The sequence below is a fragment of the Geotrypetes seraphini genome, chromosome 16, assembly GCF_902459505.1.
Source record: "Geotrypetes seraphini chromosome 16, aGeoSer1.1, whole genome shotgun sequence".
Lineage (NCBI taxonomy): Eukaryota > Metazoa > Chordata > Amphibia > Gymnophiona > Dermophiidae > Geotrypetes > Geotrypetes seraphini.
Genome location: NC_047099.1, coordinates 11008463 through 11122705, shown reverse-complemented (window position 1 = coordinate 11122705; position 114243 = coordinate 11008463). Strand labels below are relative to the sequence as shown.

The 114243-nt window shown below is 44.6% G+C and overlaps 4 protein-coding genes across 7 annotated transcripts; 2 read left to right on the top strand and 2 right to left on the bottom strand.

Annotated features, from left to right (window-relative positions):
* The first annotated feature begins 22332 nt into the window (after positions 1-22332).
* On the top strand, positions 22333-74926 carry LOC117349594 (solute carrier family 12 member 3-like). Its single transcript, XM_033923185.1, is given in 31 exon segments — positions 22333-22392; positions 32630-32739; positions 42355-43599; positions 43994-44146; positions 44543-44618; positions 45140-45235; positions 45789-45928; positions 46065-46175; positions 46555-46666; positions 48205-48329; positions 49072-49156; positions 49915-50072; positions 51586-51693; positions 53175-53298; positions 53753-53854; positions 55355-55510; positions 57192-57220; positions 57222-57292; positions 57508-57619; positions 57699-57731; positions 58130-58221; positions 62183-62265; positions 62592-62751; positions 64463-64554; positions 66250-66281; positions 66283-66362; positions 67020-67056; positions 67059-67108; positions 73190-73325; positions 73477-73544; positions 73675-74926. Coding segments are annotated over 29 exon segments (3963 nt in total). The 5' UTR covers positions 22333-22392; positions 32630-32739; positions 42355-42399; the 3' UTR covers positions 73817-74926.
* Positions 74927-76639: 1713 nt separating this feature from the next.
* Positions 76640-85109, bottom strand: APEX1 (apurinic/apyrimidinic endodeoxyribonuclease 1). Its single transcript, XM_033925187.1, has 5 exons — positions 84955-85109; positions 82367-82501; positions 80490-80674; positions 79885-80077; positions 76640-77612 (listed from the first exon to the last, which is right to left on the bottom strand). Exons 2-5 carry the CDS (start codon positions 82440-82442, stop codon positions 77098-77100), a joined length of 969 nt encoding a protein of 322 aa, XP_033781078.1. The 5' UTR covers positions 82443-82501; positions 84955-85109; the 3' UTR covers positions 76640-77097.
* Positions 85090-96210, top strand: OSGEP (O-sialoglycoprotein endopeptidase). 3 transcript variants are annotated; one of them, XM_033925185.1, is made up of 11 exons: positions 85090-85246; positions 85653-85772; positions 89494-89669; positions 89763-89858; positions 89966-90015; positions 91093-91171; positions 91958-92023; positions 92880-92970; positions 94313-94388; positions 95553-95651; positions 95991-96210. In XM_033925185.1, the coding sequence occupies exons 1-11, from the start codon at positions 85132-85134 to the stop codon at positions 96028-96030; spliced, it is 1008 nt and encodes a 335-aa protein (XP_033781076.1). In that variant the 5' UTR covers positions 85090-85131; the 3' UTR covers positions 96031-96210. The 3 variants fall into 3 exon arrangements, 2 of the variants coding, with proteins under 2 accessions (XP_033781076.1, XP_033781077.1); XR_004537281.1 differs by lacking the exon at positions 95991-96210 and having other exon boundaries at positions 92880-92963; XM_033925186.1 differs by lacking the exons at positions 94313-94388; positions 95553-95651; positions 95991-96210 and adding an exon at positions 94198-94251 and having other exon boundaries at positions 92880-92963.
* A 2893-nt stretch (positions 96211-99103) lies between these two features.
* PIP4P1 (phosphatidylinositol-4,5-bisphosphate 4-phosphatase 1) lies at positions 99104-113847 on the bottom strand. 2 transcript variants are annotated; one of them, XR_004537273.1, is made up of 8 exons: positions 113593-113847; positions 112340-112530; positions 111635-111741; positions 111397-111502; positions 106128-106180; positions 105620-105710; positions 102185-103208; positions 99104-99573 (listed from the first exon to the last, which is right to left on the bottom strand). XR_004537273.1 is itself a non-coding variant. In XM_033925010.1 (7 exons), the coding sequence occupies exons 1-7, from the start codon at positions 113756-113758 to the stop codon at positions 103068-103070; spliced, it is 855 nt and encodes a 284-aa protein (XP_033780901.1). In that variant the 5' UTR covers positions 113759-113847; the 3' UTR covers positions 99104-103067. The 2 variants fall into 2 exon arrangements, 1 of the variants encoding a protein (XP_033780901.1); XM_033925010.1 differs by having other exon boundaries at positions 99104-103208.
* Between the last annotated feature and the right edge of the window lie 396 nt (positions 113848-114243).

Below are 114243 nucleotides of genomic sequence, written 5' to 3'. Positions count from 1 at the left end.
GCTCCGGCAAAACTAAGGGAACACTTCCTTAAGCTGCATGGAGATGGAAAATATAAGAACACAACGCTCGCTGAATTCAAGGTGAAGAGAGCAAGATTTGATGAAAAGGCTACTCTGCCTGTTCTCGGCTTTGTACCCATCAACAAACCGATCCTTACAGCATCGTACAAAGTTGCTTACCTGCATTCTGCACAGGCATGCATTGGCAACAAAAACCTTGCCTCCAAAACTGGCAGAAGTTTTAAAAATTGTTGTGGAATGCGTGAACTATGTGCGAAATAGAGCTTCAAGGAGCTGTGTAAAGAAATGGGATCTGAATTTGAGGTACTTCTGTACCATTCTAACGTTCGGTGGTTATTCCTGGGACAGGTGCTGAATTGTGTTTTTGCCATGCTTGTGGAATTAGCTCTGTTTTTGCAAGAGCAGCAACATTGTCATGCAGATTGCTTCAAAAATTCTGGCTGATATCTTTGCAGCTCTCAATCATCTCAATAAGCAGATGCAGGGTGGTGGAGTCAACATCATCGAAGCGTAAGAAAACCTTTCAAAAAAGCTACCATTATGGAAACGACGAACAGAAAATGATAACTTCGCAAACTTTCCCCTGCTAGACAACTGTGTAAGTAAGATCGAAGATGTATCTGGAATCGGAGACATTTCTGTACCCGCGGAACTGAAGCAAACTATTGCCACACACTTAGATGAGCTTGCAAAGTCTCTCGACGGATACTTCCCTACAAGAGAGTCATATCCAGCATAGGTGAGACAGCCGTTCACGTTTAGTGTTGAGACAACAGATGTCAATGATGAATACCTCGATGAAATCATTGAAATTCAGCAGAGCCAGGTTCAATAGCAACTCTTCAGAACAACAACGCTCTCAACGTTTTGGTGTCAACAATTGGTAACATACCCTATTATTGCTAAGAAAGCTCTGGAAATTTTCATACCGTTTGTTACAACATATCTTTGTGAGCAATCCTTTTCGAGGATGCTGGACATAAAAATGAAGAAAGGAAACAGACTTTGTTGCAAAAATGACAACAAGGTTAAAAACCAATGTTCTAAATGCTTTCCATAGTTGTGGAAGAGGGCATTCTCTAAATATAATGTGATAAAGTATGAGCCTAATTCATCGGGAGTGATGTTGAAATTCTGCTCAGGTAGGGGGGATAAATGGATCAGCCTTTATGCTAGACATTTGCCACAGGAGGGCAGCACTGAGCATCTCTGCAGTATAAAGACAGTGAAGAGAAACCGTTTAAATATTCTGAATGTCATATGTATGAAAAAAAACCTGAACAGATACATTTGTTTAAAGACACTGTAGAGAAACCATTTACATGTTCTAAATGTGGTAAGTAGAAAGACACTCAAGAGAAACAGTTTAAAGTTTTGAATGTCATATGTATTATAGGCATGCTTTGTCTCTGCAATATCATATAAAGACACATAATGAAGAAATACCATTTAAATGTTCTGAATGTCATAAGCATAAAGACACTGAAAAGAAATGCTTTAAATGTTCTGAATATGATATGTATTATAGGCACATACTGAAGAGATACCTTTTAAATGTTCTAAATGTGATAAATTTAAAGACACTGAAAAGAAAAGGTTTTAATGTTCTGAATGTCATAAGTATAAAAATAACATACTGAACAGATACATTTTAAATGTTCTAAATGTGATGTTAAAGACACTAAAGAGAAACCTTTTAAATGTTTTGCATGTGATAAGCATAAAAAGAATTAAGAAATACCTTTTAATTAGTCTTAATGTGATAAGTATAAAGACACATCCTGAAGAGATACCTTTTAAATGTTCTGAACGTGATAATCATAACAACAATGAAGAGATGCCTTCTAAATGATCTGAATGTGATAAGTGTAAAACAATGAAAAGATACCTTTTAAATGTTCCAAATATGATAAGTATAAAGACACATATTGAACAGATACTTTTAAAATGTTCTAAATGTGATGTGTCTTTATATTTATCATATTCGGAACATTTAAAAGGTATCTTTTCATTATTTTATGCTTATCACATTCAGAACATTTAAAATGTATCTTTTTATTGTTTGAATGCTGATCACATTTAGAACATTTAAAAGGTATCTTTTCATTGTTTATATTCTGATCACATTCAGAACTTTTAGAAGGTATCTTTTTATTGTTTTTATGCTGAACCCATTCAGGACATTTAAAAGGTATCTTTTCATTGTTTTAAATGCTTATTACATTCAGAACATTGAGAAGGTATCTTTTCATTGTTTTAATGCTTATCACATTCAGAACATTAAATTGGTTTCTCTCAAGGCTCTGTATACAATCCCTACTATTGTTATTTTACTGCTTTGTTGTGACATGACCATTACTCGTTGTTTATTCTATGCTTGAAAATAAATAAAACTTTTTTGAACTAAAAAAACACACATCACATTTAGAACATTTAAAATGTATCTCTTCAGTGTCTTTATACTTATCACATTTAGAACATTTAAAAAGTATCTGTTCAGTGTCTTTATACTTATAACATTCAGAACATTAAAACGGTTTCTCTCCAGTGTCTTTATACTGCAGACATGCTCAGTGCTGCCCTCATGTGGCAAATGTCTAGCATAAAGGTATCTCTCCATTGTTTTTATGTTTATCACATTTAAAACATTGAAATGGTATCTCTTTATTTTTTTATGTGACATTCTAAACATTTAAAAGGTAGCCCTTTATTGTTTTTATGTGACATTCAGAACATTTAAAACGTATCACTTTAGTATGTGTCTGTATATGTATCACATTTGGGACATTTAAAATGTATTTTTTCATTGTTTTTTATGCTTATCACATTTTGAACATTTAAAAGGTATCTCTTCAGTATTTGGCTTTATACTTATCACATTTGGAAAATTTAAAAGGTATCTTTTCATTCTTTTTATGATTATCACATTCAGAACATTTAGATGGTATCTCTTCAATGTCTTTATACTGCAAAGATGCTCAGTGCTGCCCTCCTGTGGCAAATGTCTAGCATAAAGGTATCTCTTTATCTAGCATAAAGGTATCTCGTTGTTTATTCTATGCTTGAAAATAAATAGAACATTTAAAATGTATCTCTTCCGTGTCTTTATACTTATCACATTCAGAACATTTAGAAGGTATCTCTTTATTGTTTTTATGCTTATCACATTTAGAATATTTTAAAGGTATCTCATCAGTGTCCTTATATTTATCACATTTAAAACATTGAAATGGTATCTCTTTATTCTTTTTATGTGACATTCAGAACATTTGAAACGTATCACTTTAGTATGTGTCTGTATATGTATCACATTTGGGACATTTAAAAGGTATTTTTTAATTGTTTTTTATGCTTATCACATTTAGAACATTTAAAAGGTATCTTTTCATTCTTTTTATGATTATCACATTCAGAACATTGAGATGGTATCTCTTCAATGTCTTTATACTGCAAAGATGCTCAGTGCTGCCCTCCTGTGGCAAATGTATAGCATAAACGCTGAAACATTTTCCCTCTATCTGAGCAGAGTTTCAACATCACCCCCATCAGCATCGAAAACAGAACAGGTGGTTAATATGGAAACAGAGTGGGAAATGTAAATCAAACAAAACTGGACACATTTAAGGAAAGGAGAACTGAAACCAAAGGATAAGAAATTGGAAATTGCAACCCAGGACAGTGCATTACGGGAGATACGGATCGCAGCAAATACAGGAGTTGGAAAATGGAAAACCAGAAATGTAACTGCTAGTTACAGTTACCCTATTTTTAGACTCCTGCAAGGTGCTGAGGGTAGTAATTTTCAATGAAAGATGCAATGAAATAACATCTCACATCCTATGGGAACTTTGTAAACACTTTAGCATCATTGGACTGGAAGAGCACTGGGGGGACCCACAACCCTAATGAAGAGATTATGATCACCTGGGTCAATCCCATTCTGACCAGTAAAAAGTTGGGGCAGGGCAGGCGACTCATTCAGATATGGAGGAGGCTCACAGATGTGGTTTAAAGCATTGAAGGAGGAGATGATTGGGATCCACGTCGATGTTAAAGCGTAGAACTCACTCTGATGTTAGTGAGTTGGGTGCCCGGGTTTCCACCTCTGAAGACCACATGGAAACCCTTTCTACATCGGTGTCTGGGATTAAAGAATCTACCGATCGTATATCTACTGAACTGCAAGACTTACAAGCGCAGGCGGAGGATCTTGAAAATCGATCCCGGCACAGTAATCTGCATTTTAAAGGCAAACCAGAGGTGGAGGCCTATCGGGACTGCAAAATGGTGGTGCAGGAGTATTACGAACAATTGCTGTCGGCTGATGGAGCAGACGTGCCAGATCTCATGCTTTTACTACGGGCACATCGTAGCCTGGGGCCAACTAGAGGTCTGGGCACTAAGGATGTTATCGTTTGCTTTGTCGATTACAATTTAAAGGAGCGTGTTTTGCAGGTGACTTTTCATTGGCAAGATCTGGCTGTGGGACTATTTCAGGATCTAGCATGGTCTACGCTACAGAAACGCAAGGCTTTTAAAGAAGTCACAAAGGCTTCTTTGCGTGCAGGTGGACATAGATTTCGCTGGCTATTTCCCTTTGGGGTGTGGTTGACTGTGAATGGAAGATCTAAGCGAGTGAGCACCGTTGCAGAAGCGTGGTCGGAGATGCAAGATCTGGGCTGCACGAACCTTCCTGAGATAGCAGTGACGTCTAGGCCGAGCGGGACATGGACTACAGTGTTGAGATCTGGAAAGAAACCTGTCAGATCTGCCACTTGATTTTTTTTTTTTGGGGGGGGGGGGCTGTTCATCGGCTTTTCTAGCTATTTGTGAGCCAGCAAAGCTACTGTGTGGTTGTCTGTTGCCTTTGGCTCTCATCTTTTGTTCTAAAATTACACGATTTTATAGAATGTCTGTACTTTTAACCTGTTTGGCTTGAAGGGGATGTTTATGTTGCTGGCAGTCTGTTGGGGATCCTGGGTTGCAGTTTGTTTTCCAATCAGTTTGGGAAGGGTTGGACTTCCCCGGGGTTTGTTCCTCTCCTCTACACTACCTTGGGTAGGTAGAGGGCTGGGTACAGGTGCTGGGAGGGGAGTAACCCTGGGGTGTTTTTGAAGGGTTTTGGGAAGCATTTGGTTGTACAATTTTAGAGAGTGCCCTCTCGTTCTCCCTACCTTGGAGAAGGTGAACAACCTGTCCTATCTACTAAGTCTATTCCCTTCAGTATCTTGAATGTTTCGATCATGTCCCCTCTCAATCTCATCTTTTCAAGGGAGAATTGGCCCAGTTTCTCCAATCTCTCACTGTACGGCAACTCCTCCAGCCCCTTAACCATTTTAACCACTCTTCTCTGGACTAGAGAGTTGCACGGGGACAGAAATCCCATCCGTCCCAGCCCATCCCTATAAACTTCAGAATTAGTTATTTCATTTAATTATGCTAGTGAATTAAAGGCTCATGGATGCTGCCAGTGGCTGTAGCGCTTGGTGGAAGGGAGTTCTGGCTGTCTCTAGAAGAGGTCCTCTGCTTGCAGTGCTTGGGGATCATCAGCAGCCACAGCCAGGGGTCAGCAAGTACTTCAACTACACTGTAGAAATAAAACCAGAAATGCATTTCCTTTTCTTTTGAACACAATACAAAGACATCTGCTATATACATTTACCAAAGCTAACATATTTTAGTCAATAAATTCTGTTTTTTACCTTTGTTGTCTGGAGACTTATTTTTCCATCAAGTTGGTCCCAGTTTCTTTTTTTCTGCTTTCCCGTTTTCTGTAAATTCTTCTGTTGCTGTCCATTGGTTCCTCCTACCAGGGTCCAGCATTTATCCCTCTCTCATCCCCCGGACCATGTGCAGCATCTTTTGCCCCTGCCCACCAGCCCCATGCCCAACATTTCTCCTTCTATCACCCCTCTCTAGCACCATGTCACATCTCTCCCTCCATTCCCTTCACCACTATGTCCAACATTCCTCCCTCTTGCATCCCTTTCAATCTTTCCCACTGTTCCCTTTCCACAACATTTCTCCCTCTCATCTTTCACTTCCCTATCTGTACCTCCCTCACTCCCTCCCTATGACTAAAAATTTGCCACTTGCTTCCATTCCCCAAGTACACCATTTTTCTTTCCCTCTCACTGACACACATATGGCGTGCTATACTATAATAAAATACATTTTAAAAGGTAGGGTAACTCCTTATTGGAGGCAGTTGTTTTCTAAACATAGCTGTTGAATGAAATTTAGTCCTTCAGTTGTTTTCTTTCAGATTTCCATTGCCGGATATTGACCCTCATTTAGCTCCTTATTAACTCTTATATGAAAAAAACACAATTCTAATCACACAATAATTCTATAGTGCTGCGGTCATCCCTCAACCCTTTAAATATGGTACCTCTTTCTTAACAGAAATGATAGGAAAGGGCAGCTGAGACTTGACTAGTATACTCCTGCTAGCTTGACAGTAACCTACACAAGCACAATCGAGATAATAGGACTAGTATAGAAATACAAAGAGGTACTATATTAAGAGACCATAGTTTCTACATAAACACTCGAAAACCTCAGCTAAAAGTAACTAGTCTTTAACAACTTTCAAAAAGCATTAGCGATTTAAAACGTAAATAAAAAGGCACAGAAGACTGGCTATGCAGCAACGGAAGTTACCTTCTGAACTACAGAACCTAGTTAATTTAAAAATAGATAGCAAGCAGAAGAACAGCATGGTCAATATACAACTCAGAAACGATCAATTACTTCTCTTCAACAATGCTTTTGTTCCCACCTCCATTTGCTCCTTTTTTTTTTTTTGTATTTTTAAACCACGCTAATCTGCCCACTGTGATCAGTTCTAACCAGGATATACTACGGCAACTAATCCCTCAGGGTCCCACCAATTTAAAGATGCCGCCTTCCACGCCCACCTTCTCCCCTTTAATCAGTTCAAATGTATAAGGGAAGCTAAGTAGCAAGAGCTCAACCTACCTTATTAGGTGGGCTAGTTACGTCTTCAAAGAATGGCAGACAGCCAATCTGGTTCCTCTCTAATGGAAGAGGCGGTACCTTTCCGGTTTGAATGGACAGAATGATGCAATAGGGTGCCAGTGGGTGGATACTCGCTGAGTAACTAAGCTGCTGTGGCTGGGAGCATTGTAGAAAACAAGAGACTGTATTACCATTTCAAGGCTGGAATGGGCAAGAACAAATTAGCAGGAGCATCGGTTTCTTCCTAGTGCACACGCAGTAAGTTCTTTTTATCAGGAGGGCAGAAAAAGAAGACGAGAGCCACTCAGCTCGAGCTGCCTCCAACCCCACGGGATCCCCGCAACCCTGAGGGACATCCTCCCAAAAGAGTACAGAATGGGTTACAAATCAGCATACATAGTATAATTAAATAACTGCATAGCACACACAGATACTCTTACAAAGAATGATGTTAATTTTCCTGGTAACAGTATTTTATGATGATGATTATTGAGAGCTTCTATAACACAACTAATGACAGTGGAATCAATTCAGAGCGGTCTACATGAGCCTCTTCAAAGGCGCCACACAACATGAGCTTCTGTAAAGGTGTTATGATACATTAGCTTCTGTAGAGATGTTACCATAAGGAGTTGTGAGGCGTTACAATGCATGGGCTCTATACTGAAAAACACAGAGCTCTGTGGTGATGTTACAGAGTTATTAATGCTGGGCATTGCTATGCCAATAATCCATCATCCTACTTATATGCACATGTTTATACCAAATCAGTTGCCCTATGTATGCACACATGTAATACAAGGTTTACTATTGCAGCTAAATACACTATACATTTTAGACTCATTCAGGTAACAATTTAAAAGTCTATAATTGCAGTCCAGTTCATGTGAAAATAATAGTTTTTACTGCTTTTCTAAAGTCAGATAATTTATAAAGAGTTACCCGGCGTATGCAGTGCCAAGAGAAGAAAAACAGAAGTCAAGGAGAGCCTGGGAAGCCCAATTCAGTGATACTGCACACAGTAGGGTAAAATTCAGGACTGGATCAGATTAGTCGACCTGGGATGGCATAGCAAATCCAAGGTCACATTTGAGACTCGCTAAACAAGCCCTCAATCTACTGAAACAGTCTGTGCTATGCAGAAACTGTCGAGTCTTCCCTAAAGGCTGGTAAGCAAACAAACCCAGGGCTACCAAGTTGCCCAGTTCCAGTCTACCCTTTGAGCTTTGTGCTGAAAATCAAAGGCATCAAGGATAAGGTTGTCAGAAACCCTGAACTGACCTATGATCTCCCTTCTAAATCTTGCTTTTCTTAGGGAATGCAAAGGGGAACTCAGAAGTCCAAGTCCTTACCTGCAAAGGAGTAAACCCAGCACTGGATCCAGTTGGAAGCCTTATTTCGCTGATTGTACAGCTCTTTTTAGTGTAAACCACCTAGAACTTTTGGTTATGGCGGTATAAAAGAATAAAGTTATTATTATATTTAAAAGGAGAGGAGCTTCAGCTGCACAGCCTGTTTGAGGAGGGCAGAGCAGGCAGTCGCTCTGCACAGTTGGGAAAGTCTCTATTATTAACAAATTTAAGCAATTCAATGTGCAATCTGAGGAATGATCACAGGAGGACAGCACTGAGCTATTAAATATAGTAATCTCTATTAGGTAATGGCGTCCTCGTGTGGCACTATCTAGAATAGCACCTATAAATCTAAGATTTGAAATTCAGCATAAAATTTGTTTATAAGCATTTAAAAATATATATATATTTATTTGGTTGCTTAGCCCATCCTCCGAAAAGAGTACAGAATGGGTTACAAATCAGCATACATAGTATAATTAAATAATTGAATAGCCACACAGATACTCTTACAAAGAATGATGTTAATTTTCCTGGTAACAGTATTTTATGATTATGATTATTGAAAGCTTCTATACTGCTACTAATGACAGTTGAGTCAATTCAGAGCGGTCTACATGAGCTTCTGTAAAGGTGTTATGATACATTAGTTTCTCTTCATTGTCTTAATATTTATTACATTTAGAACATTTAAATGGTTTCTCTTCAGTGTCTTTATACTTATCACATTTAGAACATTGAAAAGGTTTCTCTTCAGTGTGTTTATACTTATCACATTCAGAACATTTAAAATGTTTCTCTTCATTTTTTATTCTTATACTGAACATACTTTTAAAATGTTCTAAATGTGATAAGTATAAAAAATGAAGAGAAACGTTTTAAATGTTCTAAATGTGATAAGTATAAAGACACTGAAGAGATACCTTCTAAATGCGTTCCATAGTTGGGGAAGTGGGCATTCTCTAAATATAATGTGATAAAGTATGAACCTAATCCATCGGGAGAGATGTTGAAAACTCTGCTCAGGTAGGTAGGTAAATGGTTCAGCCTTTATGCTAGACATTTGCCACAGGAGGGCAGCAATGAGCATCTCTGCAGGATAAAGATACTGAAGAGAAAAAGTTTTCATGTTCTGAATGTCATATGTATAAAAATAACATGCTGAACAGATACATTTTAAATGTTCTAAATGTGATAAGTTTAAAGACACTGAAGAGATACCTTTTGAATAGTCTGAATGTGATAAGAATAAAGACACATCCTGAAGAGATACCTTTTAAATGTTCTGAATGAGATAAGCATAAAACTATGAAAATATTCCTTTTAAATGTTCTGAATGTGATAAGTATAAAGACACATACTGTTAAAATGTTCTAAATGTGATATATCTTTATACTTATCACATTCAGAACATTTAAAAGGAATCTTTTCATTATTTTATGCTTATCACATTCAGCACATTTAAAAAGTCTTTATTGTTTTTATGATTATCATGTTCAAACATTTAAAAAGTATCTCTTCAGTGTCTTTATACGTATCACATTCAGAACATTTAAAAGGTATCTCTTCATTGTTTATATGCTTATCACATTCAGAATATTTAATAAATATCTCTTCAGTGTCTTTATATTTATCAAATTCAGAACATTTAGAAGGTATCTCTTTATTGTCTTTATACTTATCACATATAGAACATATAGAAGGTATCTCTTTAGTGTCTTTATATTTATCACATTTAAAACACTTAAAAGGTATCTCTTCAGTATCTGTCTTAATACTTATCACATTCAGAACATTTAAAATGTATCTCTTCATTGTTTTTATGCTTACCACATTCAGAACATTTAGAAGATATCTCTTCAGTGTCTTTATACTTATCACATTTAGAACATTTAAAATATCTCTTTATTGTTTTTATACTTGTGACATTCAGAACATTTAAAAGGTATCTCTTCATTTTTTTATATTTATATTTAGAACATTTAGAAAGTATATCTTCAGTGTCTTTATACTTAACACTTTGAGAACATTTAGAATGTATCTCTTCAGTGTCTTTATATTATCACATTCAGAACATTTAAAAGGTATCTCTTCATTGTCTTTACGTTATCACATTCAGAACATTTAAAAGGTATCTCTTCAGTGTATCTGTATACTTATCACATTCGGGATATTTAAAATGTATCTTTTCATTGTTTTTATGAATATCACATTTAGAACAATTAGAAGGTATCTCTTTAATGTCTTTATACTTATCACATTTAGCATATTTAAAAAGTATATCTTCAGTATGTGTCTGTATACGATATTGCTGAAACAAAGAATGCCTAAATACATATCACAATCTGTAGATTTAGAAGGTACCTCGTCGGTCTCTTTATACTTATCACATTTAGAACATTTAAAAGGTATCTGTTCAGTATATGTCTTTATACCTATGACACACAGACTATTTAAAGATTTCTCTTCGGTGTCTTTCTACTTTTGACATTCAGAACATTTAAAAGGTATCTCTTCATTGATTTTATGCTTACTACATTTAGAACTTTGAAAAGGTATCTCTTCAGTATGTCTTTATACTTATCACATTCAGAACATTTAAACTGTTTCACTTTAGTATCTTTATTCTGCAAAGATGCTCAGTGCTGCCCTCCTGTGGCAAACGTATAGCATAGAGGCTGAACCATTTTCCCCCTTCCTGAGCAGAGTTTCAACATTACCCCCACAGCATGAAAAGAAACAGGTAGTTAATGTGGAAAGAGAGTGGGAAATGTAAATCAAACAAAACTGGACACACTTAAGGAAAGGAGAACTGAAACAAAGGATAAGAAATTGGAAATTGCAACCCAGGACAGTGCATTACGGGAGATACGGATCGCAGCAAATACAGGAGTTAGAAAATGGAAAACCAGAAATGTAACTGCTAGGAACAGTTACCCTATTTTTAGATGCCTGCAAGGTGCTGAGGGTAGTAATTTTCAATGTAGAAAGATGCAATGAAATAACATCTCAGATCCTATGGGAACTTTGTAAACACTTTAGCATCATTGGATTGGAAGAGCCCTGGGGGAACCTACAACCCTAAGAGAATGAAGAGATTATGATCACCTTGGTCATCCCCATTCTGACCAGTAAAAAGCTGGATGCAAGGAAACTGGACACATTGGTGAAAGAGAAAACTCCAGATGGGCATTAATCAGCAAAGTGCCTGCCCTTAGCGGTAACTCTATAAGATGCAGGAAAAGAAATAAGATCCGGACAGAGTAGTTGCCAGATTTTTACATCCCGGTGAATGGCTGCCTAAATCAAGAGCTCCATAGGGGCTGATAAGAATTGTGGAGTTAAAAGCCTCCAGCGCATAGCAATCTCTGACTCTTGGGAGGTTGAGGGTCAGTAAGGTTATGGCGAAGGGGGTGAGAAGTCCTCTGCAGACCTGCCTGGAGGTCCTCTGGAGAAAAATAAGATGGCGGCAGGGCAGGCGACTCATTCAGAGTTGGAGGATGAGGGTATCCCTGCTCAACAGTTGGAGGACGGCGAGGAGGCTCACAGATGTGGTTTAAAGCATTGAAGGAGGAGATGATTGGGGTCCACGTCGACGTTAAAGCGTAGAACTCCGCTCCAATGTTTGTGAGTTGGGTGCCCGGGTTTCCATCTCTGAAGACCACATGGAAACCCTTTCTACATCGGTGTCTGGGATTAAAGAATCTACCGATCGTATATCTACTGAACTGCAACACCTACAAGCGCAGGCGGAGGATCTTGAAAATTGATCCCGGCGTTGTAATCTGCGTTTTAAAGGCATACCAAAGGTGGAGGCCTAGCGGGACTGCAAAATGGTGGTGTGGAAATTTTGCGAACAATTGCTGCGGGCTGATGGATCACATGCTTTTACTACGGGCACATCGTAGCCTGTGGCCAACTAGAGGTCCTGGCACTAAGGATGTTATCGTTTGCTTTGTCGATTACAATTTAAAGGAGCGTGTTTTGCAGGTGACTTTTCATTGGCAAGATCTGGCGGTGGGAGTATTTCAGGATCTAGCATGGTCTACGCTACAGAAATGCAAGGCCTTTAAAGAAGTCACCAGGCTTTGCGTTCAGGTGGACATAGGTTTCGCTGGCTATTTCCCTTTGGGGTGTGGTTGACTGTGAATGGAAGATCTAAGCGAGTGAGCACCGTTGCAGAAGCGTGGTCGGAGATGCAAGATCTAGGCTGCACGAACCTTTCTGAGATAGCAGTGACGTCTAGGCCGAGCGGGACATGGACTACAGTGTTGAGATCTGGAAAGAAACCTGTCAGATCTGACACTTGATTTTCTTTTTTTTTTGGGGGGGGTGCTTTTCATGGGATTTTCTAGCTATTTGTGAGCCAGCAAAGCCACTGTGTGGTTGTCTGTTGCCTTTGGCTCTCATCTTTTGTTCTAATATTAGACGATTTTATAGAATGTCTGTACTTTTAACCTATTTGGCTCGAAGTGGGATGTTTATGTTGCTGGCAGTCTGTTGGGGATTCTGGGGTGCAGTTTGTTTTCCATCGGTTTGGGAAGGGTTGGACTTTCCCAGGGTTTGTTGCTCTCCTCTACACTACCTTGGGTAGGTAGAGAGTGCCCTCTTGTTCTCCCTACCTTGGAGAGGGTGAACAACCTGTCCTATCCACTAAGTCTATTCCCTTTAGTACCTTGAATGTTTCGATCATATCCCCTCTCAATCTCCTCTTTTCAAGGGAGAAGAGGCCCAGTTTCTTCAATCTCTAACTGTACGGCAACTCCTCCAGCCCCTTAACCATTTTAGTCACTCTTCTCTGGACTATAGAGTTGCTCGGGGGACAGAAATCCCACCCGTCCCCGTGAGGAATCCCTCCATCCCCGCCCGTCCCTGTGAAGAATCCCATCCGTTCCTGCCCATCCCTATAAACTTCAGAATTAGTCATTTCATTTAATTATCTAATCTAATCTAATCTAAATCTTGGGTTTATATACCGCATCATCTCCGCAGATGGAGCTCGACACGGTTTACATGGTTAGGGAAGGAACGGAACTCCAGTGGAATTATATAAGTATGAGAGAAGAGAGGTTGGTGTGAGAGTGCCAGGAGCGGGACGGGGTTACGTTCTGGAGAAGAGCCAGGTCTTCAGATGCTTACGGAATGGTAGAAGGGGGCTCAAATTGCGGAGAGGGGAAGGGAGACTGTTCCAGAGCTGAGTGATTCTGAAAGGGAGGGAAGAGCCAAGTTTACCAACAAGGGAGATGCCTTTTAAGGAGGGGTAGGATAGTTTTAATTTTTGAGTGGATCTAGTGGAGGTTGGATTTGAGGAATTCCAGGATAGAGGGATAAAAGGAGGAAGGGTACCATGGAGGATCTTGAAGGTTAGGCAGGCACATTTAAAGTAGACCCTGGAAATAACGGGAAGCCAGTGGAGTTTGGATAGGAGCGGTGTGACATGGTCAAATTTACTTTTTGAGAAGATAAGTTTGGCCGCGGTGTTCTGGATTAGTTGGAGTCTGTGGAGGCTTTTCTTTGTTAAGCTTAGGTAAATGGAATTGCAATAATCCAATCTGGAGAGGATAATGGATTGTACGAGGACGGCAAAGTGTTTTTGGTGGAAGCAGGATCTCACTTTCCTCAGCATGTGAAGGCTGCAAAAACATTTTTTTATCAGGGAGTTGAGGTGGTCGTTGAAGGATAATGATGAATCTATGGTGATGCCCAGAACTTTGCTAGAGAATTCCAGCTGTAGAGAGGAGCCTGTGGGCAGTGGGATGGAAGTGGGTAATTGATCAAGTTTAGGGCCGAGCCAAAGTAGTTTAGTTTTGGACTCGTTCAATTTCATTTGTACAGTGTGAGCCCAGGATTGAAGTTTGGTTATGCAAGAAGAAATGTTAGCTGCGAGATTGGTGAGGTTCGCGTCGGTCTCGATGAGGACCAGGATATCGTCGGCGTAAGTGTAGAGTGTTTCTAGGGGGGATAGGTGGAGAAGATTCAGGGAGGACATATAAATGTTGAAGAGGATGGGAGAAAGGGGGGAGCCTTGTGGGACTCCACAAGTCGGTTTCCATGGGGAGGAAGAGGAACCATGTTTGGTGACGGTGTAAGAGCGAGAACGTAAGAAGTTCGAGAACCAGTCCAGGACTGTAGAACTAATGCCTATCTCGGAGAGTAGGAAGATTAGAATGTCATGGTGGACAACGTCAAAGGCAGCAGAGAGGTCGAATTGAAGGAGAACGGCAAATTTTTTGTGAGAGTGAAATTGTTGGATCTTCGAGATTAGGGAGGCCAGGAGGGTTTCAGTACTGAAGTTGGGTCTGAAGCCGTATTGATAGGGTAGGAGGACAGAGAATCTTTCCAGGTAGGCTGAGAGTTGGGAGGAGACGATGGACTCTAGCAATTTGGTTAGGAGCGGAATGTTTGCTATTGGGCGATAATTGGATGGGGAGGAGGGGTCTAGGTCAGCTTTCTTCAGTAGAGGGGTCAGTGCAATGCGTCCCATTTCAGGGGAGAAGAGGCCCGATGATAGGGCAGAATTTATGAGTATGGTGAGAGAAGAGATGGCCTGTGTGGGTATTTTCTCAAATAGATAGGATGGGAATGGATCCAAGATGCAGTTACAGGATTTCAGTTTCAGGCAGAGTTTGAGGACCTGCGAATCGGATACTTGCTCAAAGGTAGTCCAGGATCTGTTGACTGGGACGGGGGTGGGGACCTTTGTAGTAGGATCGGGGGAGGCGGGCACCAGAGGATTGTAGGAGACTACGGGAGGGAAGGAGCTTCTCAAGGCGGTGACCTTTTCATTGAAAAAGTTTGCTAGTAGGTCTACTGATGGGGAGGAGGGAGGTATAGAAGGGTTGGTGTTGGGAGTTAAGGAGCGCCAGATATTGAACAGCATACTGTTCTGGTTTTTTGAACTGGAGATCTTGTCACCATAGAAATTTTTCCTAGCTCTTTTGAGTGTATTGTTGTAGAGTTTAATGTTGACTCTCCAGATTTGTTTATCTGCGGGGGATTTAGATTTTTTCCAGATGCGTTCCAGGGATCGACATTTTTGTTTTAGCATCCTGTGTTGTGGGAGGTACCAGGGGGCCTTACGGGAGTAGAAGATGGTTTTGGTGGACAACGGGGCGAGAGATTGGTAGGTGGATTCTGAGAGAGTGGTCCAATTGTGCCAGTTGGTTGCAGAATCTGATGGCTTAGAATTGGATGAGAGAGTGTCAAGAAATTTGGACCAGAACTGATCACTTGAAATTTTCTTGTGGAAAGTAATGGACTTAGAGGGCTGAGGAGAGGTTCCAAGGTGAGACATGAAGATGGGGAGACAGAAGGTTATGCTACTGAATTAAAGACTCTGGTAGAGACCCTTTATTAATTTGGAAATATTAATTGGGAAGAATACATACTTTGTAAATGGTTTCTACCAGAGCCTCTAATGTAAATATAAAATATAAATACTCAGCTTATGAGGACCCCCCAAGCTATGTCAGCTGAGGACTTCCTCTGAAGGTGGCCAAGGCTCCCTTTTACCAAGCTTGGCAGGCAGCAGTAGCGTCCCTGAGTCACAGATGCTGGCACCTCAGTGTCTCATGGATGCTGCCAGTGGCTGCTGCACTTGGTGGAAGGAAGTTCTGGCTGTCTCTAGAAGAGGTCCTCTGCTTGCAGTGCTTGGGGATCATCAGCAGCCACAGCCAGGGGTCAGCAAGTACTTCAACTACACTGTAGAAATAAAACCAGAAATGCATTTCCTTTTCTTTTGAACACAATACAAAGACATCTGCTATATACATTTCCCAAAGCTAACATATTTTAGTCAATAAATTCTGTTTTTTACCTTTGTTGTCTGGAGACTTATTTTTCCATCAAGTTGGTCCCAGTTTCTTTTTTTCTGCTTTCCCGTCTTCTGTAAATTCTTCTGTTGCTGTCCATTGGTTCCTCCTACCAGGGTCCAGCATTTATCCCTCTCTCATGTCTCATCCCCCGGACCATGTGCAGCATCTTTTGCCCCTGCCCATCAGCCCCATGCCCAACATTTCTCTTTCTATCACCCCTCTCCAGCACCATGCCACATTTCTCCCTCCATTCCCTTCACCACTATGTCCAACATTCCTCCCTCTTGCATCCCTTTCAATCTTTCCCACTGTTCCCTTTCCACCACATTTCTCCCTCTCATCTTTCACTTCCCTATCTGTACCTCCTTCTCTCCCAATGACCAAAAATTCTCCACTTTCTTCCATTCCCCGTGTACACCATCTTTCTTTCCCTCTCACTGACACACATATGGCGTGCTATACTATAATAAAAGACATTTTAAAAGGTAGGGTAACTCCTTATTGGGGCCAGTTGTTTTCTAAACATAGCTGTTGAATGAAATTTAGTCCTACAGTTATTTTCTTTCTGATTTCCATTGCCGGGTATTGACTTTCATTTAGCTCCTTATTATCTCATATGAAAAAACCACAATTCTAATCACACAATAATTCTATAGTGCTGCGGTCATCCCTCAACCCTTTAAATATGATACCTCTTTCTTAACAGAAATGATAGGAAAGAGTAAAAGAGACTTGACTAGTATACTTGTTTCCCTCTCCTGTTAGCTTGACAGTAAACTACACAAGAAAACACTGTATACATTTCTTTATCAGGCACAGCAACAAACAGTTCAGTATGCACAACCGAGATAATAGGACCAGTATAGAAATACAAAGATGTACTATATTAAGAGACTTTAGTTTCTACATAAACACTCGAAAACCCCAGCTAAAAGTAACTAATCTTTAACAACTTTCAAAAAGCATTAACGATTTAAAACGTAAATAAAAAGGCACAGAATACTAGCCATGCAGCAACGGAAGTTACCGTCTGAACTACAGAACCTAGTTAATTTAAAAATAGGGAGCAAGCATAACAACAGTACGTTCACTATACAATGCAGAAACGATCAATTACTTCTCTTCAACAATGCTTTTGTTCCCATCTCCGTTTGCTCCTTTTTTTTTTTGTATTTTTAAACCACGCTAATCTGCCAACTGTGATCAGTTCTAACCAGGATATACTATGGCAACTAATCCCTCGGGGTCCCACCAATTTAAAGATGCCTCCATCCACGCCCACCTCCTCCCCTTTAATCAGTTCAAATGGATAAGGGAAGCTAAGTAGCAAGAGCTCAACCTACCTTATTAGGTGGGCTAGTTACATCTTTAAAGAATGGCAGACAGCCAATCTGGTTCCTCTCTAAGGGAAGAGGCGGTACCTTTCTGGTTTGAATGGACAGAATGATGCAATAGGGCACCAGTGGGTGGATACTCGCTGAGTAACTAAGCTGCTGTGGCTGGGAGCATTGTAGAAAACAAGAGACTGTATTACTATTTAAAAGCTGGAATGTGCAAGAACAAATTAGCAGGAGGATCGGTTTCTTCCTAGTGCGCATGCAGTAAGTTCTTTTTAGCAGGAGGGCAGAAAAAGAAGACGAGAGCCACTCGGCTTGAGCTACCTCCAAAACGTGGGATCCTCACAACCCTGAGGGGCATCCTCCCAAAAGAAACCAGAATGAGTTACAAATCAGCATTCATAGTATAATGAAATAATTGCATAACACACACAGATACTCTTACAAAGAATGATGTTAATTTTCCTGGTAACAGTATTTTGTGATGATGATTATTGAGAGCTCTATACCGCAACTAATGACAGTGGAGTCAATTCAGAGCGGTCTACATGAGCTTCTGTAAAGGTGTTATGATACATTAGTTTCTCTTCATTGTCTTAATACTTATTACATTTAGAACATTTAAATGATTTCTCTTCGGTGTCTTTATATTTATCACATTCAGAACATTTAAAAGGTATCTCTTCAGTGTATCTGTATACTTATCACATTCGGGATATTTAAAAGGTATCTTTTCATTGTTTTTATGAATATCACATTCAGAACAATTAGAAGGTATCTCTTCAGTGTCTTTATACTTATCACATTTAGCATATTTAAAAAGTATCTCTTCAGAATGTGTCTGTATATGATATTGCTGAGACAAAGAATGCCTAAAATACATATCACAATCAGAAGATTTAGAAGGTACCTCTTCAGTCTCTTTATACTTATCACATTTAGAACATTTAAAAGGTATCTGTTCAGTATATGTCTTTATACCTATGACACACAGACTATTTAAAGATTTCTCTTCAGTGTCTTTCTTTTTTTGACATTCAGAACATTTAAAAGGTATCTCTTCAGTATATCTGTATACTTATCATATTCGGGACATTTAAAATGTATCTTTTCATTGTTTTTTTGCTTATCACATTCAGAACATTTAAAAGGTATCTCTTTATTGTTTTTATATTTGTGACATTCAGAACATTTAGAAGGTATCTCTTCAGTGTCTTTATATTTATCACATTTAGAACACTTAAAAGGTATCTTCAGTATCTGTCTTAATACTTATCACATTCAGAACATTTAAAATATATCTCTTCATTGTTTTTATGCTTACCACATTCAGAACATTTAGAAGATATCTCTTCAGTGTCTTTATACTTATCACATTTAGAACATTTAAAATATCTCTTTATTGTTTTTATACTTGTGACATTCAGAACATTTAAAAGGTATCTCTTCATTTTTTTTATACTTATATTTAGAACATTTAGAAAGTATATCTTCAGTGTCTTTATACTTAACACTTTGAGAACATTTAGAATGTATCTCTTCAGTGTCTTTATATTATCACATTCAGAACATTTAAAAGGTATCTCTTCATTGTCTTTACGTTATCACATTCAGAACATTTAAAAGGTATCTCTTCATTGTCTTTACGTTATCACATTCAGAACATTTAAAAGGTATCTCTTCAGTGTCTTTATATTATCACATTCAGAACATTTAAAAGGTATCTCTTCATTGTCTTTACGTTATCACATTTAGAACATTTAAAAGGTATCTGTTCAGTATATGTCTTTATACCTATGACACACAGACTATTTAAAGATTTCTCTTCGTTGTCTTTCTACTTTTGACATTCAGAACATTTAAAAGGTATCTCTTCAGTATATCTGTATACTTATCATATTCGGGACATTTAAAAGGTATCTTTTCATTGTTTTTCTGCTTATCACATTCAGAACATTTAAAAGGTATCTCTTTATTGTTTTTATATTTGTGACATTCAGAACATTTAGAAGGTATCTCTTCAGTGTCTTTATACTTATCACATTCAGAACATTTAGAAGGTATCTTTTTATTGTTTCTATACTTTTGACATTCAGAACATTGAGAAGGTATCTCTTCAGTGGTTTTATGATTATCACATTTAGAACTTTGAAAAGGTATCTCTTCAGTATATCTTTATACTTATCACATTCGGAACATTTAAACCGTTTCACTTTACTATCTTTATTCTGCAGAGATGCTCAGTGCTGCCCTCCTGTGGCAAATGTATAGCATAAAGGCTGAACCATTTTTTCCCTACCTGAGCAGAGTTTCAACATTACCCCCACCAGCATGAAAAGAAACAGGTGGTTAATGTGGAAACAGAGTGGGAAATGTAAATCAAACAAAACTGGACACATTTAAGGAAAGGAGAACTGAAACCAAAGGATAAGAAATTGGAAATTGCAACCCAGGACAGTGCATTACGGGAGATACGGATCGCAGCAAATACAGGAGTTAGAAAATGGAAAACCAGAAATGTAACTGCTAGGAACAGTTACCCTATTTTTAGACGCCTGCAAGGTGCTGAGGGTAGTAATTTTCAATGTAGAAAGATGCCATGAAATAACATCTCAGATCCTATGGGAACTTTGTAAACACTTTAGCATCATTAGATTGGAAGAGCCCTGGGGGGACCCACAACCCTAAGAGAATGAAGAGATTATGATCACCTGGGTCATCCCCATTCTGACCAGTAAAAAGCTGGATGCCGGGAAACTGGACACAATGGTGAAAGAGAAAAACTCCAGATGTGCATTAATCAGCAAAGTGTCTGCCCTTAGCAGTAACTCTATAAGCTGCAGGAAAAGAAAGAAGATCCTCAAGTACCAAGAGATACAGGCAGAATAGTTGCCAGATTTTACTCTGTAAACCTGTAGACCCCCCCCCCCCCTCCCAGTTCCACCCAACAATTTCTGATTTTTTCATTGCTGTTGACAGTGTGTAGCCTTCTGCAAGAAAGCGCACAAGCAACGATACTGGACTACGTATCCTATGCAAAAGTGACCCATTTGGAGACACTGCTCCTGAGAGAAATTGACTTATCTGTGTGTCCTGTAACCAGAGCATTTTTTAAAAAAAATTCTAATCACAAAAACACTCTACTTTTCTATGCTCTTGGATTAAGGGCGGTTGTCACTTATTATTGCATCCCCCCACATCATTTCTCTGTTCAGCTGTTTGATATGTATTCTTTAGTTGGGTGTCTGTTTCATCACTTAGTTTTTCCTCCAGCCATCCGTGCTGTATTCATATGGCCTCAGACTACAGGGATCTGAAATTTACAATAGCAAGGCAGTTGTGTTCTATTGGTCCTTTTTTTCATATTCCAGAAAGACGGGAAAAGTTAAAACACACCTGTCATCTAACTATAAATACTTTCTGGAATCACTATGAAATTTCCCTCCCCTGATTTTTAGCGGATGCCCTAAAAATCAGGGGAGGGAAATTTCATAGTGATTCCAGAAAGTATTTCTTCACAGAACGGGTGGTCGATTGCTGGAACGAACTCCCACTGCAGGTGATTGAGGCCAACAGTGTGTTAGAGTTTAAAAGTAAATGGGATTTTCACGTAGGATCTCTAAAGATGTAAAGGGGGGGGTCTGTAAAATCAAAGGGGTGGGTCATGAGAGTGGGCAGAATTGATGGGCTATGGCCCTTTTTTGCTGTCATCTTCTATGTTTCTATGTTTCTAAGTATAAAATACAAATACACCTTGTATTTCTGGAAAGAATATACAAGCAATTTTAAAATTAGAGAACCTTTACCAGAACCAGAAGTATAGATGGAGCCAGGAAAACACAGTAGAAAGTGTGAATGATAAAGTGTAGGGTTACCCTATGGCTCCAGAAAAAGGAGGACGGATTAAGGCATCTGGGTTTTACTTCCAGTGAAAACAATGGAAGTAAAACTCAGATGACTCAATCTGTCCTCCTTTTTCTGGAGCCATAGGGTAACCCTAATAAAGTGTCCTAATCCCCTGAGTTTATATTGTACCCCCAAGTCTCTCTATTCTTTCCCTCCCTCACATGAAATCCTCCATAGTATCCTGATCTCTATTCAGTTCCTGAACTCACTTCAAGTTTGTTTTCAGAACTATGCTGTCCAGTCAAACTCATTAGCTGGAGTCTCAGTCCCAGGTACTGAACAAATGAGAGATTTAAAGTAGAGGGGCTGGAATTAAAAGCGAGGAAATGCATTTCCTGATTCCTACCCTTACAACAGAGCTGTAAAGTTACCCAGTTCCAGGAAGACTTGTTGGCAAGTCCTGGTTTTGAACTTTTTCCCAAGGCATTGTGGGACTTGTAGTCCCTGATCCTAAATCAGTACTGCAGATCCCATAGGGTCAGAAATCTAGGCCAGGCCCAAAATTTCCCTCCTGGAAATGGATATCTTAGAAACTATGTTATAAGGAGTTTGGTTAGCTAGGGGCGGCAAACTGCAATACTGGAGGGCTGTGAACCTGTCAGGGTTTCAGGATATCCTTAGTAAATAAGCTTGATTATATTTGCATACAAAAATAAGATATGCTAGTTACCTACATCATTATGAATATCCTGGAATCCTGGATACTTTGCTGCATTCCAGGACTGCAGTTTGACACCCCTAAAATCTCACCTTGGCTTCTGGGGCCAGGTTAACTGTTAATCAGCTTGGGCAATCAGGGCTGCTGAAAGCTTCACAGGAGACACATGGGGCAGGATAGGAAGGAAGTGCTTCTGTCCTAGTACTGCTCCCGCCTCCCATTATAGCCTATTGGCTGGAATATCTGACCACTATGCTACAGGAGGAAGAGAGAGCTACTAGAAACAAGGATAAGCCACATCCTGACTGCAGCTGTCAATGGGGGTAAGTGAATCGCAAGAGGTTATTTCCCAGGACAGAGAATTCTGCAAAAAAGAAGAGTGATGAAGGGAGAGGGATAGATGGATTAGGAAGAGGCCAAAAGAGACTATGAGGAAAAAATAAACCAAGGAGGTGAAGAACTTCAAGCTGTTCTTTTGATATATTAAGGGGAAACGACCCGCGAAGGAAGCGATGGGACCGTTGGATGACCATGGAATAAAGGGAGCGCTAAAGGAGGACAAAGCAATCGCCGACAAACTGAACTCATTTTTTGCGTCTGTATTTACCGAAGAAGATGTATACAGCATACTGGAACCCATCAGGCTATATGCTGGAAATGAAGACGAAAAGCTGACAGGATTGACGGTTAGTCTACAGGAGGTATGTAGGCAGCTTGATAGGCTTAAGAGCGATAAATTTCCGAGACCGGGAATCCATCTGAGACCGACATCCATCCGAGGGTCATGAAGGAAGTGAAAGCTCAACTGCTTCAACTAATAGCCAATCTGTCGATCAAATCGGGAAAGATATTGGAAGACTGGAAGGTGGCAAATGTTATGCCGATCTTCAAGAAAGGTTCGAGGGGAGATCTGGGAAACTACAGATTGGTGAGTCTGACCTCGGTACCGGGAAAGATGGTAGAGTCGCTAATAAAGGATCGCATTATTGATCACCTTGATGGACAGGGGCTGATGAGGAGCAGTCAGCACGTTTTTAGCAAAGGCAGATCGTGTTTGATGAAATTGCTGCACTTCTTTGAGGGAGTAAACAGACAGATAGACAAGGGTGACCCGGTCGACATTGTATATCTGGATTTTCAGAAGGCGTAAACGACTACTTCGGAAAATTGCGAGCCATAGAATTGAGGGTGAAATACTCATGTAGATTAAAAACTGGCTGGATCATAGGAAACAGAGAGTGGGGGTAAATGGACAATACTCGGACTGGATGGGCGTCACCAGTGGGGTGCCGCAGGGCTCGGTGCTTGGACCCGTGCTTCTCAACATCTTTATAAATGATCTAGACATTGGTATGACGAGTGAGGTGATTAAATTTGCGAATGATACAAAGTTATTCAGAATAGTGAAGACACAGGGAGATTGCGAAGATCTGCAACGTGACATAATCAGACTTGAGGAATGGGCGTCAACATGGCAGATGAGGTTCAACGTGGATAAGTGTAAAGTGATGCATTTCGGTAACAAAAATCTCATGCACAGATACAGGATGTCCGGGTCGGTACTTGGAGAGACCTCCCAGGAAAGAGACTTGGGAGTTCTGATCGACAAGTCGATGAAGCCGTCCACGCAATGTGCGACTGCGGCAAAAAGGGTGAACAGAATGCTAGGAATGATAAAGAAGGGGATCAGAAACAGATCGGAGAAGGTTATCATGCCACTGTACCGGGCCATGGTGTGCCCTCACCTAGAGTACTGTGTCCAGCACTGGTCACCGTATATGAAGAAGGACACGGTACTACTCGAAAGGGTCCAGAAAAGAACAACTAAGATGGTTAAACGGCAGGAAGAGTTGCCGTACAGTGAAAGATTAGAGAAACTGGGCCTTTTCTCCCTCGAACAGAGGAGATTGAGAGGGGACATGATTGAAACATTCAAGGTACTGAAGGGAATAGACTTAGTAGATAAAGACAGGTTGTTCACCCTCTCCAAGGTAGGGAGAACGAGAGGGCACTCTCTAAAGTTGAAAAGGGATAGATTCTGTACGAACGTAAGGAAGTTATTCACCCAGAGAGTGGTAGAAACCTGGAACGCTCTTCCGGAGTCTGTCATGGGGGAAAACACCCTCCAGGGATTCAAGACAAAGTTAGACAAGTTCATAATAAACAAGGACGTGGAGGAGGGAGTGGAAAACTTGAAAAAGGATCTGCAAAAGTTAGAGGAATGGTCTAATATCTGGCATCTCAATTCAATGCAGAGCAATGCATTTGGGGATTAGAAATCAGAAGACGCCATATGTGCTGGGAGGTGAGAGGCTGATGCACGGATGGGGAGAGGGACTTTGGGGTGATAGTGTCCAAAGATCTAAAGGCGAAAAAACAGTGTGACAAGGCGGTGGCTGCTGCCAGAAGGATGCTGGGCTGTATAAAGAGAGGCGTAGCCAATAGAAAGAAGGTGTTGATGCCCCTGTACTTGCAGTATTGTGTTCAATTTTGGAGACCATATCTGGCAAAGGACATAAGACTTGAAGTGGTCCAACGGAGGGCAATGAAAATGATAAGAGGTTTGCACCAAAAGACGTATGAGGAGAGACTGGAAGCCCTGAATATGTATACCTTAGAGGAAAGGAGGGACAGGGGAAATATGTTCTGACGTTTAAATACTTGAAGGTATTAATGTAGTACAAAATATTTTCCAGAGAAAGGAAAATGGTAAAACCAGAGGACATAATTTGAGGTTGAGGGGTGGTAGATTCAAGAGCAATGTTAAGAAACTCTACTTTATGGAGAGGGTGGTGGATGCCTGGAATGTGCCACTGAGATAGGTGGTGGAGAGAAAAACAGTAACGGAGTTCAAAGAACTGTGGGATGAACACAGAGGATCTAGAATCAGAAAATAATAGTAAATATTGTAGAACTAAGGCCAGTACTGGGCAGACTTGCACAGTCTGTGTCTGTATATGACCGTTTGGTGCTGGATGGGCTGGGGAGGGCTTCAGTGGCTGGGATGGTGTATGTGGGCTGGAGTGGGCTTTGGCAGGGACTTCAGTAGTTGGAACCCAAGCACAGTACCGGGTAGAAGTTTGGATTCTTGCCCAGAAATAGCTCAGAAGAGAAAAAACCCCAACAACAAATTTTTAGATTGAATCAGGTTGGGCAGACCGGATGGACCATTCATGTCTTTAACTGCTGTCATCTACTATGTTACTTGAAAGGTATTAACGTAGAGCAAAATCTTTTCCAGAGAAAGGAAAATGGTAAAACCAGAGAGAAAAATTTAAGGTTGAGGGGTGGTAGACTCAAGAGTAATTTTAGGAAATTCTTCTTTACAGAGTGGGTAATTGATGCATCGAATGCGCTCCCGAGGGAGGTGGTGGAGAGGAAAATGGAGACAGAGTTCAAAAAAGCATTGAATGAACACAGAGGATCTCTAATCAGAAAATAATGGTATATATTGAAGAACTAAGGCCAGTACTGGGCAGACTTGCACAGTTGAGGATGGGCTGGGGAGGGCTTCGATGGCTGGGATGGTTTAGATGGGCTGGAGTGAGTTTTGAAGGAGACTACCAGGCAGAGCTCTGGTTTCTGGCCAAGAAATATCTAAGGAAAAGGACCATTTAAATTTAATGATTAATTTATAGAGCGTGAATGGATGTGTCAACTACTAGGATTTTAACCCAGAAATGGATAAATATAAGTTCCGAAAAGGTTTAGCTGTGAAAGCCTGGCTGGCTCAAGGGTTGAGTGCTGGGTAAGTAACAGGAGGCTGAGGGTTCAAACCTCAGCTAAGGAGTAGGGATGATACTGCCCCAAGAAAAAAGGAGTACTGGCTGCTAAGGAATGCTGGATTAGTAACAGGAGACAGAGGAAGAGAAAAGAGTAGTAACCTGAAGTTGAGGGTTCAAGTCTTTTTGTGTCTACAACTAGGATTTGAACCTAGAAATAGATAAATATAAGTTCAGTGCTGGGTTAATAACAGGGCTGAAAATACTCCATGTGAAGACAAGGGGGTAGTTTTACTCAAATTTAGTCCATTTTTCATAGTGAAAAGTCGCATAATCCCCAGCTGCTGCTGGTGGCTCTTGCAAAGAGGGTAGTAAGATGTGAAGGGAAGAGGTTGAAGGTTCAAGTCTCAGTTTTACTGAAATTTAGTTCAAAGTAAAAAGTAGCTTAAAATGTCTACTAGAGGTATTAGATTTCTTGCTTTCACTGTAGTTACTGAACCTCCTCCTTGTCTATCTGCCCCTTCTTCCTCCTCCCCCCCCATACACCCACCTCTTCCAGTCTATCTAACTCCTCCACTTACCTGCTATTGTCCCATCTAGCTTTGGACTAAGCTAGACTCGAACCTGTGACCTCCTATATTGAGACAAAGGCCTTTAGCCACTGAGCCACCAGTCAGGCAGGTACTAAGTGTTTCCTCTAGTCCACAACTGGACTGGTAAGAATTGGCTCACTTTTTATCCCCCTTATACCTCTCCTCCCATCATTCTGGTTTAACTTTCAAACAACTCAAGAAATAGGGGATTTCAACCCACAACCTTTAAGTACTGATCATGTACACAGCCACCATGCTACAAGCTGCTTCATATAATGCTGCTAATTTTGCTCCCTATTATACCTCTCATTCCCTAATATGAATTTAAAATTCAAACAGCTAGTCCAGGATGGGATTTGAACCCAGATCTCTCTGGTACAAGGTAACAAACTATTCCACTACTCCATCACTGGAGTGTCAAAATTTGGCTCACTAACAGCTAATTGTGCTTTTTTCCCGTTTTTGTAAATTGGTAGCACTGGTGCTGATTGAGGGCAATTATCCGGTCACATGATAACAAATCCCCTCAGTGCTTCTCAGGTAGTGCCAGGGTGGTTTGTGGGCAGAGTGAGAGGTCTCCAGTGTTACTCAGTTACCAGAGGGTCTTTTTTTAAATTCCATAACCACAGACCTACCCAGATATAGAGTTAAGACAATATAAAGAAGTTTCTAAGTGTATTTGAATAGCACTAGCTCTGACTGCCTCTCTGGATAAATACACTGTTTAATCTACTGTGGTAAGATTAAAAAAAAAAAAAAAAAAAAAAAAACCCAAACAAAACACTGATCAGCTGTTCTTCCTTTCCCTATGATTTGTTGCAGCATATCTCAACTATAAAAAATAAAAGATCTCAAGTGATGGGATTATTCTCAAATCCAAGGCTCTCCGCTGATGTCATGTACAGTCTGAGATAAGCACAGAGGATTCGTAGGTGTGAGGGCTTCAAGTCTGGGATTAGTACAGGGATTCAGGAAGAAGAGTGTAGTTACTTACCTGTAACGTAGGTTCTCCGTGGACAGCAGGATAGTCAGCCACATATGGGTGTTGTCCCAACACCTCCCAATTTGCGGATAAGCTCTCCAATAGCTCAGAGAGATTTTTTTTTTTTTTTTTTCTCTGAGCATGTGCAGTGCCCGGGCCCCACTGGGCATGCCCGAGCCCTACCCATTTCCCCCTAATCCCCAGGATGTTCCTAGCTGTGGCCGGGTCGGCCGTATGGGGAGGCGGGTGGGTTGTGTGGCTGACTATCCTGCTGTCCACGGAGAACCTACGTTACAGGTAAGTAACTACACTTTCTCCTAGGACAAGCAGGATGAGTCAGCCACATATGGGTGACTCTCTAGCCGAGGGATGTACCGACTGGACCTGCGCCTTAGCGCTTTGTGCATCCCTCGCCTGGCTGTGGAGGCCGAGCCGGGCAGGGTAATCAGGCAAAGCAGGTAAGGTTGTGGAAACAAGGTTTTAGATAAAGTGCTGTGTTAACTGAGCAATAATACTCACAGAACAGTGAACTGGTCAATGACAATCAATGAACGGGGGGAAACAACTGGTCCAAAGTGACAATTCGTACTTGCATGTGAGAATTCATACTTGCCTATTCCACATTCAGTCTAGACAGGAGTGCTGGAAGACCTACTTAACTCACAGAACAGCGAAACTGGTCAATGACAATCAATGAACAGTGAGAAAACCAACTGGTCAACAGTGACAATTCTTAACTGGTCAACAGTGACAATTCGTACTTGCATATGAGAATTCATACTTGCCTATTCCACATTCAGACTAGACAGGAGTGCTGGAAGACCTACTTAACTCACAGAACGGCGAAAACTGGTCAACGGTGACAATTCATAACTGGTCAATAGTGACAATTCGTACTTGCATATGAGAATTCATACTTGCCTATTCCACCTTCAGACTAGACAGGATTGCTGGAAGACTTACTTAACTCACAGAACAGTGAAATTGGTCAATGACAATCAATGAACAGTGAGAAAACCAACTGGTCAACGGTGACAATTCATAACTGGTCAATAGTGACAATTCGTACTTGCATATGAGAATTCATACTTGCCTATTCCACATTCAGACTAGACAGGATTGCTGGAAGACCTACTTAACTCACAGAACAGTGAAATTGGTCAATGACAATCAATGAACAGTGAGAAACCAACTGGTCAACAGTGACAAATCGTACTTGCATGTGAGAATTCATACTTGCCTATTCCACATTCAGTCTAGAAGGAGTGCTGGAAGACCTACTTAATCAATATCTATAACACCCTACTTGAACAGTGTTTGTCGATATTTATAACACCCTACTTGATCAGTGTTTGTCAAAGCTGTGCTAGTGGTTGCTGTCCCTCCTGGGAGGGAAGAGCCACTTCCAAGACTGCTCAGCCGAATGCATTTGGAGCGTGGAATGCTATGTCGAGGCAGTAGTGCTTGGTGAAGGTGTGCATGGAGGACCAAGTGGCTGCATCGCAGATGTCCCCTATTGGTGTGTGGTGCAGATGTGCCGTTGTGTTGGCTATGGTTCTGCGCTGGTGGGCGTTGGCTCCCACCTGCGGTTGATGTTGCGCTTTTCTATAGGTTTAGGGGATGCACTCTTATATCCAGCGCGAGCGCCTGCGTTTGGTGGCCGGAAGTCCTGGTCTGTTTTGGTCGTAGGAGACGAACAATTGAGGCTTGTCTAATCTGCTGCATAGTCAGGGCCCGCACACAGTCCAGGAGGTGTTGCTGAGGTGGCAGTGTGCCTTCCTGAGGGGAGATGTAGAGTGCCGGGAGGCACGCTGAAGCCACCTTTGGCAAGAATCGGGGGTGGGTTCTGGGTACCACCCTGTTCTCATGAGGGAGTGTGTCGGTAGACACGATGGTCAGGGTTTTCCCAGCCAGGAATACGGGATCTGCCTCCCCCAAAGGTTTGAAAGGATCGAGGTGAGATGATGCGGCACCAAGTTGAGGTCCCATCCGGGCGGTGGTGGTCTGAACGGTGGGTGCAGATTGGACAGTCCCTTCATGAAATTTTGTGATTACTGGATGCCTCGACACTGGTTTGCTGTCTAGGCCAGCGTGGTATGCCGTGATTGCACTTAGGTGGACCTTGATGGAAGTGGGTTTTAGGTCCCCCTAAGATAAGCTCAGTATGTACTGCAGGATGTCCGGTATGGGGCAGTTGTAGGGGTCTCGCTGCGTGTCTGTGCACTGGTAGCGGAACCTTCTCCCTTTCAACCCATAGCGTTTTCTGGTTGAAGGTCTTCTGGCTGCCATAAGAGTGTGCTCCACGTCTTGTGGTAGGTTCATCCTCTCATTATCCATGCGGTCAGGGCTAAGGAACGCAGGTCGTGGTGGAGGGTAAGGTTCCCGCGTTGTGTAATGAGAACTGCACTGATCGGGAGCGGGGAGAGGTGGGTGAACCGCTATCCCTTGCCGGAACGGGAACCATGGTTGCAGGAGCCTGAACAGGGCAATCATGATCACCGTTGCTCTGTCCTGAAGAATCTTCTGCAGGACTTAGGGTGTTCCAACTCACAGACAGACCGTCGGGGCTGAGACGGCGATGGGTTGATCTCTTTGCGCAGAAGGTCGAGTATTTTGAGTTCGGTTCGGTTGCAAACAAGTCGATGCTCGGTGTGCCCCAGGTGCTGAAGATCTTCTTCATCGCAGCTGGGTTGAGACATCACTCATCGGAATCCAGCTGGTGGCTGAGTCTTTCTGCCAGGTCATTCTGCTCCCACAGGAGGTAAGTTGCCTGGATGGGGCATTGAATGGAGTTGGAGAACTCCCACATGTGGCAAGCTTCCTTGCATAGCGAGGTTGACCCTGTCCCTCCCTGTTTGTTGATATAGTGCAAGGCCACCTGGTTTTCTGTTTGGGTGAGGACTGCCCTGCCTGTTTGAAGGTTTCGAGGGCATTCCCTAAGGCCCTGAGCTCCAGTAGGTGGGTGGTCAGAGGTTGGGTACACTGGTCCCAGTGACGTCTGAGGTGCCCTTTCAGGGATCACATGAGTAGTCTGGTGTGCTGCACAACAAAGACCGGAGCGTGCTGACGATGAGCTGCTGGCAGGGATGCGCTGGGCCAGGGATGTCATGGCGTCGATCTGGTAGTCCCGTAGGATGGCCTTGGTCTGCGTGGTGTTGATGACTGCCCAGATGAACGATATCCCCTGGGTGGGTATCAGGTGGGATTTTATGTAGTTGATGAGGAACCCCAGTTCTTGGAGGAGGGTTATGGTGGTTGACGGGGCTGCCAGCTGTCGAGATAAGATAGGACGCGCACCCCTTGAAGGCGAGGATGTGCCACTGCCACGCACTTTGTGAACGCTCTTGGAGCCATTGAGAGTCCAAGGGGCAGGACCTTGTACTGGAGGCGTCTGTCTTGGCTTTAGAAGCGACGATGCCTCCTGTGGGCTGGGTGCATGGGATACTAGCCAATACTCGGGCTGTAACAGGGCCAAGACTGTACCCAGAGAGTGCATCTGGACCTTGTGTATGCATCTGTTGAGCTTACAGAGATCCAGGAACGAGCGTTGTCCTTGTCCATGGTGACGCGGGGGTTCCTGGAGTAGAAACCCCTTGGTGATCTCCTCTGTTCGTCACCGCCTCTATTGATTCTGCCGAAGCAGGTCCTCTCCTTGCTGCAGGAAAGTTGGGTCGTCAGAAGGAAGGTGCCCCGCCCACTCGGAGGGGGCGGGGGCGGGAGTGGAGACGAATTCGGAAACCCTGCTTGATGATGCTGAGGGCCCACTGGTCGATGGTGATCCTGGGCCAAGCCTTCGCAGACAATCTGATCCTGCTGGGCCGGAGAGTGGTCAAGGTTCTGTTTTTGTCTTGGGGAGAGGGCTGCCCTTGGATGCCCCTGCCCCTCGGGCGGTGCTTGTTTGCGTAGCAGTTATGTTACTGTTGCGAGCGCTGGGGCACAGACTGCTGCCAGTGTGGACTGGCTCAGTTGTGAGCTGGAGTCTCTATTTTATTTTATTTATTTATTTCCTCTCACTGGCCTCCTGATAAAGCCCCATCTGAAACTGGAGCGCAGCAATTCGTGCGCTCAGCATTGCGCCCTCGAAGGTCTTTTTCCCCGTGGAAACCAGGGTTTTTCAGGTCCTTCCCTGACGGGGGTTGGAGGAGGGGGGGTCGTACTGCCCTGTTTCTCTTAAGCTACCGCAATGTCCATGTATGGCTGCTGCGGGTTGTCGAATCCCTGGGCTGGAAAGATCTGGTACTTCAATCCCAGTCTCCTTGATGTTGGTTGCCCTGAGGAGGGAGTCAGCCAAATCTTGTCTCTGCAGTCCAGGAAGTTCTTGTGAACTGGAATCGCCACTGCCTGCGTGAAGTACTGGTACTGGTAGTTCAGGCCTTGTAGTACTCTGTCTTGGGTACTTGTTGTCCACCCACGTGGATCTTGAGAAAGGCTGTGAGTTTCTGGAGGGACTTGGGGTGAGTCCTCGTTTGTGGGTTTTTGGTTTTTTGTTTTTTTTTTAGTAAATATTTATTTATTTTTGTGGGTGGGGACTCGGGGCGTGGCTGGAGGCTGGTGTGTAGCTTGTTCCTCCGTTGCTTGGGTGCATGGCATGCCGCTGAACCACGCCATGTTGTTGTGCGTGGCTCCCTCTAAAGGGGCCAAGGAAGTAACAATCAATTTACCCGGCCCTCAGAGATGCCACCTGGGGATCAAACAATCATATCCCCCGGCTTTACGCACCTAATCGTCATCGGGTCAGGGCAGAGTGTGAGACTGGTATATCATTTTTTTCTTTTTCTTTTGTTTTTTATATATGTGATAAACTCTTATACTGATTTAAAACAATAAATATTTCTAATGAGTTTGAAATGAATACTTAGCTTAACCGGGATGGTAAATGGCGGTTGACAAGGGATAAACAAGCCAACATGTTTCACCCGTAGAGGGGGTTTCCTCAGGGCTACTATCCCTGCAACAAGAAACCTCGCTTTAGTATGGGAAACGCTAAGTATAATATAGAATATAAAATATAATATAACATTCACACTATAAATATATTTATATTCATACCTTTTTGTGCTAGTTATACACGACTTGGCCACCCGATCTAAGTTCTCAAGATGGCCGCGGCGTGCTAAAAGGTGTCTTTAAATTTCCCGGGACCCGGAAGTGAGGTGGGAAGGGGGAGGGCAAAAAGAACCCAACCTCTACGTCACCCCAGCTTGAGGGGGGGAAATATACAAAGTATAAATCAAATGTTTTCTATCCTCCCATCATGTTGTAGGAAACGACTGTACTCCCAGAGAAAAATCATAAAAGGGATGACCATTCCAATTCGAGGTTTAAACCATAAGGGATAACAGAGTTTAAACGATATATCCATCGTTGTTCCAGGTAATTCAACTTAGCCTCCAAATCCCCCTCCATCCCTTGTACACTTAGAGTGTCAATGACTCTCCATCTAATCTGGTCTATCTGATGTTGTTTTGACAGCCAGTGTTGGACTAAGGGTGCAGATAAGTTGCCCGTCGCTATTCTGGATTTATGCTCTGCACCAGTCTGGAAATTAAAATGTAATAAAAGTGAGCCAAGTATAGCACAATCAAGCCATTGTGACATCACTGGCAAGGTTGGCTCTTAGACATTGGTGGAATGAGGCATTACAATGTCTCAATGCCAGCTCTGGTTATCAGAGGCCAAAACTTTTCACACTGTTTATTGATTCAATTTTCTATACTGTTCTCCCAGGATCACAAGGCATGGAGGGGGTGGGGAGGTGGAATTGAACCCACAACCTCAGGATGCTGAGGCTGTGGCTTTAACCACTGAACCACACTTTAAGGTTGTAACTTCTTTTCTGTGCAGGTTATTCCGGGGCCTAGATACTATCTTCTTGGCACAGTGGTTCAGCCCAAAACACTACAATTTCCAAAGGAGGGGAGGTTTACTTACATGGAATAACAGTTTACCCTAATTATTTACATAGAAGGAGGAGAGGGGGAATGTCTCTGTTCCAGCATCACAATGCTGCTGTTGGTTAGTCAAATTCTTTCCTTCACCCATGGAAAGTTTAAACCTTTATTTAACACTCTGCAAATACTATGAACCCAGGCAGAGCCAGTGAGGGCTGAACTCCTTACAATGGGATACCTGATAAGATCAACCGGAGTCAAGCCAGTTCATTCCAGCTCTGGACGCCAACCTGTGAAAAAAAACCAACCATTTGAAAGTCACCCCTTACCCCATCCAGAATCCTCCGGGATTCCTGCTTTGATCCAACGTTCATCAGATATCACATTATCCTTCCAAACTGTTCATTTTTCAAAAGCCTATTATTGTCTCCCTCACAAGGAAATTGACCCTGATCACCAGTCCCTCTAGTGAACTTCCTTTAGCTGCCATATGAGTCTCGAATGCTATAGGGGTACTCGGACTCCCTTCTCTCCTAATCCACCACAATTTTAGGAGTCACCCCTGTAAGTGACTGGCAGTCAGATACAGCTTGAATTTAAGGGCTAGATTCACTAAGCTCACTGATCGTGTCCCAACCAGTTTGCGACTCCAAGACGATTCACTAACCTTCTGCCCGATCCGATCCGCACATGCAAATGAGGGGAAATGGCATGCAAAGTAGGAAGGCAGCGATTCACTAAACAGAAGAAGGAACACCGATCCGCATATGCAAATGAGGGGAAATGGCATGCAAAGTAGGAAGGCAGCGATTCACTAAACAGAAGAAGGAACACCGATCCGCATATGCAAATGAGAGGAAATGGCATGCAAAGTAGGAAGGCAGCGATTCACTAAACAGAAGAAGGAACACTGATTGGGCTGGCAGATCTAAAAAGAAGCGACTGCTGAGGACCTTGCCAGCTGTCCTGCTCTCTGCCGCCCTGAAATAAAACATTTTAAACACATCTCCCTTGTGCAAAAAGCGCAAGAAGGCAAGCTCTGCCGACTCTCCTGCTCTCTGCCGCCCTGTCCCTGCCGACTCTCCTGCTCTGCCGCCCTTCCCTGCAATGTGACCTGTGGTTTTAACCCACGGGTTAAAATTGTGCTTTGACCTCGCTTGTGCGAAGAGCCGGTGCAGTGATCCGTGGGGTCGCTGTGGGGTGTGCCGCCGATCACATTAATTTGCATGAGGAGGCGTAGTGAATCGGTCGCCCAGGAAGACTTGGCCACGGATCGCCCAACAAAGGTGAGCTTAGAATACCCCTGAATCAGCTTCTCTGAGATAATCACAATTGGGCTCATAATTGAAACTTAAACACGTCTAAATTTATTAGATAACCCAGTGGCATGATCCTATGATACTGTGATATTTGGTATGGAAATGGAGCAAAAAGTCAGATTTCTGCTAACAACAATAAATTATTACTAATAATGACTGGTGTTGCCATTCAGCAAATTACATATAATTGGAAGGATTGGAGGAGATTAAATTATAACTTTTGGTGGAATTCTTTATGCCATATCTATAAAATGGAAAGATTTATTGCTTTACAAAAGGGATACTTTAAGAAATTTCAGGATGTGTGGAAACCATTAACAAAATATTGTAAGGATTAAGTAAAATTATTTCCCTTTTATTTATCAGTTCAGGATGTAGGGAGGGGGTGTTTTATTATTACATATATTATATAATAATGGAATATATGGTTGGGAGGGATGGGAAAGGGGAAGGGATAAAAAATTTTATAATGTACCAATGATCGTTTATAAGTGATGTATTTATTGTTACTGTGAATGAATATATTTTACACTTAATGTAATTTTGAAAATGAATAAAGAATTTATTTTAAAAATTTTTTTTTAAAAACACATCTAAAAACCCATTTGGACGATCTAAAAGACAATAATCAAACCGACGTTCTGGACTTTCTGTGCACCCAGAGTTCAAAGGGGCATATCTGGAGGCGTGGTTAGGGTGGTATTGGGGCGGGATGTGGGTGACCTAGACTTAGTCGTCCTGTAGGGATAATCGAATGTTTCATGAGATTTCCTGAACGAAACTTAGTTAGATGATGTAAAAACAGGTATAAGTGCCAAAACGTATCCAAAGTGATCAGATAACCACTGCAGAGACAATGTAAAGACCCATACACACTCCCCCAGTGATCGCTGACCCCCTCACACTGCCACAAATATCAGAATAAAAATGTACATACCTGTCTCCGGAACATCAGCACCTGCTATAGGAAAACCTGCTAGAGCTGCATTCATATGTCTTAAGTAGCCTGGGGGGGGGGGGGGGGGGTGCTAATGAACCATAGAGAGGTGGACCCAGGCCCATAAGGCACTCTAACCACTACATTCATGGTGGAACATGTGCGCACCTCCCCCCTACTCTACTGCCATATAGGTTTTACCTGCAGCCAAAAGGGCTATTGGGATTGTAGACAGGTGGGTATAGTGCAGTGGTCTCAAACACGTGGTCCGGGGGCCACATGCGGCCCGCCAGGTACTATTTTGAGGCCCTCGGCATGTTTATCATAATCACAAAAGTAAAATCAGTTTCTTGATCATATGTCTCTTTAGCTATAAATGACAATATTATTATTAAGACTTAGCCAAAAGGAAAGATTTATAAACTATAAAGAGTTTTACCTCATGCAAATCGTCATTTCTTTAATAAGACATGAACTATTTTTTTCTGAGGCCCTCCAAATACCTACAAATCCAAAATGTGGCCCTGCAAAGGGTTTGAGTTGGAGACCACTGGTATAGTGGGTTTTGGGAGGAGTATACAGGATATAGAGTGGAATTGTACTAATCAGAATGATGTCCACACAGAAAAATGTCCTTTAGCTCATCTGATGGTCCAATAACTTTATTCATCCAGTAACTCAATGACTTGACATGTACATGTTTCGGCCAAACAGGCCTGCTTCAGGAATCTTGAGAATCTTCAAAATAATGTCAGATGATGTGATGGATAAATATGTAGTCTCTCATGTGAGAGCTTCTGCAGCAGTGCTCGGAGCCATGGGGCAGATCTGAACTCCTATCATCTTCATTACATGCAAATCTCTTTCATGCAGATTCATTAGGACTATTCTGGAAACCTGACTGGCTGGTGATCCTCCAGGACAGGGCTGGGAACCACTGCCCTAGGGTGCTGCCTGGCTTTGTATAATTGCAGCGTTTGGATTCCTCAGACGCACAAGCAATGTTGACAACACAAAAAAGCTGCCCAGCCCATGTTTCCTTCCTTCCTCTGGGAATGTGAATACAGCACTAATAGCTGAAGAGAGATCTCTGGAAGGAGAGGGCAGGATTTGTCCTTTCTGCTCCACCGAAAGAATGTCAACATAATACATGTAAAATAAATGGGAGCTGAAAAAAGGAGAACAAGGATTAAGATCCAATGTGAAAGAGCCCATTCATAATTATCTCAAAATAACCACTTGTTGCAGAAACATTGGGAAGGTTTGGAATTTCAAATTAAAACGTCAAAGGCTCCAAAAGGAAGTACCCGTCTCCTTCCACGTTAGACCATAATGCTTGAGTACCTGAATAATATGGAATCCGCATAGAATTGTAGGATTTGCAGAATATAATTTTTTTTAAAAAAAAACCAACACGTTAGAATTTTTCCAGTGTTCATCGCTTGAGGATGATATTTTTTGAGGGATATACAGAGGCCACTGCTGTTTTTATGAATATAACTCAGCATCCCCTTTCCCTGCTCTCTATATCATTTCCTTCACTGGCACTGCCCCCATTTCTCCCTCTCAGATTTTGTTTCATTAAGTCTGACTGCTAGGGACTCATTCTCTTCTTGGCTGGTCTCAGCTGCCAGGGCTGTGGATTAACCCAAGAGGTGCCTGTACCTGGGGACACCTGCTGGCCACCCTTTTCTCAGATTTTTCTGCCCGCCTTAGGAGGTATCTTCTGTCTATCCCTTAATCTGCTTCTTCTTATCAATCCAATCTTTTCTTCATCTAGCCATCTTTCAGTTCCCAGTGAACCCCTTTCCCTTCTTGCATGTTTCAGTTGCAACTCAGTGGGAAGGGTTAGTAGGATCTGTGGTTGAGCAGAGACCAGAGGGTCTCTCCTGAGTGGAGCCAGAAGGTGTGTGTGTGGGGGGGGAGGGGGGGAGAAGACTCAAGTTCTCCATTTCTGTGTGCTTCTGACTCAAGAACCAAGAGGAGGCAGAAATTCCTGCCATAAACTCCCTTATTCCACCGTTTCCCACTACTTAACAAGTACACACATTTCATCCTTGTCCCCAGCCTCCTGTCCTGGTCTTTGCTCCCATGATTAACTCCCACCCCCCTGCACTCCCCATCCTGTCTCGCTTAAAATATTGATGGAGGGCAGCTAATGAAATCGGGTGGGGGAAGGTTGTATGTTTGAAGATGAGCCCTTCACACCTTTCCTGATGTCATTAAGCACTCTTGGTGGGGCTGCAGAGTTTAGAAGGAGGCTGTGGGCAGCTATTGTCTTTCATTTGCCCAGCCCCCCATATATAAAGAGGGCACAAAATCTCAGAGCATCTACTAGGAGGGGGAAGGAAGGTGAAAGGGAGGCAGAGAGGAGAGAAAAAGAAGGAAGGGAAGTGGGGGATAGGGAGAGATGGGAAGATAGGTGAGAGATAAAAGAAAGGAAAGAGAAGAGAGAAAGGGGAAATCAAGAAATGAAAGGGAGAAAGAGAAGGGGAGAGAAGAAAATATAGAAAGTGAAGGGAGAAGGAGAGACAGAGAGAAGAGGAAAAGGAAGAAATAGAAGGGGTAAGACAAGAAAAAGACGGAAAGACACAAAAGAGAGAGAGAGAGGAGGTAAGAGACAAGAGCATAAAAAAGAGAGAAACAGAGATAAGAAAAGGAAAGGGGATAGAGAGAAAGGGAAGGGGAAAGGGGGAGAAAGAAAACAGGAAAGAGACATAAAGGAAAGGAGAGAGGGAATAGAGAAAGAGAAGAGAGAAAGGGGAAGCAGGAGGGGCATAAAAGAGGAGATGGAGAGAGAATAATAAAATAGAGAAACAGAAAAACAAATGATACTGAGAAAGGGAAGAGGGATTTTGATTCTGGGTTGGTTTTACTGCTTAATATTCCACTTTTCACCCTACAGCACCAAGGAGGGTACAAACATAAATTCTTAATAATACATTTAATACATAAACAGCAAAAGCAAGACAACATAAAAAAAAAAGGAGAAAAAGAAGAACAGTGGGGTGATTGACCCTAAACCTTCTCCAGCCCCAGGACCTGCAGGTACGTGACTGTGATGAAAGGGAGGGATGACATGTGGCCCGCAAAGGGTAGCTATGGAACTTCAAGTCACCCAAGCAAGGGTGAGCCAGTCCTGGATTTCTCTCGAGTGCATGCTGGGACATGTAGTGCTTGCCTTAATTACAGCAATTCAAGTCACAAGGCTTCTCCTGGAGTCTGCTGTATTATGTGGGGGGATGTTTTATACTCATTCTGCTTTCTCGGTCTTCTCTCCATCTCTGTCCCCTTCACCCCCACCCCTATGTCGGGGACTGTGTGGGAGTTTATCTCCAGTAGGCTTCTCACTCAGCCCTTCACTGCGAGGGAGTAAAGGGGTAATTAGTCCAGGGGAAGAGGGAAATAGAAAGTGAGATCACAACAGAGGGGGAAATGTTTCTACTTTTCATCTCCCCTAGAACTTCTGGCCTTTTCAGTTCACTTGGCTTCTATATGACTACTGTATTTTCTATTATTATCCTTGCCAGACTCCCACTCCCTTGTTTCGCAAGCAGTTTGTGTCTCTCTGCTGATTACCCTCTGCTTTGCCCCTCTCTGTATCCCTGGATGTTGTCCCTGCTCCCCTCCCCTCCCCTTTCCCCCCTTCTCTCAACAGTTCCTATATCTCTGGTTATTGCCCCCTGCTTTCTCTTCTCTGCCCCCTCTTCTTCCTCTCGGTGGAGCTCGTTTTCAAAGCACTTCAAGTACCATAGGTTACTACGATACTTTGGGCTCCTTTTACGAAGCCGCGTTAGGGCTTTAACACGCGGAATAGCGTGCGCTAAATTGCCACGTGCGCTGAACGCTAGCGCCAGCATTGAGCTGGTGTTAGTTCTAGCTGCGTAGCGCGGGTTTAGCGTGCGCTAAATTGCCACGTGCGCTGAACGCTAGCGCCAGCTGCGTAGCGCGGGTTTAGCGTGCGCTGAAAAGCTGCATGCGCTAAAAACGCTAGCGCAGCTTAGTAAAAGGAGCCCTTTGTGTGTCTCCTCTAAATGCGTTCAAAAGGAGCCCAAAAGACTGCTGTCTTTCATGGTCCCTGCCTTTCTTCCTCTCAACAGTTTCAGTGTTTCTGCAATTAGTTTACTTTGTGTTTGTTTCATGTCAGATGGGACTGCTGCGTAGATTCAAAGGCAAATGTTAGGAAATTCTACTTTACGGAGAGGGTGGTGGATGCCTGGAATGCGCTCCCGAGAAAGGTGGTGGAGAGGAAAACGGTGACTGAGTTCAAAGAAGCGTGGGATGAACACAGAGGATCTAGAATCAGAAAATAATAGTAAATATTGAACTAGGCCAGTTACTGGGCAGACATGCACGGTCTGTGTCTGTATATGGCCGTTTGGGGGAGGATGGGCTGGGGAGGGCTTCAATGGCTGGGAGGGTGTAGATGGGCTGGAGTAAGTCTTAACAGAGATTTCGGCAGTTGGAACCCAAGAAATAGCTAAGAAGAAAATATAAAAAAATTTAAATTGAATCGGGTTGGGCAGACTAGATGGACCATTCGGGTCTTTATCTGCCGTCATCTACTATGTTACTATGTTACTATGACATAATTTGAGGTTGAGGGGTGGTAGATTCAAGAGCAATGTTAGGAAATTCTACTTTACGGAGAGGGTGGTGGATGCCTGGAATGCGCTCCCGAGAGAGGTGGTGGAGAGGAAAACAGTGACAGTTCAAAGAAGCATGGGATGAACACAGAGGATCTAGAATCAGAAAATAATATTAAATATTGAACTAAGGCCAGTACTGGGCAGACTTGCACGGTCTGTGTCTGTATATGGCCATTTGATGGAGAATGGGCTGGGGAGGGCTTCAATGGGAGGGTGTAGATGGCCTGGAGTAAGTCTTAACAGAGATTTCGGCAGTAGAAACCCAAGCACAGTACCAGGTAGAGCTTTGGATTCTTGCCCAGAAATAGCTAAGAAGAAAAATTTAAATTGAATCAGGTTGGGCAGACTGGATGGACCATTCGGGTCTTTATCTGCCGTCATCTACTATGTTACTAAATGCAAAGGCATCCATTATATCCTATGGGCATTTTAGCTTTTAGCATGCGCTAAATCGGTTATCGCACCTTAATAAACGGACCCCTAAATTTGCTAGAGTCACTCCAGTCTTACATGATTTGCATTGGTTACCGATTGCCACTAGAATAGAATTTAAAATCTTGTGTTTACAGTTTAGCATTTAAAATTTGGGATGGGAACGTCCTTTCTTACATTTCAGATTTTATTGTGATAGCGACCATGTTGCATCTCCACTTGAACTATTCATTTGAATAAACTAAACTAAACTAAACCTTAGGTTTGTATACCGCGCCATCTCCACAAGCGTAGAGCTCGGCACGGTTTACAGGATTAGGTTGAAAAGGAGCTACAATGAAGGGTTATAGGAAAGGAGCTAGGAAGATAAAGAACCAAAGAGCGGGAGGTGTTAGATTTTTGAAAAGAGCTAAGTTTTCAGGGGTTTGCAGAAGGATTGGAGGGAGCTTGAAATTCTGAGCAGGGATGTGAGGTTGTTCCAGAGTTCTGTGGTTCTAAAGGGGAGGGATGTTCCTAGTTTTCCTACGCGGGATATACCTTTTGCAGAGGGGAATGATAGTTTCAGTTTTTGGGAGGATCTAGTGGAATTAGGGTTAGAGGAGTTCCAGAAGAGTGGAATAACGGGAGGGAGGATGCCATGTAGGATCTTGAAAGCTAAACAGGCACATTTAAAGAGGACTCTGGAGTGAACTGGGAGCCAGTGAAGTTTGGACAGGAGTGGGGAGACGTGGTCAAACTTGCCTTTAGCGAAAATAAGCTTGGCCGCAGCGTTCTGGATTAGCTGAAGTCTATGGAGTTTTTTTTTTAGTTAGGCTTAAATAGATGGAGTTGCAATAGTCTAGAATACATTTGTTGCCCTCTTCTGTAGTGATTAAGAAGATCCTTTTTTAAAACCCTTTTCAATTTAGCTACTCCTAAGAACATAAGAATAGCCTTACTGGGTCAGACCAATGGTTCATCAAGCCCAGTAGCCCGTTCTCACAGTGGCTAATCTAGGTCACTAATACCTGGCCAAAACCCAAGGAGTAGCAATATTCCATGCTACCGATCCAGGGCAAGCAGTTGCTTCCCCCCATGTCTTTCTCAATAACAGACTATGGACTTTTCCTCCAGGAACTTGTCCAAACCTTCTTTAAAACCAGCTACGCTATCTGCTTTTACCACAACCTCTGGCAACACGTTCCAGAGCTTGACTATTCTCTGAGTGAAAAAAAACATTTCCTCCTATTGGTTTTAAAAGTATTTCCCTGTAACTTCATCGAGTGTCCCCTAGGCTTTGTCATTTTTGGCGGAGTGAAAAATCAATACTCTGTGGAATTCTTTGCCCTCTATAATTAGATGTGAGGCTAACTACCTGAGATTCTGGAAACTGTTAAAGTTGTGTGGGAGATATTTGAAAATGAGATTGTAAAATCTGATGTACTATAAGGCCATTTTTATTCATGATCCCTCCTTTTACAAAGCCATAGCTCGGTTTTTAGCACCAGCCTTGGCAGTGACAGCTCTGACGCTCGTAGGAATTCTATGAGCATCGGAGCTGTTGCTGCCATGGCTGGCGCTAAAAACCATGTTATGTTTGTAAAAGGGGGAGGGGGAAATTTGTATATTCTGACTCTTATTGTGAATACTGGTGAGCTCCTAGTACAGATGGTACATAAATATTGTTGTATCTAGGTATTGCCCCTGGCTGCTTCCCCCTTGTACACCCCTCCCTCTTCACCAAAGTGTCAACCCTTCATGCTGTTTTTTCTGTTTTTTAGTTACTGTGAGGAGGTGAGACCTCTAGTCCCCTGAGAGCCCCTGCCATGGATTCCTGTGGTACTGTGGGCAGATTTACTGTCGTACAGGTTGACAGTGAAAACAGCTGGGCCAATGTCCTTTCTCTTTCTGGAAGCAACTGTAACAGTTCCATCTCTGGGCATCATCTTATTCCGAACTGCACTGTGCTAAACTGTGCCACCTCTCCTGTCTCCATCCAGAGGGGTAGGGCTGCACTAGAGACGATTTCGCAGGTAGAAGAAATAAATACCACACTAGAAGCCATTAATAATATAAATGCAGCTTCTCCATCAGCCACACCTAACTGTAAAGGCGAACCTCCAGCCTATGAAAATTGCAATCCATTGTCATCAGGCTCAACAGTTAACTGCAGTTGCCTAACTCCAACCTCTTCCTCCATCAATGATGGGCTGGCTCCTACCAGCTACTCCACAAATGATGACCTAACTTCCACCAACTCCTCCACCAGTAATGAACCGACTCCTACCTGCTTCTTCTCTAATGGTGAGATGGATCCTATCTACTCTTTCAACAGAAATAGACTGGATCCAACCTCTTCCTTTGCCATTGAGAGGCCATTTCCTGCCTGTTCCTTTAGCACTGATGGACTGTCTCCAGCCAGCTGCTGCACAACCGATGAGCCAGCTCCAGCCTATGCCTTGACCAGTGATATGTTGGCTCCAACTTGTTCTTTCACTGGTGAAGACCTGGCTCCTGCTTGCTCCTTCATCAGAAATGAGCTGGCTCCATCCTACAACTCCACCGTTGATGGGCTGGCTCCAGCTTCTTCCTTTACTGATGATGGTTTGACTCTAGCCTATTTTTCCAGCACTAGCAGTGAGCCCGCTCCTGTTTACCTGCCTGCCTCTGATTGCCCAGTAGTGAAAGTCCAGACAGAAGTTCATGAAGGCCTGGAGAACCTGAATGAGTCAATACACACCTTCAGTGATGGACTCTATATGCGTTCCAGCATCTCCACTGGGGAAGAGGAGTTCAACACTTGCAGTGGGGAGTTAGTAATAGAAAACACAGTAGGGAAAGATTCAGTTTCTCTCAGCAACGGGACTTGTACCAGTGCTCATACCCTGTCTTCCATGAATGGGATGACATACATTTATGATACCTTGGACACTACACCACACTACGAGTTCTACACCAACACAATTGTTCCAGGCAAGTTAAGGCGCAACCGGCCTTCACTGGATGCCCTTCGTAACGCATTGGTGGTGAGTTTCGCTGAATGAGTGTTCACTAGGTGAATTATACAGAGTAATGCAGAGATAATATATTAGCTAAACTTACCCTACAAAATGGGATTAAAATTCAGAAACTTTATTCCTCTCCTCTTCTTGAATGTTACTGAGTTCTTGTAGTTGTTTCAATCCTGAAAACTGGACCAATGTAAGAACTGTCCAAAAATGTTTCTAGTCGAGTTTTCCAGATGACATGATATCGTAAGAACATGGTCTTGAAAGGTCCTGTGCATTATCAATCTTCTCTACTTTACCACTCTGCCTTCCATGATAGTCCCACTCCAAAGCACACACACCTTTCCCTTCCTACCCCTCCTCACCCCAACATCTTATCTAGTCCACTAACTCTTGTTCTGTATCTCCACAGGATGAAGAGCAGACAGTCCATGCTCTTCCACCTCCCAATGTTGAGTCTGGCAGCAAGGAGAATCCCATTGTCACAGAGGGGACCAACGTGGAAGACCACAGTCTCAAAGCTAAAGGGCAACCAGTTCGCTTTGGCTGGATCAAGGGTGTGTTGGTAGGTTCTGATACTTCCATCCTATATTGTATTGCCTTCCATGACAGATTCCTCCACAAGTTTTGGTCAAGAGCATAGGAAAGACTGGAGGAGGAATCAAAGACCAGTTCGAAAGAAGCATTAGATAGGAAAACAAATAACTTTATGAAATTCAATTTTACTTTGAGTAGGAAGTGTCTGATATAACCACAGAGTCAATGCCAACTAATCATATTGTCAATATGGCTGCCTCCTGAGAGTCCAGGAGGAGACTCCTGTATGATGGCAGTTAAACAACAAATAGTTTGTCTTCAAGCAGGTTGTGTAATAAAGGAGTGGTTTTTCTGTTTTACTTCTAGACCAGGCTTAGAGATTTCTAGACCAGGGTTTCAGGGTTTGTGTCTTCTCTTCATCCAGATTCGCTGCATGCTAAATATCTGGGGAGTGATCCTGTATCTGAGGCTGCCCTGGATCACCGCAAAGGCTGGAATAGGTATGAAGACACGAGGCAATATGTTTAGGACTAATGTATAGAAAAAACTGGGAGTTCTGAAATTGGATAATTAAGATTAGGAGAGGGCTCATAGCTAGGTCAGATTTGAAAATCATGATTATGTGAAGTGGGATGAAAATAGGTGCAGGGTGATGGGGGTGGTTGGATTGAAGGTAAGGCAGGCTATTTACGAATAGGTTTACTTGGACCAAGGTTGGGTGAGGCTTGTCAAGTATGTCATGAAAAAGCATGGTTATCTGAGATTGACTGTTTTTGGGGTAACTTTTGGTAAGGTGAGCAAAGATGGATGGGTTTGGGATAGTTTGTGGGTCAAGTGCAACATGGTCAGCCTGGCATGAAATTAGTTGGGTTGAGGGAGATTTGAGCAGGGGTTAGAGAAGGTTGCATGGATTTTGGGAAGGTCTAGTGTGTGGAGTGAAGAAATGGGTTAACATTTTGGGACAGAGAAGGCTGAGAATTTGGGCTCCAAATGGTTGAAGTGACAACAGCTCTTTGTGCAGGACTCACCTGGCTGATCATTCTCCTCTCTGTGGTTGTGACCTCTATCACTGGACTTTCCATCTCTGCTATTTCCACCAATGGCAAAGTCAAGGCAGGTAAGTTTGGACCTGTAGCTAAAAGGAGGTGAGACTTTGAGGCATTAGAAGACCTGGACTTAAAATTGGGGGACTAAGTTATTATTCAGCTTTGTATTGAGGGCAGAGCACTTTCCTTTCTTTCAGATCAAACTTCTAGATTGTGAACAATAAAGGCGCCTATTTATTTAGTAAATTTATGCGATGATTTTACATTGCATTGTATTGTATTGTACTGTATTGTATTCCACTGAATTCTACTGTATTTTGTGTCTTCACTGATATGTCTCAGTTCTCTTGCTGTGAACCGCCTGGAACTTCTGGTTGGGCGATATATAAGAAAATAAATTATTATTATTATTACAATATTTCAGAGTCAAGAATAAACTGTTGAGATTCCTCTTCTGACTGAGCACGGGCTTAAAGAATCTCTATCCCATTCTGTATGTCTCCAGTGTTCAGATACAAGCTTGCTTCAATAAATGTCAATATTGTTATTGTAAACCTCTCTTCTGGTCTACTGAATTTTAAGGGTGGTCTAGGAAATCCTTCAAATAAATATTACATCTTCCAGGGGGCACCTACTTCCTTATCTCTCGGAGCCTGGGCCCAGAGCTTGGTGGCTCCATTGGACTCATCTTTGCCTTCGCCAATGCCGTGGCTGTGGCCATGCATACAGTGGGCTTCTCGGAGACTGTACGGGACATGCTGATAGTGAGTTTCCATCTTCTCTCCTCAGCCCCTAACCTCACCCTTCAATAGGAATCTTCCTTTTTTTTCTCTTTGTCCAGCTCCCTAACCTGGGCTCTAACCTCACCCCTCTTCCTATCTTCTTTCCTCTTCCATAAAGGAATACAATGCCGTCATGACAGACCCTATCAATGACATCAGAATCATTGGTGTCATCACAGTCACCCTTCTGTTGGCCATCTCGTTGGCAGGGATGGAGTGGGAAGCCAAGGTATGGTAAGATTTGTCCTGTCTTCTACATATCATAGACCTATCTCCCATCACTCAGAGCAAGCAAGAAGGGACAGAAAGCACAATAATTCAGGTTTATTTAAGATCTTAGGGATGACAGTGTTTATAAAGAGAAAGGGAATGCAGAAATTTCCTGTAGCTGATGTGGCAGTGGGCACAGGGACACACTTTGCACTCATGGCTGCCATCTAGTGATTGAGTGCATAAGGACACATCGTCAGTGGTGCATCTCTATTCTACATCCCATTCTGTTTTCTCTCACTTCACGTTTTGCTACGTGACCCTTCAGCACCAATCCCCTTGAGTCTCCTCTTCTGTTTCATGGACCTGCTGAGATTCTGTTTTCCATCATCCTCCAGGCTCAGATTGTCTTCTTTGCTGTAATCATGGTCTCCTTTGTAAACTACTTGGTGGGAACGCTCCTACCACCTAACGAGGACAAGCAGTCCAAGGGATTCTTCGGCTACCAAGGTGAATAAACAGCTCATCCCAATAGATCCATTGATAGCAAAAACATCCCATCATCAGCCAACCACACAAATTGCATACACAACATTCAATAGTGATGTTACATACTATAGTTCACTGTGGTGTTAGTATGGTTGTATTTTGTTTTCATGGTTTTTTTATGCATGTTTGTTAGATAGGATGGCATTGACCAGTATTGCAGGCAATAAATATTGTGAATAAATAAATAAATTAATACATAGGGACTTGAGAGGCCATTTTGGAATGTAATATGAGGGAGAGTTGTCAACACTGAAACTGAAATAGAGGAGTCGCTTTTGTGGCACCAGGCCGGGTTGGCCTGGCTCGATTTGGCACATGGAATTAGAAGCTGACAGAGACTGAGGGTGATGAGAATGACTGGGGTTTATTTTTATTTTCTTTTTGCTTTCTTTTTGTTGGACTTAATTTTGCTTTTTTTTTTTTTATTTTTCTTTGGGGTTCTTTGATATTGAAGTTTTCCCTTCTGTTGTGCCTTTTATGGACCTATAGTACTGTATTGAATTATTGTATTATCTTTTCCCTCTTCCTTCTCTTTATATATGTAAATGTAAGTAATTATTTCTTTCATAGGTACTATATAGTTAGATTATGAGCCTGTTGGGACAGAGAGGGAAATTCAAAGTACCTGATTAGATTTTTGGCCATTACTTAAGTCAATTTAATTGTTTTGTAAACGCTTCGAATCCTTTGGGAGATTTAATGGTATATAAGACACCACCATTAACCCCTCCTTTTACAAAACCATAGCACAGTTCTTAGTGCCAGCTGTGGTGGTAAACAGCTCCGATGCTCATTGAATTCCTTGAGTATCGGAGCTGTTACCGCCACAGCTGGCACTAGAAACTGTGCTACCATTTTGTAAAAGGGAGGTGTAAATTAATTTAAAGACCTCTGTGTTGTTTGGAGAGGATATGCCACTCCTGACTGTTGAACACTGTCTATCTTCTGTCCTGTGAGACATTTCTTGCAGTACACCTTAGACCATTCATGGGCAACTCCGGTCCTCAAGTGCCGGAATCCAATTGGGTTTTCAGGATTTCCCCAATGAATATGCATGAAATCTATTTTCATGCACTGCTTTGAATGTATATTCATTGGGGAAATCCTGAAAACCCGATTGGATTCTAGCCCTCAAGGACCGGAGTTGCCCATGTCTGCCGTAGACAGTGACACATACCCACTGCTGCTATGTGGTGTAGATCAGTGGTTCCCAACCCTGTCCTGGATGACCACCAGGCCAGTTAGGTTTTCAGGATAGCCCTAAAGAATATGCTGGAGCAGATATGCATGCCTGGCACCTCCATTATATGCAGATCTCTCTCATGAATATTAATTAGGGCTAGCCTGAAAACCCGACTGGCCTGGTGGTCCTCCAGGACAAGGTTGGGAACCACTAGTGTAGATTTCTTATGAGGAGAACCAGAAGGGAGGCAGATTAGAGAATGATTCAGTCTTTGCATCTTAGCTCACTAACCAGAACCACCTCTTCTTGAATACAGGATCCATCTTCCTGGAGAACATGGTTCCTGAATGGCAAGAGGAAACATTTTTTGGCATGTTCTCTATTTTCTTCCCATCAACTACTGGAATCCTGGCTGGTGCTAACATCTCTGGAGACCTGAAGGTATAAAGGGGAGGGGCTCCAGTAGGTTATAAGATATTTATATTTGTTCCTGTATGGTACTTCACTAGCATGAGAGGTCAAAGGATTCCATGTTCATTCCTTGACAATACTTGTTCTTCCAAACCAAAGGATTCTATGATTTGTTGTCTTTTCTTCCTTTCATTGGGAAAAAAAAAGTGCAAGCCCCTTGTGATTTGTTAATCTTTCAATGAACAATATAGTCCAGTAGTCTTTACTCATTTTAAGTGGGGGCCACTTTGGATCTAAATGGACTGAAAGAGATCAACCAAATATCTTCCCATGTGAGGCCATGAGTCTGCTGACCAGTGTATGTCAATGACATCTACCCCACCAGCCAGCCTTCAAAACTTTTTATTGGACATATCGTCAAGGTTGTGGGCATTTCCAAATGCATTCTCTTCATCTATTGAGAAATGCTTTGTCCTTCAAGAATGTGGCTCTTCCCTTCATCTACTTCCCCCTTTCTGTCATGAACTTAATTAGAGAAGCAGAACAAAAAAAAAAAGCCAGAACAATGCTGAGGGTTGCCCAGAGGCCGCCAGCGGCCCCCAGGCCTTGCATTGAAAAACACTGCAATAGTCAGTGAGGTAAGTCTCCTTTGGTTGTATCGACCTACATGGTTGCTTCTCGCCTTGTTCTCACTCAGGGTGTCCTGGAAAGTGAAAATCAAGTCTTTGTTGTGCATGTAAACCTTGGAGTTTCCTTTGCTTTTGCCATGCAGGATCCAGCGGTAGCCATTCCGAAAGGCACTCTGCTAGCCATCTTCTGGACAACTATTTCTTATTTGGCCATCTCTGCAACCATTGGTGAGATCAGTCAATCAGCACAGGAAAAGGGCTACTTGAGAGGGAGGTAGACACACCAATGAAAGAGACAGAAGACACTTCCTCATGTATTTGATCAAGGCCGCTGTTGATTCTGGGCCCAGGACATGAGCTGAGGGGACTTCTGTTTCTCTGTGACTAGGCTTGGGAATATGTAGTCTTTCTGGGATGTTGTACCATGTGGTTGGCTAAGTGAGTCACTCTGTTTATCTGCAAGTTGGCATTTATTTATTTAAATATTTGTATCTTGCAGAGTCAACAATTCTAGGCGGGTACCAACATTACATACAAAATAAAATGGAAACAAACAGTATACAGTACACCAAGCACATAAAACATTCAAACAATATACAGGTATTAACAACACATTAACACATGTCTAAAATTCCATGAGCATAAAAAATAGAAAATCAGATCAGACAACTCTCCAAAATGAAGGTAAAGCCTAGGGTTACCAAAAGTCTGGATTTCCCCGGACATGTTCTGTATTTGAGGCCATGTCCAGGGGTTCGGACAGCTTTTCAAAACCCAGCACATTGACCTCACTTAACAAAACAGCATTCAACTAGGGCTGTTTTCAGACATTTTCAAAATTGAAGCAACGTAGGGCCTCATCTTAACTCCAAGGGGGTGTTCCCACCATATTGGTGGTTATATGCCTGTGAGTGGAAAGTCTGGTTCTCCTGGTGTCCCTGCAGCCAGACCATCCTGTGACATAATCACTCCTCCTCCCTCCTCAGGATCTTGCATGGTGCGTGACGCCTCTGGGAACCTGAATGATTCCACACTCTTCAACATGACGGAAGGTTGTGAGGGCTTATCCTGCTCTTACCGGTGGAACTTTGCAGAGTGTCGAGAGGCTGAGACCTGCCCCTATGGGCTGGCAAATCTCTACCAGGTGAGCAGAAAGATAGAAAACTGAGTGGGTTGAAATGGTCAATATTCTCAATGAAGAAGGGTAAATAGTGAGGTTCCCCAGGGGTCTGTGCTGGGACCGCTGCTTTTTAACATATTTATCAATGATCTAGAGATGGGAATAACTAGTGAGATAATTCAATTTGCTGATGACATAAAGTTGTTTATCTTTGTTAAATCGCAAGAGGAATGTGAAAATTTGCAAGAAGACCTTGTGAGACTGGAAGACTGGGTGTCAAAATGGCAGATGATGTCTAATGTGAGCAAGTGCAAAGTGATGCATGTGGGAAAGAGGAACCCGAACTATAGCTAAGTGATGCTGGGTTCTATGTTAGGAGTCACTGCCCAGAATACGTTGAAACCCTCAATGTGTGGCGGTGGCTATGAAAGCAAATAGAATGTTAGGAATTATCAGGAAAAGAATGGAAAGCAAGATGAAAATGTTATAATGCCCTTGTATCACTTTATGTTACAGCTGCATCTCGAATACAGTGTGAGGTTCTGATCGCCATACCTCAAAAAAGATATAGTGGAATTAGAAAAGGTACAGAGAAGGGCAGAGAAAAAAGGAATGGGTCAACTTCTCTATGAGGAGAAGCTAAAGCGGATAGGGCTCTTCAGCTTGGAGAAGAGACGACCCAGGAGTGATATGATAGAAGTCTATAAAATAATGAGTGGAGTGGAAAGGGTAGATGTGAATCGCTTGTTCACTCTTTCCAAAAATACTAGGATTAGGGGACATGTGTTGAAGCTATTAAGTAGAAGATTTAAAACAAACTGGAGAAAATATTTCTTCACACAACGTGTAATTAAACTCTGGAATTGGTTGCCGGAGAATGTGGTGAAATCAGTTAGCTTAGCGTGATTTTTACAAGATTTGGATAATTTCCTAAAAGAGAAGTCCATAGGTCATTATTGAGATGGACTTGGGAAAATCCACTGCTTACTCCTAGGATAAGCAGCATAAAATCTGTTTTACTTCTTGGGATCTAGCTAGGTACTTGGGATCTGGGTTGGCCACTGTTAGAAACAGGATACTGGGCTTGATGGACCTTTGGTCTGTCCCAATACATCAATTCTTATGTTCTTATGTGAACTAAGTCTAGGACAATGAAGCCATTGTGACATCACGGATGAGGTTGGCTCTTAAGCATTGGTGGAATGAGACATTATGACATCACAATCTCCGCTCTGGAATGTTGCTACTCTTTGGGTTTCTGCCAGGTACTTAGGACCTGGGTTGGCCACTGTTTAAAACAGGATACTGGGCTTAGGCAATTCTTATGTTCAGATCAGTTCCTATAATGTAAGGATCTCCCGGATTTATATATGAATGGTTAAGAAAGCCCTGTGAGTGAGTGAGTATTTTAGATAGATTGATAGAACATTAGATGGAGCTGCTGGTGCTAAATGTTGATACAGGGACATTTCACTGACTGTTATTTTGTACAAATGTACCTTGCTCTGCCCTTCTCCATTCTCTGCCTCTCTCCCAGACCATGAGCATGGTTTCTGCCTTCAGTCCTCTGATCACCGCTGGGATCTTCGCTGCCACACTGTCCTCTGCCCTGGCCTGCCTTGTCTCTGCACCCAAAGTCTTCCAGGTGAGTTCCAGGCAGTGGGGAAGGAGGGCTGCACTCTCCCTCCCTGGAGTAGGCTTATCCCCTCCCCAACTGCCCTTCTCTTCCAAAGATCCAGTTTGTACTTCACTCTCTAAACTGGTTCCCCATCCTACCCATGAAAGCTCTCCACTCTGGATTGGATTGAACCCTGCTAGATCCAGAGCGCATCAGGAACTGAGGGGATTGCGTTGGATCACCATTAAAGCTCTAGTGTTTTCCTCATGTTACACTGCAGCCCTCTCTCTGTGCATTTCTTTCACTGTCTCTTGGAGGAATACAATTATTGCATAAAACCTTACCCTATGTATTATCCTATGTGTGTATCTCTCTTCTTGGGTTTCTGGCTCATATCTGCTTGGTTTTACTAATTACCCTAAGACAAGGGAAAGAGGGATTTTATATTTTTATATAGGAGATTTGACTCTTAAGGATGTTTTCAGTCATTGCATGGTGAGGCCATCATTGTTTAGTGGCATCGTGTGTCCTTGGACAAATGCCATCTGATGATGTCCCAAAAAAATTGAGAGGAAGTATAATCACAATATCTGTGTTTGTCTGAAAAAACAAGGAAAAGACCTCAAACGCCCAAACCTCACCCTCCAGCGAGTATCTTACTGGGGTATTATTTTTATCATCGGTCTAAAAACCTTGTTGATAGATTTACTTTTTTAATTTATTCATCAAAAAATTAAGTGAGAAATTTCACCTACAAAATATCACATATTCATCAAAAGACCAGAAAACACTTAATTTTGTTGTGGTCAAAAGCCGATGGCTTGCAGGAAAACTTTGAAAAATCTGCTAGATAGTCCTTATGAAGTCCGACGGCAGCTCGTTGCTTCATCAGGGGCAAATATATAAAAATCGAATATGTAGATTTTCTTTCAAACAGTATCGCTCTTCAGCGTTATGTTATATCTGAATAGAGCAGGATCCTGAGGTTTTTAGACCGATGATAAAAATCATACTCCCATACCTGTACCATACCTGTAAAACTGTCATTGGATGGTGAGGTTTGGGTGTTTGAGGTTTTTTCCTTGTTTTTTCAGACAAACACAGATATTGTGATAACTGGTTTTAAAAAAAAGGTCTGGACAAGTTCTGGAGGAAAAATCCATAGTCTATTATTGAGAAAGACATGGGGGAAGCCACTGTTTGCCCTGGATCGGTAGCATGGAATAGTGCTACTCCTTGGGTTTTGACTAGGTACTAGTGACCTGGATTGGCCACCGTGAGAACAGGCTACTGGGCTTGATGGACCATTGGTCTGACCCAGTAAGGCTATTCTTAAGTTCTTATGTACTTCCTTTCAATTTTGGGGGGTAACAAGCAATTCAATTGAGGTAGTTTTTTTCTTCTCATTAACACTATCTGATGATGTCATCACCCAAGGGCATGAGCTCATTGTTACAATGTAAATCACTCCTCCCGCTTCTGCAATCACTTCCTGTCTCCTTCCTCAGTGTCTATGTGAAGACAACCTGTATCCTCTCATTGGATTCTTCGGCAAGGGTTATGGGAGGAACCAGGAACCTCTACGGGGGTATGCGCTGGCTTTCATTATTGCTGTGGCCTTCATTCTCATCGGTGAGTCTCCCCTCCCCTCCCCGCAGGTGAAGGCTATGGTTGTAGTGGGAGCATTGGAGGACAAAAGTGAGAAAAAGCCCTTGTCTTGTTGAAAAAATGGCTTTGGAGGTTGAATTTCACTTCATTTATAGGTACCCTGTTAGGTATTCCAAAGTAAGCCAATGCAAATTATTGTTAATATGATATCTAGAACAGTTTTACTGTATAATTAACATAGTAACTGTACGGTTAGATTGAAAAAACACTAGAGGTCCACTGAGCCCAATCATTTTCTTATCTTCTCATGGCCCAACTCTCTACATAATAACCATTTCCCTCTCAAGCTGTTTAGTGTTCTGGCCATGACTAAATTTATTGTGCCCCAGACCTTAAGTGGGGGCAGAGTCCCATTTGTGTTACTGGTGAACAGTGAGTCCTTTGCTCCTAACATCTTGTCCTTGTTTTGTGTTTGCAGCCGAGTTGAACACCATTGCTCCAATCATCTCCAACTTCTTTCTCTGCTCCTACGCCCTGGTGAACTTTAGCTGTTTCCATGCATCCATCACTAGTTCTCCAGGTAGGTATGGGTGCAGTGGCATAGTAAAAGGGGGAGGGTGGGGGAGGGGGGGTCCGTTCCGGGCACCGTCTTGGTGAAGGTGTAGGCACCCGTCCTCCTCTCCATCCTCTCGCTCCTTCCCCGTCCCCTACTGCCGCATGCGCATGCCACTTCCCTTCCCCCATTCCTCTGTAATGTTCCTGGTGTACCTAACACTCCCATACAGTGGTGTAGTGAGGGTGAGAGGCACCTGCGGCAGTGGCACCCCTCCATGCCCTCTTCTCCACCCCCCACCTCCACACGCTCCTCACCTCCACACGCTCCTTCCTCATCCCTTCCTGCTGAGCGTGTACCGCTTCCCTTCCCCGTACCTCTGGAACGTTCCCCAAGCTCTGCCATGCCATGTTCCTCTGATGTCACCTCCTGGACCCACACCTAGGAAGTGATGTCAGAGGAAGAGCCGACGCTGGCGTGACAGCAGCTTGGGGGTTGCTGCTTGTGCCAGGAATGTTACAGAGGTATGAGGGAAGGGAAGTGATGCACATTCAACATGAGGGGGTAGGGAAGGAGTGTGTGGAGGGGGGGGGCACAGAGAAGAGGGCGGGGGAGGGGTGCCACTGCCCCGGGTGCCTCTCGCCCTCACTACACCACTGTATGGGAATGTTGGGTGCCTAGGGAATGTTCATATGTCTGGGAGGAATCATCTAGAAATCAAAAGATAGTCAAGGAAGGGACCTCAGGAAGTCATCTAGAATCACAGAAATGATAGGGCTAGAGGGGTTTTAGGAAGATATGTAGATTGCCCTGCTTGCATGGTATGATCGATTGAGTCATAAGGGAAGCCCCCCTTTCCCCATGGAATCCCTCAGCCTTCCCCTTCTCTAGGCTAAATAAACCCAAAGTTCTTCTTCTGTCCTAGGGTTACCAGATGTCCTCCTTTTAGAGGACTGTCCAGGTGCCCAGACGGACTTTCCAAATCTGGCAGAACAGGGCTGGGTTGGAGGTGGAACAAGACGGGGCTGGGGGCAAAGCCATGCATCTGGGATTTTACAGCTCTAAATAATGGTAACCCTATTCAGTCTTCCTAGGCTCAAACCTTCTAGACCAGGGGTCTCCAAAGTCCCTCCTCGAGGGCCGAATCCAGTCAGGTTTTCGGGATTTCCCCAATAAATATGCATTCAAAGCAGAACATGCACATAGATCTCATGCATATTCATTGGGGGAAATCCCGAAAACCTGACTGGATTCGGCCTCGAGGAGGGACTTTGGAGACCCCTGTTCTAGACCATTGACCTGTTTTTCTTTTTGGCAGGCGTACTGAATTGTTCAACAAATCTGTTCTAAAGAAGTTCAAACCTCTGTCCCCCCAAAAAAATCTCTCCTTCCTTCCTGAAAGTGTGCAAGCCTGAAACAAAATATTGACTCCCTACAAAAGGCTGCTTTGCCCGTCTTAGTCCTGTCGATGTGTCCTTGATTTGTTAACACCATATGCTTCCACACCTTCCTGTTCATCTCCCGCAGGTTGGAGGCCCTCCTTCCGCTATTACAACAAGTGGGTCTCGCTCTTCGGGGCTCTGGTGTCTGTGGTGATCATGTTTCTGCTAACCTGGTGGGCGGCCATTATTGCCTTAGGGATTGTCATCTTCCTGCTTGGATATGTCACGTACAAGAAACCCGGTAAGAAATAAATGGGCAGAGGTCCCTCGCCTTCATTCATTATCATGTGAAGGGATGCTATTGACCCTGGAGCTGTAGTATCAACAGTTTGAATGTGGGTGTTGCTTTCTATACAAACAGAATCCCAAAGGGCTAAATTGTTGGCATGCTACTGCTTGGGGCATCAGAACATCTTTCTGATTGCGGGGGGGGGGGGTGGGGGACGGATGGTCAGATTGTGGCCCACCCAATTTTGGCAGCTCACTTCTAGAACTCAGGCAGTATTAGAGCTTCTGTAGGAGTCAGGGATGCGATGACATCATACACATGCAGTCATATGTGTGACATCATTGCATCACATCTACACATTCAAAGAGGCCCTCAAGAAGTGGCCCTGAGCTCAATGTTTTTCAAAACCTGGACAAACTGCTGGGTTTTGAAAACCTGTCCGGACACCTGGACAGAATTCTACTAAGTATTAGATTTAAAACAAACTGGAGAAAATATTTCTTCATACAACGTGTAATTAAACTCTAGAATTCATTGCTGGAGAATGTGGTGAAATCAGTTAGCTTAGCAGGGTTTAAAAAAGGTTTGGATAATTTCCTAAAAGAGAAGTCCATAGGCCATTATTGAGATGGCTTGGGGAAATCCACTGGTTATTCCTAGGATAAGCATAATAGAATCTGTTTTACTACTTGGGATCTAGCTAGGTACTTGGGACCTGGGTTGGCCACTATTGGAAACTGATGGACCTTCGTTCGGTCTGTCCCAGTAAGGTATGTCTTATGTTTTTCTTATGTTAAAAGGAGGACATGTCTGGGTAAATCCGGCCATCTGGAAACCCTAACTTATCCATGGTCTTGTCATTGGCTATTGGGTTTTGAATCCATGCAGCTGAGCCCTCTTCCTTATGATGGAGCATACAGAGTTGAAGGTAGGGTTACCAAGCATCTGGGAAAACCTGGACGTGTCCTCTCTTTAGAGGACTCTCTGGGATCCCAGACAGACTTTCCAAAACCCAACATTTGTCCGGGTTTTGGAAAGCTCTGATGAGCTTCGGCCGCATCTGGAGGACCTCTGAGCATGCGCTAACGTCACACACATCTGCATTTGCTCAAGACCCTCCAGATGCAGCTGGAGCTTATTGGGGAAGAGAAGAAGCTGTGTGGGGGCGGGGCTGGAGGTGGGACTGGGGCAGAACAGGGCAGGGCTGGAGGCGGAATGGGGCGGGGTCAAGTGTCCAGGGTTTTTTTTAGAACATAAGACTAGCCTTACTGGGTCATACCAATGGTCGATAAGGCCCAGTAGCCCGTTCTCACGGTGGCCAATCCAGGTCACTAGTATCTGGCCAAAACCCAAAGAGTAGCAACATTCCACATAGAATCCCCAAAGAAATAGCAAGATTCCGGAATCCCAGAGTAACAACATTCCATGTTACCAATCCAGGGCAAGCAGTGATTTCCCCCATGCCTTTCTCACAACAGACTATGGACTTTCCTCCAGGAAATTGTCCAAAACCTTTCTTAAAACCAGCTATGCTATCCGCTCTTTACCACAAGCTCTGGCCAACGCATTCTAGAAGAAAATATTGTAACCCTAGGTGAAGGGAAGATAGCAGAAAAGTGATTGATTGTACACTTTCCTTTCCCTCCTTTGCACCACCTCACTTGTTAACCTCTTTCACTTGGTCTCTCCTTAGAAGTGAACTGGGGCTCCTCTGTGCAGGCCGGCACATTACCACTTGGCCTTGGCCTACTCTGTTAATCTTACTGGCGTGGAGGACCATGTCAAGAACTTCCGGTAATGGCCACTGAGGCTTTATGCATTTGCAGAGTCCCCAATGAGATACTACGAAACTTTGACACGTTAGAACACAACCCGTGCCACAAATAACTCTCGGCTAAGTACCTGACATTCATGCCACATACTCTGTCCTTCTCTTTATGATTTTCCCTTGTAGACTTGCCCTCCAATTCACAAGTCTTCCTGTCCCTCCACTGCTTGCTTCTTTGCAGACCTCAGTGCATGGTTCTTACTGGAGCCCCCAATTTCCGACCAGCCCTAGTCGATTTCTTCGGGACAGTCACCAAAAACATTAGCCTGATGATCTGCGGAAACGTAGTAACGGTGGTGGGATGGCCAAGCATGCTTGAACTTTTGGGTATTACATAAGGCGCATACTTAACCTGGATATTTCTGTGTCCAGTACTCCGAGAAGAGCCTGGATTCTGAGGGCCACGTGAAGTGGCTTGAATAAGAGGAAAGTGAGAGCCTCTACACCACCAACGTAGCCGAGAACTTGAGGATTGGGGCCAGGAACCCTGATGCAGGTAAGTGAGAGGAGGAGACCAATTCACCCAAGCTCAAATGCACAGTCAGTGATGAGAGCTAGGGTTACAACTAGAGGCACAGGGAGATAAAGCGACTCCTCCAGGGTTACAACAGCAGACAGTGGCGTAGCAAGGGTGAGAGGAGCCCGGGGTGGTGGTGGCCCTCATCCCTACACACTACTTATCCACCCCCACTGCCACACGCTGCTTCCCTTCTCCTGTATCTCTGTAACATTCCTGGCATGAGTGGCAACTCCCAACCTGCTGTGGCACCTGTGTGGGCTTTCCCTCTGACATCACTTCCTAGGCATGGGTCCAGGAAATGACGACAGAAGAAGAGCCAATGCAGGCACGACTAGCAGGTTGGAGGTTGCTGCTTGTGCAAGGAACGTTACAGAGGTATGGGGGGAAGGGAAGCTAGCACACGCATGTGATAGTGGGGGGGGGAGAGAGGAAACAAGGAACAGGGGTGGAAGGGATGGGTGTCGCACTCCTACCAAGATGGCACCCATGGCGCACTGCCCCCCTCCTCTCCTTAGTACGCCACTGCACACAGAGAGTCAGTGACTGAGTCGGATATTAGAATTGGGTAGAAGGAGATAAAGTGACTCCCCTCTAGGGTTACCATATGACTCCGGAAAAAGGAGGACGAATTGAGACATCTGGGTTTTACTTCCATTGCTTTCAGTAGAAGTAAAACCTGGATGTCTCAATCCGTCCTCCTTTTTCCGGAGTCATATGGTAACCCTACTTAGGTCAAGCGAGAATCATCGAGAGAATTGGGGGATTATAACTAAGGCAAATAAAGAGATTCCCTTAGGGTCACCCACAAACTCAGTGACAGTGCCAAGAATTAGACCTGAGTCCACAGAGAGGACAGAGTGGGTGTCACAGGGTCGGTGACTAAGCGAAGCCTGGGAAATGTCTTTCTATGGCCATGCAGGATATCTTAATGACAGCACACTTTTCTCCGTAGGTCTCTGGCCTAGGGTAACTGAGGCCTAACACTCTGGTTTCTGGGCTACATAAAAAAACTGCGACAAGACACCTCAGGAAGCCTGAGAACTATGTTGGCATTATTCAGTGAGTGGCTTTCAGATTTGCACAGGCCCCATTTTTGGAGACGACATTTACCTGAGTGTCATTTCAAGCGCACCATCTGTTCCAGAAAGCCCCCTTACCCTAGCATGCACTGCATCAGATACCAGAGCTCTTCATGTCAACGGGAACTGCCCCGCCCCCTTTTTGTTAATTTAGCAGTTTCCTTGGATATTCTTCAGGTCTAAGACTCTTTTCAGCAGGCCCCTGTGTCTGACCATGTTCAGAACAACTGACATTTAGCTGCTTTTTGCTGTGTGTGTTTATATATATATATATATGATGGCACATATGATGTCATAGACATAGAAACATAGAAACATAGAAAGATGACGGCAGAAAAGGGCTACAGCCCACCAAGTCTGCCCACTCTACTGACCCACCCCATTAAGTTTGAGTGCTAATGACCCAGCTCCTTAACTTGACCCTCGCAGGGATCCCACGTGGATGTCCCATTTATTCTTAAAGTCGAGCACGCTAGTGGCTCTGATCACCTGCTCCGGAAGTTTGTTCCACTGATCCACCACCCTTTCTGTGAAGAAATACTTCCTGGTGTCACCACCAAATTTCCCTCCTCTGAGTTTGAGCGGGTGCCCCCTTGTGACCCGAGGGTCCCTTGGGAAAGAATATGTCATTTTCCACCTCGACACGACCTGTGACGTACTTAAATGTCTCTATCATGTCACCCCTTTCCCTGCGCTCTTCTAGAGTATAGAGCTGCAATTTGCCCAGTCTTTCTTCGTATGAGAGACCCTTGAGTCCGGAGACCATCCTAGTGGCCATCCGCTGGACCGACTCAGCTCGAAGCACATCTTTACGGTAATGTGGCCTCCAGAATTGCACACAGTATTCCAGATGAGGTCTCACCATGGTTCTGTAAAGTGGCATTATGACTTCAGGTTGCGGCTAACGAAGCTTCTATTGATACATCCCATCATTTGCCTTGCCTTGGATGAGGCCTTCTCTACCTGTTTGGCAGCCTTCATGTCTGCACTGATGATTACTCCCCAAGTCCCGTTCTTCTGAAGTCCTAGCTAGTGTTTCTCCATTCAAGGTGTATGTTCTGCAAGGATTTCTGCTGCCGAGATGCATGACCTTACACTTCTTAGCATTGAAACCCAGCTGCCATATCGAGGACCAGTTTTCCAACGTGATCAGATCATGCGTCATGCTATCCTTGAGGTTGCTTTCGCTTACTGTATTACACAGTTTGGCATCGTCGGCAAACAGTGCTACTTTACCCTGAAGCCCTCGGGTCAAGTCCCTTATGTATATGTTGAAAAGGGATGGTCCCAGGACTGAGCCTTGCGGCACTCCGCTGGTCACCTCCGAGGTCTCAGAGAGGGTGCCATTGACCATCACCCTCTGAAGTCTTCCACTCAGCCAATCATTGACCCATGCAGTTAGTTTCTCACCTAACCCCATCGATTTCATCTTGTTTAATAGTCTACGGTGTGGGACACTGTCAAAAGCTTTACTGAAATCCAAGTACACTATGTCCAGAGACTCTCCCGAGTCTAGCTTTCCTGTCACCCAATCAAAGAAGCTGATAAGATTGGATTGGCATGACCTGCCCCTAGTGAATCCATGTTGGCAGGGATCCCTTAGATTCCCCTCATCCAATATCGTGTCTAATTTACCTTTAAGTAGAGTTTCCATGAGTTTACATACTATTGATGTGAGACTCACCGGTCTGTAATTCGCAGGCTCTGCTCTGCAACCCTTTTTGTGCAGAGGAACGACGTTAGCTGTTTTCCAGTCCAGGGGGACTCTCCCCGTACTTAGGGAGAGATTGAAGAGCATGGCAAACGGTTCTGCCAGAACATCGCATAGCTCTCTGAGCACTCTCGGGTGCAAATTGTCCGGTCCCATGGCTTTGTTCACCTTGAGTCTTGACAGTTCTCTGTAAACATCAGCAGTTGTGAACTCAAAATTCTGAAATGGGTCTTCCATGCTTTGCTTTGTTTCCAGCTGTGGCCCGTGCCCTGGTGCCTCACAGGTAAAGACTGAACAGAAGTAATCATTCAGTAGTTTGGCTTTATCGGAATCTGTTTCCACATAATCCCCGTCTGGCGTTCTAAGGCGTGTTATCCCGTTTGTGTTCTTTTTCCTGTCGCTAATGTACCTGAAGAAGGATTTGTCCCCTTTCTTAATGTTCTTCACTAGAGTTTCTTCCATTTGAAGCTTGGCCTCCCTGACTGCTGTTTTGACCGCTGTAGACTTTGTCCTGTATTCAATGTTTGCTTCCTTATCCCCGGTGCGTTTGTATGAGAGAAATGCTCTTTTCTTCTCCTTGACGAGGTACAAGACCTCATCAGTGAACCATTGGGGTTTCTTTTTTCTTTGTTGTTTAGTTACTGATTTTATGTAGCGGATAGTTGCCTCGTGAAGAGTCGATTTCAAGGTTGACCACATAGCTTCCACATTATCAGTTACTTCTTGAACCTGCAGCTTCTGATGGACGAAATCTCCCATGCGTGCGAAGTCAGTGCCCCGGAAATTGAGTACCCTTGTTTTTGTTTGTGATCTAGGGAAGCCTTTCTTAAGGTTAAACCATACCATGTTATGATCACTGGTGGCTAGCGTTTCTCCCACCGAGACCTCCGAGACGCTTTCCCCATTCGTAAGTACCAGGTCCAGGATGGCCTGGGCCCTGGTGGGCTCTAGTACCATTTGTTTGAGCCGTACTCCCTTCATGGACGTCAATATCCTCCTGCTATCACAAGTTGTCGCTGAGAGTGTGTTCCAGTCTACATCAGGCATGTTGAAGTCTCCTAACAGAACAACATCCCCCCGCAAGGTGATATTCTCAATGTCCTCAATTAATTCTGCATCCTTGTCCTCCGATTGTCTTGGAGGTCTGTATACCACACCAAGGTACAGGCATTTTTCTCCGCCTCTGGCCAGGTTTACCCAGATGGATTCCCCAGTATACTTGACATCCGTGATCCTGGTTGTCTTGATGATCTCTTTGATGTAAAGTGCTACCCCTCCTCCTAACTTACCCTCTCTGTCTTGGCGAAGCAGGTTGTATCCCGGTATAGTTATATCCCACCCATGAGAGTCTGTGAACCATGTTTCGGATATTGCTATTACGTCAAGGTCTGCATTAACTATTTCTGTTTCTAGTTCTAGTCTGAACCAATCAGAGCCAGGCATGGACATATGACAGTTGCAAAAATTCCCTCACACCTTTGCTCCCCAAAATGCCTGTTTCCAGGAGTTAATACTAAAACATCAATTTCTATCTATCCTCCCACAGTGATGCTTTTGACATGAATTTTGGGGTCTGCCTGCTGAAGATGAAGGAAGGGCTGGATACATTGCGGACCATGCAAGCGCATGGTGAGTCTCTTGAGCCCAGGCAGAGCAGAGGACTTAGGTACCTGGCAAGTTACCATATGGCTCCAGAAAAAGGATTACGGATCAAGACATCCGGGTTTTACTTCCATTGCTTTCAGTAGAAATAAAACCCAGTTGTCTCAATCCGTCCTCCTTTTTCTGGAACCATATGGTAACCCTAAGCTGGCACCATCTTCTCAGCACTGCCTGGACAGGTTCATTAGGGTTAAATATGTCTCAGTTCTAAATGAATACCCATTAGAACTAAAAACAATTTTTAAAAAATATTTAAACCTTGTAATTATTTGTATCTTACTATCGCTGGAAAGGTTTTGAAAGCTTCACCCTGCTATTCACCATTTTGGATTTTGCAGTGAACCCAGCCTTCGAGGAAGAGGAGGAGGGTAATAGAACACTGGAGCAAGGAGAGAAGCAGGAGGACCCTCCAGCAGCAGTGGGTAAGGAGGAAGACTATGTGCATCCCTTCCGGTACTTGGCTTCACATCCTTCCCCCCTCACCAATGTCCACCACCACTTGTATCATTCCATGTTTAATACGCAGCTAGGATGCCCCCTACATTTGTCAATGTCATCCAGTGGTTTGGCAAGGGAGGTTTGTGCCCGGGGCGGTGGCACTTGGCATCACTGCGCCATGTGCCCCTTGCTCTTCCCTGCCTCTTAAATGCCCCCCCCCCTGCACCTTGAGTGCCCCCCATGCTGGAGGAGTTGCCATACAGCGAGAGATTAGAGAAACTGGGCCTCTTCTCCCTTGAAAAGAGGAGACTGAGAGGGGACATCATCGAAACATTCAAGATAATGAAGGGAATAGACTTAGTAGATAAAGACAGGTTGTTCACCCTCTCCAAGGAAGGGAGAACGAGAGGGCACTCTCTAAAATTAAAAGGGGATAGATTTCGTACAAACGTAAGGAAGTTCTTCTTCACCCAGAGAGTGGTAGAAAACTGGAACGCTCTTCCGGAGTCTGTTATAGGGGAAAACACCCTGCAGGGATTCAAGATGAAGTTAGACAAGTTCCTGCTCAACCGGAACGTACACAGGTAGGGCTGGTCTCAGTTAGGACACTGGTCTTTGACTTAGGGGCTACCGCGGGAGCAGACTGCTGGGTGCGATGGACCACTGGTCTGACCCAGTAGTGGCAATTCTTATGTTATTATGAAATGTTTTGCCGGCATGAGCATCTTCCACCTGCTGCTCGCGCTGGCCTCTGCTCCCTTCTGACATCACGTTTTGGTCCCGTGACCAGGAATTGACATTGAAAGGGAGCTGAAGCTGGCGTGAGCAGCAAGTGGAAGACGTTTCTCATGCCGTCAACCATTTCAAGAGGTATGTGGGGGGGGGGGGGGGGGTAAGAAGAGAGAAGAGGCACTGATGCCGGTACCCCCATGAAGACGGCACCCAGGGCAGTCCCCCGCCCCCCCCCCCCCCCCATTTTCTACACCACTGATGTCATCAGTGGTAGCTGAGGACAAAGTGTCAGAACGGGGGAGACAACAGGGGCCATAGCCTTCCCCAAAATTTGCAGTCACCAGTTGGTGCCCACCCGTTTCCTGCCGTTGCACTTTAAATCTTCAAGCCAGCGCCACACAGCGTCAATGAGGGGGACGACCTGCTCTGTTGACACTGTGGGGCAGCTGTCCCGAAGATTTAATGTACAATGCCGGGAAGGGGTGGCGTCGGGAGCTGGTGACGGGCTGTGCGCTGCATTCCGCTGGGGCTAGGGCGGAGCTCCTGGGCCCCCCCAAGTTAACAGTGTTCCACTTCTATGGCTGAAGATGTAGGGATGGCTGTACACTAACCAGCCAACCCAGGGGCAATTTCCAGCAGCGTGCTTCCCCCCTCACTACTGACAGATGTTCCAGCACAGCATCTTTCTTTCCCTTCCTATCTTATGATGTTCCCTACCCTCTGCCTGGCACCCTTATCCCCCCCACCCCCCTCTTGCTTTCCTCTTACACAGACTAGGAAGGCCCCTCATGTTCCCTTAGTGGCCACAAAGGTCACAGACCCCCCCCAGCAAGTTTTTATGGAGCTGTATTGTATCCTTGAGTCTGAGGGAAAATATACTAGTGGCCCAGAGTGTTTGGGGGGGTTTCTTCAGTGGAATGCTTTGCAAGAAATTATCATAACCCAGTACAAACTCTCTGTCTCTTTTTCCTCCCTGGCTTCTTGATTCCTCCAGAGCTCACCAGTGTAGAAAAGCGGCCAGCCCCATCTTCCAGTCCCAGCAGAGCAAGAGGACCATCGATGTTTACTGGCTGTCTGATGATGGAGGTGAGTGAATTCAGAGGACCTGCCTCCGCCACATCCTTATACCCGTGTACTCTGAATCCAGCCCCCACCCTTCCAACTCCAATCCGCTAGGCTGCTGGAAAGCCTAGGAACTGGATTCACATACCACAAAGACTAGGATTTGGTACTGCGGATCTTCTGGTTCTAAGCTACAACGTGTTGACCCACTTTTACAGATGGCTGATCCTTAAAGAGTCTGACCGCTGTCTGCGGGGCAGAGGGATTATGAGGGAATGTTTTTGGATTGTTGTATGAGTATCTAATGAAATAAATTTTGACTGGGCCACACTGGATGGGCCAAGTAGGTCTTTTTGTCATTTACTAAACATAGAAACATAGAAATTGACGGCAGATAAGGGCCACGGCCCATCCAGTCTGCCCACCCTAATGACCCTCCCCTGCCTTTACTTTGCGAATAAATCCCATGTGTCGATCCCATTTGGCCTTAAAATCAGGCACGCTGCTGGCCTCAATCACCTGAAGTGGAAGACTATTCCAGCGATCAACCACCAGGAAATTCTTTTTCACTGAAAGGGTGGTTGATCGCTGGAATAGTCTTCCACTTCAGGTGATTGAGGCCAGCAGCGTGCCTGATTTTAAGGCCAAATGGGATCGACACGTGGGATTTATTCGCAAAGTAAAGGCAGGGGAGGGTCATTAGGGTGGGCAGACTGCCGTCAATTTCTATGTTTTGTTTTGCCTAACTCTATCCTTTGGATACTGACCACTCCCTTTGCACACTGTATCTCATTCTACTGCACTACACATTACAATCTTAGTGCAGAACTCATTCTGAGCCTCTTTTTCCATTGCAGTTCTGCAGAATTAGTGAAAAATCAATGCTATTTATTTTGTTGTAATCTAGGTCTCCTTATGTCATATTCCTTCCCATTTCTATTTTAGATAAACCGCTTAGATATCCTTTCACTTGCAGTATATTGCATGAATTTAGGGATACCCGACGTCCGGGAAAATCTGGACATGTCCTCTTTTTAGAGGACTGTCCGGACTCCCAGATGGACTTTCCAAAACCCCGGCATTTGTCCGGATTTGGAAAGCCCCAACAAGCTCTGGCCGCATCTGGAGGGCCTCTGAGCATGCGCGGATGATGTCAACACACACATGTGCATGCTCCAGGCCCTCCATCCATGGCTGGAGCTCGTCCGGAAGAAGAGAGGAGGCTAGGTGGGGGTGGGGCGGAACAGGGCGGGGTCATGTTGTCCATAGATTTCCTGGAAAAAAATATGGTAACCCTACATGAAACTGAATATGAACTCACTGCATGCTGACCCATCCTGTCATGGTTTACCCACAATCAGGAAAAAACTCCACAATCCAGACGGAAACTAACAAACCATACTGGAGAGATTTAGAGATGTTGATGTGGGTAGAAAGGATAATACAGAATTCTCATTCGTGTGTATAGGAGTACCAAACGGAATTTGAGGAGGCTTCCCATTTGTTGTTAGCTACACCGTAAAAACGATATCATATTACCAATAAGGCTCCTGAGGCAGGCCATATTAGCCGAAACACGTGCGTGTCGAGCCATCGCACACGTTTTCATGATTGAAGAAATCTAAATCTCTCCGCCGTGGTTGGCTTGTTTCTGGATGGTTTACCCACAATGCACTTCTTTTGCCTGATAGAAATGTGTTTCCTGTTATGTCCTCCCAGGTCTGACACTGCTGATTCCCTACCTGCTGACCAGCCAGGAAGAGATGGAGCCAGTGCAAGGTGCGAGTATTTATCAGTGGTCACCTCAGCACCATGGAGGAGGAACAGAAGGAGTAAGTTAGGAAGGAGGAAACACAACAGGGGTCAGTTGGGGGTACTGATGACATGGCGACATATGCAGGAGGTGGTATGAGAAGATCTGTATCAGTTCTACTGAGGCAAAAAGGCTTCTGGTATCAGGAAAAAGGATGGCAACCTGGTAAAACCTGTAGTCAAGCGTTTGAGGCAAATCTTAGTATCCTAACCCCAAGAATTTACAAACTATAGCATTCAGACACAGAACAAGTGCTTAGCCAGATCTTGTATTTGGGGAGAGGGACGGGACAAACTTTTGCCTCATCCTGCCACTGCTTTATCCCCCAAACCTGAACTGCTAAGGGTCCCTGACCCCATTTGCAGTATTCCTCCCACCCGCGACTAGCTGGGCCTTCACCCCTTCCATATAGTTTCATGAAAACTGAGCATGCATTTGAGGGGGGAAGAGTCTGATGCACTGGCAGAAGTCACAAGTGGAGAAGTATGTCCATTGGGAAAGCATGGGAACCTCTGCCAGCCAGATGGCCTGAACACAAATTAGGGGAATGGAGGCCAGCCCCCTCCCCCTCATGGCTAGGTCCCTGGTACAGAAGGTACCTTAATGCATCAGTTGATGCTGAGTAGAAGCAATTTCTGCTGGTTAACAGCTGGATCCTCTCTCTGTCTCCCTGCAGGATGTTCTCCCTTCTCAGCAAATTCCGCCTGGGGTTCCCAGGAGGTCCATTGTGCTACCGGACATCGCTTTAAAACCAGAAGCAAAAAAGTAAGAGGTTCACCTCCATTTTCTAATACGACCACACACAACTTCCCTTCTTTCTCCATGACCAGCTGGGGAAACGAGGGAAAAGGAGGGATGCAGATGACCTCTACAGCTCTATCTGTGTTTGCATAAGACATATATGCAAGGTGTACAAAGCGCTTTACAGGCACCATAGAAGAGACAGTCCCTGCATCATGGAGCTCATAGACTAGCTGACAGAGAAGAGGTTGAAAATAGAGGGACAATGGGATGCATGAGTTGAGTATGGTCAGGGTCCTAGGCCAGCACTTCCTTTTTGAATACCGAAATAATGTCACCATGAAACACGCAACAAAAAACCCCAATTCTCCACTCAAAAAAGGAAGAATCACAGAATACACGTGCAAGAAAGAGTGGAGCTAAATGTACTATCAGGTTATTATAACACCAAAACATAACACAGGGACAGATTTTTCAAATTATGGGAACCACAAGTACAAGGGGCACTCGGAGAAATTGAAAGGGGACAGGTTTAGAACAAACGCTAGGAAGTACTTTTTCACCCAGAGGGTGGTGGATACATGGAACGCGCTTCCAGAGGCCTGTGATAGGTCGGAACACGTTACAGGGCTTCAAAGAAGGTTTGGATAGGTTCCTAGAGGACAAAGGAATTGAGGGGTAACAGATAAGGGTTGAGGTTAGGTTATAGGGAATAGGAGTAGAGAAAGGTTATAGAAATAGTCAAGGACCACTGCTCAGGCATGGGCCGCCGCGGGAGCGGACCGCTGGGCGCGATGGACCTCTGGTCTGGACTCAGCGGAGGCAACTTCTTATGTTCTTATAACATTTCCAGAATCATAAAAACAAAGACATAAATGATGACAAATTGTCTCTGGTTTAATACCTGTCCAAGAAGCAAATATGCCAATGTGAACCAAACATAAGAACATAAGAATAGCCTTACTGGGTCAGAGCAATGGTCTATCCAGCCCAGTAGCCCATTCTCACAGTGGCCAATCCAGGTCACTAGTACCTGGCCAAAACCCAAAGAGTAACAACATTCCATGCTACCAATCCAGGGCAAGCAGTGACTTCCCCCATGTCTTTCTCAATAACATGACTATGGGACTTTTCTTCCAGGAAATTGTCCATAACCTTTCTTAAAACCAGCTAAGCTATCTGCTCTTACCACAACCTCTGGCAACGCGTTCCAGAGCTTAACTATTCTCTGAGTGAAAAAAAAAATATTTCTCCTATTTGGTTTTAAAAGTATTTCCCTGCAGTTTCATCGAGTGTCCCCTAGTCTTTGTAAATTTTTGACGGAGTGAATAAATCGATCCACTGTACCCGTTCTACTCCACTCAGGATTTTGTAGACTTCAATCATATCTCCCCTCAGCCGTCTCTTTTCTTGAGCTGCAATATATTTTTTTTTATTTATTCAATTTCTATACCGTTCTCCCAGGGAGCTCAGAACGGTTTACATGAATTTATTCAGGTACTCAAGCAATAAATGACGAAAATGTCTCAGATCGGTGCTAGTTAGCGAGGAAATGACACCTGTGCTAACCCAAAATGGTCTTGAGGTGCAAAAAGCCAAATGTAGGAGTGCTATGTGGTTCAGAAAATGGAAAAAGGACCAAACAGAGGAGAACCAAAAAGGGCACAAAGAACACCAGAAAGAGTGTCACCGAGTGGTTAGAAAAGCAAAAAGAGAATACGAAGAGAGACTGGCAAAGGAAGCAACAAACTTCAAAGTCGTTCTTCAGATACGTCAAGGGGAAGCAACCGGCGAGAGAAGAAGTGGGACCATTGGACGATGGAGACCAAAAGGGAGTTGTAAAAGAAGAGAAAGAGATAGCTGACAGGTTAAATGAGTTCTTCACGTCAGTCTTCACGATGGAGAATATAACCAACATTCCGGAACCCGAGGTGATCGTAATAGGAGACCAAGACGATAAGCTGGTCGATTTAGAGGTAAGCCAAGAGGATGTACTCAAGCAGATTGACAGACTAAAGAGCGACAAATCGCCGGGTCCGGATGGCATTCACCCAAGGGTACTCAAGGAACTAAAAGACGTAATAGCGGAGCCACTTCGACAGATATGCAACCTATCCTTAAAAACCGGAGAGATCCCGGAGGATTGGAAAATAGCAAATGTCACGCCCATCTTCAAGAAGGGCGCAAGGGGGGACCGGGAAAACTACAGGCCGGTGAGCCTGACCCTCAGTCCCGGGAAAGATGATGGAGGCACTGATTAAAGACGGCATCTGTGAGCACATCGAAAAAATGGGCAGCTAAACCAAGTCAACATGGCTTCTGTAAGGGTAGGTCATGCCTCACAAACTTATTGTACTTCTTTGAGGAGTGAACAGCCAGGTGGATAAAGGGGAATCTATAGACATCATTTACCTTGACTTCCAAAAAGCCTTCGACAAGGTGCCACACACGAGAGGACTGCTTAAAAAGATATGGAACCACGGGGTACAAGGGGAGGTCCACCGATGGATCACCAAAACTGGCTGGCAAACAGGAAGCAGAGGGTTGGCATAAAGGGCCACTACTCAGACTGGAAAGGGGTCACGAGCGGTGTTCCGCAGGGGTCGGTGCTGGACCGCTCTTGTTCAATATCTACATACATGACCTAGAGACGGGAACTAAGTGTGAAGTCATTAAATTTGCAGCTGACACCAAACTATACAGCAGGGCTCAAACCAAGAAGACTGCGAGGAGCTCCAAAAGGATCTAAAGCAGCTGGAAAAGTGGCCGAAAAATGGCAGATAGAGCTTCAACGTGGGGAAATGCAAGGTCATGCACGTGGGGAAAAGAACCAGATGTTCACATACAAAATGGGGGGAACACCACTAGGGGTTAGTAACCATGGAGAGAGACCTGGGAGTGATGGTAGATGCAACACTGAAGGCATCGGCGCCATGTGCCACAGCCTCTAGGAAAGCAAACAGAATGCTGGGTATCATTAAGAAGGGTATTAGACCAGACGAAGGAAGTTATCATGCCGCTGTATCGTGCAATGGTACGGCCGCATCTGGAATACTGTGTCCAGTACTGGTCGCCGTACCTCAAGAAAGACATGGCGGTACTTGAGGGAGTACAGAGAAGAGCAACCAAACTGATAAAGGGAATGGAAAATCTCCCATATACCGACAGATTGAAGCAGTTGGGACTTTTCTCCCTGGAGAAGCGAAGACTTAGAGGAGACATGATAGAAACCTTCAAGATCCTGAAGGGCATAGAAAAAGTAGACAGGGACAGATTTTTCAAATTAAGGGGCACCACAAGTACAAGGGGCATTGGGGAAATTGAAAGGGGACAGGTTTAGAACAAACGCTAGGAAGTTACTTTTTCACTCAGAGGGTGGTAGATACATGGAACGCGCTTCCAGAGGCTGTTGTAGACAAGAAAACACTAAATGGTTTCAAAGAAGGTTTGGATAGATTCCTAGAAGAAAAAGGGATTGGGGGGTATAGATAGGTATAGACCATTGCTCAGGCAATGGGCCTGATGGGCCGCCGCGGGAGCGGACCGCTGAGCAGGATGGACCTATGGTCTGCCTCAGCGGAGGCAACTTCTTATGTTCTTATGTCTTAACTGGAAAAGTAGGGAGGACCTTGATTCATCGTATTTTACTGAAGGTGTTAAAAAGAATGACAGACAATGAGCATCCATGTGCACAGAAGCGATGTCATGCATTCCCAACATCTCTTCTATGCACATGGATGGTCATTCTCCGACATTCTTTTTTTTAATTGAAAATATTTTCACACTTTTGAAATACAAAAGATTCAAGATGAGGAACTGTACAAAGAAAAATAAAGGAAAAAACAACAAATAATCATATATCATAATAGAAATTCCTTCTAGCCCACAAATACGAGAAGGATGTTGCTACAATACAAAGCAATTTTTAAAGAAAATTACGTAGGATTTTTTACCTCCTAAATATCTCAGGCACTTAATAATAATAATAATAATAATAATTTATTCTTATATACCGCCATACCCGGCGAGTTCTAGGCAGTTTACATCAGTTAAATTAGGATCCCGCGTTGACAAGCAGATTTACAACAAATTATAAGGTTATATAACAAATTTTAACTGAACTTGATAGAGGAAGGAGGGGAGATTGGGGAAGATTGGGAATAGAAGCTATCGTGGAGGAGGAGAAGTGTGGGGGGGCGAAGTGTAATGAAATCAGGGGGGGACCCTTAGGGGTTTTGTTTCTGAATAGGTAAGTTTTGAGTGATTTTCTGAAGCCGAGGTAAGTGGGGGCCTCTAGTATCATTTGGGCAAGCCATGAGTTCAGCTTGGCTGCTTGGAAGGCGAAGGTTTTGTCTAGGAATCTTTTGAGGTGACAAAGTTTTAGCGAGGGGTAGGCGAACAGCTGAATTCTACGGGATTTCTTGTTTGTGCAATAGTGGTTAAAGTGAGGATTGATGTAACTTGGTGATGAACCATTTACCGATTTGTAGCAGAAGCATGCAAATTTAAAAAGAACTCTAGATTCGAATGGCAGCCAGTGAATTTGGTGGAAAAAGGGGGTGACATGTTCCCATTTCTTTAGGCCGAAGATGAGGCGCATGGCGGTATTTTGGATTATTTTTAGTCTCCTGGTAGTTTTCTTTGTGGCGTTAAGGTAAATGATGTTGCAGTAGTCAAGAATGCTGAGGATGGAAGATTGTACAAGTAGGCGGAAAGAAGTGTCGTCGAAGTATTTTTTATGGTGCGTAACTTCCAAAGTATGGAGAAGTTTTTCCTGACAATGAGGTTGGTGTAGTTTTCTAAGGATAAATTTTTGTCCAGCGTGGCTCCCAGAATTTTTAGGGTGGGTTCAAGGGAGTAAGTTGTTCCTTTCAGTTGAATTGTAGTGTCCTTGATTTTGTCGTTAGGGGAGGCTAGGAAGAATTTTGATTTATCGGGATTGAGTTTCAGTCTGAAAGATAGCATCCAGAGTTCAATCTGGTTGAGGATGTTTGTAGTGTAGTCAAGTAGTTCTTGATAACCCTAACGTAAAGTCCTAACCAAAAGACAAGATTTTAGATCTTACTTCTCATTAACTAAAAGAAAATTTTCTAGTTGGGTGGGATCCCAAAAAACATATCCGCCTTGAACCGCAAGGTAAAGGCGGAATAGAAATCACTAATGTAATGTAATGTAATGTAAAATTTAGCAGACGCTTGCACAGAAATTTAAGGAAAAAAAGTCCCCGCCATTCTTTTTAACGCCTTCACTAAATTACCACCATCACATCACATTACCACCATTAATAATTCTTTACATGTCACAAAGTGGTTTTTTCTGTTTCACATATGGGTTGGGTTTTTCTTTCATAATCAACATATATTTACAGGTCCCCTGAAGGCGGCATTTCCATACGCCGAAACACGGTCCATGTAGGATCCTCACTACTTTCCAGTTCCTCAGCATTACCACATAGCACTCTTACATTTGGCTTTCTGCACCTCAAGACCATTTCAGTTAGCACAGGTGACATTTCCTCTCTAACCAGCACCAATCTGAGACCATGAAATGCACCCCCGAGACAACTCATGTTTTATTGTAATTCCGATTAGGCTTCTAGATAGTGCAGACCTTAAATTATTTGAAATAATATTGTAAACAATTGTGCTAGCAGGAAGCTGCTGACTCCAAACCATAAGCAGCCCCCCACCTTCTTTTTCCCCCCTCTCTCTCAATGAATGCTGGATTTGGGTTTATGATGGCAGCATCCAGGACAGGCTCAGAGCATGAATTCAGATGGGGGATGCTTGGAACTGGGTTTACTCAAGTAGTTTGTCTTATTTGCGGTCTGAGATACTTGCATTTGGACCAGAGCTTTCCTAGGCTTGGAATCATTCTTCGGACTGCTAACGTAATTCTGGTATACAAATCTCTTCAGCCCTGTTTTTATAGATACTGGAACACCAGACCCCATTAGAGACACAGGGGATAAAACCAGGATTGGGGTCACTTACACCTCCATTTTAAGGATGGACAACTTGTAGGTGTCTCTACATTATTCCTAATCTTTAGTCTCAGCTAATGACTCATCTGAAAAAGAATGAACCTTCTTTGGTCTTTCGGCAGTCTGAAAATCTTCAAGGACATGGTGATGCCATACCGACTCAATGACGGGCTGATGGATAGAGAGAGGACTCGGGAGCTGAAAAGGACCTACCCTTGGAAGATTTCTGACCAGGACCTCAGAGCCCACAGCAAGAAGGTAAAGTTGCGGCCTTCTCGTTCTTCCACCAACTTTGTCCATAGCTCTTTTTTCCTCACTCTTTTCCCCTGGCCAGGCCAGCTCCAGAATCACCCCTCTCCGTGGGAAGATAATTTCCTAATCTCCTGTCTCTGATATGTTTCCATTGCAGTCCGAACGCCAAGTGAGGCTGAATGAAATTCTCCACGAGAATTCTCAGGACGCTGCTGTCATTGCCATGTAAGAAAAACTAACCTCCCCATTCTCAATACACACCCTCATTCTCCAATCCCCAACCTTTACATCCCTGGAAGGGGCCATCAATTTGAATGCAGATTTCTCTCTCACTTTTCCTCCCCCTCTCCTCCAGGAGCCTGCCAGTCATTAAGAAGGATGCCTGCCCTAGCGCCCTCTACATGGCATGGCTGGAAATGCTGTCCTATGATCTGAGCCCACCCGTGGTCTTCATCCGTGGGAACCAGCAGGACACACTGACTGTTTACTGTCAATAGCCACTGGGTCATGGGTGTTTGGCTGTGTCCCTGAAATTATATATGCTGTTCTGGTGGGACACTACAGAAGATTGCCCTAAATGGATTTATAATATCTCAAGCTAGTCATTTGTTCTCACAAAGCATGGAATATGGAGGCCACTTGGTTGGGTCAATGCCTCCCAGTCCTGGATGGAGGGCACCTTTATTGGGCATTGTGGGTTGTTACATGCTGAGTTCCTGCATGGTGGAAATCAAACATAGTGTTCAGGATGTCTTTGTTTCATAACTAAGTCAGTGGAATGCAGGCCATGATCTAATGTTACAGACTAGCTCAAGGAGGAAACCCTCCACCCAACCCATGTTGGCCTGTCTCTCACTTCACTACTTTGCAGAAATGCCCAAGTAACATTCAACCAGTAAAACTGAGCAGCTCTGAGCTGGAAATCTCAGAGCAGACCAACAGCACCAGCCCCCAAAAGGACTATTCTTACATCAAAACTGATTTTATAGTGTTTGCTGTCTCACATTTAAACACCTAGTAAAAATAACAGGGGTATAGTGAAAAGCCAACAATATAATCAATAACACAATCACTTAAGCAGTAGCGAGCAAAGAAGGTAAACCAACACTGCTGCACAGGCTCCAATTGACCCAAAACGGGAGGAAAAAGCCTCAGACAGGGCTCTCTCAATGCCACAAAAGTGTCTTAAGGTGTTCAGGCAAAACCTCACAGGCATATAAAACCTCCCTAGGGAAAATATTTAGCTCTATGCGATGCAATGCAAATAAATCAAGTCAAAGTAAATTAAACTCAGACTTATCTTCAGATCAAAGATCGCTACACCTACTTTCATCGGTTTACCTTCTTTGCTCTATACTGCTTAAAGTGACTGTGTTATTGATCACTTTAAACACCAACAGCTGCCCAGCTCAACTCAAGCCTTGCTTTGTGTCTTTCCTGCTTACTGCAGAGGGGAATCCACTTTCCAAGAGGTGGCTGTGTTTTAATATCCCAAAGACTGCAGCATGACCCTAGTACAAACCTGCCTTGCAAGATGATTCAAGTATTGCTTTTAACTCTTGTCTTGATGTTATGCCCCTGTAAATATTAAGTTTGCAAACATAAGTAGCAGGAAATGAATAAATCTCTATGTAACAGGTCTGCCTCATGTCTCTGTGTTTCTTTGAGGAAGGCAAAAATCATCCATCGGGGTAAGATGGTCCAACTGCAAAGAGTAGTGAGAATGACTGAGGTTTATTTTTAATTTTCTTTTTGTTAACATAAGAATAGCCTTACTGGGTCAGACCAATGGTCCATGAAGCCCAGTAGCCCGTTCTCACGATGGCCAATCCAGGTCACTAGTTCCTGCCCAAAACCCAAGAAGTAGCAATATTCCATGCTACCGATCCAGGGCAATCAGTGGCTTCCCCCATGTCTTTCTCAATAACAGACTATGGACTTTTCCTCCAAGAACTTGTCCAAACCTTTCTTAAAACCAGCTACGCTATCCGCTCTTACTACATCCTCTGGCAACGCATTCCAGAGTTTAACTATTCTCTGAGTGAAAAAATATTTCCTCTTATTGGTTTTAAAAGTATTTCCCTGTACATTCATCGAGTGTCCCCCTAGTTTTTGTAATTTTTGACGGAGTGAAAAATCAATCCACTTGCACCCGTTCTCCTCCACTCAGGATTTTGTAGACTTCAATCATATCTCCCCTCAGCCGTCTTGTTTAATTTTGCTTTTTTTTTCCTTTTATTTTTAGGATTTTTCTTTGGGGTTCTTTGATAATGAAGTTTTCCCTTCTGTTGAGTCTTTTACGCATCTATAGTGCTGAATTTATTGTATTATCTTTTCCCTCGTCCTTCTCTTTTATACGGTAGAACCTTGGTTTACGAGCATAATTCGTTCCAGAAGCATGCTCGTAAACCAAATTGCTCATATATCAAAGCCAGTTTCCCCATAGGAAGTAAGGGAAACTTGCTTTGATTCGTTCCACTTCCTCCCTCCCCAGGCTACCGGCACTGCTCCATCACCCCCCCTCCCCCTCGGAGAGAACAAAAGCCAGAAGGCCTTGAGCATGTGCAGATGCTCAAGGCCCAGCCCAGGCAAGAGGCGGGATCTCTGTCACTCGCACCAGCAAGCACAGATGGGGGTAAGGAGCTTGTTTGGGAAGGAGGGCGGATGCCGCTTCCAGCACGGGGGTGCTATGCAGTTCTTGCGGGGGGGGGGGAAGGTGCTCGTTTATCGGGACATGCTCGGTTTGCGGGAGTGTTTTGCTCGTCTTGCAAAACACTCGCAAATCGCGTTACTTACAAACCGAGGTAAATGTAAGTAACTATTTCTTTCATAGGTACTATAGCTACATTGTGAGCCCATTGGGACAAAGAGGGAAATTCAAAGTACCCAATTAGATTTTTGGCCATTATTTAAGTCAATTTGTTTTGTAAACTGCTTTGAATCCTTTGAGAGATTTAGCAGTATATAAGACACCACATTAAATTACCCCCCTTACAAAACCATAGCGCGGTTTTTAGTGTCGGTCACAGTAATAACAGCTCCAACACTCATAGGAACTCTATGAGCATCGGAGCTGTTACCGCCACGGCCGGCGCTATAAACTATGCTACGGTTTTGTAAAAGGAGGGGTTAATTTAATTAAAAATCACCCTGAGGCACTCCACTATTTACCCTCCTCCATTGAGAAAAATGGCCACTTAACCCTACCCTCCGTTTTCTGTCCAATAACCAGTTCCTATCCCCTGAGTTTGACAAAGATCCTCATGAGAGACTCCTAAATTAAAAACGCTTTCAGAAGGAGGACTTCCACAGCTGAATTTTGTTGAAAACATTAAAGTTTATTGGTTAATGCCTTGCCCCCAGCAAGGGATCCTCAATCCCCCCCCCAACTCAACAGCTCAAAAACTCAAAACGTGTCAATGCAACCGACTCCATTTGGGTTCCCTCCTCCAGGAGCAGAAAGGGAAGGAAGCAGGGTAATTCCAGTGTCCCCTCCTGGGTCAGGGTGACTCAGTAGCTTATCAGATGAATTTGTGTAAGAAAAATTGACAGATTTCCTGACCCACTAGGCTGGGAGAGATGACACTGCCAAGGTCAGTGACAGAAACAAATGGGAGAAGAGTCCTTTATTGTCCCTAATGAGACTCAGTAACCCCTACCCTTTGACCTCTCATATAACCATGCCACTAGTAATGCCTTGACATCCTCACCTCAGACAGTATGGGACGAGGACAGAAAGCACTCAACACAGGACGCAGCACTATCACCCTTGCTGTTGTCACATGGCCAAGTACAGTGTGATGGGACAGTGGTCACTCCCCATGATCTTAGAACGGATCTTGCTGTCACAGAGCTTTGGAAGCAAGGCCTTGGACAGCAGGAAGTAATCAAGCCTCCAACCCACATTCTTGCCCCGGGCATTCATCATATAAGTCCAGAAGGTGTAGGCGTAGGGGACATCCGGGTAGAGGTGGCGGAAGCTGTCCACAAACCCCTCCCCCAGCAGGGTGCCGAAACCCTCCCGCTCCTGTGGTGTGAATCCAGCTGTCTTCTTATTAGTTTTGGGATTCTTGAGGTCGATCTCCTGGTGGGCCACATTGAGGTCTCCACAGAGGATAAGGGGCTTCTGCCCATCTAGACCCTTCAGGTATGCCCGGAAATCCACATCCCACTTCTGACGATAGTCTAGGCGTACCAGGCCACGACTGGAATTGGGCACGTAGGCTGCCACCAGGAAGTAGTCCTTGAATTCTGCTGTGATGACACGTCCTTCTTTGTCATGTTCCTCCACTCCTGAAGAACAAGGGAGAAGAAATAGCAGAATGTGACAAGGCCTCATTCACAATGCAAATACTACCCCTTCCTCACCAGTTCAGCTCACAATTAAAAACTCCACAATAGGACAGGTATCACAGGTTCCCTTCTCCATATCTCTGGAACTGCTAATGTAAGACTTTCCGTAGGTCCATGAAAAGGCTTTTATTTCAACAGCACTTAGATAATCTTCTCAGAGAATATGAATAATCTTCACTTGCTATCGACTGTGAACTCATTTTTAAAATGGAAGAAACTCTTGGTGCAGTGGTTGAGGCTACAGCCTCAGCACCCTGGGATTTTGGGTTCAAACCCCGCGCTGCTCCTTGCAACCCTGGGCAAGTCACTCAGTCCTCCATAGCCCCAGGTACATTAGATAGATTGTAAGCCCTCCGGGACAGATAGGGCAAATGCTCGAGTACCTAATTGTAAAACCGCTTAGATAACCTTGATAGGCGGTATATAAAAACCTAATAAACTTGAAACTCGATCTATCTAATCAGACATTCACATGTTAACTGAGTCGAGCTACCTATAGGAGATTATGCGGTATACAAACTTAAGTCATAGATTAGGTTAGATGAACTATTCGTACATTATAAATCCTTGTTGTGTTAGATCAGTGGTCTCAAACTCACGGCCCGGGGGCCACATGTGACCTGCTAGGTACTATTTTGAGGCCCTCAGTATGTTTATCATAATCACAAAAGTAAAATAAAACAGTTTCTTGATCATATGTCTCTTTAGCTATAAATGACAATATTATTATTAAGACTTAGCCAAAAGGAAAGATTTATAAACTCTAAAGAGTTTTACCTCATGCAAAATTGTCATTTCTTTAATAAGACATTAACTATTTTTTTCTGAGGCCCTCCAAGTACCTAGAAACCCAAAATGCGGCCCTGCAAAGGGTTTGAGTTTGAGACCACTGTGTTAGATGAATATCACGGTAACCCCTATTACCTTAGTCCTCTGTATCTCGGTTGTTAAATTATTATGTACATTACCTTGTAACCCATTCTGAGCTCTCTGGGGAGGATAGGATATATATCGAATTAAGTAAATAAATATCATTACAAACCATGCTCCTCCCTCACAAATTAAGAGAAGGGGTAGGATCTTGAGGAAGGGAGCGAGGTGTGAAACCCGCTTCCTTCTTGAGCAAGAAGGGGCATGAGCAGCGCAAAGTGACTAGGAAAATAACAGGCTGGAATATCATAGCATAAATATCAATTTATGGCAGAGGATTTTAGAACAACTTAAACCGTTAATATCTGTATATAAGGACTCGGATCTCTCTAATTTCTCTATTATTGGGGAAATAAAAAAGCGTCAAAAATTTATAAAATCTTAAGAGGAATTGAGGGAGAAAAGGAAATCCCCTTCGATGACATGTGGGCAGCAGATCTTAATGCAAACCTTAGGGAAATAAATTGGAAATCCTTTTGGGCATTCTCAGCCAGACCTACTATGTCGGCATCTATTTGCCAATCTACATATTTTATTTTGCATAAGACTCCTATTAAAATGGCAAAAGTGTTACATTTAACTTCACATCTTTGCTGGTCTTGCCATCAGCTTCCTGGGACTCTATTACACATCCTCTATTCATGTCCTAACCTACAAATATATTGGTCAGGCATTTGGTCTACAATTCTTTCCATAATTCACATAAAAAATAATGAGGTGCCCATGTCTTATAAGTCTATCATACTGCTCTCCTCTAACCCAGATGTCTCAATACCATCCTGCAATTGGAACGATAATTCTAGGCTTACTTTCCATGAGTGGTGGAATCACCTCTGTGTTATCAAGAAATATGAGGAAATAATTGCATTCAAACAAAATAATATTGCTAGGTTTACCAAAATCTGGGCCCCTCTTGATGAATTTTGCAAGGACTTGAATGTTAACCCCAATTAACTTCATTATGTTTATGACTTGAGAATTTGCAGCTTACTGTATTGTTCCATTTTTACATTACTTGTATTTGAAAAATTTCAATTAAAACATGATTAAAAAATAATAATAATTGGATCCTGCCTGGAGGCAGGGTGGAACAGGTTCATTTATCTCTCTTTTCTATTCCAAGAAATACATTTTCAGTCATAGCAGATTATAACAGACATTCCAGCCCTTTTTATGATTCTAGATGGCTTCATCCCCCCCAGCCCCTTCTTTCTATGATTTCTAAATGTGCGACTGTGGTACCTTCCCCTAGAAAAGTGCAACTGAGTTAGAAATGTCTCACCAATGCCAAAGGAAACGTTGAGTGGCAAGTCCTTACAAAGCATGGCCACACCACTGTAACCCTCCTTGTCGTCTGAGCAGGCCCAGTACTTGTTGGGGTACTCCGGCATATCCTTGATCTCATTCGGCAAGGCCTTCTCAGCACATTTTGTCTCCTGTAGGCACAGGATGTCCGGATTCTCCTGCCGCACCCACTGAAGAAGAGAGAGGAATTGTTTATTCATAGAAAGCAGGACAGCTCCTGTGCAAGAGATATGGCCCAGGGAATTGACGCCTCACAGACAACAGCACAGAAGTTCCCTGTGGTCTTTTAAGTGCCTTCTTGGGATGGGAGGGTGAAAATTTCAAAGACAACAGAGAACCATCCACAACTTCATTATCCTTACACAGAAGCAGGTGGAAAAGAAAGCAATTAACAAAGCTGGTACCCCTCCCTCATCTAAGAGGCAAACAGAAAACCACTGTGCAGTCAACACGCTGATGCTCCCAGGGTACCAGATTAAGTCTCAGACCTGGACTTGGGGGGGGGGGTGAGAACTGTGCAATTATTTGTAGGGAAGGGAGTCTCCCACTGCAGAAGAGTGGAGGTGGGCGGTTGATACTCACATCCAGGCCCTTCTTCTTTACCCAGGCCCGCAGCCCGTCCACGTTCCAGGAGGTGATCTTGAGGTTGCTTTTCTTCCCTGCAGAACAGGTCAGCTTTTCAGGGGGATCCTCGTATATGGATGGCCCTTCCGACTCCTTCGTGGCTTTGGACCCTCCTCCCTTTTTGCTCTTTTTCGCTACCTGTTCTGATGAGAAGTAACAGGGAAGGAAAATTTTTTAAAAAAAGCACCCCACCATTCAAATGTCTTTCTGGTATCTTCTCCCTACCACTGCTCCTTGCCCCCTAAGGCTCTCATCAGGAAGCCACTGTGTAAATAGTAAAACTTGTCCAAGATTCTCAGGTTATCCCTTTCAATATGCATGAGATAGATTTACAGACAAATCTTTCTCATATATTTTCATTAAGAGCATCCTAAAACCCTAACCTGTCTGCAGCCCTTAAGGCAAACTTTGCGAGCCAGCAGCACACTAAATTGGGAGCCGTGGTTCGAGGGCACCCGGAAGTGCACGGATGTCGACGCGATGATGTCACGCACATGCATTATGTTATCACATCGACATCCACGCATGCGCGGAGGCTCTCCAGACGGGGCCCTGAGATGTCCAGTGAGGGGGAGGGGGGGTGCAGCTGAAAAAGAAAAGGCGCGGAGGGGAAAAACGCCAGGGAGGAGGAGAGGCACAGGCTGACTGCCTACAGGATGTGCCTCTCACCCTGAAGAAAGCCTAGATCACACCCTGAAGAAAGCCACAGCATGGTGGCTGAAAAGTCGGTTTCTACCTGACAAAGACGCAGCAAGACATGGATACCTGCAACAAGCACAATACCAGCTGCAGAAACCCTGAAAGAACATCTAACCCAGCTCCACAGGGAGAAATCTTTAAACCTACCAGAGACCTTTTTTCCATTCTATGGACTTTCACAACAAAACTCAAATTTCTGACTGACTTTCCCGCCAAAATTCAAATTGGTGGGCTGCCTCATTCCCAATCAGGTCAATGATCCCACTATTTCTAAAGTCACACTGCAGACTTCACAGCAGACCCTGAATGGTGGCTAAAATGTCAGTTTCTACCTGACAAACAAGCAGCGAGACCCGGAAACCTGCAACAAGCAGAATGCCAGCTGCAGAAACCCTGAGAGAACAGATTTTATACTGCTTATTCTAGGAATAATGGCTTATGGAATTCTCTTTAGGAAATTATCCTAACCTTTTCTTAAACCCTACTTAGCTAACTGCTTTCACCACATTCTCTAGCAACACATCCCAGCGTTTAATTACACATTGAGGGAAGAAATATTTTCTCCGGTTTGTTTTAAATCTACTACTCAGTAGCTTCATTTCATGCTCCCTAGACCTATATTTTTGGAACCAGTAAACAAGTGATTCAAATCTACCTGTTCCACTCCACTCAGTATTTTATAGACCTCTATTATATCTCCCCAAGCTGTCTCTTTTTCAGGCTGAAGAGCCCTAACCACTTTAGCCTTTCCTCATAGGGATGTGGTCCTATCCCCTTCATTATTTTCGCCACCCTTCCCTGTACTTTTTCTAATGCCACTATATCTTTCTTGAGACCAGAATCACACAAAATATCTGAGGTGCAGCTGCACCATAAGAGTGATTCAAAGGCATTATAACATTCACATCTTTGTTTTCCTGATAATTCCTAACATTGTATTTGCTTTCTTAGCTGCAATGAGCCCTTCCTTTAGAATACTTGTTCTCAGCCTAATCCTTATGAATATCCTGAACGCCAGAAGTTTCCAAACATGAGACAAACCTGCAAACAATGGATGTACATATAAATCTATCCTATACATAATCATTGGGGCTGGAGGTATCCACTGCTCTACAAATGTGGCTCAGCTCACTTACCATTTCCATCCTGCTCCTGACACTCAACATTCACAGTCTCCTCCTCCACCTCCTTCTTCTTCCCACGTTTTGGCATCCTCCAAACAGAGCTCGAGCGGAGCCAGCCACGGAAAGAAGTGACAAGCAGAATTTCTCCTGAAAGGAAAGGAAACTAAGATAATCACTGGGATTCACTAAAGTCAGCAATCGTTGCTAAACCTGTTTTCGCAGGTTTAGCAATGATCGCTGCTAACCGACCCGATTCACAAAATGGCCCACCGTGTGATTTTCCTCTCGATCACCCATTTTCCAATCCGGCCATACATATTAGTAAAAACCCATGCAAAATAGCCAAGAGATTGATTCCTTACATTGCTTGGCTATTTAGTATCAGGTTTTACCGATCCTAAAACCGGATTGCTGTAGACCTGTCGGTAACTGTGTTACTGACAGGTTGGCCTGGGGTTTTTTCAATGGCACTGATATTTTGCGTGTATTACACACACAAAATATCTGTCTCATTTTTTTAAAAATCCCTCTCCGCCACCCCTCCCCAGCAACTTTCGACAATCATGCGCCCCCCTCCACCGACAACTGCGGTGACCGACCCACCCAAACCTAAAACAAATGGCAGGAGGAATGCCCACTCCCTCCTGCCATGAAGGACCTCCTCCCCTACTCCCCCCCTCAAAAAAAAAAAAGGGAAGGAGGGATACTCACTCCCTCCTGCCACGAAGGCGTCTGCTCACTCCCCCCCCCTGAAAAAAATGGCAGGAGGGATGCCTACTCCCTTCTGCCCAGAAAGGCCTTCCCCCCCCCACCTAAAGAAAAAGGCAGGAGGGATACCTATTCTCTCCTGCCCCGAAGGTGACCACATGCTCCCCCCCTGAAAAAAATCATCAAGGGGGACGCCCCCTGTACCTGGAATTTGGGAGCAGGAGGTACTAAAAACATCTCCTGCTCCTCCCGTGACAATACTGGGCCTTAGGCCCTGACTGGCTCAGGCACCTCGGGCTCCTCCCTTGGGAGGGGCACAAGGCATCGAAGCCAATCAGAGCCTAAGGCCTCACCCTGTGCATCACATGATACACCAGGGCGAGGCCTAAGGCCTAGTGTTATCGCGGGAGGAGCAGGAGGTGTTTTCAGTACCTCCTGCTCCCAATTTCCAGGTACAGGAGCATGGGGGCCTGGAGGGGGAGAGCGGTGTCCAGCGACAGGAGGGAGTGGGCACCCCTCCTGCCGCATTTTTTTTTTTTTTTTGGATGGGGGTGGCAGTAGTTCTGCGGTGCTGGCATGGGGAGGGACAAGGCATGGCAGAAAAACCCTAACAGCAGTGACAAAAAGCTGTTTTCTTTGTCACTGCTGTTAAGGCTGTGCGCATGTCTCAATCGCTCAGAGTGATTGAATCAATCGGGTTTGCATGCAAACTTGATAGTGAATCAATCGCTGTTGGAGAATCGGCCAATCGCTATCTTTAGCCCAATGTTACTATACTATAAAAGGTCCTATAGCTGAATATCATTTTCTATAGCGATTAAAGGCATCCGCAGTGCTGTATATTTAACATGTAACAGACGATCCCTGCTCAGCGGAGTTTACAGTCTAATTTCTGGGTGGGGATGGGAGCTGTGGAATAAAGTAGAACTACCAACCAGGGCAAGAGCAAATCGCCCCGACCTGTACAATCCTCTCAGTCACAGGGTCTCCTACACGGATTCCAAAGTACTGGTTAGCCTCCTCACACAGCTACATTTAAAAAGCATTTACATACATTTCTGGAAACAATTCTTACAATTCATAAATTAATCACAGCTCTCAGTTAAATCTCTATATTTAATATGAAGTGCTCAGACCAATACTCTTTGATTCAGTGATTTCACCAAACTGGGGTATATTAGGGACCATCATATCACTTCATTGTCCCTATCCCGCTCACCGCCACATTACTAATATAGCAAGAATGTTAAATATATAAAAGTCACTTATCTTGAAGAGCAAATAAGTGGGGTGAGCGGGATAGGGACAATGAAGTGATATGATGGTCCCTAATATACCCCAGTTTGGTGAAATCACTGAATCAAAGGGTATTGGTCTGAGCACTTCATATTAAATATAGAGATTTAACTGAGAGCTGTGATTAATTTATGAATTGTATGATCTTCATCACAGAATAATATGTTATCTCCCCAGTAATTAGTGTATAGTGGAAACAATTCTTAAACATGTAAGCATAGGGCCTGCCAACTGTTACTTCTGGGAACAGATCCTCCCATTTTGACCCAGACTAGTCAGAAGGAAGATGGTAGGGTGATCCCAGGCGGGTAGGGTGATCTTTCCCCAGATACTTTATACATAACCATAATAATAAATTCTATATCCATGCTCACAGTCAGGAATCAGGCTGCTGGCCTCAGGCCCACTGATCTGTGCCAGGCAGCCATCCCTCGATCATGCCCCCCCCCCCCCCCCCATTGCTTTTCCAGAGCCATGCATTTTGTAGGATTGCATTTTTATAGGTAAGGCGTGCAGCTCTTTTGCTGGCGCTGGGAGCAGAAGCGGCCACTACCAGCGATGCATCTACCCGGCAGCGGGAAAGAATGAGCACGCACCGAGGTCTGTAGGCCTGTAGAACGTTCCTGGGATCCTCCTCCTCCTCGCGCTTCTCTCCGAACGATCCTGGGAACCTCCTCCTCGCGCCGCTCTCAGCCCCGCCCCTTCCCACGTGCCACAGACTCAACAAAGGGGGAGCGGAAGCGGCGGGACCGGAAGCGGCCTTTCTCGCCGACATGACCGTCGTTCTCGGATTCGAGGGCAGCGCTAACAAGATTGGGGTCGGCATTGTCCGGGACGGGACTGTCCTGGCCAACCCCCGCCGGACCTATATCACCCCCCCGGGACAAGGTGAACATCTCCTCTCCCCCGAGACCTTTCACCTTTAGAGGCTCCAAATTTACCCAACAGGATGAGTCCAGGCCAGGTCTTAACCCCAGTGCATGCAGGGACTTGTAGTTCTGATTGCCAAACTGGCTTCCCTGCATGCACTGGGATAAAACCTGGCCTGGATCCATTCTGTTAGATGAATCTGGAGAAAACCAACCCCCTCCCCCCCCAAAAAAAAAAAAAACTCTGTGGAGTGACGATGTTCCAAAATGGACTTTATTTGAAAGTGTCAAAGTTCCAAAGGTACACTGAAATCATCCACATTAAATAAATTTTCTTCTCTGTGGATATTTTGGGGTCAATTCCTTTTGTTTTTTTGCCAGATGAATGTGGAGCCAATTGGCAACCCATCTCTCTTCTCCTACAGGTTTCCAGCCCAGCGACACTGCCCGCCACCACCGAGCCTGTGTGTTGGATGTGCTGCAGGAGGCGCTGCAGGAAGCGCAGATCACTGCCCAAGACATCGACTGCGTGGCCTATACCAAAGGTACCTGAGCTTCCTTGCCTCCTCTAACAACCTTTGGATACACATGAGCTAAGTCCTGCGTCTCTCAAGCCTGTCCTGGAATAATTGAATATGCATGGGAACAATTTAAATATTAACTCTCTTGCTTTGACCTTTATCCTCAGTCTTAAGAGGCCTGCCAACAGTTTAGATTTCCAGGATATCTTAATAAATATACATGGGAGACATTTATGTGCCTGCTATTACAGTATTATCGTATGCAGATCTCTCATGCACATTTATTAGGAATGGAAAGCTGACTTGGGTGCCCTAGAACAGTGTTTCTCAACACGCAATAAGCGTACCCCCTTGGAGTATGCGAGCCGCTCGTAGGGGATACACGGCGCTGGTGCTGTATGTCTCCCAACTTTCTTTTTCCGTCATGTCTATGCAGTGCTGGTGCTGTATGTCTCCCTCCTGCTGTCGTGTCTATGCAGCACCGGCGCTGTATGTTTCCTTCCTGCCATTGTGTATTTCCCACTTTCCTCATCTTCTCTCCCCAGCCTCCCTCCCCGAACAGCAACAGCTCACTGTGTGACTTTTGCTAGGCCAACCCACCTCCGACGAAAAAAGAAGTTGCATCATCAGAGGTGAGCCAGACTATAAAAGGCTCCAAGGCTGCCTGATGGAATCCCTGGCTCATCAGTACCTCTCCTCTCCCTAGTCCTAGAGAGCAGCTCACTGTGCTTTTACCTTCCCCACACAGCTACCTCTAGTGTTAGCCACAGTTCCATCAGGCAACCTTGGGGCCTTTGCTGGGCTGGACCGCCTCCGACGAAAAAGGAAGTTGCATCATCGGAAGCAGATCGGCTGGCCTAGCAAAGGTCCTGAGGCTGCCTGATGGAACCGCGGCTAAACTAACACTAGTGGCAGCTGTGTGGGGAAGTTAAAAGCACGCAGTGAGCTCCTGCTAGGGAGGGGAGAGGTACTGGTGGACATGAGGAGAAGTAGAGGTGCTGCTGGACAAGGAGGAGGGAAAGGGAAGGGAGGGAAAGGAAAGGTGCTGCACACTGGAGGGGAGAGAGCATATTAGTTATGAGTGGGAATGGGGGGACGGGAAGGAAGGAAAATTGTTGCAGGATGAGTGAGAGTGATGAGAGGGAGAAATGGGGCATGGGTAGAGAACATGTGGATGGGAATGGGGAGAGTTGGACTAGGGGTGAGAAGGAGGGATGTCACACTTGAGAGAAGGGGTGAGGAGATAGGGAGAGAAAGCGTGCAGGAGGCAGAAAGTGTTGGACTCATGGAGAGAGGGAGAGATGGACTGGGAGGACAGAAAGAAGGGAAGAAGAAATGTTGCATTCAGGGGAGAAGGCAGAGAGTAAAAAGTTGGACAGGGAGGGGGAGGGAATGAAGACTGGAGGAGAGGAAGCATTCAGGAGGCAGAGAGAAAGAAATGTTGGATATGGTGGTGGAGAGGGTCCAGAGGGACAGATTGAAGGGGATGCAAGCAGAAGGAATGTTGGACATAGTGATGGAGGAAGAGATGGGGCATGGTGTTGGAGAGGGGTGATAGAAGGAGAAATGGGCATGGGGCTGGTGGGCAGTGGTGAAAAATGCTGCACTTGAGCTGGGGGATGAGAGAGGAAGAAATGTTGGATGTGGCAGTAGAGGGGGTGGGAGAGACGCCTCCATGCCCAACTTTCCTTTTCCCATGTGCACCATCTCTCACTCACACTCTTGCCCAACAATTCTCCCTTTCTATTTCCTCCCCCCATGTCCCAAGTTAGTGCCCCCTTCCTCTCTCCATTTTGTGTCGCATGTTCATGCTCCCCTTTATTTCTGTGTTGAGTTTGTGCCCCCTCCCCCTCACTGCCTTCCAGCCTTTGTCCCAAAATTAAGTTGCAACGCCGGGGATCCCTGCGTGCCTGCCCCATCCACACCCCCTCCCTCCCCCAAAGCTGACTCGTCCCAGAAGTAATAGGCGCTGCTATGGATCCCTGCCTGCCCCTCCTCCCCTGAAGCCGACCTATCCACAGAAGCCACCGGGGATCCCTGCCCCGCCTGCCTATCTGTCTACCTGCCCGCCGCACTATCCCCCACCCCCAAAGCTGTCCTTGTTAACTTTTTCGAAGTCCGACTCGCTTCATCCTCTCCCAGCAGCAACTCCGTGCAGGGATGACAGCCATTCACACGCTGCATGTGGCTGGCCCACAATCCTGATGTCAGAGAGAAGGTTGCAGGTCAGCTATGCAGTGTGTGAGTCGTTGCCTACGTCCCTGCACGGAGTGCTGCTGGGGGAGCCAGTCCGGCTTTAACGAAGTAATAGGGTTGGCTTCGGGTGTGTGGGGGGCTATACTGAGTATTCAGACAGGCAGGGAGGGATCCCCGGCAGTGGCTTCAGCAGCAGGCAGGGAGGGATCCCTGGAAGCGGCTTCAGCAGTGGGCAGGCAGGGAAGGATCCCCAGCAGCGGTGGCCAAGCTGCATACCCACAACAAGCAGCTCACAAAACCCCAAGGGTAAGCATACATGTTGAGAAACACTAACCTAGAAGATTGGGATGGTTAACAAGACTAAGAATGTTATAATGCCCCTGTATCGCTCCATGGTGCGACCTCATCTGGAGTATTGTGTTCAATTCTGGTCTCCTTATCTCAAGAAAGATATAGTGGCACTAGAAAAGGTTCAAAGAAGAGCGACCAAGTTGGTAAAGGGAATGGAATCCTCTCGTATGAGGAAAGACTAAAACGGTTAGGGCTTTTCAGCTTGGAAAAGAGACAGCTGAGGAGAGATAGGATTGAAGTCTACAAAATCCTGAGTGGAGTAGAACGGGTACAAGTGGATCGATTTTTCACTCCGTCAAAAATTACAAAGACTAGAGGACACTCGATGAAGTTACAGGGAAATATTTTTAAAACCAATTGGAGGAAATTTTTTTTCACTCTAGCGTAGCTGGTTTTAAGAAAGGTTTGGACAAGTTCCTGGAGGAAAAGTCCATAGTCTGTTATTGAGAAAGACATGGGGGAAATCCACTGCTTGCCCTGGATCGGTAGCATGGAATGTTGCTACTCCTTGGGTTTTGGCTTGGTACTAGTGACCTGGATTGGCCACCACCAGGACGGGCTACCATTGGTCTGACCCAATTAGGCTATTCTTATATTCTTAAGGTCTATGCAAAACTCTCATCTGTGTTTCATTGTGGATATCCTGAAAACCAGCTAACAAAGATACTTTCCAGAAGTGATTCAAGAAACGTTTAAGTTGTAGTTAATGCTCTGCAAATAGCCATTCCTGTGCAAGTTTTAGTGTAGGAGAGCATATTGATTGACGCTGTCCCATTTAACATTGCAGTTCTTTTCTTTTCTCCTATTTTCTTTTTCTCAGTAAATTTTTATTGTCGTTTGAAGCATATAACACTAATACCAAGACAATACACAGTATCGGAGAAAGGCATAAGTACCTTACAATGAAATCTCTCATTTAATACACAAAATCTCCTCTCTTCTTTCATCTAGTTTTTATAGATTGTAAACAGCTTTGCTGTATAATTGTAGTGAAAGGCAGTATAGTAGATCCTCACCCAATAAATAAATAAATAACTTTGTATTTGGAGTGTTCATATTTGCTCCCAATAAAGTTGCTTCAGCAAGGCAGAAGATGCAGAGTTGGTGATCGATCGTTTCTACCTTCTGTCTCACTGCTCCTGTTGCTTTTTTTTCCTCTGACAGGCGGACTCAAATCTTTCACTTTTGTACCTAATAGGCCCAGGCATGGGAGCTCCTCTGCTGACTGTAGCCATCGTGGCCCGCACGGTAGCCCAGCTGTGGAAGAAGCCGCTCCTAGGGGTGAATCACTGCATTGGCCACATTGAGATGGGACGGCTGATCACAGGAGCCAAGAACCCCACGGTACTATATGTGAGTGGTGGGAACACCCAGGTATGTAGCCTAGATCCAGGACAAGGAATGAGGAGGAAGTTGTGCTGTGGTTTACTTTCAGCCACCATCACCAGTCCTGCTTTGCTTCCACAGGTTATTGCATACTCTGAGCATAGGTACCGGATATTCGGGGAGACCATTGACATTGCTGTGGGGAACTGTCTGGACCGCTTTGCCCGTGTACTGAAGGTAAAACAGCTTCTCGCTGTGTGTCTGCTAGTTGAGTCATTTTGTTGCACTTTCTAGGTATCTCAGGCTGACTAACAGTTGCCCTCAATTCTCATTGGTCACTATAGATCTCAAATGACCCCAGCCCTGGCTACAACATCGAGCAGAAGGCCAAGAAGTAAGTAATTTGATCCCCGAGGTGAAAGAGGAAGAAGACGATCGGATTTCTTTTTACAAATAAACATACAAAATACAGGATGTTGGACATTTGTCATACAATGTTTTGAAATCAAGGTCTTTCTCTGTATCTTTCTCGTTTACTATAAAGGGGATGGAACTCCTCTCGTAGGAGGAGATTTAAAAGGTTAGGGCTCTTCAGCTTGGAAAAGAGAAGGCTGAGGGGAGATATGATTGAAGTCTACAAAATCCCGAGTGGAGTAAGAACATAAGAAGCGCCATCTCTGGAACAGACCCTAGGTCCATCAAGTCCGGCGATCCGCACATGCGGGGGCCCCGCCAGGTGTACCCTGGCATAGTTTTGGTCCCCATATCGCTCTAAGCTTCTCGTAAAGAGAAGTGCATCTAGCTTACCCTTACCCATGTCATTTCATGCCACTCATAAGGAGATGTACATCTAACTTACCCTTAAATCCTAGAACGGTGGATTCTGCAATTACCTTTTCTGGGAGAGCATTCCAGGTGTCCACCACTCGTTGCGTGAAGCAGAACTTCCTGATATTTGTCCTGAACTTGTCCCCTCTTAGCTTCAGCCCATGTCCTCTTGTCCGTGTCAGTAGAATGGGTTCAAGTGGATAGATTTTTCATTCCGTCAAAAATTACAAAGACCAGGGGACACTCATTGAAACTGCAGGGAAATACTTTTAAAACCAATAGGAGGAAATATTTTTTTCACTCGGAGAATAGTTAAGCTCTGGAATGCATTGCCAGTGGTTGTGGTAAAAGCAAGTAGCGTAGCTGGTTTTAAGAAAGGTTTGGACAAATTCCTGGAGAAAAAGTTCATAGTCTGTTATTAAGACATGGGGGAAGCCTCTGCTTGCCATGGATCGGTAACATGAAATGTTGCTACTCTTTGGGTTTTGGCCAGGTACTAGTGATCTGGATTGGCCACCTTGTGAACAGGCTACTGCGCTTGATGGACCATTGGTCTGACCTAGTAAGGCTGTTCTTATGTTCTTAATATTGGGGTGGTGGGATTCTGTGAATGTGTCTCACTTCACTTTTTTCCCTCATGCAGGGGAACAAAATTTGTGGAATTGCCCTACACTGTTAAAGGAATGGATGTCTCCTTCTCGGGGATCCTCTCCTACATTGAGGTAATGTGTGTGCACCGCAACTGTATCTTAAGTGTGTCTTTATTTGAGTCTCTTGAGATTGAAGAGGTCTGTTCCTTCATGCAGGTGGAATGTGCTCATTCCTGTCGGTCGAATGTCTTGGGCTGGGAGGGAGCGGGATGGTTTTCTGGGAGGCTGACAACTGTTTCCACCACACTTTGGGTTAGAGTCACTAAATTCAATCGCTGTTGGCCGATTTTGAAACAGCAATTGATTCACTACCTTTGTTGCATGCAAACTCCCCGACTCAGTCGCTCAGTGAGCGATTGAGTCGGGGCAGCCCTGACAGTAATGACAGGAGAAGCATCCCTCCTGCTTTTTTCTTGGAGGGGGGAGGGCAGCGGGGCCGTGTTTGTGTGTGGGGCATTCCTGCTGCAATTTGTGGGTTGGGGGGTCACATTTTTTTGACAGGCCTGTCTTTTATTAATTTTTTTTTTTTTTTTTAATGTAACACACGCAAAATATCTGTGCCATGGGAAAAAAAAATTAATAGAGACAGGCAGGCCTGTCAAAAAGCCGTCAGACCTGTCAGTAACACAGTTACCGACAGGTCTGCAGCAGTCAAGTTTGACAATAGTAAAACCCGATTCAAAATAGCCAAGCAATTGTTAGTGAATCAATCGCTTGGCTATTTTGCATGGGAGGATTGGATCGGAGCTGTAAATGATCGGGAAAGAGGTTAGTGAATTGGGTCGGAGGAAAATCAGGTCGCAAACCGATCGGTTTGCTTAGTGAATCTAGTCCTTTGACTCGTTCTTTCTCCCACAGGAAGCTGCCCATAAGATGCTGCTGTCGGGGGACTGCACCCCTGAAGATCTCTGCTTTTCACTTCAGGTGATCAATTGTGGGATGAGGGGGAGGCAGGGGGGGTCTTTTTCTTCTCTGGTGCTAGTGCTAGGGTAGTCTTTGTTGTAAATTGTCAGTTGCAGGCTCCCAGGGCGAGGCTGTGTCAATCCTAAAACTTGCTTTTTATCATTTTCTATCCTTGTTCTGCCGCTTTTGCCTCATGCGTTATATTCTGTAGTTTCTCTCATGTTCGACGGACGAGTTTGGTTTTTTTCACCTTGAACACAAAGTTGATTCAAATTGGTTGTGACTCCCAGCATGCGAAACATAGAAACAGGCATGACAGCAGATAAAGACCAAATGGCCCATCCAGTGGGGTGGGAATGGCTGTACCTTGTTAACTAGATCCATCTGGAGCTCTGAGTCTGTGAGCAAAAGAGGCAGTGGCTTACAAAAGAGAGTGTTTTCCTTTGACAGTGATGCATTGGCTGGACTATTACTTTATCTATTACTAAACTAAACCTTCCGTTTATATACCGCATCCTCTCCACGGAAGTGGAGCTCGGCACGGTTTACAAGAACTTAAATATAAGAAGAGAAAGGAAAAGGTTTACATGAGCTTATACATAGAAAGGAAGAGTAAGGGGGAAAATAGAATTACATGTTAGAGAAGAGCCAAGTTTTCAGTTGCTTGCGGAATAGTTGGAGAGAGCCCACAGCGGGATAGTAAGGTTCCGCAGCGGGATAGTAAGGTCGTTCCAGAGACCTGTGATTTTGAAGAGAAGAGATTTTCCCAGTTTACCTGCATAGAAAATACCGCGTAGAGAGGGGAAGGATAGTTTATATCTTTGGGCGGGTCTGGTGGAGTCTCTTACTCATATACCTCCCCTTTTTTCCCCCCCAGGAGACACTTTTCTCCATGTTGGTGGAAATCACAGAGCGGGCAATGGCACACTGTGGCTCCCAGGAGGTGCTGATCGTTGGAGGGGTAGGATGTATGCACACCTGACCCTGCCCCATCCCCCACCTTTCACTCATTTCCTTTGTCCCCTTTTACCTTCATAGAATGTGTAGAGCGCTGTGTATGTCTAGTCGTGCTTTAGAAATGATTAGTACTAGTCGTTTCAGTCCCAGCTCCATCCCCTTTCTTCCCTTGCCTCCAAGGTCTTTCTTCAAGTTTCAACTTTTATTAAAATTTGTTATACCGCCTAATCAGAATTCTAGGCGGTTTACAAAGGTAAAAAAAAACCACAACATACAAAGATAAATCCCTGTCCCCATATTCCACCCCCATCTAGCTACTCTTCTTTACCCTTTCTCCTGTACCCAACCCCAGGACCAATCTCTTTCTCTTCTCTCCCTTGCCCCCTCCCCGGGGTTCTGCATCTCTCTCTCCCTCATTAAATCCCCTATACTGTATTTCTCAATCCCCCCATCCCAGAATCTGCCTCTTTTTCTCTCTTCACCCTCTATTCCCCAAAAGCTTCCCATGCCCTCCTAGATATGTCTCTCTCTCTCTCTTTCCAACTCCCATCCCACACAGGTGCATCTGTTTATCTCTCCTTCCAACCCCCCCTTCCCGCCATGGGTGCTTCTATCTCTCTCTCCTTCCAGCCCCTCCCCAGCAGAATCCACACAACCTCTCTCCCCACCTACCTCCACCCTGGCCGCTGCATTGAATCTTCGGGCAGCCTGGCAGCAGCAATGAGGTGAGTCTGCTGCTGTTGGCATGACCCAGATGTCGCTTATTTGCAGCAACTTCCTGTTCCCACGGAGGTGGGGTCTGCAGAGATCAATTCTTAGACATATGGTAACCATAATTATTACCCATCTATACAATCGTTGCTGCTAACCATGACTGCTGTCAGACCATGCACTCTGTTTGCAAATGCCAGGCCTTCTATTGTGGGTCTTATCCTACATTGCTAATGTATCTTTTTATGATCACATCCACTTGGTTTTAGAATTCTAACCCAAACCAACTTTTTAGTCTGGTAAGCTGGGGCTTCTTTCATATCTCCTGCAGTGGTGAAAGTCCCTATGTCAGAGGAATCCTTTCAGGGTGCTGCTCGTGTGTTTTTTGCTTAGCCTACGTGTTAATTCACTCTTTCCATGTAAATTACTGCAGAATTTGAACGCATCTGTAGGCAGATGACTCCAGACATCTGGAGAATCCCTTCACCGCTGAGCTCTGATAATTCAGTAACCCTTGTGTGTTTCAGAAGATTTGTTCCCTGACTTTGGCAAACCAACTACCCTGAGAAAGAATAAGTTTTGGGAGCTGGCCTCCCAGTTATAAAGAATTCAGGAGCTCACCCACCTCTGTACCTCCTCCAGGTAACGTGCGACTGCAGGAAATGATGGCGATCATGTGCAAGGAAAGAGGGGCTCGGCTCTTTGCCACGGATGAGAGGTACCTTAGGGGTGGAGGAAGACCAAGCTTGTCAAACAGCGACTTTGATTGAAAGGCCTTCGTGAATTCCAAACTCAGATGCTCAGTTTTGTCCTGTGGTTGCAGCAGAGCAGTAATGAATGTCTGGTTCGCTGTATGCTTCCTCTTTGAAGTCTTAAGGCACAAGTTGAGCATCTGATCAGAGTTGAGAGACTACCGTATTTTCACTCATATACCGCGCACACGGGTATAGCGCGCGGGAAACTGTAATTTATATAAATAAATTTTTAACTACCGCGCACACCCCTATACCGCGCATGCCGCCCCAACTCTCCCGTCGCTGCCCGACTCTCCTTTAGCCCGCCCCGACTCTCCTTTAGCCCGCCCCGACTCTCCTCTGGCCAGCCCGACTCTCCTTTAGCCCGCCCTGACTCTCCTCTGGCCAGCCCGACTCTCCTTTAGCCCGCCCTAACTCTCCTCTCCTCCTTGAAGTCCTGTCCCCACCCTGAAAGCCTGATGCCCCCCCCCCCCCCCCGACGTCCGATTCACCCCCCGCAGGACCGCTCGCACCCCCACCCCGAAGGACCGCTCGCACCCCCAAAGCCTCCCCCCCCATCAAGTAGAAGCTGCCTACCGTCATCCTGCTGCTTCCTCTGCCGGTGGTCCTGCCCCTTCTCTTAGCCCTGCGTCTACGCTACTTCCTCTTCCGGCGGTCCCGCCCTTTCCTTCGGGGTGGGGGTGCGGGTGCATGTTCGAGCACGAGCGGTCCTTCGGGGTGGGGGTGCGAGTGGTCCTGCGGGGTGAATTGGGGGGGGGAACTATGTAAAAAAAAAGGGGATAACGCGCTCACGAATATAACACGCATGGTTATACTCGGATTGTAAAAATCGTGTATAACGTACGCGTTATATGCGTGAAAATACAGTAAGTGTCTTGGAATGATGGTATTAGAAGCCCACTATCCTCAGTATGGTGAGCATTGAAACACAAGGTGTGTGGGATGCATGATCCCATGGCAAGTATTGAGGCCCCTGAAAAATGTTTAGAGACTGACCCTGTTTGCTGTGTGATATTTTGTCAGGCTGTGCTGTTTTGAAGTGAAAAACATCACTGGCAAAGCGGGGGGGAGGGGGGATCTACTTTGGCTCTAAACCTAAATCTCACGTTTTGCCTCTATCCCTTCAGGTTCTGTATTGACAATGGTGCGATGATTGCACAGGCCGGCTGGGAAATGTTCCGATCAGGGCAGACAACTCCACTGGAGCAGTCCTGGATCACACAGAGGTAACCGTGTTCTGTGCCACTACAAGATCACAGCTCTGCCTCTGTCGAAAAGAGTAGGGAAAGGGCAGTCATGTGCAGAAGAATCAAAAGCACACTAGCGGAATTGTATTTTAAGGGAGGGGAAAGCCAGATGTGTAGGTTTTAATCTCGCTTCCTATGCATGCATTGGACAAGCACGTGGGATCTGTAAGGAAGAGGAAAGGACAGTAGATGGTAGACTGGATCGGCCATATGGCCTTTATCTGCTGTCATTTTCTATCTTTCTGCGTGTGTAATATTTTGCAGATTTGGGCCGTTGACTGGCTGTCTACTTATCTCTCCTCTCTCTCTACACCACAGATATCGAACAGATGAAGTGGAAGTGACCTGGCGTGATTAATACTCTGCTGACCTCCCCATAGTTAGGTGTTTCTGCACATTTCAGCTTTTCCCATGGAACAGACGCTTAGCTCGTAGAGCTGCATTCAGTGACTTGAACTGGGGCCAACAGCAGTTGCTGGCAAAAGACAGTGGTTATGTAAAGAGTCTGAATACTAATTAAAGACGCATTGTATTGCACTCTAAAGGTTGTCTTGCTGTTTAGATTTTTCTCTTCCTTTCCCGCCTTTGGTTTGCCTCATCTTAACATATATTCTGACATCATTTACCTGCAGAGAGCTTGAACACATCACTAAAGCCAGAGAATTCATGTAGTTAGTCATCTTATGTACTGTACCATATATTTGACTAAGTCAAGACATTTTGACCAAAAAAGCTGAAAAATTTAAAAATATACATGGATGGTGGAGGCTAGCTACATTAAGGAAGATCTTGCTTGACGAACTTGCTGCATTTCTTTGAGGGAGTAAACAGGCAGATAGACAAGGTTGACATTGCATATCTGGATTTTCAGAAGGCGTTTGACAAGGTTCCACATGAACGACTACTTCAAAAAATTGCTAGCCATGGAATTGAGGGTAAAATACTCACGTGGATTAAAAACTAGCTGGCGGATAGGAAACAGAGAATGGGGGTAAATGGACAATACTCGGACTGGAAAAGCGTCACGAATGGAGTGCCACGGGGTTCAGTGCTTGGACCTGTGCTCTTCAACATATTTATAAACGACCTGGAAATTGGTACGACGAGTGAGGTGATTAAATCTGCAGACGATACGAAGTTATTCAGAATACTGAAGACATAGGAGGATTGCGAAGAAATGCAACGTGACATAAACACGCTCGAGAAATAGGCCATGACATGGCAAATGAGGTTTAACGTGGAAAAGTGTAAGGTGATGCATGTCGGTAACAAAAATCTTATACACGAATACAGGATGTTCGGTGCAGTACATGGAGAGACCCCTCAGGAAAGAGACTTGGGAGTACTGGTTGACAAGTCAATGAAGTTGTCCGCGCAATGTGCGGCGAAAAGGGCGAACAGAATGCTGGGAATGATTAAAAAGGGGATCACGAATAGATCGGAGAAGGTTATCGTGCCGCTGTACCGGGCCATGGTACGCCCTCACCTGGAATACTGTGTCCAGCACTGGTCACAGTTAATGAAGGACACAGTACTATTTGAAAGGGTACAGAGAAGAGCGACTAAAATGGTTAAGGGGTTGGAGGAGTTGCCGTACTGTGAGAGATTAGAGAAACTGGGCCTCTTCTCCCTTGAAAAGAGGAGACTGAGAGGGGACATGATAGAAACATTCAAGATAATAAAGGGAATAGACTTAGTAGACTTACAGGTTGTTCACCCTCTCCAAGATAGAGAGAATGAGAGGGCACTCTCTAAAGTTAAAAGGGGATCTATTCCATACAAACTTAAGGAAGTTCTTCTTCACCCAGAGAGTGATAGAAATGCTATTCCGGAGGCTGTTATAGGGGAAAATCACCCTCTAGGGATTCAAGACAAAGTTAGACAAGTTCCTGCTGAACCAGAACATATGCAGGTAAGGCTAGTCTCAATTAAGGCACCGGTCTTTGACCTAAGGGCCGCCGTGTGAGCGGACTGCTGGGCCCGATGGACCACTGGTCTGATTCAGCAATGGCAATTCTTATGTTCTTATGAAATAATAAGTTCAGGTGTAGCCGCTGAGGTTATTCCTTCACTATTAACATTTATATATGTTGATAGTATTTATATAAATTATGACTGAAGTAAATTTGATAAGAATATATGAAGATCTGTGGAAGAATATTTGATGATAAAAATATATACACGAAGAAAATTTATTTGCCCTGAAGCAAGGACTGTATATTGATGATTGATCTTTGAATGTTTCAGAAGATTTTTCTAATTGAGTTCAATAGTCTAGCCATATAAGTAGTGCTTTTTAAAAAATGGTTATCTTATCTATGTGTCTAAAAAAATTAAGCACCCCTCAACCCCATCAGTAGCAAAATCCTACATCTCTTCTTTGTCGACCTGTGGGTTCAGCATCTCAATCCCCACCCCGTTCTCTCTCACTATGTACCTTCAAAAGTATCTTCTATGGAACCGTGGCAGAACCACGATTCTCCTAAGCTGACTGTGGCCTGCTCTGGAGCACTCTGATTTTTCTCCCTGTACCCTCTGACTCTACTTCCTGCTTCTGCAGGGGTGGAACAAGAAAGAGTGTGCTCTGGAGCAGGCTGCTGGTAGCCTAGGAGAAACACTGCACTCCAAGGCTCTATACAAGATACTTTTGAAGGTACACAGTGAAGAGGTCGACAGTTGAGACCCTGAATGCTTATGCTGGTGGCGGGAGGGGAAGGAGAGAGAGGGAGCAAGGGAGTGAGGTGCTGGCCCAAGTGAGGGAGGGAGGGCTGGAGAGGAGCCTTAACTTAGACTTGACTTACAGAATTTTTGTCTATTTTTTTTAGTTCTAAAACGAGCCTCAACTTACACATGTGGGATCCCTACGAGGGTCAAGATAAGGAAATTGGGTCATTAGGGCAAAGACAGGGGGTGGGTAAGCAGAGTGGGCAGACTTGATGGGCTGTAGCCCTTTTCTGCCGTCATCTTCTATGTTTCTATGACTTATAGTCAAGTATAGACAGTAGTCCTGCATCATCAGAGCGATACCTTCAAGGGCGCTGCTGGAGAACTACTCTTCCACATCTTTGCTGTGGTCATGCTGAACCTGTTACTGGTATGACAGTTGCACAGGGTGGGCAGGGGGATTTCTAATGACAGCATGGCAGTGCCCTCCTATGAATTATTTAAAATTCAGAACAACCAAACAACTAACCAAGAGCTTCAAAAATCTGGATAACACCTCCTCAAATGAGGTTTAAATTGAAAATGAAAAGGAGATATCTGTTAAATAACTGATCTAATTTTCTTAGTCGATTTGATTCATGAAACAAGCATATTATTAGTATTGCTGCTGGCTTTACCCTTTGAAACATTCAGTTCCTGGCCTGAAATTCAAGCAGGGCTACTGGGGATTGCTCTGACACAAACCTTTAAATAAGTGATGCTTCTTGTACAATTTAAATTTATTTGCAGCTATATCATGGCTACCTTACAGATATGGAAGGATTAAAAATATATCAGCAAATATACATCCAAATTAACAGGAAAATCATATAATCACAAAGACATTTTAAAAAATCATCGCTCCAAAATAAAAAAAAAAAATCAACTATTTCTCTGCATTCTTGCAGAGGCCAGAGAAGCACAGGGAGCATGAACAAATTAAAAGAATATTTACATGTCAGTTCTTGATTGACGGAATACAGCTTTTACATACAGGGCAAGCACTTTGATCCTTTTTCAAGTTAATTGATTTGGTTAGATTGTGCAGTTAGGCTGCGGGGAGGAGGTTCGGAAGCCAAATACTTACCGGAGCCAAATGGAAACGGGTTCAGTGGCTGCAGGATGGGGTTGGACCAGGGATTGGTGGTTGCTGCCGGGATACAGGTATGTAGTGAGCTGCCAATCTGGAGCAGTGCAACTGCAGAAAACCCAAGAGATTTTGCCTGAGTGACTGTCCAGTGCAACTGCTACTTTCAAAAGAGGCCGAACTAGGGGAACACAACTGCCTTTTAGAAACAGTCTGAGGGGCCTAAAACAGTCTGATTTTTAAAAAAGGGCGGGGCCTGACCTCCTTCCTCCGTTACTGGGGGTCCCTGATGGATGTGGTGCAACAGACTTTATCTGTGCACTGACCACTGCATCCTGAGGCAGTTCCCAGCAAGCTAGGATAGGAAAGACAAGAGTTTTGGCTGGGGGCAGCCAAAGTTGTGCATTTGATCTGCTTGGGTGATCATCAGGCCTCTGACTGCAGCGATGGCAGAAAAAGTAGGGCCATTTGCAGTGCTAAAGTGAACCTCCTGCGTACTTGTACTTGGGGGGAGGGGGGTACTACCACAGGAGGAGTGCACGGGTGGGTGGCAATGAAAGAGGAATGCATTCTAATTTGGTTGGTCATGCAGCACCCCCTTCCCCCCGGTAAAAAAAAAAAAAAAGTCAACCCTGGCCAGTAGTCAAGTTTTTGCTACAGCTCGGAGCTTTGCAACACTGGGGACCATACTATGAGCAAATTCAAAAGTGGCATGCTGCCCCTCCTGCATACTAAGATGTAAGAAGTGTTGGCCTGTGACTCTTAAATTTGCTTTTAGAGCCAGTACCAATGGCATGGATTTCTGGCATTCAGCTAGGGAGAGGCAGAAAGAATAGTGTGGGGATGGATGCTTGGGGGAGAGGGAGGGCAAAGTTGCTAATATACAAAAAGTCTTCCCATCCTGCTGCCATTTTTCTTGCTCTGGATGGTAGGAGCTGCTGCTCGCTCCTGTGGCCCAGCTGAAAAGTGAACTATGGACTAGATTCATTAAGGACACCGATCGTGTCCCAACCACTTTTGTTACCCAATTGTTCCCCGACCCGATTCACTAATCTTGGGGCCGAGCAACCTCCAATCCAATCCGCGCATGCAAATGTAGGCAGGCAGCGATTCACTAAAGAAATCTGGAACACCGACTGGCCTGGCCGATCAACAACAGAAGCAACTGCTGGGAACAGTCGCTCACGTGCTTTCCGACTGCGTCTCCTGCTCTCTGCCTGGATTCTCCTCTTGCTGCCCTGACTTGCCACCCTGCTCTCTGTCCCGAATCTCTCTTGCCACCCTGACTCATCACCCTGCTCTCGCCTCAAATCTCCTCTCGCCGCCCCGACGTGCCTGCCCTTCCCCGCACTGGCTCGCGAAGTATTAAAAAGTGTTTTTTAAAAAGTTCCAGCTCTGCCGGGCACGGAGGGCCAGCACATGCGCAGACCAGCTACAGGCAAAGGCGATGGTCTACGCATGTGTCGGGATTGCTGGAGAGTGATCCGTGCGGTCGGTTGGGGGCGTGATTCCAATTGCCCTCATTTGCATGAGGGTGCTTCGTGAATCAGCCCCCTGGCCATGGATCACATCGGATCCGTGGCCTTAGTGAATCTAGCCCTTTACTGGCTGAGTGCAGGCTACCTCCCACTGGCCTGGTTACATTACTGTAGGGAGGGGGGAGTCTGCTAGGCTTTGACCAGGTTCACATTCTTTTTTTTCTCAGTCTCTGCTTCTTACTGATCAATTGTATAAAGCATAAAAGGTTGCATCCGTACAACCTAAGAATTACACGTGGGATGAAGGTCCCACCTGTGCTTGTTTACATGTATTTAAAATAATTAGTCTGAGCTCTTTGCCTCACGTTGTACTTGGGGCAAGATTGTACCTTTTTATTTGAGCACAGCAGCCATACTGCACTGGACTGTACTTCAGATGTTTTGTGATATGAGTTTAAGAGCCTTTTCTGCCATTACTGCTTTCTGTGGCCTGGTCCCTCAGGACTAATCATCTGCTCTGCCTTCTACTCTCCGAGTTCCTAAGTGAGTCACATTAGGCACCCTTCCTCCAAGGATGTGGTTTAAAAAAAGGGCTTTTTGTTTAATGTGTCCCTTTTTTCTCTGAACGCATGGGGATGACTCTTTCTAAAAGCAGTTGCAATGTCCATACTCCGCTACCAGCAGGAAAACATCAAAATTTACAGCACTGGTCCAAAACACAGTCACAGCTCAGAGATACCACTTTTTAACAAGAGGCCAGAGGAAATAAAGGGTTTTAGGTTAACAGTCACAGGGAAGTTCTTGCTGCTGCGTTTCTATCCCAGTATCCACCAAGCCGTCCCGCGCCCGAGTTCAACCTAGTTTACAAACCCAAATTTCTTGCCGGTACTCTCTCAGCACTTCCAAAAGGGGGAAAGGTAGCTCAGGAATACAGTATGTGTGTGTATACATATACATATTAAAAAAAAAACCAAAACAACCCCAGTTATCACACATGCTCATTCTAGATTTAAAGATCAAGTTAGAGGCTTGACTGTTCCTTTCTTGCATGTGTGGGGTTTTTTCTTCGCTTGTTTCCTGGGAATTCTCTAAACAAAAGTCACATTATTTCAAAACAGTGAGCAGAATGGACTGGTGGACCTTTTACTGCCTCTAGAGGGCACTAGCAGCATATGCCATCCTACATGGCAAAATCCATTGCAGAGGGTTTAAGTTGTATCTGCAATACCTTATTTCTTACACACCTTATTAAGCAGGGCAGTATCCTGCCCTCTTCCACATTCAGCCAGCTCCCTTCTTCTGTAAACAATAAAAATTCAGCCACATAAAATCCCAAGTCGCTTCCAGCTACAGGATCCGTTGGAAGGCATGTCCTATGGAAGGGATAAAAGGAAGAGAAATAGCCCATCCCGTTTTTCTTCCTTCCTTTTCCAGAAAGGGGTGCAGGGTTGCGTAGGAGAAACAGCTAATATGCTGCGATTCTTCTGTTTCTTGCTATAGGCAGGCAGCGGATAAGTGGTGGGGAAATTGGCTTTGATTTTGTCCTTTATTCACCAAGGCTGGGCTTTGAGGGAGAGCTATGTTTTTACCTCTCCTTCCTCACGGAAAGGTAGGCTGGGATTCTGAAGTTCTGTCCCTTATTCCTTACTGAGGCATGGGCTCCAGGGAGGCTCTGTGCTTTTGAGGTTCTCTTGCTCCCACCTCATTGGGAGATGGTAGAGGAGGAACGGGATTAAAGATGTTCTGCAGAGGGCTTTTGAGTATCACATTGTTCTTTACTGGGATGCTGGAGCAGGGATGAAGTTCAGGAGAAGCAAATAGGTTCGTGAGTACCTCTGGATGGGGATGGGATGCTGAGGTTCTCTTGCTCGTTCCTTGCTGCAGGATGCTAGAGGAAATGTAAGCTTAGAGGATTACAGGGGGCTGTGATTCCGAGAGTCTCATTCCTCCCTGAGGAACGGGCTCAGGAGCTGCTCTAGCTGGGGAGGGGGAGATGCAATGCTGAGGTTCTCTTGTTCCTTGCTACGAAGCAGTGAAGGACTTAAAGGCTCAGGAGATGCTCTGGATTTGAAAAGTGCTGAGTTTCTGTCTGTTTCTTCATCGAGATGTGCACGAAGAAGGATGTGCTCAGAAGCCCCGGAGCGGTTGACTGACTCTCATGCATGCCCAGTAAACAGCGCGGCTCATTGCGACCACAGCCACCAGGATGACCAATGCCCATGTGGCATAGATGCCGCCATATTTCTTTGCATATTTCCATGTGCCAACCTGTAACAGAATCAGCGTCAGCTTGTTCAATGCAGCCAAAAGCAAAAGTGGATACAGTATAGAAGATTTAAGATCTCACATTGTGATTTCACTACATATGAACACATTATCCTGTGACAATTGTGTCATTTTGTAGGAATGCAGTGACTGAGTACCAGTAATACAAGTTTATTAGGTTTTTATATATCGCCTATTAAGGTTATCTAAGCGGTTCTACAATCTGGCACTCAAGCATTTTCCCTATCTGTCCCAGTGGGCTCACAATCTATCTAATGTACCTGGGGCTATAGAGGACTGAGTGACTTGCCCAGGGTCACAGGGACCAGCACAGGGTTTGAACCCACAACCCTAAGGTGCTGAGGCTGTAGCTTCAATCACTTCGCCACACACTCCTGGTGAGAACTAGAGTATGACACGGGGACAAATTCTTCCCCGTCCCTGTGGGAAATCATTTTCCCGTCCCATCTTACCCAGATCTTTTCCTGCCCCTGCCCCATTCCTGCAAGCTCCGACCTCATCTGCACTACCTGAAACACTTTAAAATCATAAGTGTCCGAGGCTTGTGCAGTTAAGGCAGAACTTACAGGAATGGGGCAGGGATAAGAACAGCGACAAAACTTGCAGGGCCAGGACATGGAAAAATTTCTCCCTGTGTCATTCTCTAGTGAGGACATCACAATATGGCCCAGAGAAGGGGAACGAGGCACCGAGTAAGAACCATGGCATTATCAATGTGAGCATCGAGGGCCAGATTCTGTAACCGGTGCCGTTGATGTGAATCGCGCTTCCATAGGGGCTCTAGGCTGCCTAACACTACTTCTAGCATTAGCCATGCCCACAGTAGCGGTAGGTGAGCTAAAGCGCCTACAAAGGTGTGAGTCCAGCACCGATTTTTAGGTGTTAAAAATGTCATTTCAACTGCATTATTTTCCTGAGTTTGGGTACCTACCGGCACTATTTAGAGAATCTGGGCCCAAATAGCTGACTGGTCAGCGCAATATAACCTTCGGCCATTGTCAGCTCTTCTCAGAGCTATCAAATACAGGACAGACACCATCGGTGACATAGCGAGTGTTAGAGGCACCTGGGGCAGTGGCACCCCTCCCCCGCCCTCTTCTCCACCCCTACCCACACAAGCAGCAACCCTAACCTGTATCTTCCTCTGATGTCACTTCCCAGGTGCAGGTCCAGGAAGTGATGCGGGTCCAGGAGGAGCCGATGCTGGTGTGAGCAGCAGGATGGGATTGCGATTGTTAAATAGGTACAGGGAAGGGAAGCGCACGTGGTAGTGGGGGGCGAGGGGGTGTGTGGAGAGGAGGACAGGTGCTGGTGCCCCCAAGACAGCGCCCAGGGAGGATCGTCCCCTCCTTTTACTACACCACTGGATACACCATCACCTGGATGCAATCCCATCTATGAACCTACACTGCCTAAGATCCAGCACCCAACAAAGTCTCCCTTAGAGTAGAGCATGAGTGACAGAATTTGTCCCCGTACCTGTGGATTACCGTGGGAAACCATCCCGTGTCATTCTTTAGTCTATCTCCACCTCAGTCCTTGTACACCAGCATTTTTTAATGCAAGGCTTGAGGGTCAGTGGCTGGGCCCATTCATGCTCTGATTCTTCCCTCTCTCCTTAAAGGATGACAGGAGGATAGTTTCCCGCAGTTAAGCATGGGGATGGGGACAACTGCCCCATGTCATTCTCCATGGCAATTCTTATGTTCTTAAATGAGCCAAGTATAGGGCAATCAAGCCATTGTGACATCACTGATGAGTTTGGCTCTTAGGCATTGGTGGAATGAGGCATTAAGACATCACAATCTCAGCTCTGGAATGTTGCTACTATTTCAGTCTCTGCCAGGTACCTGTGAGCTGGGTTAGCCACTGATGGAAATAGGATCCTGGGCTTGATGGACCTTCAGAGAATGACACGGGGACAGAATTTGTCCCTGTCCCTACAGATAACCATGGGAAACCATCCCGGGTCCTTCTTTAGTGTCTATCTCAACCTCAATCCTTCTACACCAACATTCTTCAATGCAAGGCTTAAGGGTCAATGGTGGTGCCCATTCAGACTTTGATTCTTCCCTCTCTCCTTAAAGGATGACACGGGGATGAATTCTGTCACCGTGTCATTCTCTACCCTAGAGCACATAACATCTTCTAGGGCTGCAACTAAGCTGTGAAAGCATTGAGCTACAAAGAATCCCTGGAGGACACAACTCCCCCCTTCCACCCCCTCAATATTTATGGTGCTTATAAACAAAATGCGGCACCTTCTTCCAGTCATGGCCACTGCTTGATTCTGAATAAATGGCTCTGGTTCTCCGTACTACAGAAAGGGAAACTTTTTAAATAAATCTTTGCAGGCCAACAGGCGTTAAGAGGAAAGACACTTGAATACTCACTGCCAGCCCAGCCGCGGCAAGCGCAAAGAATAATCCTAATAAAAAGTAACAGAGGCACTTCGTCCGGGGATATCGCCGTCCAATGGAAGAGCTGAAAGTGACAAGAAAGACAGCTAATCAAGAATCCAGATTTGCAAAGCTGATTCTGTTGTCTACAGGGCTCCTGCCTCAAATGGGGGTGTCAGAGCTATAATCTCCTACATCTGTACCCTCCCCGTTCCCATTCTCTCCAGTCCAAGGAGCAAGAACCAGATCCAAGAACAGACCCCAAGTCATCAACCACTGCACTACTTCAAGGTTGAGCCAGAAAAGGAACTTGTATCTAACTTCTGCAGCACTCCCAGCTTGAAGTGCAGGGCCTGGGATTAGAACCCAGCTCTTGGAATCCCCTGGTGGCAGCATGCTGGGCTGTCGGGCCTCTGGCAGATTATCTCCTTCCCTCACAAAAAGGAAGAGCACTAACATGGGAACGAGCCCCTTCAACATACATACCAAAAGTGTCACTTACACCTTCCTACAGTGAGGACATCGGGCTAGGGTCCGGGCTGTGAACTCTGTCCACTAAGCAGGTGTTGGAAGAGGGCAAAGGGATGGGAAGAGGAAAGATAGGAAAAACAAAATGAAAAACATCAGCCACAGTGAGCCGGAAACTTTCCCACCGCACCCTCAGCTGGCAAACTGCCGGGTTTGATCTGTTGGCTCGTAATGTTTCAGCTTCAATTTGCAGGTCTAGCTTAAGGTACGGTATGCAGTGGCGTAGCGAGAGTGAGAGGTGCCCCTCCGTTGCCCTTGTCTCCGCCCTCCCTGCTCCCGCCAGCCCCCCTGCTCCTTCCCTGATCCCACCTGCTGTGCGTGCTCCCCTTCCCTTCCACCTCTAGTTGATGTTGCTCGCAGCTGTCAACAATGTGCTCCTCGTGAGCCTGTCTGCTCTCCCTCTGATGTCACTTCCTATGTGCGGCACCTGGAAGTGACATCAAGAGAAGAGCTGATGGGGTCACAAAGAGCATGTTGTTGACTGCCACAAACAACTTCAACTAGAGGTAAGGGGGGCACGTGTGTGGAGGGGAGGAATAGGAAGAGGCCAGCGCCCCCACCAACATGGTGCCCAAGTATAGGGCAATCAAGCCATTGTGACATCACTGATGAGGCTGGCTCTTAGGCATTGGTGGAATGAGGCGTTATGATGTCACAATACCAGCTCTGGTTAGCAGAGGCTAAAACTTTTCATACTATTTATTCAATTTTCTATATCATTCTCCTAGGAGAGCTCAGAACGGTTTACATGAATTTATTCAGGTACTCAAGCATTTTTCCCTCTCTGTCCTGGTGGGCTTACAATCTATCTAATATACTAGGGACAATGGGGGGATTAAGTGACTTGCCCAGGGTCACAAGGAGCAGTGTGGATTTAACCACTGTGCCACACACTCCCCCCACACCTGTGTAGGATGGTTTTGGAAAGATCAGGAAATTCCTGTACTATTATTCTCCATGTTATTTTCTAATTAAATGGTAGAAACCAAAAAAGATACTGAGAGACTTATTGGTTCTTCCCTTTATCGGTATTTTCAACTTGGAAATTAGACCAAAAAGAATTTACTTTCTACTACTAATCATTTGTAAGAGAGAATCCCTGTTCAATTATACCAACCTGTATTCCAGATATTAATATTATGTATAACTATATGTCCCTATAGGAAGAGAGCACAAATAAAGATGGAGCAGCCAGTCGGGGTTCCCAGCCAGTCGGGTTTTCAAGATAATAATAATAATAATAACAGTTTATATACCGCAATACCGTTAAGTTCTATGCGGTTTACAGAAGATTAGTGGGGTACAAAATGAATATGCATGAGACAGATTTGCATCTAATAGAGGGGAAAGGCATGCAAATCTGCCTCATGCATTTTCATTAGGGAGATCTTGAAAACCCGACTGGTTGGGGGTCCCCCAGAACAGGTTTAAGAACTACCGAGGTAGACGATTCTTTCTAGCAAAATAATTGGCACGATTCTTTTAAGCAGGAGGAGTAGCCTAATGGTTAGTACAACCAACTAAGATGCTGGCGGACTGCAGCTGGGACCCAGGGCAAGTCGCGCAACCATCCATTGCCCTTGGTACAAAAATTTAGAGCCCCTTTTACAAAGCCGCTTCCACAGCTTAGACTGTGAGCGCACTAGGAGCAGAGAAAGTACCCACAAGTAATGTGTACAGCACTGTGTAGGTCTAATAGCTCTATAGAAATGATAGTACCGTAGTAGTGATGCTGTGGTTAAAGCTACAGCCCCAGCACTCTGGAGTTGTGGGCTCAAACCCATACTGCTCCTTACGACCCTGGGCAAGTCACTTAATCCCCCCTTTGCCCCAGGAAAATTATTAAATCATGTTTGTCTACGTGTTCCACAATTTTATTTTTTATAATCATTTCTACCATTTTGCTCAGCACCGAAGTCAGGCTTACCGGTCTGTAATTTCCCGGATCTCCCCTGGAGCCCTTTTTAAAAATCAGCATAATGTTCTGAGCTCCCCTGGGAGAACAGTATAGAAAATTGAATAAATAAATAGTGTGAAAAGTTTCAGCCTCTGATAACCAGAGCTGGGATTGTGACATCATAATGCCTCATTCCACCAATAAGAGCCAACCTCATCAGTGATGTCACAATGGCTTGATTGTCCTAGACTTGGCTCACTTTTACTACATTTTGAGTTCTAGAGTGGCGCAGTGATTAAAGCTACAGCCTCAGCACTCTGAGTTTGTGGGTTCAAATCCCATGCTGTTCCTTGTAACCCTGGGCAGTTACTTAATTCCCCCATTGCCCCAAGTACATTAGATAGTGAGCCAACCGGGAAAGAAGGGAAAAATGCTCGAGTACCTGAATAATTTCATGTAAATCATTCTGAGCTCTCCTGGAAGAGCAGTATAAATAAATAAAAGTTTGCTATTTTATTTGAAAAGGAATGAAGGAGTAGCCCTAATGGTTACAGCAGTGGGATGAGAACAGGGTTTGATTCCCACTGCAGCCCATGTGACTCTGGACAAGTCACTTAACCCTCTATTGCCCAAATACTTATGGGCTCTTTCTAAAGCTGCAGTAAGCATTAATGGCTTACTGCAGGGTGCGCTGAGACATCCTGCAGTAGTCTGAAAATGCGTGCGCGCTACCCATGTGCTAAAAACTAAAATATATATTTTTAGTGCTGGGGCAGGTCAAGAGTAGAGAGGGGGCATTGTCGCAAACTAATCAATTAGTGCCGTTTTAACACACGAGTCTCTACTGCCTAGAAAACAGGTCATGGTAGGAGCTCGCGTGCTAATGGCAAAATTAACACATGGCCATTAATACGAAAAATAGGAAAATCAGCCATTTTACCCCAGCCGTAAAAAATGGCCTTAGGGCACCCTAAGGCTATTTTTTTTACTGCTGTTTGGTGAGCAGACCCCTTAGATTGTGAGTCCAATAGGGACAGAAAAAGTACCTGCATGTCTAATCTAATCAGGATTTCTTAATCACACTTATCCAGTACGGGTTCTACGCGATTTACAAGATAAGAGATCCATGCAGCAACATGGGAAAGTAGTTTCATCACATTGTAGTGAAAGGTTACACTGCTACAAGAAGGGAAAAAGTTACAAGTCATAGTAGAGGAAGGTTACATTTCTCCCTCATTCACGGGGGAATAAGGGCAGAGCCGGACCACGAATTAAGAAAAACCGCAAATATCTTCTCGGCCGGCTCTGACCCACTTCACCTCCCTCCCGCCTTCCCCCCCGGCATCCTGGCCTTACCTGGTGGTCTAGCAGGCTTTCGGGACAGGAGCGATCTTCTTACGCTCCTGCCCCGTGCAGATCGCCAATAGGAAATGACTGCCGTGAGTTCCCGTAGTCTCTCGAGACTACGACGGGAGCTCACGGCAGCCATTTCCTATTGGCGATCTACACGGGGCAGGAGCATAGGAAGATCGCTCCTGCCCCGAAAGCCCGCTAGACCACCAGGTAAGGCCAGGGGAAGGCTAAACTATGGTTCCCCCCTCCCCCAAAAATCGCTAATATATGAAATCATGAGTGCCGAAATCGCAAATGGGGAGGGGGAAGTGTACATTGTTGCAAGAAGGAAAGTAGCAGCATGTAATAAATGTAAACCATTTTAGCTGGACCACAGAAAGGAGGTGTGTCAAATCCATTACCTTTTACCCTAACAGATGAGCTCATTTAAATTTGAGTAAGGAAATATACAATGATTATAATCTGGAGTAGAGAATGATACGGTGACAGAATTCATCACCGTTCCTGTCCCCACGGATAGCCACGGGAAACCATCCCATGTCATTCTTTAGTGTCTATCTCAACCTCATTCCTTCTATACCAGTATTCTTCAATGAAAGGCTTGGGGTCAGTGGCTGTGCTCAGGCATACTCTGATTCTTCCCTCTCTCCTTAAAGAATGACAGGGGGATGGTGAGACGGGGACAACTGCCATTCTCTAAATCTTATGACCTTATGTAAGCCAAGTATAAGACATTCAAGCTATTGTGACATCACTGAGGAGGTTGGCTCTTAGGCATTATGACATCACAATCTCAATTCTGGAATGTTGCTACTCTGAGTCTCTGCCAGGTACTTGTGACCTGGGTCATTCTTTAGTGTCTATCTCAACCTCAGTCCTTCAACACCAACATTCTTCAGTGCAAGGCTTAAGGGTCAGTGGCTGTGCCCATTCAGACTCTGATTCTTATGTGAGCCAAGTCTAGGATACTGAACCCTTTGTGACATCACTGATGAGATTGGCTCTTAGGCATTGGTGGAATGAGGCATTATGACATCACAATATCTGCTCTGGATACCAGAGACTGTCATTCTTTAGTGTTTATCTTAACCTGTCCTTCTACACCAATTAAATGCAAACACATTTATGAATATACATCTATGTAAATATACTCCAGTTAGAGAATGACACGGTGACAGAATTCTTCACCATTCCCGCGGATAACCGCACTAAACCATCCCCTTGTCATTCTTTAAGGAGAGAGGGAAGAATCGGAGTATGAAATGGGGATGGTTTACTGCGGTTATCCGCGGGAATGGTGAAGAATTCTGTCACCGTGTCATTCTCTAACTGGAGTATATTTACATAGATGTATATTCATAAATGTGTTTGCATTTAATTGGTTTTGTTATGCCATATTTATTAAAAATGTAATAAAGTTTATTGAAAATAAAATAATCACAAAAACAAAAGGCAAAGAAAACAAAATATAAAAGCCTGTCTGCAAGCATTTTATAGTGTAGAAAAGGAGCAGGGCTGGACAGCTGACTTCCACCAAGAGAAATATTACTAGATGAAAGACTTTATTACATAAATAAACAAATATATGTAAAGAACTCCACATGGCACCATACTTCAGTGAAACAAACGCCTGCCCCTGGGGTTAATACATTTCTCTGTCTAGAACACATAAACATGCATACAGAATTTGATGGCCAGATTCATAACTGATGTTTCTGCAGTTTATACGACTGGGCTGGACATAGGGTAGAGGATTTCTCTTCTCTCCTCTGGGCCTCCAAGCATTTTACATCCCAAATGAAAAGTCATAATCTGCAACCTCTGCTAAAACTCTGACCATCCCTCAAGGGTTCCTATCCCTCACTGCTGCATGGCCTCTGTTAGAATGCAGGGTTAATTGATTAAAGACCTCTCTTAAGGCTTCAAATTCCGTTTTAGTGGGGAATGTTTAGAAGAAAGCAAGAGACACTTAGTGACCTGTCCAAGCACATACCAGGAAGGTGTTTGTGCAGTGTCCACAGATGACTCTGACTCCATACGGCTGTGGTTCGGTTCTCTGTGGGCTAGCTTGCACGGGCCCCAGATTAATGATTCGTTTACTGTGGGGAGAGAAAAAGAATAATTAGAGTCCTAAGTATTGTGCATTACTCTGCTGTCTGTTTCCCTACTTCTGTGCTAACCATCTGACCACTGCAGATGTAGTCAGTTCCCAGTTCTTCCCAGTAACTCACCAGTAAGGCCGCGGGCAGGCTATCCTTTGAGATGTCACTTTACAGATCAATAGGCAGTTGCAGGGACAACGCACATATTTTTTACCTGGGGGAGCGTTCTTGATGGGCTGCAGGGGATAGAAAAGTAAGGTATCACCTGAAGCTAAATACTACCACTTCCACCCTATATTTCAAGATTCATATGCCCCTAACTTAGTTTGGGGGTTCCTCAGAGAAACTACTTAGGAAATCACACTGAGAGGCAAAGTATGTCCCAGAGCTTACCTGTGGAGGAAGGGACTAGTGGAGGGAACCCAGGGATAATCCCTGTACACAGAAGGGAAAAGGGACTATGAAACACTCAGCTTTGGATCTTGATCATCGAATGTTGAGAGTCAGATCCTGATCTTAAAGAGAAGCTGTGCTGGATAAAGGAAAAAGCTAGGATAGAGGCTGGCAAAATGGGTCCTAGCTAAAAGTTAAATCTCCAGAGCAAGCAAGGGAGTAAGCTAAGAGAACTGAAGAGAAACCCTTGTGTGGCATCTCCTCTACCAAGAGCAACAGGACAACTCCTGGGTGACCTCTCCCAAATTAGAGATGGAGGGGTGCCCCTGTATGTGACATCTTTGTCACAAGGGTCAAAGGGGCACCTCTGCATGATGTCTCCATGATGACAGCTGAAGGGAGTCCCTGCATGTGATGTCCGTGTTTTAGAGGGCTGCTCACTGTGGCTTCGTTGCACACCCCACACTTCACCACGTGCTGGTGCATCTTCCCCTCCACGTTGATGAGAGACTGACAGACACGGCATGTAATCATGGGCGTGCTGCCACTATCTGGACTGGCCATAGGTGAATATAGAGGCGGGTCCTCTCCTGGAAGCACTGAAGGCGGACCATCTGGGAACGGAGGGAACCCTGAAAGAAAGAAACAGTGGCCCCTTTATGCCAATATGTGGGAGCAAGACAGATGTAGAGTCACACAATGAAGAAATAGGCAGCTTTCCTAAAAGAATCTTTCCCCCATCACTAAAACAAAATATTTGATTTCCCACATCATTTTATCCCCCTCCCCATTTTTCCTCTAGTACTGCCCCCCCCCCCCCTCACCAGAAAAGCAGTACTTCTCAATCACCTTATCCTAATGCAGGGTTGTCTTACATTGATCCTCGAGGGCCACAATCCAGTTGGGTTTTCAGGATTTCCCCAGTGAATTTGCATGCAATCTATTTGCATGCACTGCTTCCATTGCATGCAAATAGATCTCATGCTTATTCATTTAGGAAATCCTGAAAACCTGACCAGGTGAGGGCAAGGTTGGGCACCCCTGTAATACTTCTCAACTTAGACTGGTTATCTGGGTATCCACAATGAATACACATGACAGATTTGTATACAATGGAGATTATGCATGCAAATTTTTCTTATGCATACTCATTGTGGATGTACTGAAAACCTAACTGGCTGTGTGAATCCTGAAAAGTGAGTCAAGAAGAAGACTTGCTTTATCCCCAAATCAGTGCTCCTCCCTGCAGTTTCTTGACTCCTCCTCCAAAATGACTTTTCCATCATCCATCCCCCAAATCATGTAGCCCTTAAATTCATGTGTCCTTCATTGCCTCTCTCAAAGAAAAATCTAATTAGCCTAAAGTGGAGATGAAGTAAAAATACCCCATTTGTAAACTATAATACAATGCAAAATAATGTATTTGTAATTAAGGAAATAAAACAACGTAATTATTATGTATTCAAACATGTAATATTACATATGTAACATATGTGATAAATATTATTGTTTAATGCCACGCCCCCGCACCCACGCGCTGATTGGTCGCCTCCCTGCTCCCATTGTCACCAGCTGCCCATGCATTGGCTACAGCGCGTCGAGGTTCGAGGCCCGCCCCCTCGTTAGCATAGGCTGGACAGGTAGAGAGCGTCAACGTTATGAATAATTTACTTTGACGTCACCTCGCTACTCACCCTGCCCTGTGATCGCGGCTCCCAGCCCCACGGGAACGCCAGAAGCAGGCAAGGGCGGTGGCGGCAGCAGGCCGGACCCTGGCGTACTCGGTCCTGTCGCGTCACAGCCGCAGCCACCGCCGCCGGCGAGATCCGACAGCAGCGGCGAGCGCTCTCCGTTTGCCATGGCCGTCGGCCGTCGGCCCTGTTTCTGGCTCACTGCGGCTGCGCTCTCTTTCCGTGCCGCGCCCCCGCTGACGAATCCAATAGTGATTGGTGAAAAAGCCGGTCATCCTGTGCACGTGATACGGAACTGTGTCGATAGTCTTCTATGATTGGGTAGTAAGAGTGGGCGTGGCACCTCGGCGCCTGACAGAAGCCCTTCTTTATGGTTGGCTAGGAGGCGGGATAAACTCTTCATTGTCAGAGTGAAAACAAGAGGCCTGATTGTGATTGGCTAGTGGAGGAGAACGGGTGGCGCATAGGGGAGTGTTTGTAAGGACCAGAAAAGGAACTTCCTTTATCATGTGACAGGGAAGGGGAAAGTACTGTTGGCAAATGATTTTTTTTGATGGGGTGGGGAAGGGGTTGTCTCTGTTGCATGCTGGGACTTGTAGTCTGAAAGCCTGCTTGGAGGAGCTACAAGGGGGAGGGTGGTTAAACATTCTGAGC

Excerpts from the sequence above, each read along its gene's own strand:
- PIP4P1 (XM_033925010.1), bottom strand. The coding sequence starts at position 113,758 with ATGGCAAACGGAGAGCGCTCGCCGCTGCTGTCGGATCTCGCCGGCGGC. Across the intron at positions 112,531-113,592 it reads AGCCGCGATCACAGGGCAGG|GGTTCCCTCCGTTCCCAGAT; the intron begins GTGAGTAGCGAG and ends TCTTTCTTTCAG. Across the intron at positions 105,711-106,127 it reads TGTCCTCACTGTAGGAAGGT|CTCTTCCATTGGACGGCGAT; the intron begins GTAAGTGACACT and ends TGTCACTTTCAG.
- APEX1 (XM_033925187.1), bottom strand. The coding sequence starts at position 82,442 with ATGCCAAAACGTGGGAAGAAGAAGGAGGTGGAGGAGGAGACTGTGAAT. Across the intron at positions 80,675-82,366 it reads TCAGGAGCAGGATGGAAATG|AACAGGTAGCGAAAAAGAGC; the intron begins GTAAGTGAGCTG and ends ACTTCTCATCAG. Across the intron at positions 77,613-79,884 it reads CAACGTTTCCTTTGGCATTG|GAGTGGAGGAACATGACAAA; the intron begins GTGAGACATTTC and ends CTTGTTCTTCAG.
- OSGEP (XM_033925185.1), top strand. The coding sequence starts at position 85,132 with ATGACCGTCGTTCTCGGATTCGAGGGCAGCGCTAACAAGATTGGGGTC. Across the intron at positions 85,773-89,493 it reads CTGCGTGGCCTATACCAAAG|GCCCAGGCATGGGAGCTCCT; the intron begins GTACCTGAGCTT and ends TGTACCTAATAG. Across the intron at positions 92,024-92,879 it reads ATCTCTGCTTTTCACTTCAG|GAGACACTTTTCTCCATGTT; the intron begins GTGATCAATTGT and ends TTTCCCCCCCAG.